Raw genomic sequence first — 144,179 nt, forward strand, 5'->3', positions numbered from 1 at the left:
TGATCTATTGACATGGTGGGGGGGGGGGGTATAGTACGTTGGGGATGGTGTGGTATAAATGATCTATTGACATGGTGGGGGGGGTATAGTACGTTGGGGATGGTGTGGTATGAATGATCTATTAACATGGTGGGGGGGGGGGTATAGTACGTTGGGGATGGTGTGGTATGCATGATCTATTAACATGGTGGGGGGGGGTATAGTACGTTGGGGATGGTGTGGTATGCATGATCTATTAACATGGTGGGGGGGGGTATAGTACGTTGGGGATGGTGTGGTATGAATGATCTATTAACATGGTGGGGGGGGGGGGGGGGTATAGTACGTTGGGGATGGTGTGGTATGAATGATCTATTAACATGGTGGGGGGGGGGGGGGGGGTATAGTACGTTGGGGATGGTGTGGTATAAATGATCTATTGACATGGTGGGGGGGGGGGTATAGTACGTTGGGGATGGTGTGGTATAAATGATCTATTGACATGGTGGGGGGGGTATAGTACGTTGGGGATGGTGTGGTATGAATGATCTATTAACATGGTGGGGGGGGGGTATAGTACGTTGGGGATGGTGTGGTATGCATGATCTATTAACATGGTGGGGGGGGGTATAGTACGTTGGGGATGGTGTGGTATGCATGATCTATTAACATGGTGGGGGGGGGTATAGTACGTTGGGGATGGTGTGGTATGAATGATCTATTAACATGGTGGGGGGGGGGGGGGGTATAGTACGTTGGGGATGGTGTGGTATGAATGATCTATTAACATGGTGGGGGGGGGGGGGTATAGTACGTTGGGGATGGTGTGGTATAAATGATCTATTGACATGGTGGGGGGGGGGTATAGTACGTTGGGGATGGTGTGGTATAAATGATCTATTGACATGGTGGGGGGGGTATAGTACGTTGGGGATGGTGTGGTATGAATGATCTATTAACATGGTGGGGGGGGGGGTATAGTACGTTGGGGATGGTGTGGTATGCATGATCTATTAACATGGTGGGGGGGGGGGGGGTATAGTACGTTGGGGATGGTGTGGTATGAATGATCTATTAACATGGTGGGGGGGGGGGGGGGGTATAGTACGTTGGGGATGGTGTGGTATAAATGATCTATTAACATGGTGGGGGGGGGGGGGGGGTATAGTACGTTGGGGATGGTGTGGTATGAATGATCTATTAACATGGTGGGGGGGGGGGGGGGTATAGTACGTTGGGGATGGTGTGGTATAAATGATCTATTGACATGGTGGGGGGGGTATAGTACGTTGGGGATGGTGTGGTATGAATGATCTATTAACATGGTGGGGGGGGGGGGGGGGGGGGTATAGTACGTTGGGGATGGTGTGGTATGAATGATCTATTAACATGGTGGGGGGGGGGGGGGGGTATAGTACGTTGGGGATGGTGTGGTATAAATGATCTATTGACATGGTGGGGGGGGGGGTATAGTACGTTGGGGATGGTGTGGTATAAATGATCTATTGACATGGTGGGGGGGGTATAGTACGTTGGGGATGGTGTGGTATGAATGATCTATTAACATGGTGGGGGGGGGGGGTATAGTACGTTGGGGATGGTGTGGTATGCATGATCTATTAACATGGTGGGGGGGGGTATAGTACGTTGGGGATGGTGTGGTATGCATGATCTATTAACATGGTGGGGGGGGGTATAGTACGTTGGGGATGGTGTGGTATGAATGATCTATTAACATGGTGGGGGGGGGGGGGTATAGTACGTTGGGGATGGTGTGGTATGAATGATCTATTAACATGGTGGGGGGGGGGGGGGGTATAGTACGTTGGGGATGGTGTGGTATAAATGATCTATTGACATGGTGGGGGGGGGGGGTATAGTACGTTGGGGATGGTGTGGTATAAATGATCTATTGACATGGTGGGGGGGGTATAGTACGTTGGGGATGGTGTGGTATGAATGATCTATTAACATGGTGGGGGGGGGGGTATAGTACGTTGGGGATGGTGTGGTATGCATGATCTATTAACATGGTGGGGGGGGGTATAGTACGTTGGGGATGGTGTGGTATGCATGATCTATTAACATGGTGGGGGGGGGGTATAGTACGTTGGGGATGGTGTGGTATGAATGATCTATTAACATGGTGGGGGGGGGGGGGTATAGTACGTTGGGGATGGTGTGGTATGAATGATCTATTAACATGGTGGGGGGGGGGGGGGGGGGTATAGTACGTTGGGGATGGTGTGGTATAAATGATCTATTGACATGGTGGGGGGGGGGGTATAGTACGTTGGGGATGGTGTGGTATAAATGATCTATTGACATGGTGGGGGGGGTATAGTACGTTGGGGATGGTGTGGTATGAATGATCTATTAACATGGTGGGGGGGGGGGGGGTATAGTACGTTGGGGATGGTGTGGTATGCATGATCTATTAACATGGTGGGGGGGGGTATAGTACGTTGGGGATGGTGTGGTATGCATGATCTATTAACATGGTGGGGGGGGGTATAGTACGTTGGGGATGGTGTGGTATGAATGATCTATTAACATGGTGGGGGGGGGGGGGTATAGTACGTTGGGGATGGTGTGGTATGAATGATCTATTAACATGGTGGGGGGAGGGGGGGTATAGTACGTTGGGGATGGTGTGGTATGCATGATCTATTAACATGGTGGGGGGGGGTATAGTACGTTGGGGATGGTGTGGTATGAATGATCTATTAACATGGTGGGGGGAGGGGGGGTATAGTACGTTGGGGATGGTGTGGTATGAATGATCTATTAACATGGTGGGGGGGTATAGTACGTTGGGGATGGTGTGGTATGAATGATCTATTAACATGGTGGGGGGAGGGGGGGGGGGGGGGGGGGGGGGGGGGGGTATAGTACGTTGGGGATGGTGTGGTATGAATGATCTATTAACATGGTGGGGGGGGGGGGGGGGTATAGTACGTTGGGGATGGTGTGGTATGAATGATCTATTAACATGGTGGGGGGGGGGGGGGGTATAGTACGTTGGGGATGGTGTGGTATGCATGATCTATTAACATGGTGGGGGGGGTATAGTACGTTGGGGATGGTGTGGTATGAATGATCTATTAACATGGTGGGGGGGGGTATAGTACGTTGGGGATGGTGTGGTATAAATGATCTATTAACATGATGAGGGGGGGGGTATAGTACGTTGGGGATGGTGTGGTATGCATGATCTATTAACATGGTGGGGGGGGGGGGGGTATAGTATGTTGGGGATGGTGTGGTATGAATGATCTATTAACATGGTGGGGGGAGGGGGGGTATAGTACGTTGGGGATGGTGTGGTATGCATGATCTATTAACATGGTGGGGGGGGGGGGGGTATAGTACGTTGGGGATGGTGTGGTATGAATGATCTATTAACATGGTGGGGGGGGGGGTATAGTACGTTGTTTGAGTGTGTATTAATGGGGACAAAGTCGTAAAATGTTGGCTTATCACCAGAGGTGTGGACTCGAGTCACAAATATGATGACTTGCAACCCTCCCCACGCCTCCCCAACCCTCCCCAATCCTCCCCAACCCTTCCCACGCCTCCCCACGCCTCCCCAACCCTCCCCAAGCCTCCTCAACCCTCCCCAAGCCTCCTCAAGCCTCCTCAACCCTCCCCACGCCTCCCCAACCCTCCCCAACCCTCCCCAAGCCTCCCCAACCCTTCCCACGCCTCCCCAACTCTCCCCAACCCTCCCCACGCCTCCCCAACCCTCCCCAAGCCTCCCCAACCCTCCCCGAGCCCCAATATTAAATTATGCATCAAACTCTTCATTTAACGGATTACAGTTTGAATCGGACAGCAGCCAATCAAATTGTGTCAGCTGAGAAAAAGTTGTGCGTGGCAGTGCAGAGGAACGTTGGAGCCCTTGGAAAGATGATACCCAAAATATTTATTTTCGGATATATAGACGACGTTCTATCAACAAAAAACGGATTTGTTAAGGGAATTTTTATCAATAATGACTAATTATGTATACATTTCAATCAGGACTGACTAATCGGAATACTATTATGTTACTGTATATGTACTAATCAGAATACTATTATGTTACTGTATATGTACTAATCAGAATACTATTATGTTACTGTATATGTACTAATCAGAATACTATTATGTTACTGTATATGTACTAATCAGAATACTATTATGTTACTGTATATGTACTAATCAGAATACTATTATGTTGCTGTATATGTACTAATCAGAATACTATTATGTTACTGTATATGTACTAATCAGAATACTATTATGTTACTGTATATGTACTAATCAGAATACTATTATGTTACTGTATATGTATGAATTGTCTTTTTAATCCTAGTACTGAATATACTGTGTGTAAATATAATCCAGAATTAGAACAATGACTGTCTGTACCTTGGTAGAAATGAATGAACTATGTCGCCAGACTGGCTAGAATGCTTATCTACACAGGCTGGTCTTGGCTCGGTCGTAAATGATCTAAATTAGGAGAGAGGACGTGGGAAGGCTTGAGATACTGCCAGTGTCAAGAAGAGACGGGACAGTTAGAAAACTAATGGCGTCATTTTCAGTTTATAACCTGTGGTGTTAGGGTTACCCTAACCCTGTGGTCAACTGTATCGTGTTCAGTACTCTGGAGAATAAACGCTAGTGCAGTTTATAACCTGTGGTGTTAGGGTTACCCTAACCCTGTGGTAAACTGTATCGTGTTCAGTACTCTGGAGAATAAACGCTAGTGCAGTTTATAACCTGTGGTGTTAGGGTTACCCTAACCCTGTGGTAAACTGTATCGTGTTCAGTACTCTGGAGAATAAACGCTAGTGCAGTTTATAACCTGTGGTGTTAGGGTTACCCTAACCCTGTGGTAAACTGTATCGTGTTCAGTACTCTCGAGAATAAACGCTAGTGCAGTTTATAACCTGTGGTAAACTGTATCGTGTTCAGTACTCTCCAGAATAAACGCTAGTGCAGTTTATAACCTGTGGTGTTAGGGTTACCCTAACCCTGTGGTAAACTGTATCGTGTTCAGTACTCTCCAGAATAAACGCTAGTGCAGTTTATAACCTGTGGTAAACTGTATCGTGTTCAGTACTCTGGAGAATAAACGCTAGTGCAGTTTATAACCTGTGGTGTTAGGGTTACCCTAACCCTGTGGTAAACTGTATCGTGTTCAGTACTCTCCAGAATAAACGCTAGTGCAGTTTATAACCTGTGGTAAACTGTATCATGTTCAGTACTCTGGAGAATTTTAGCTAGTGCAGTTTATAACCTGTGGTAAACTGTATCGTGTTCAGTACTCTCCAGAATAAACGCTGCTGGTTGATTTTGAGACTGGTCTCTGTCCATTTCATGCAAATAAGAGTCTTACCAATCCTTATGAATTGACAGTGTGTTTCATTTTAATTGGGTATTAAAACATATAGCAATTTAATTCATTTTAACAGGATTGCAACTTGCAAAACATGCAGGAAGAAAATTACAGACGGAGGCGCAACAATTTCCAACCTTGTTCGACATTTGAAGCTGCACAAAGAATGGTAAGTCGTGGCAGTCAGCCGACAGCTATATATTTTATTACTTTGGTAGTGTATCATGTAGGCTAACGTTAAATAACATTAAATCAATGAGCCTCAACACAGTCAGTCAATGCAGGAACGTGATCATTGCATCCAGATTGAGCCACAACTGGCTAGGCAGTTGGTAGCCTAAGTCCTGCCTGATGTTACTGCTGTTCCTAAAACCATTGACGTACGTCAGCCTACTGTAACCACACAGAGAGAGAGAGAGAGTGTGTGTGTGTGTGTGTGTGTGTGTGTGTGTGTGTGTGTGAGTGTGAGTGTGAGTGTGAGTGTGAGTGTGAGTGTGAGTGTGTGTGTGTGTGTGTGTGTGTGTGTGTGTGTGTGTGTGTAGGTTGGGCGATTTGTGTACAAGCCTACATCGCCCGATTGGGCCACATAGCGATCCTCGTTCACTTTCTCATGGCTTCCCATGGAAATATATTGTTTATTTGGAAAGTAATAAATATACAGATATTTTTAAAAGCATTCATGATTTGCGTAAATGTAATATACTATTACTCTTGTTGAAAATATGAAATGGTATTACATTTGGTGAAGAGCACATTGTGACTTGTTTTCGGACTTGACTTGGGACTAAGACTAAGACTTGAGACTTACTTGTGACTTGTAAAACAATGACTTGGTCCCACCTCTGCTAATCATTGACTGCTGTGTGTGCTACAGACTAATCCTGCTACTGATGACCTTGACGCCAGCTTTAGGAGTACAGAGCCTGTAGACACATTAGATGAAAGCTTTCAGCCTGGAATCAAGATCAAGTTCAACATCATCTGACTTTGAAACAAGCCAGGAGAGTCGAAGGTACAAATTTATAGAAGCACAATACCCTCTTGAGAAAACAAAATCACAGTGGTGCGTGGGTAAAATCACAGGGGAAGCCAATCCAGAAAAAACAGCCACATTACAACCTGTGTGTTGTGATAATTGCGTTGTTTGCTCTATAAACCTTTAGTTCATATACCTTGACACAGTGATATAGAGGCCTAAAGGCAGAGACAATAAGGAGACACAGTGATATAGAGGCCTAAAGGCAGAGACAATAAGACACAGTGATATACAGGCCTAAAGGCAGAGACAATAAGGAGACACAGTGATATAGAGGCCTAAAGGCAGAGACAATAAGACACAGTGATATACAGACCTAAAGGCAGAGACAATAAGACACAGTGATATACAGACCTAAAGGCAGAGACAATAAGACACAGTGATATACAGGCCTAAAGGCAGAGACAATAAGACACAGTGATATATAGACCTAAAGGCAAAGACAATAAGACACAGTGATATGCAGGCCTAAAGGCAGAGACAATAAGAAGACACAGTGATATATAGACCTAAAGGCCGAGACAATAAGACACAATGATATATAGACCTAAAGGCAGAGACAATAAGACACAGTGATATACAGACCTAAAGGCAGAGACAATAAGACACAGTGATATACAGACCTAAAGGCAGAGACAATAAGACACAGTGATATACAGACCTAAAGGCAGAGACAATAAGAAGACACAGTGATATACAGACCTAAAGGCAGAGACAATAAGACACAGTGATATACAGACCTAAATGCAGAGACAATAAGACACAGTGATATATAGACCTAAATGCAGAGACAATAAGAAGACACAGTGATATACAGACCTAAAGGCAGAGACAATAAGACACAGTGGCAGAATAAAATTCAACCACACATTCGTTTCATTACAAAACTGTCTGTCCGGTGAAGTCTATGAAACACATTTCATGTAACAGCTACATGACCTACAGCATGGGTCAAGCAGGGTAATGTTAACATATTACATCTAGCTGAATGTTGAACTGCCATCCTCTCAGACCAGGGACACAATGTATGAATTAACGGTTGGATCAGAATCACCGTTGTAATCTTTGGCCAGTACGGAGATTTAAATAAAACCACAAGTCCAAATCACTATCTAAGTCGATGGCTAATTTAGAAAAAGGGACCATTTTTAGCTAGCCAGTCACTAGAGGACAACAACACAACAAGATGCAACAATTCATGTTTTTTTTCTGTCAATAATGATGTTTGGCTTTTGATGTGATTGGTTCTGAAGCCAAATCTAAACTGGCTTCCCGTGGCACTTTTTTTGTTTGTTGGTGCACCAGGACCAATCACAGCTGAGCTCCCTCAGTTTAGCTCAACGCTGATTGGCTACTATTATTTCAAAAATGTAATCAAGGGAGGCCAAATGCTCGCTGGCTTTCTTTGCAGTCAATGTCATACTCTTTCTGACCAGACAGCATCAGATAAATAAGCTACGTATACTGAGACAGAGGGGCGCTGGTTTCAGTCCCTCTGATTATTTCACCGCTGAGATACATTCAGCCTCTTGCGAATTGAAGGACATTTATGAGTGGCTGTTACGGTACTCTTTGCATGGGGAGAGTGGCTGTTACGGTACTCTTTGCATGGGGAGAGTGGCTGTTACGGTACTCTTTGCATGGGGAGAGTGGCTGTTACGGTACTCTTTGCATGGGGAGAGTGGCTGTTACGGTACTCTTTGCATGGGGAGAGTGGCTGTTACGGTACTCTTTGCATGGGGAGAGTGGCTGTTACGGTACTCTTTGCATTGGGAGAGTGGCTGTTACGGTACTCTTTGCATTGGGAGAGTGGCTGTTACGGTACTCTTTGCATTGGGAGAGTGGCTGTTACGGTACTCTTTGCATGGGGAGAGTGGCTGTTACGGTACTCTTTGCATGGGGAGAGTGGCTGTTACGGTACTCTTTGCATGGGGAGAGTGGCTGTTACGGTACTCTTTGCATGGGGAGAGTGGCTGTTACGGTACTCTTTGCATGGGGAGAGTGGCTGTTACGGTACTCTTTGCATGGGGAGAGTGGCTGTTACGGTACTCTTTGCATTGGGAGAGTGGCTGTTACGGTACTCTTTGCATTGGGAGAGTGGCTGTTACGGTACTCTTTGCATTGGGAGAGTGGCTGTTACGGTACTCTTTGCATGGGGAGAGTGGCTGTTACGGTACTCTTTGCATGGGGAGAGTGGCTGTTACGGTACTCTTTGCATGGGGAGAGTGGCTGTTACGGTACTTGTCTACTCAATAGCACAACTACAAGTCAACCCCCCCCCTCCTCAAACCTTTCACATCTTGGCTAACAGCCCATCTCAATGCCCCATTATGGACTCTGAGTGTAACCAAACACACCAGTCTACTGTGCCCTTGTTTGATTACAGATGAACATGGCTTATTGCATGGTTACACATCCTCATGATCAGACTTCATGTTATTCACATCCTCATGATCAGACTTCATGTTATTCACATCCTCATGATCAGACTTCATGTCATTCACATCCTCACGATCAGACTTCATGTTATTCACATCCTCACGATCAGACTTCATGTTATTCACATCCTCATGATCAGACTTCACGTTATTCACATCCTCATGATCAGACTTCATGTTATTCACATCCTCATGATCAGACTTCATGTTATTCACATCCTCATGATCAGACGTAATGTTATTCACATCTTCACGATCAGTCTTCATGTCTTTCCAGGAGACTTGCAGTACTAACAAATCTTCTGTAAGAGGTCGAAGCAGTTGGGGGTGAAGAAAGAGAGGCTTGTCCACCTGGCTGTGGAGTACAGAAAGTGACCAGACGGTTGAAGGAGCCAGAGCCACAGCCCCCCCCCCCCCCCCCCAAATCAACATCCCTGCCAACATCGCCACAGCGCCAAAGCTTGCTAAACCAGCTGCCATTACTCAACACAAGAAGAGCTTCACCAGCTGAAGAACATTCTGGAATCGGCCTGGAAGATTCAACCAACACACCTTTTAAAACCTCCATATTCAGACTTAATGTGGTAATAATATAAAATGTCTAGTATGTTTAAAACTGCATTGTGCTATAGATATTGCTAGCTTTTGTACATACTGTATGTATATAATGATGTTTTATATACAGTGCCTTGCGAAAGTATTGGATATTGGATATTTCAAACTTTTTTAACAAATCAAAAACTGAAAACTTGGGTGTGCAAAATTATTCAGCCCCTTTACTTTCAGTGCAGCAAACTCTCTCCAGAAGTTCAGTGAGGATTTCCGAATGATCCAATGTTGACCTAAATGACTAATGATGATAAATACAATCCACCTGTGTGTAATCAAGTCTCCGTATAAATGCACCTGCACTGTGATAGACTCAGAGGCCCGTTAAAAGCGCAGAGAGCATCATGAAGAACAAGGAACACACCAGGCAGGTCCGAGATACTGTTGTGAAGAAGTTTAAAGCCGGATTTGGATACAAAAAGATTTCCCAAGCTTTAAACATCCCAAGGAGCACTGTGCAAGCGATAATATTGAAATGGAAGGAGTATCAGTGTCACGTTCTGACCTCTATTTCTGTTGTCTTGTATTTATTTAGTATGTTCAGGGCGTGAGTTGGGTGGGCAGTCTATGTTTGTTTTTCTATGATTTGGGTATTTCTATGTTTCGGCCTAGTATGGTTCTCAATCAGAGGCAGGTGTCATTAGTTGTCTCTGATTGAGAATCATACTTAGGTAGCCTGGGTTTCACTGTGTGTTTGTGGGTGATTGTTCTTGTCACTGTGTTTGTTGTCACAGGATAGGCTGTATAGGTTTTCACGTTCCGTTTGTTGTTTTGTAGATTTGAGTTATTTCATGTATCGTTCAGTTGTCCATTAAAGAACATGAATAACCACCACGCTGCTTTTTGGTCCGCTTCTCCTCCTACAGACGAACGTCGTTACAGAATCACCCACCCCCCAAGGACCAAGCGGCGTGGTAAACAGAGGCAGCAGCAACAGCAGCAGCAGGAGCAACAGCAGCAGCAGCAGAAGCAGCAGTGGGAGAGGCTGCACTACTTGGAGAAATGGACTTGGGAGGAGATTCTAGACGGGAAAGGACCCTGGGCAGAGCCAGGAGAATATTGCCGCCCCAAGGCCGAGCTGGAGGCAGCAAAAGCAGAGAGGCGGCATTATGAGGAACTAGCACGGCAGAGCGGATGAAAGCCCGAGAGTCAGCCCCAAACATTTCTTGGGGGGGGGCACAGGGGGAGTGTGGCAGAGTCAGGAGTCAGACCTGAGCCAACTCTCCCCGTTTATCGTGAGGAGCCAAGGAGGAGCTCGGAACCAGAGCTGGTGTTGGAGGTGAGCGAAGCAGAGACTGTGAAGGAGTTAATGGGGAAATTGGAGGAGAGAGAGATGAGGGACTTGCTGGTTTGGTGCATGAGGCACGACATTCGCCCGACGGAGCGTGTCAGGGATTTAATGGCACCGGGGTCAGCTATCCATACTCATCCTGAGGTGCGTGCGAGGGGTCTGGTGAAGACTGTGCCAGCCTCACGCACCAGGCCTCCTGTGCATCTCCCTAGCCTTGCACGTCCTGTGCCATCTCAGCACTACAGTGCTCCTAGCAGTGCTAACTGTGGCGGGCATGGTGCTGGTCAGGCACCGTGTTATGCAGTTGTTCGCACGGTGTCCCCAGTACGCGTGCTTAGCCCGGTGCGCTACATCCCAGCTCCCCACATCTGCCGGGCTAGGGTGAAGATCCAGCCAGGGCGGTTGGTGCCAGCCCTGCTCTCAAGATCTCCAGTACGCCTTCACGGTCCGGTCTATCCGTCACCACCTCCACGCACCAGCCCTCCGGTGGCAGCCCCCCGTACCAGGCTGTCTCTCCGGCCCATCCTTACAGGGGCTTCCTCCTCTCCAGCGCTGCTGGAGCCTCCCGCCTGTCCGGCGCCGCTGCCGGAGCCTCCCGCCTGTCCGGCGCCTCTGCCGGAGCCTCCCGCCTGTCCGGCGCCTCTGCCGGAGCCTCCCGCCTGTCCGGCGCCGCTGCCGGAGCCTCCCGCCTGTCCGGCGCCGCTGCCGGAGCCTCCCGCCTGTCCGGCGCCGCTGCCGGAGCCTCCCGCCTGTCCGGCGCCGCTGCCGGAGCCTCCCGCCTGTCCGGCGCCGCTGCCGGAGCCTCCCGCCTGTCCGGCGCCGCTGCCGGAGCCTCCCGCCTGTCCGGCGCCGCTGTCGGAGTCTCCCGCCTCTCCGGCGCTACCAGGGCCTTCCTCTTCTCCGGCGCTGCCGGAGTCTCCCGCCTGTTCGGCGCTACGAGAGCTACTCAGTCCAGCGCTGCCGGAGCTTCCCGTCTGCCCAGCGCCAGCTGAGCTTCCCGTCTGCCCAGCGCCAGCTGAGCCTCCCGTCTGCCCAGCGCCGCCAGCGCCGCCCGTCTGCCCAGCGCCGCCAGCGCCGCCCGTCTGCCCAGCGCCGTCCGTCTGCCCAGCGCCGCCAGTGCCGCCCGTCTGCCCAGCGCCGCCAGTGCCGCCCGTCTGCCCAGCGCCGCCAGTGCCGCCCGTCTGCCAGGAGCCGCCAGTGCCGCCAGTCTGCCAGGGGCCGCCAGTGCCGCCAGTCAGCCAGGGGCCGCCAGTGCCGCCAGTCAGCCAGGGGCCGCCAGTGCCGCCAGTCAGCCAGGGGCCGCCAGTGCCGCCAGTCAGCCAGGGGCCGCCAGTGCCGCCAGTCAGCCAGGGGCCGCCAGTGCCGCCAGTCAGCCAGGGGCCGCCCGAGCAGCTGCCCCTCTGTCCAGAGCAGCTGTCGCCCCTCTGTCCCGAGCAGCTGCCCCTCTGTCCCGAGCTGCTGCCGCCCCTCTGTCCCGAGCAGCTGTCCCTCTGTCCCGAGCTGCCCCTCTGTCCCAAGCAGCCCCTCGGTCCAGTGGGGTCATTGAGAGGGGTGGCCATGGTGAGTAAGCCACGGAGGCGGACAATAAAGCGGACTAAGACAATGGTGAAGTGGGGTCCGCGTCCCGCGCCAGAGCCGCCACCGCGGACAGACGCCCACCCAGACCCTCCCCTATAGGTCAAGGTTTTGCGGCCGGAGTCCGCACCTTTGGGGGGGGGTACTGTCACGTTCTGACCTCTATTTCTGTTGTTTTGTATTTATTTAGTATGGTCAGGGCGTGAGTTGGGTGGGCAGTCTGTTTGTTTTTCTATGTTTTGGGCATTTCTATGTTTTCGGCCTAGTATGGTTCTCAATCAGAGGCAGGTGTCATTAGTTGTCTCTGATTGAGAATCATACTTAGGTAGCCTGGGTTTCACTGTGTGTTTGTGGGTGATTGTTCTTGTCACTGTGTTTGTTGTCACAGGATAGGCTGTATAGGTTTTCACGTTCCGTTTGTTGTTTTGTAGATTTGAGTTATTTCATGTATCGTTCAGTTGTCCATTAAAGAACATGAATAACCACCACGCTGCTTTTTGGTCCGCTTCTCCTCCTACAGACGAACGTCGTTACAATCAGACCACTGCAAATCTACCAAGACCTGGCCGTCCCTCTAAACGTTCAGCTCATACAAGGAGAAGACTGATCAGAGATGCAGCCAAGAGGCCCATGATCACTCTGGATGAACTGTAGAGATCTACAGCTGAGGTGGGAGACTCTGTCCATAGGACAACAATCAGTCGTATATTGCACACATCTGGCCTTTATGGAAGAGTGGCAAGAAGAAAGCCATTTCTTAAAGATATCCATAAAAAGTGTTGTTTAAAGTTTGCCACAAGCCACCTGGGAGACACACCAAACATGTGGAAGAAGGTGCTCTGGTCAGATGAAACCAAAATTGAACTTTTTGGCAACAATGCAAAACGTTATGTTTGGCGTAAAAGCAACACAGCTCATCACTCTGAACACACCATCCCCACTGTCAAACATGGTGGTGGCAGGCCTGCTTTTCTTCAGCAGGGACAGGGAAGATGGTTAAAATTGATGGGAAGATGGATGGAGCCAAATACAGGACCATTCTGGAAGAAAACCTGATGGAGTCTGCAAAAGACCTGAGACTGGGACGGAGATTTGTCTTCCAACAAGACAATGATCCAAAACATAAAGCAAAATCTACAATGGAATGGTTCAAAAATAAACATATCCAGGTGTTAGAATGGCCAAGTCAAAGTCCAGACCTGAATCCAATCGAGAATATGTGGAAAGAACTGAAAACTGCTGTTCACAAATGCTCTCCATCCAACCTCACTGAGCTCGAGCTGTTTTGCAAGGAGGAATGGGAAAACATTTCAGTCTCTCGATGTGCAAAACTGATAGAGACACACCCCAAGCGACTTACAGCTGTAATCGCAGCAAAAGGTGGCACTACAAAGTATTAACTTTAGGGGGCTGAATAATTTTGCACGCCCAATTTTTCAGTTTTTGATTTGTTAAAAAAGTTTGAAATATCCAATAAATGTCGTTCCACTTCATGATTGTGTCCCACTTGTTGTTGATTCTTCCCAAAAAAGACAGTTTTATATCTTTATGTTTGAAGCCTGAAATGTGGCAAAAGGTCGCAAAGTTCAAGGGGGCCGAATACTTTCGCAAGGCACTGTATATATATATTTTTTTTGGACTACTGAGTCCAGCTACATCAGAAACTAATAGTATTGACTTCAACTTCATCATTAACTCATTATGATATTCATGAAATGTATTTAGATAAACTATCTTCCATCTAAAACAAATGATGCAGGGAGTTTAAACAAATTTGTTGGAAGGTAATATGTATCACTAATCATTATGTTTGAAACACCTCATCACAAATTATTATGTCTGAAACCCCCTCTCATCACTAATCATTATGTCTGAAACACCTCTCATCACTAATCATTATGTCTGAAACACCTCTCATCACTAACCATTCTGTCTGAAACACCTCATCACTCCTCATTATGTCTGAAACACCTCTCATCACTAATCGTTATGTCTGAAACACCTCTCATCACTAATCATTGTCTGAAACACCTCATCACTAATCATTATGTCTGAAACACCTCTCATCACTAATCATTCTAATAGGAAACACCTCTCATCACTCCTCATTATGTCTGAAACACCTCTCATCACTAATCGTTATGTCTGAAACACCTCTCATCACTAATCATTATGTCTGAAACACCTCATCACTAATCATTATGTCTGAAACACCTCATCACTAATCATTATGTCTGAAACACCTCATCACTAATCATTATGTCTGAAACACCTCATCACTAATCATTATGTCTGAAACACCTCATCACTCATCATTATGTCTGAAACACCTCTCATCACTAATCATTATCTCTGAAACACCTCATCACTAATCATTATGTCTGAAACACCTCATCACTAATCATTATGTCTGAAACACCTCTCATCACTAATCATTATGTCTGAAACACCTCATCACTCATCATTATGTCTGAAACACCTCATCACTAATCATTATGTCTGAAACACCTCATCACTAATCATTATGTCTGAAACACCTCTCATCACTAATCATTATGTCTGAAACACCTCATCACTAATCATTACGTCTGAAACACCTCTCATCACTAATCATTATGTCTGAAACACCTCATCACTAATCATTATGTCTGAAACACCTCATCACTAATCATTATGTCTGAAACACCTCATCACTAATCATTATGTCTGAAACACCTCTCATCACTAATCATTATGTCTGAAACACCTCATCACTAATCATTATGTCTGAAACACCTCTCATCACTAATCATTATGTCTGAAACACCTCTCATCGCCAATCATTATGTCTGAAACACCTTTCATCACTAATCATTACGTCTGAAACACCTCTAATCACTAATCATTATGTCTGAAACACCTCTCATCACTAATCATTATGTCTGAAACACCTCTCATCACTAATCATTACGTCTGAAACACCTCTCATCACTAATCATTACGTCTGAAACACCTCTCATCACTAATCATTATGTCTGAAACACCTCTCATCACTAATCGTTATGTCTGAAAAACCATGTATATAGCCATGTTATTGACTTCTCCCTGTATATAACCATGTTATTGACTACTCCCTGTATATAACCATGTTATTGACTTCTCCCTGTATATAACCATGTTATTGACTACTCCCTGTATATAGCCATGTTATTGACTTCTCCCTGTATATAACCATGTTATTGACTTCTCCCTGTATATAACCATGTTATTGACTACTCCCTGTATATAACCATGTTATTGACTTCTCCCTGTATATAACCATGTTATTGACTTCTCCCTGTATATAACCATGTTATTGACTTCTCCCTTTATATAACCATGTTATTGACTTCTCCCTGTATATAACCATGTTATTGACCTCTCCCTGTATATAACCATGTTATTGACTACTTCCTGTATATAACCATGTTATTGACTACTTCCTGTATATAACCATGTTATTGACTACTTCCTGTATATAACCATGTTATTGACTTCTCCCTGTATATAACCATGTTATTGACTTCTCCCTGTATATAACCATGTTATTGACTACTTCCTGTATATAACCATGTTATTGACTACTTCCTGTATATAGCCATGTTATTGACTACTTCCTGTATATAACCATGTTATTGACTTCTCCCTGTATATAACCATGTTATTGACTTCTCCCTTTATATAACCATGTTATTGACTTCTCCCTGTATATAACCATGTTATTGACCTCTCCCTGTATATAACCATGTTATTGACTACTTCCTGTATATAACCATGTTATTGACTACTTCCTGTATATAACCATGTTATTGACTACTTCCTGTATATAACCATGTTATTGACTTCTCCCTGTATATAACCATGTTATTGACTTCTCCCTGTATATAACCATGTTATTGACTACTTCCTGTATATAACCATGTTATTGACTACTTCCTGTATATAGCCATGTTATTGACTACTTCCTGTATATAACCATGTTATTGACTACTTCCTGTATATAACCATGTTATTGACTACTTCCTGTATATAGCCATGTTATTGACTACTTCCTGTATATAACCATGTTATCTATTTGCGTTTTAATGTTTCATCTTTAACTCTGTTGTAAATGGACCCATAAATCAGCAGCATTTCACTGTTAAATCTACATGTGTTGTCTATGAAGCATGTGACAAACACATTTAGATTTGAGATTATGCACCAAAAATATTTCAGGAATGGGCTTTTTAAGTTTAATAAAATAAAATAAAAAATAATTCTGGAGAAAAAAAATAAAGGGGATAAAAAGTAATTAAACAACCCGTTTGCCATAATTCCCTCAATCCAATCATGAAGGAGACGCAAAGGAAAACAAACCCTGTGATTAGTCGGGAGACCCCATGGTTTTCAGGCGCCCCGCCCTTACATTGTGGCTTGTGAATGAGGGGTAACTAGAAACCGACGTCACATCATCGTGTGCTCTTTTGTGTGCCACAGCTCCAACTTTGTAGTGTCCAGCAAGGCACCGCTATGGACAGTGTGCACGATAAGAAAACTGCAACTTTAATTTAACAATATTTAATACATTTACATGCGTAACGATCTCCAACACAAGCGAGGAGATGCGCGCTGTGGAACCTTCATTTTAACTAAGGAGACAGTGAATTACTTTTTAAGCTGCTGATCCCGAGAAGGAAACGCAAAGGAGTACATTTTTCTAACTCAAATGAGTACCTTTTTCCATCAGCTAATTACAAAGACCTAAAACCAAGAAGTCATGAGAATACGGAGACCATGCGCACGGTTTTGTGAACTTGTACAAGCAGTTTAGGCTCGAGACAGAAAAGCGAAACCCGTTTTATATGTAAGAGATCATTTTTCTGGTATATATGAAACTCGAGTTTTTGAAAAGGAAAATTTTTTACATTTAGGATTTTATTCAATGTTTTTTATTTTAACTATGGTGGAATCGGCTCATTGGGCAGGTACGGCGCGTTGTGCGCTGGTGATCTTGTGTGCGCTTTTCCCGTTGTGTTCAGGCCAGTCCCACGGTGAGAAGGGCATCTCTATACCCGAACACGGCTTCTGCCAGCCCATCTCCATACCCCTCTGTACGGACATCGCATATAACCAGACCATCATGCCGAATCTCCTCGGTCACACGAACCAGGAAGACGCCGGGCTTGAGGTGCACCAGTTCTACCCGCTCGTCAAGGTCCAGTGTTCCATGGACCTGAAGTTCTTCCTGTGTTCTATGTACGCGCCGGTCTGTACGGTGCTCGAGCAGGCTATCCCGCCGTGCAGGTCTCTGTGTGAGCGGGCGAGACAAGGCTGCGAGGCCCTGATGAATAAGTTCGGTTTCCAGTGGCCGGAGAGGCTCCGCTGTGAGAACTTCCCCGTCCACGGAGCGGGAGAGATCTGTGTGGGTCAAAACACCTCGGACACCGGTAGCCCCACCTCGTACCCAACACCCTACCTTCCTGAGCTCATCACTCTACCCCCCAATATGGGTCGACCGAGCCAGCAACAGGAGTTCTCCTGCCCGCTACAACTGCAGGTGCCCAACTATCTGAACTACTACTTTATGGGGGTTAAGGACTGCGGCGCGCCTTGCGAGCCCACCAAGCCCAACGGGTTGATGTATTTTCGGGAGGAGGAGGTGAAGTTTGGCCGGCTCTGGGTCGGGATCTGGTCCATTCTGTGCTGTGTGAGCACCCTGTTCACAGTGCTGACCTATCTAGTGGACATGCGACGGTTCTGCTACCCGGAGAGGCCTATCATCTTCCTCTCCGGCTGTTACTTCATGGTGGCCACTGCCTACGCCACCGGGTTCATCTTAGAGGAGAAAGTGGTGTGTGTTGATAAATTCAAGGATACTGGTTATAAGACTGTAGCTCAGGGAACTAAGAAGGAGGGCTGTACAATTCTCTTTATGATTCTGTATTTCTTCGGCATGGCCAGCTCTATATGGTGGGTGATTCTGTCCTTCACATGGTTCCTCTCTGCCGGTATGAAGTGGGGGCATGAAGCCATTGAGGCCAACTCTCCGTATTTCCACCTCGCTGCCTGGGCTGTACCCGCTGTTAAAACGATTACCATCCTGGCCATGGGACAGGTGGATGGAGATCTACTCACAGGGGTGTGTTATGTGGGCATCAACAGTGTGGATTCCTTGCGTGGTTTTGTTCTGGCACCTCTTTTTGTCTACTTGTTTATAGGGACGTCGTTCCTTCTCGCGGGATTTGTCTCTCTGTTCCGGATCAGAACTATCATGAAACACGACGGAACCAAGACGGAGAAGCTGGAGAAGCTTATGGTTCGGATCGGAGTGTTCAGTGTCCTCTACACCGTTCCTGCCACGATCATCATAGCCTGTTACTTCTACGAGCAGGCGTTCCGTGAACAGTGGGAGAAAACTTGGCATACACAGATCTGTAAAAGGTTTGCTGTGCCTTGTCCACCAAACAATTTTGCGCTCATGACGCCAGACTTTACTGTCTTCATGATTAAGTATTTGATGACTTTGATTGTCGGCATCACCTCCGGGTTTTGGATATGGTCAGGCAAAACACTGCAGTCATGGCGCAGGTTCTATAAGAGACTGAGTACCAGCAACGAGGGAGAAACGACAGTATGAACATCAATGACAGACCGAGTACCAGCAACCAGGGAATGATAATATAATAGACTGTGTCCCAAATGGCACCCTACGCCCTATTTAGTGCACTACTTTTGGCCAGGGCCCATATAGTAGTGCACTATTAAGGGAGTAGGGTGCCATTTGGGATCAGAACATAACGCATGGAATAAGACATATGATGAGTTCAATATGGGGGTCCGTGGCTCGTGCAGCCCCTCCCCCTCCCGAACTGGACGATCAGAATCCTTTCGGGAGCCAATAAAAAGCCATTGTGGCTTCCCAGATCCCAGGGTTGTTGTTACGAAAACAAGCTCATACGGACACTATATTGTGCAATGATCATCTGAAAACGGATCGTTCCTAACGTATCGTTACCGGCATGTAGGTCAAATTCTGAATCATGTAGAGCCCCTGGGTGTTTGTAAGAAAGTGTTTTTCATTTACAGAGGTGATCCTGTAACAATTGTATACAATGAATGAGCCTATTCACACTATAGAGCTACGACGACATCATATAACGAACGCTACTGGCTTCAGTTGAAGAAAGAACACGTTTGACCTGATGAATTTATACTGCATTCACAGCCAACCAGTGACAATCATGCATATATTTGTGGCACAGTAAGACTGACAGACATTGCATTTAGAAATAGGATAGAATATGCATGTGTGTAGCAGTGGAATTATGCAAGCTACTGCAGTATACATAACTTGCAAAAACATATATTTTTTTTCTCCAAAAAATTAAATCTATTTTGGATAAAAATCATGCAATTTTTTTACAAATGCTTTTTAATGCTGTAAACGGTTTGTAGGCTACCTGTACAATTTCACAGATTAAAATTATTATTATTATTATTTTAAATGTCTTGATTTTGTGGTCAATGTGTAGCCTATGAGAATAGTTTATATTTAGAGGAATAAGGTATTGTAAGTAGATGATTTAAGGGATAGTTCACTCAAACCCTCACCCTGTAAACAGTCTATGGAGGTAGGACAGCAATCCATGCTGTGGTTTAGTTTCCCTGGCACGGTTTACAAATGCTAACGTTTTAGCATTTCTGGACGCAAATCCCATTCAAGTCCTGGTACCGATATTAGCATTTTTTCGCGCCTCACGTTCAAAACATTGAAAAGTATTTCAAAATAATTGTGAAGCTCAACTAAGTCACTTATACATGGTGTTGAACATGATGCGTGAAAAATGCAGTTATCCAACAATGTGTATGCCACCATTTTGGTCTATTTAAAATCTTCTCTCATTGATTGAGACAGGTGGGTGTCCAAAGTCCCGCCCCCCTAGCCTAGTGGTTAGAGGAGACAGGTGGGTGTCCAAAGTCCCGCCCCCCTAGCCTAGTGGTTAGAGGAGACAGGTGGGTGTCCAAAGTCCCGCCCCCCTAGCCTAGTGGGTAGAGGAGGCAGGTGGGTGTCCAAAGTCCCGCCCCCCTAGCCTAGTGGGTAGAGGAGGCAGGTAGCCTAGTGGGTAGAGGAGGCAGGTAGCCTAGTGGTTAGAGGAGGCAGGTAGCCTAGTGGTTAGAGGAGGCAGGTAGCCTAGTGGTTAGAGGAGGCAGGTAGCCTAGTGGTTAGGGGAGGCAGGTAGTCTAGTGGGTAGAGGAGGCAGGTAGCCTAGTGGGTAGAGGAGGCAGGTAGCCTAGTGGGTAGAGGAGGCAGGTAGCCTAGTGGGTAGAGGAGGCAGGTAGCCTAGTGGGTAGAGGAGGCAGGTAGTCTAGTGGTTAGAGGAGACAGGTAGTCTAGTGGTTAGAGGAGGCAGGTAGCCTAGTGGTTAGAGGAGGCAGGTAGCCTAGTGGTTAGAGGAGGCAGGTAGCCTAGTGGTTAGAGGAGGCAGGTAGCCTAGTGGTTAGAGGAGGAAGGTAACCTAGTGGTTAGAGGAGGCAGGTAGCCTAGTGGTTAGAGGAGGCAGGTAGCCTAGTGGTTAGAGGAGGCAGGTAGCCTAGTGGTTAGAGGAGGCAGGTAGCCTAGTGGTTAGAGGAGGAAGGTAACCTAGTGGTTAGAGGAGGCAGGTAGCCTAGTGGGTAGAGGAGGCAGGTAACCTAGTGGTTAGAGGAGGCAGGTAGCCTAGTGGTTAGAGGAGGCAGGTAACCTAGTGGTTAGAGGAGGCAGGTAGCCTAGTGGGTAGAGGAGGCAGGTAACCTAGTGGTTAGAGGAGGCAGGTAGCCTAGTGGTTAGAGGAGGCAGGTAGCCTAGTGGTTAGAGGATCAGCATCTTAATTAGAACAATCAGCCTATCAGCGTCTTAATTAGAACAATCAGCCTATCAGCGTCTTAATTAGAACAATCAGCCTATCAGCGTCTTAATTAGAACAATCAGCCTATCAGCATCTTCATTAGAACAATCAGCCTATCAGCATCTTAATTAGAACAATCAGCCTATCAGCATCTTCATTAGAACAATCAGCCTATCAGCATCTTAATTAGAACAATCAGCCTATCAGCATCTTAATTAGAACAATCAGCCTATCAGCATCTTAATTAGAACAATCAGCCTATCAGCATCTTCATTAGAACAATCAGCCTATCAGCATCTTAATTAGAACAATCAGCCTATCAGCATCTTAATTAGAACAATCAGCCTATCAGCATCTTAATTAGAACAATCAGCCTATCAGCATCTTAATTAGAACAATCAGCCTATCAGCATCTTAATTAGAACAATCAGCCTATCAGCATCTTCATTAGAACAATCAGCCTATCAGCATCTTCATTAGAACAATCAGCCTATCAGCATCTTCATTAGAACAATCAGCCTATCAGCATCTTAATTAGAACAATCAGCCTATCAGCATCTTAATTAGAACAATCAGCCTATCAGCATCTTAATTAGAACAATCAGCCTATCAGCATCTTAATTAGAACAATCAGCCTATCAGCATCTTAATTAGAACAATCAGCCTATCAGCATCTTCATTAGAACAATCAGCCTATCAGCATCTTCATTAGAACAATCAGCCTATCAGCATCTTCATTAGAACAATCAGCCTATCAGCATCTTCATTAGAACAATCAGCCTATCAGCATCTTAATTAGAACAATCAGCCTATCAGCCTGCTAGATACATAGGTTTGTTGGGCCGTGTCCAACATGGAAATGACCTGAAACAGTCCCATTGTCATGTTAGAAGCACAACCTACATAGGTTTGTTGGGCCGTGTCCAACATGGAAATGACCTGAAACAGTCCCATTGTCATGTTTGAAGCACAACCTACATAGGTTTGTTGGGCCGTGTCCAATATGGAAATGACCTGAAACAGTCCCATTGTCATGTTAGAAGCACAACCTACATAGGTTTGTTGGGCCGTGTCCAACATGGAAATGACCTGAAACAGTCCCATTGTCATGTTAGAAGCACAACCTACATAGGTTTGTTGGGCCGTGTCCAACATGGAAATGACCTGAAACAGTCCCATTGTCATGTTAGAAGCACAACCTACATAGGTTTGTTGGGCCGTGTCCAACATGGAAATGACCTGAAACAGTCCCATTGTCATGTTAGAAGCACAACCTACATAGGTTTGTTGGGCCGTGTCCAACATGGAAATGACCTGAAACAGTCCCATTGTCATGTTAGAAGCACAACCTACATAGGTTTGTTGGGCCGTGTCCAACATGGAAATGACCTGAAACAGTCCCATTGTCATGTTAGAAGCACAACCTACATAGGTTTGTTGGGTCGTGTCCAACATGGAAATGACCTGAAACAGTCCCATTGTCATGTTAGAAGCACAACCTACATAGGTTTGTTGGGCCGTGTCCAACATGGAAATGACCTGAAACAGTCCCATTGTCATGTTAGAAGCACAACCTACATAGGTTTGTTGTGCCGTGTCCAACATGGAAATGACCTGAAACAGTCCCATTGTCATGTTAGAAGCACAACCTACATAGGTTTGTTGGGCCGTGTCCAACATGGAAATGACCTGAAACAGTCCCATTGTCATGTTAGAAGCACAACCTACATAGGTTTGTTGGGCCGTGTCCAACATGGAAATGACCTGAAACAGTCCCATTGTCATGTTAGAAGCACAACCTACATAGGTTTGTTGGGCCGTGTCCAACATGGAAATGACCTGAAACAGTCCCATTGTCATGTTAGAAGCACAACCTACATAGGTTTGTTGGGCCGTGTCCAACATGGAAATGACCTGAAACAGTCCCATTGTCATGTTAGAAGCACAACCTACATAGGTTTGTTGGGCCGTGTCCAACATGGAAATGACCTGAAACAGTCCCATTGTCATGTTAGAAGCACAACCTACATAGGTTTGTTGGGCCGTGTCCAACATGGAAATGACCTGAAACAGTCCCATTGTCATGTTAGAAGCACAACCTACATAGGTTTGTTGGGCCGTGTCCAACATGGAAATGACCTGAAACAGTCCCATTGTCATGTTAGAAGCACAACCTACATAGGTTTGTTGGGCCGTGTCCAACATGGAAATGACCTGAAACAGTCCCATTGTCATGTTAGAAGCACAACCTACATAGGTTTGTTGGGCCGTGTCCAACATGGAAATGACCTGAAACAGTCCCATTGTCATGTTAGAAGCACAACCTACATAGGTTTGTTGGGCCGTGTCCAACATGGAAATGACCTGAAACAGTCCCATTGTCATGTTTGAAGCACAACCTACATAGGTTTGTTGGGCCGTGTCCAACATGGAAATGACCTGAAACAGTCCCATTGTCATGTTAGAAGCACAACCTACATAGGTTTGTTGGGCCGTGTCCAACATGGAAATGACCTGAAACAGTCCCATTGTCATGTTAGAAGCACAACCTACATAGGTTTGTTGGGCCGTGTCCAACATGGAAATGACCTGAAACAGTCCCATTGTCATGTTAGAAGCACAACCTACATAGGTTTGTTGGGCCGTGTCCAACATGGAAATGACCTGAAACAGTCCCATTGTCATGTTAGAAGCACAACCTACATAGGTTTGTTGGGCCGTGTCCAACATGGAAATGACCTGAAACAGTCCCATTGTCATGTTAGAAGCACAACCTACATAGGTTTGTTGGGTCGTGTCCAACATGGAAATGACCTGAAACAGTCCCATTGTCATGTTAGAAGCACAACCTACATAGGTTTGTTGGGCCGTGTCCAACATGGAAATGACCTGAAACAGTCCCATTGTCATGTTAGAAGCACAACCTACATAGGTTTGTTGGGCCGTGTCCAACATGGAAATGACCTGACACAGTCCCATTGTCATGTTAGAAGCACAACCTACATAGGTTTGTTGGGCCGTGTCCAACATGGAAATGACCTGAAACAGTCCCATTGTCATGTTAGAAGCACAACCTACATAGGTTTGTTGGGCCGTGTCCAACATGGAAATGACCTGAAACAGTCCCATTGTCATGTTAGAAGCACAACCTACATAGGTTTGTTGGGCCGTGTCCAACATGGAAATGACCTGAAACAGTCCCATTGTCATGTTTGAAGCACAACCTACATAGGTTTGTTGGGCCGTGTCCAACATGGAAATGACCTGAAACAGTCCCATTGTCATGTTTGAAGACCAACCTACATAGGTTTGTTGGGCCGTGTCCAACATGGAAATGACCTGAAACAGTCCCATTGTCATGTTAGAAGCACAACCTACATAGGTTTGTTGGGCCGTGTCCAACATGGAAATGACCTGAAACAGTCCCATTGTCATGTTAGAAGCACAACCTACATAGGTTTGTTGGGCCGTGTCCAACATGGAAATGACCTGAAACAGTCCCATTGTCATGTTAGAAGCACAACCTACATAGGTTTGTTGGGCCGTGTCCAACATGGAAATGACCTGAAACAGTCCCATTGTCATGTTAGAAGCACAACCTACATAGGTTTGTTGGGCCGTGTCCAACATGGAAATGACCTGAAACAGTCCCATTGTCATGTTAGAAGCACAACCTACATAGGTTTGTTGGGCCGTGTCCAACATGGAAATGACCTGAAACAGTCCCATTGTCATGTTAGAAGCACAACCTACATAGGTTTGTTGGGCCGTGTCCAACATGGAAATGACCTGAAACAGTCCCATTGTCATGTTAGAAGCACAACCTACATAGGTTTGTTGGGTCGTGTCCAACATGGAAATGACCTGAAACAGTCCCATTGTCATGTTAGAAGCACAACCTACATAGGTTTGTTGGGTCGTGTCCAACATGGAAATGACCTGAAACAGTCCCATTGTCATGTTAGAAGCACAACCTACATAGGTTTGTTGGGCCGTGTCCAACATGGAAATGACCTGAAACAGTCCCATTGTCATGTTAGAAGCACAACCTACATAGGTTTGTTGGGCCGTGTCCAACATGGAAATGACCTGAAACAGTCCCATTGTCATGTTAGAAGCACAACCTACATAGGTTTGTTGGGCCGTGTCCAACATGGAAATGACCTGAAACAGTCCCATTGTCATGTTAGAAGCACAACCTACATAGGTTTGTTGGGCCGTGTCCAACATGGAAATGACCTGAAACAGTCCCATTGTCATGTTAGAAGCACAACCTACATAGGTTTGTTGGGTCGTGTCCAACATGGAAATGACCTGAAACAGTCCCATTGTCATGTTAGAAGCACAACCTACATAGGTTTGTTGGGCCGTGTCCAACATGGAAATGACCTGAAACAGTCCCATTGTCATGTTAGAAGCACAACCTACATAGGTTTGTTGGGCCGTGTCCAACATGGAAATGACCTGAAACAGTCCCATTGTCATGTTTGAAGCACAACCTACATAGGTTTGTTGGGCCGTGTCCAACATGGAAATGACCTGAAACAGTCCCATTGTCATGTTAGAAGCACAACCTACATAGGTTTGTTGTGCCGTGTCCAACATGGAAATGACCTGAAACAGTCCCATTGTCATGTTAGAAGCACAACCTACATAGGTTTGTTGGGTCGTGTCCAACATGGAAATGACCTGAAACAGTCCCATTGTCATGTTAGAAGCACAACCTACATAGGTTTGTTGGGTCGTGTCCAACATGGAAATGACCTGAAACAGTCCCATTGTCATGTTAGAAGCACAACCTACATAGGTTTGTTGGGCCGTGTCCAACATGGAAATGACCTGAAACAGTCCCATTGTCATGTTTGAAGCACAACCTACATAGGTTTGTTGGGCCGTGTCCAACATGGAAATGACCTGAAACAGTCCCATTGTCATGTTTGAAGCACAACCTACATAGGTTTGTTGGGCCGTGTCCAACATGGAAATGACCTGAAACAGTCCCATTGTCATGTTAGAAGCACAACCTACATAGGTTTGTTGGGCCGTGTCCAACATGGAAATGACCTGAAACAGTCCCATTGTCATGTTAGAAGCACAACCTACATAGGTTTGTTGGGCCGTGTCCAACATGGAAATGACCTGAAACAGTCCCATTGTCATGTTAGAAGCACAACCTACATAGGTTTGTTGGGCCGTGTCCAACATGGAAATGACCTGAAACAGTCCCATTGTCATGTTAGAAGCACAACCTACATAGGTTTGTTGGGCCGTGTCCAACATGGAAATGACCTGAAACAGTCCCATTGTCATGTTAGAAGCACAACCTACATAGGTTTGTTGGGCCGTGTCCAACATGGAAATGACCTGAAACAGTCCCATTGTCATGTTAGAAGCACAACCTACATAGGTTTGTTGGGCCGTGTCCAACATGGAAATGACCTGAAACAGTCCCATTGTCATGTTAGAAGCACAACCTACATAGGTTTGTTGGGCCGTGTCCAACATGGAAATGACCTGAAACAGTCCCATTGTCATGTTAGAAGCACAACCTACATAGGTTTGTTGGGCCGTGTCCAACATGGAAATGACCTGAAACAGTCCCATTGTCATGTTAGAAGCACAACCTACATAGGTTTGTTGGGCCGTGTCCAACATGGAAATGACCTGAAACAGTCCCATTGTCATGTTAGAAGCACAACCTACATAGGTTTGTTGGGCCGTGTCCAACATGGAAATGACCTGAAACAGTCCCATTGTCATGTTTGAAGCACAACCTACATAGGTTTGTTGGGCCGTGTCCAACATGGAAATGACCTGAAACAGTCCCATTGTCATGTTAGAAGCACAACCTACATAGGTTTGTTGGGCCGTGTCCAACATGGCCTGAAATGAGGGAAGTTACATTTATGTAGATTAAATCTGTGCTGTGATTGACCTTTCCAATGCCATCTGTATTTTCTTTTGACCTTAAAATCAACATGGATTTTTGTCACTTCCTGATACGTTGCCGCCACCTATCTGCAGTTTGGCGTGTGTCAGATTTGACTACCAGCTAATAGTATTAAGAAAAACAAGATTAAAAAACTGACAGCTCAGGTATAAAATAAAAAATGTTTGTAACGATCACAGTTATCTTATTCTTCAGTCCCACTGGCAGATACTGAAACGAAAATTAGATGCAATTTGTACGCTTCCTCTAAAACTGTCTGGACTTCTAAACAGGGCCTGTTCTGTTGTACTACAACTGTCTGGACTTCTAAACAGGGCCGGTTCTGTTGGACTACAACTGTCTGGACTTCTAAACAGGGCCGGTTCTGTTGGACTACAACTGTCTGGACTTCTAAACGGGGCCTGTTCTGTTGGACTACTGGACGAGTCATATAAATCAAATCAACGTTTATTTGTCACGTGCTGAATACAACAGGTGTAGTAGACCTCACAGTGAAATGCTGAATACAACAGGTGTAGTAGACCTTACAGTGAAATGCTGAATACAACAGGTGTAGTAGACCTCACAGTGAAATGCTGAATACAACAGGTGTAGTAGACCTCACAGTGAAATGCTGAATACAACAGGTGTAGTAGACCTTACAGTAAAATGCTGAATACAACAGGTGTAGTAGACCTTACAGTGAAATGCTGAATACAACAGGTGTAGTAGACCTCACAGTGAAATGCTGAATACAACAGGTGTAGTAGACCTCACAGTGAAATGCTGAATACAACAAGTGTAGTAGACCTTACAGTGAAATGCTGAATACAACAGGTGTAGTAGACCTTACAGTGAAATGCTGAATACAACAGGTGTAGTAGACTTTACAGTGAAATGCTGAATACAACAGGTGTAGTAGACCTAACAGTGAAATGCTGAATACAACAGGTGTAGTAGACCTCACAGTGAAATGCTGAATACAACAGGTGTAGTAGACTTTACAGTGAAATGCTGAATACAACAGGTGAGAGGCTATATACAGTAGAGGGGCTATATACGGTGAGAGGCTATATACAGTAGAGGGGCTATATACAGTAGAGGGGCTATATACAGTAGAGAGGCTGTATACAGTAGTTAGGCTATATACAGTAGCGAGGTTATATACAGTAGAGAGGCTATATACAGTAGAGGGGCTATATACGGTGAGAGGCTATATACAGTAGAGGGGCTATATACAGTAGAGGGGCTATATACAGTAGAGAGGCTGTATACAGTAGTTAGGCTATATACAGTAGCGAGGTTATATACAGTAGAGAGGCTATATACAGTAGAGGGGCTATATACAGTAGAGGGGCTACATACAGTAGGGAGGCTATATACAGTAGAGGGGCTATATACAGTAGAGGCTATATACAGTAGAGAGGCTATATACAGTAGAGGGGCTATATACAGTAGAGAGGCTATATACAGTAGAGGCTATATACAGTAGAGAGGCTATATACAGTAGAGAGGCTATATACAGTAGAGGGGCTACATACAGTAGGGAGGCTATATACAGTAGAGGGGCTATATACAGTAGAGGCTATATACAGTAGAGAGGCTATATACAGTAGAGGGGCTATATACAGTAGAGGGGCTATATACAGTAGAGGGGCTACATACAGTAGTGAGGCTATATACAGTAGAGGCTATATACAGTAGAGGGGCTATATACAGTAGAGAGGCTATATACAGTAGTGAGGCTATATACAGTAGAGGCTATATACAGTAGTTAGGCTATATACAGTAGCGAGGTTATATACAGTAGAGAGGCTACATACAGTAGAGGGGCTATATACAGTAGTGAGGCTATATACAGTAGTGAGGCTATATACAGTAGAGGCTATATACAGTAGCGAGGTTATATACAGTAGGGAGGCTATATACAGTAGAGGGGCTATATACAGTAGCGAGGTTATAAACAGTAGGGAGGTTATATACAGTAGAGGGGCTATATACAGTAGTGAGGCTATATACAGTAGTGAGGCTATATACAGTAGAGGCTATATACAGTAGCAAGGTTATATACAGTAGGGAGGCTATATACAGTAGAGGGGCTATATACAGTAGAGGGGCTATATACAGTAGAGGCTATATACAGTAGAGAGGCTATATACAGTAGAGAGGCTATATACAGTAGAGGGGCTACATACAGTAGGGAGGCTATATACAGTAGAGGGGCTATATACAGTAGAGGCTATATACAGTAGAGAGGCTATATACAGTAGAGGGGCTATATACAGTAGAGAGGCTATATACAGTAGAGGCTATAAAAGTAGCAAGGCTATAAAAGTAGCGAGGCTATAAAAGTAGCGAGGCTATATACAGTAGAGGCTATATACAGTAGAGGGGCTATATACAGTAGAGAGGCTGTATACAGTAGAGGCTATAAAAGTAGCAAGGCTATAAAAGTAGCGAGGCTATAAAAGTAGCGAGGCTATATACAGTAGAGGCTATATACAGTAGAGGGGCTATATACAGTAGAGAGGCTCTATACAGTAGAGGGGCTATATACAGTAGAGAGGCTCTATACAGTAGAGGGGCTATATACAGTAGAGAGGCTATATACAGTAGAGAGGCTATAACAGTAGAGGGGCTATATACAGTAGAGGGGCTATAACAGTAGAGGGGCTATATACAGTAGAGGGGCTACATACAGTAGTGAGGCTACATACAGTAGAGGCTATATACAGTAGAGGGGCTATATACAGTAGAGAGGCTATATACAGTAGTGAGGCTATATACAGTAGAGGCTATATACAGTAGCGAGGTTATAAACAGTAGGGAGGCTATAAAAGTAGCGAGGCTATATACAGTAGAGGCTATATACAGTAGAGGGGCTATATACAGTAGAGAGGCTCTATACAGTAGAGGGGCTATATACAGTAGAGAGGCTATATACAGTAGAGAGGCTATAACAGTAGAGGGGCTATATACAGTAGAGAGGCTATAACAGTAGAGGGGCTATATACAGTAGAGGGGCTACATACAGTAGTGAGGCTATATACAGTAGAGGCTATATACAGTAGAGGGGCTATATACAGTAGAGGGGCTATATACAGTAGAGAGGCTGTATACAGTAGAGGCTATAAAAGTAGCAAGGCTATAAAAGTAGCGAGGCTATAAAAGTAGCGAGGCTATATACAGTAGAGGCTATATACAGTAGAGGGGCTATATACAGTAGAGAGGCTCTATACAGTAGAGGGGCTATATACAGTAGAGAGGCTCTATACAGTAGAGGGGCTATATACAGTAGAGAGGCTATATACAGTAGAGAGGCTATAACAGTAGAGGGGCTATATACAGTAGAGGGGCTACATACAGTAGTGAGGCTATATACAGTAGAGGCTATATACAGTAGAGGGGCTATATACAGTAGAGAGGCTATATACAGTAGTGAGGCTATATACAGTAGAGGCTATATACAGTAGCGAGGTTATAAACAGTAGGGAGGTTATATACAGTAGAGGGGCTATATACAGTAGTGAGGCTATATACAGTAGTGAGGCTATATACAGTAGAGGCTATATACAGTAGCGAGGTTATATACAGTAGGGAGGCTATATACAGTAGAGGGGCTATATACAGTAGCGAGGTTATAAACAGTAGGGAGGTTATATACAGTAGAGGGGCTATATACAGTAGTGAGGCTATATACAGTAGTGAGGCTATATACAGTAGAGGCTATATACAGTAGCAAGGTTATATACAGTAGGGAGGCTATATACAGTAGAGGGGCTATATACAGTAGAGGGGCTATATACAGTAGATGCTATATACAGTAGAGAGGCTATATACAATAGAGAGGCTATATACAGTAGAGGGGCTACATACAGTAGGGAGGCTATATACAGTAGAGGGGCTATATACAGTAGAGGCTATATACAGTAGAGAGGCTATATACAGTAGAGGGGCTATATACAGTAGAGAGGCTATATACAGTAGAGAGGCTATATACAGTAGAGAGGCTATATACAGTAGAGAGGCTATATACAGTAGAGGGGCTATATACAGTAGAGGCTATATACAGTAGAGAGGCTATATACAGTAGAGAGGCTATATACAGTAGTGAGGCTATATACAGTAGAGGCTATATACAGTAGTTAGGCTATATACAGACACCGGTTAGTTGGCCCAATTGAGGTAGTTTGTACATGAATGTATAGTTAAAGTGACTATGCATATTTGATAAACAGAGAGTAGCAGCAGTGTAAAAGAGGGGTTGGGGGGGGGACACACAATGCAGATAGTCCGAGTCTTATGGTTTGGGGGTAAAAACGGTTGAGAAGCCTCCGGTACCGCTTGCCCTGCGGTAGGAGAGAGAACCGTCTATGACTGGGGTCTTTGACAATTTTTAGGGCCTTCCTCTGACAATGCCTGGTATAGAGGTCCTGGAAGCTTGGCCCCAGTGATGTACTGGGCCGTATGCACTACCCTCTGTAGTGCCTTGGGGTCGGAGGCCGAGCAGTTGCTATACCAGGCAGTGATGCAACCAGTTAGGATGCTCTCGATGGTGCAACTGTATTTGGACCATGATAGTTTGTTGGTGATGTGGACACCAAGGAACTTGAAGCTCTCAACCTGCTCCACTACAGCCCCTTTGATGAGAATGGGGGCGTGCTCGGTCCTCCTTTTCCTGTAGTCCACAATCATCTCCTTAGTCTTCAGTTTAGAGGAAATAAACAAAACCGATGAAGAATACATACCGTTTATCAAAAAGGAACATTCACTCTGTTTACAGTAACAAGCGGTGACGGTCTTTTTACAGTAACAAGCAGTGACGGTCTGTTTACAGTAACAACTTAGTTAGGGTCTGTTTACAGTAACAAGCAGTGACGGTCTGTTTACAGTAACAAGCAGTGACGGTCTGTTTACAGTAACAACTTAGTTAGGGTCTGTTTACAATAACAAGCGGTGACGGTCTGTTTACAATAACAAGCAGTGACGGTCTGTTTACAGTAACAAGCAGTGACGGTCTGTTTACAGTAACAACTTAGTTAGGGTCTGTTTACAATAACAAGCAGTGACGGTCTGTTTACAGTAACAAGTTAGTTAGGGTCTGTTTACAATAACAAGCAGGGACGGTCTGTTTACAATAACAAGCAGTGACGGTCTGTTTACAGTAACAAGCAGTTAGGGTCTGTTTAGTTTACAATAACAAGCAGTGAGGCTCAGGGCCGGATTAAGAAATCCAGGGCTCCATTTTTTTTAGTAGCGCCTGTAGATAGATATATCTTAATTGATCCATCTATAACGAGTCTGGACTATAATCAATTAAACCACATCTATAACCAGTCTGGACTATAATCAATTAAGACATGTCTATAACCAGTCTGGACTATGATCAATTAAGACATGTCTATAACCAGTCTGGACTATAATCAATTAAGACATGTCTATAACCAGTCTGGACTATAATCAATTAAGACATGTCTATAACCAGTCTGGACTATAATCAATTAAGCCACATCTATAACCAGTCTGGACTATGATCAATTAAGCCACATCTATAACCAGTCTGGACTATAATCAATTAAACCACATCTATAACCAGTCTGGACTATGATCAATTAAGCCACATCTATAACCTGTCTGGACTATAATCAATTAAGCCACATCTATAACCAGTCTGGACTATAATCAATTAAGCCACATCATAACCAGTCTGGACTATGATCAATTAAGCCATATCTATAACCAGTCTGGACTATGATCAATTAAGACATATCTATAACCAGTCTCGACTATGATCAATTAAGCCACATCATAACCAGTCTGGACTATGATCAATTAAGCCACATCTATAACCAGTCTGGACTATGATCAATTAAGCCATATCAATGCAGTTAAACAGGTTCATGGTAAATAATGAGTTATGTTGGTTTACACATATGGCTCTTCCAAAGGCCGTTACATGCTGATTATTACGGTCATGTTATATACTTAGGCTATTGTAAGGAATATGGCTACTGCCTCTGCCCAGAGGAATACTAGGCTTTCATGACAACGGCCGTTAGATTTCACTTTACCACGTACGAGCCCCTGGTTAGAACCACGTACGAGCCCCTGGTTAGAACCACGTACGAGCCCCTGGTTAGAACCACGTACGAGCCCCTGGTTAGAACCACGTACGAGCCCCGGATTAGAACCACGTACGAGCCCCTGGTTAGAGTCCCCGTTGCAGCTTTCACTTTCTTCCGCTACATTGGTGGCAGCGTTGGGATCACGTCCAGCTCACGTCTAGTCATGTGATCTAGTGGTGGGAAGCATTCGGTTTTCAGCACTGTGTTGGGTGTAATTACATTGATATAGTCAGTGTTGGGTATAATTACATTGATATATCTAATAAACAATGGATAAGCAACAATGGGCATGATGGATAGAAGTAGTCACTACAGGTGTGATCAAGCCTCACATCAAAGTTACTTGAAGCTGAACGGAAAGTGTTACGCCCGGATCTGTTACTCAAAAGAAAATCCTCTGTGACGGTCTTTACATACAGGAAGTTAACTTACCCCTGTTTAAAGTGTTATTACAACCATGGAGTTCTGTTGTCACATCGTAGACAGATAATGTGTGTTGTGCAGTAAAACAACTATCCTGTTTTTATTTAGGACGCAAATCAGTAAAAATTAAACGACTGTTGACCCATCCTGTTCTGATCTAATGAGATGGATGGAGGATTTTCTACAGCCTAGGAATCAAGGCCCTTTCCCAGTCGTGAAGGACAAGGCTTGGCCCCTCTTGGTTCTAATTGGCGATGGACTTAACTGAAGTTAGGGCTTATACAGTGGGGCAAAAAAGTATTTAGTCAGCCACCAATTGTGCAAGTTCTCCCACTTAAAAAGATGAGAAAGGCCTGTAATTTTCATCATAGGTACACTTCAACTATGACAGAAAATGAGAAAATATACAAAATATACAGAAGATCACATTGTAGGATTTTTAATGAATTTATTTGCAAATTATGGTGGAAAATAAGTATTTGGTCAATAAAAGTTTCTCAATACTTTGTTATATACCCTTTGTTGGCAATGACAGAGGTCAAACGTTTTCTGTAAGTCTTCACAAGGTTCACACACTGTTGCTGGTATTTTGGCCCACTCCTCCATGCAGATCTCCTCTAGAGCAGTGATGTTTTGGGGCTGTTGCTGGGCAACACGGACTTTCAACTCCCTCCAAAGATTTTCTATGGGGTTGAGATCTGGAGACTGGCTAGGCCACTCCAGGACCTTGAAATGCTTCTTACGAAGCCACTCCTTCGTTGCTCGGGCGGTGTGTTTGGGATCATTGTCATGCTGAAAGACCCAGCCACGTTTCATCTTCAATGCCCTTGTTGATGGAAGGAGGTTTTCACTCAAAATCTCACGATACATGGCCCCATTCATTCTTTCCTTTACACGGATCAGTCGTCCTGGTCCCTTTGCAGAAAAACAGCCCCAAATACAGGTAATGAGTGGAGGACAAAGGAGCCTCTTAAAGAAGAAGTTACAGATCTGTGAGAGCCAGAAGTCTTGCTTGTTTGTAGGTGACCAAATACTTAGACTCTCCTATACCACTTTGCCACAACATGTTATACCCCAGAGGTTACAAAATAAACCCTTAAGGTGATTATAACTTGCATCCGTATTATCGGGCTGTGAAAACCCACATCCGTATTATCGGGCTGTGAAAACCCACATCCGTATTATCGGGCTGTGAAAACCCACATCCGTATTATCGGGCTGTGAAAACCCACAGCCGAATGGCTTCAGACTGAGCATTTCTCACCATTTATTGCATTGCTTTCTTCAGTGAAATACAGACTGTATAAAACGGCAAATATACCAAAAGCTAAATGAAGCAGTGATTTACGACTATTTAACCGTGTTAATCATTACTGAAACATACAAACTACAAACATAACCAGTTAAACATAATGAATACATGACAACTAGATACAAACATTTTATAAAAAATAATTCATACAAAAAGTCAAAAGTTGGCTATAACATGAGTACAAAAAAAGTGTGTGTTTGTGTACATTATAAATTCTCCATTCCCCAATCAAACACCTTCATCGACACCAAAAACAAACAAAAAAAAAAATTGTACTTTTTCTCCAATCTGGCAACCCATAAAATTCTACATAGCCTTGTATAAAATGCATTATGAAAGAAATGGTGTAATGTACACCAAAAAAATGGAGCCTTGTATTAAATGCATAATGAAGAAAATTGTGTAGGTCATTTGAGGCTTGACCTCTGCTTTGCTTCAGCAGAGGAGAAGAGCATATATCTGAGTAGCTTTAGGCACGATCATCCACGTACGGCATACCCAAACGGATCATCCACGTACGGGATACCCAAACGGATCATCCACGTACGGCATACCCAAACTGACAAACTGATCATCCAAGTACAGCATACCCAAACTGATCATCCACGTACGGCATACCCAAACTGATCATCCACGTACAGCATACCCAAACTGATCATTCACGTACAGCATACCCAAACTGATCATCCACGTACGGCATACCCAAACTGATCATCCACGTACGGCATACCCAAACTGATCATCCACGTACGGCATACCCAAACTGATCATCCACGTACGGCATACCCAAACTGACCATCCACGTACGGCATACCCAAACTGACAATCCACGTACGGCATACCCAAACTGACAATCTGATCATCCAAGTACGGCATACCCAAACTGATCATCCACGTACGGCATACCCAAACTGATCATCCACGTACGGCATACCCAAACTGATCATCCACGTACGGCATACCCAAACTGATCATCCACGTACGGCATACCCAAACTGATCATCCACGTACGGCATACCCAAACTGATCATCCACGTACGGCATACCCAAACTGATCATCCACGTACGGCATACCCAAAATGATCATCCACGTACGGCATACCCAAACTGATCATCCACGTACGGCATACCCAAACTGATCATCCACATACGGCATACCCAAACTGATCATCCACGTACAGCATACCCAAACTGATCATTCACGTACAGCATACCCAAACTGATCATTCACGTACAGCATACCCAAACTGATCATTCACGTACAGCATACCCAAACGGATCATCCACGTACGGCATACCCAAACTGATCATTCACGTACAGCATACCCAAACTGACCATCCACGTACAGCATACCCAAACTGATCATTCACGTACAGCATACCCAAACGGATCATCCACGTACGGCATACCCAAACTGATCATTCACGTACAGCATACCCAAACTGACCATCCACGTACAGCATACCCAAACTGATCATCCAAGTACAGCATACCCAAACGGATCATCCACGTACAGCATACCCAAACTGCCTATCGTAGTTTCCCCTCCTGAATTGAGACAACTAATAACATGAGATCCCGTGCAATAATACAATTAAAAAACTGTCTTACTCAAATAAAATATATTTTAAAAAGACGTATCCAAAATATACAAAGAGGGGTAACATTTGAATGAATGATTTTGTTTTAGAAAATACGAACTGTGTACGATGCTAACTTTTGCTATACAAGGTTTTTTAGAATTAAAACTGGGAACTCACAGCCTTTATCCTGCCATGAATAAGTACAATAGTGATGGGTATTGTGGGATTGAAAGGTATGTCAATATGTTAAATTTACCAGTCATTTTTTTTTACAAAAAATAACATAGATGTAAGGCAATGTCAAAATCAGTTCAGGGTAACAATGGAGTACCTAACTGATTGTTTTTGAATTAAAAATGGTTAAAAAAAAATCAAAAATCTTCTTAGCAAAGAGCAATTGCTCAAGCAAGAATTTTGCAAGGACTAGGAGTGGTCTGAGTGGAGGAGGGGAACCTAGCTGTTATTGGCACAGAGGGTCTGAGTGGGGAGGGAAACCTAGCTGTTATTGGCACAGAGGGTCTGAGTGGGGAGGGAACCTAGCTGTTATTGGCACAGAGGGTCTGAGTGGGGAGGGAACTTAGCTGTTATTGGCACAGAGGGTCTGAGTGGGGAGGGAAACCTAGCTGTTATTGGCACAGAGGGTCTGAGTGGGGAGGGAACCTAGCTGTTATTGGCACAGAGGGTCTGAGTGGGGAGGGAACCTAGCTGTTATTGGCACAGAGGGTCTGAGTGGGGAGGGAAACCTAGCTGTTATTGGCACAGAGGGTCTGAGTGGGGAGGGAACCTAGCTGTTATTGGCACAGAGGGTCTGAGTGGGGAGGGAACCTAGCTGTTATTGGCACAGAGGGTCTGAGTGGGGAGGGAAACCTAGCTGTTATTGGCACAGAGGGTCTGAGTGGGGAGGGAAACCTAGCTGTTATTGGCACAGAGGGTCTGAGTGGGGAGGGAACCTAGCTGTTATTGGCACAGAGGGTCTGAGTGGGGAGGGAACCTAGCTGTTATTGGCACAGAGGGTCTGAGTGGGGAGGGAACCTAGCTGTTATTGGCACAGAGGGTCTGAGTGGGGAGGGAACCTAGCTGTTATTGGCACAGAGGGTCTGCGTGGAGGAGGGGAACCTAGCTGTTATTGGCACAGAGGGTCTGAGTGGGGAGGAAACCTAGCTGTTATTGGCACAGAGGGTCTGAGTGGGGAGGGAACCTAGCTGTTATTGGCAGAGAGGGTCTGAGTGGGGAGGGAACCTAGCTGTTATTGGCACAGAGGGTCTGAGTGGGGAGGGAACCTAGCTGTTATTGGCACAGAGGGTCTAAGTGGAGGAGAGGAACCTAGCTGTTATTGGCACAGAGGGTCTAAGTGGAGGAGAGGAACCTAGCTGTTATTGGCACAGAGGGTCTGAGTGGGGAGGGAACCTAGCTGTTATTGGCACAGAGGGTCTGAGTGGGGAGGGAACCTAGCTGTTATTGGCACAGAGGGTCTGAGTGGGGAGGGAACCTAGCTGTTATTGGCACAGAGGGTCTGAGTGGGGAGGGAACCTAGCTGTTATTGGCACAGAGGGTCTGAGTGGGGAGGGAACCTAGCTGTTATTGGCACAGAGGGTCTGAGTGGGGAGGGAAACCTAGCTGTTATTGGCACAGAGGGTCTGAGTGGGGAGGGAACCTAGCTGTTATTGGCACAGAGGGTCTGAGTGGGGAGGGAACCTAGCTGTTATTGGCACAGAGGGTCTGAGTGGGGAGGGAACCTAGCTGTTATTGGCACAGAGGGTCTGAGTGGGGAGGGAACCTAGTTGTTATTGGCACAGAGGGTCTGAGTGGGGAGGGAACCTAGCTGTTATTGGCACAGAGGGTCTGAGTGGGGAGGGAACCTAGCTGTTATTGGCACAGAGGGTCTGCGTGGAGGAGGGGAACCTAGCTGTTATTGGCACAGAGGGTCTGAGTGGGGAGGGAACCTAGCTGTTATTGGCACAGAGGGTCTGAGTGGGGAGGGAACCTAGCTGTTATTGGCACAGAGGGTCTGAGTGGGGAGGGAAACCTAGCTGTTATTGGCACAGAGGGTCTGAGTGGGGAGGGAAACCTAGCTGTTATTGGCACAGAGGGTCTGAGTGGGGAGGGAACCTAGCTGTTGTTGGCACAGAGGGTCTGAGTGGGGAGGGAACCTAGCTGTTATTGGCACAGAGGGTCTGAGTGGGGAGGGAACCTAGCTGTTATTGGCACAGAGGGTCTGCGTGGAGGAGGGGAACCTAGCTGTTATTGGCACAGAGGGTCTGCGTGGAGGAGGGGAACCTAGCTGTTATTGGCACAGAGGGTCTGAGTGGGGAGGAAACCTAGCTGTTATTGGCACAGAGGGTCTGAGTGGGGAGGGAACCTAGCTGTTATTGGCAGAGAGGGTCTGAGTGGGGAGGGAACCTAGCTGTTATTGGCACAGAGGGTCTGAGTGGGGAGGGAACCTAGCTGTTATTGGCACAGAGGGTCTGAGTGGGGAGGGAAACCTAGCTGTTATTGGCACAGAGGGTCTGAGTGGGGAGGGAAACCTAACTGTTATTGGCACAGAGGGTCTGAGTGGGGAGGGAACCTAGCTGTTATTGGCAGAGAGGGTCTGAGTGGGGAGGGAACCTAGCTGTTATTGGCAGAGAGGGTCTGAGTGGGGAGGGAACCTAGCTGTTATTGGCACAGAGGGTCTGAGTGGGGAGGGAACCTAGCTGTTATTGGCACAGAGGGTCTGAGTGGGGAGGGAACCTAGCTGTTATTGGCAGAGAGGGTCTGAGTGGGGAGGGAACCTAGCTGTTATTGGCACAGAGGGTCTGAGTGGGGAGGAAACCTAGCTGTTATTGGCAGAGAGGGTCTGAGTGGGGAGGGAACCTAGCTGTTATTGGCACAGAGGGTCTGCGTGGAGGAGGGGAACCTAGCTGTTATTGGCACAGAGGGTCTGAGTGGGGAGGGGGACATTGAAAACTATTGGCAGAGGTTTGAAACTCTCATTTCAGGTCTAATAACTCATTTACTAGGTCAAAACTCCATCCCACCAAAACAAAAACAGGCTGGAATTTGAAGTGGGCGGTCTTTCCAATCAGCTCTGACACTAAAAGAGCATTATCTTCACAATATTAATCCAGCCTCAGTGTGGAAATATATACACAGAACAAATACAAATCTGCACTGGGCCTTTAACGTGATCAATGTACAGTAATCAGTACTACAGAGTACTACACAGTTCAGATTAATGTACAGTAATCAGTACTACAGAGTACTACACAGTTCAGATCAATGTACAGTAATCAGTACTACAGAGTACTACACAGTTCAGATGAATGTACAGTAATCAGTACTACAGAGTACTACACAGTTCAGATCAATGTACAGTAATCAGTACTACAGAGTACTACACAGTTCAGATTAATGTACAGTAATCAGTACTACAGAGTACTACACAGTTCAGATTAATGTACAGTAATCAGTACTACAGAGTACTACACAGTTCAGATTAATGTACAGTAATCAGTACTACAGAGTACTACACAGTTCAGATGAATGTACAGTAATCAGTACTACAGAGTACTACACAGTTCAGATGAATGTACAGTAATCAGTACTACAGAGTACTACACAGTTCAGATGAATGTACAGTAATCAGTACTACAGAGTACTACACAGTTCAGATGAATGTACAGTAATCAGTACTACAGAGTACTACACAGTTCAGATGAATGTACAGTAATCAGTACTACAGAGTACTACACAGTTCAGATGAATGTACAGTAATCAGTACTACAGAGTACTACACAGTTCAGATGAATGTACAGTAATCAGTACTACAGAGTACTACACAGTTCAGATTAATGTACAGTAATCAGTACTACAGAGTACTACACAGTTCAGATTAATGTACAGTAATCAGTACTACAGAGTACTACACAGTTCAGATGAATGTACAGTAATCAGTACTACAGAGTACTACACAGTTCAGATGAATGTACAGTAATCAGTACTACAGAGTACTACACAGTTCAGATTAATGTACAGTAATCAGTACTACAGAGTACTACACAGTTCAGATGAATGTACAGTAATCAGTACTACAGAGTACTACACAGTTCAGATGAATGTACAGTAATCAGTACTACAGAGTACTACACAGTTCAGATGAATGTACAGTAATCAGTACTACAGAGTACTACACAGTTCAGATGAATGTACAGTAATCAGTACTACAGAGTACTACACAGTTCAGATGAATGTACAGTAATCAGTACTACAGAGTACTACACAGTTCAGATTAATGTACAGTAATCAGTACTACAGAGTGGGAACGTCGTCTTTATATTATGTAAAGCTGAACTTGGACGATGCAGATTGAACAGAGCACTTTAGTAAGGTATTTTACAAGTTCTCTAACAGAAAGAGACAGGCAGTGAATGAGAACTTGGTTATTAAATACCCCTGGTGTGTTACTGAAGACTGTGGACAAGCGTTTTGAATGAACCGAGGAGGAGACATTAGTGACGTCGTATTACATGCCACCTGTAAAGTAACAGCTGGGTAACACACAGACCTGAAGTCAGGAATTAACAGTGGCATGCTAGCTACAGGTAACTGCCAAAACACCTGTGTAAACGAGGGGATACAAAGTATATTGAAAGCAGGTGCTTCCACACAGGTGTTGTTCCCAAATTAATTAAGCAATTAACATCCCATCATGCTTAGGGTCACGGGGGAAAAAAAATGCTGAGCATGGCCATTATTTTGGCTACCATGACCATGCCCTTAATAGGATGACAATGAACCCATCCACAGGGCTTGAGATAATTTGAAGAGTATTAAAATGATAAAAACCCACATACCACGACCATCTCAGGTCACCAGATCTCAACCCGATGGAACACTTACGGGAGAATCTGGAGCGGCGCCCGAGACCACGTTTCCCACCACACCGGTGTGGCATCCCTCCAATAGAGTCCCAGACACGTGTAGTATCTATGTCATGGTGCGTTGAAGCTGCTCTGGCTGGTGGTCACCCAACACCCTCTATTAAAGACACGATGTTAGCGTTTCCTTTACTTTGGCCGTTACCTGGATCTTCAATAAACGGTATGGATCTACAGCTAGTAAAAATATATACTGTGGAAAGATGTATATGGGGACGGATGCCAATCAACCAAACTGAAGCTAGGGGGGGTCTGAAGAAACACTACCATTCTGATGTCATCTATCCAACCAATGAGTCTTCTGATGGACCACATGGCTGGACCATGGTGGCCGTAAACATCAAGCAGTAGGAGTGCTGATCTAGGATCAGGTCCCCCTTGTCCATGTGGTCAATGGGGCGGCAGGGCAGCCTAGTGGTTAGAGCGTTGGGCCAGTAACCGAAAGGAATCCCCGAGCTGACAAGGTAGAACATTTTTGTTGTTGTTGTTCTGCCCCTGAACAAGGCACCGTTTCCTGGTAGGCCGTCGTTCGAAATAAGAATTTGTTCTTAACTGCCTTGCCTGGTTACATTTTTTTTTTTTTTTTAAATACCCAAAACTGATCTCCGATCAGCACTCCTACTCTGAAATGCATTCAGACCCTGTTTGTGCCGTCTTGCCAGCTCCTACAGTCATTGTCACGCCTTCATAAGAGTTTTCAAAACAGCACAAACAGACCAGGTGACGATAAGAGAACAGGAGATGTATCAGACAGTTATTCTCTCCTCTCTGGCAGAGATCTCGACCACTGAGAGGAACACAAAGCCAAACAAATCACGCAGTAATTGTACAAATATAAAATACAATATTAATCATCAACAACAAAAAAGTTAAATCCAGGAAGACTAATTATTCCGAAGTCCTCCAGTCTGTTCCTGATAGACCTCGATGACATCCTCGTCTTCCATCCCCAGCTACAAGAGATAGGGAGGACAGAGATGTTTAGATGGAGACACAATAGCTGTGTTTACAAAGGCAGCCCAGTTCTGATCTTTTGCCCAATTATGTGATTGCTCTCAATACCAATTAATGGATGGAAATAATCAGTATTGGGCTCATATGGTGCAATTTTCACCCCCCCCCCCCCCCCCCCCCCCTCGGCCGAATTTCTGCCTGCTGGAACGGCTCAGATACACCAAGAAAACATGACATCACCCCGGGATTTGATAGAACAGCACTTAGAGATGAAAAACATAACATTTATAATGGGTGAATCTTTCCTTTAAACCAGAGGAGGCTTGATACCCAAACCACCAGGTCCTGCAAGGATATGGATCAGACAGAACACCACCAGGTCCTGCAAGGCTATGGATCAGACAGAACACCACCAGGTCCTGCAAGGCTATGGATCAGACAGAACACCACCAGGTCCTGCAAGGATATGGATCAGACAGAACACCACCAGGTCCTGCAAGGCTATGGATCAGACAGAACACCACCAGGTCCTGCAAGGATATGGATCAGACAGAACACCACCAGGTCCTGCAAGGCTATGGATCAGACAGAACACCACCAGGTCCTGCAAGGATATGGATCAGACAGAACACCACCAGGTCCTGCAAGGATATGGATCAGACAGAACACCACCAGGTCCTGCAAGGCTATGGATCAGACAGAACACCACCAGGTCCTGCAAGGATATGGATCAGACAGAACACCACCAGGTCCTGCAAGGATATGGATCAGACAGAACACCACCAGGTCCTGCAAGGATATGGATCAGACAGAACACCACCAGGTCCTGCAAGGATATGGATCAGACAGAACACCACCAGGTCCTGCAAGGATATGGATCAGACAGGTCACAACAGAACCCAACCAGGAAGAGGCTAAATGACGTGGCTATGGGTCAGACAGAACACAACAGAACCCAACCATGAAGAGGCTAAATGATGTGGCTATGGGTCAGACAGAACAACAGAACCCAACCAAGAAGAGGCTAAATGACGTGGCTATGGATCAGACAGAACACAACAGAACCCAACCAAGAAGAGGCTAAATGACGTGGCTATGGGTCAGACAGAACACAACCAGGAAGAGGCTAATGATGTGGCTATGGGTCAAACAGAATGACGTGGCTATGGGTCAGACAGAACAACAGAACCCAACCAGGAAGAGGCTAAATGATGTGGCTATGGACAGGACAGAACCCAACCAGGAAGAGGCTAAATGACGTGGCTATGGGTCAGACAGAATGACGTGGCTACGGGTCAGACAGAACGACGTGGCTACGGGTCAGACAGAACGACGTGGCTACGGGTCAGACAGAATGACGACGTGGTTATGGATCAGACAGAATGACGACGTGGTTATGGATCAGACAGAATGACGACGTGGCTACGGATCAGACAGAACGACGTGGCTACGGGTCAGACAGAATGACGACGCTATGGGTCAGACAGAAAAACAGAACCCAACCAGGAAGAGGCTAAATGACGTGGCTATCCGACAGAACGACGTGGCTATGGATCAGACAGAACGACGTGGCTACGGGTCAGACAGAACGACGTGGCTATGGGTCAGACAGAACGATGTGGCTATGGGTCAGACAGAACGACTTGGTTACGGGTCAGACAGAACGACGTGGTTACGGGTCAGACAGAACGACGTGGCTATGGATCAGACAGAACGACGTGGCTACGGGTCAGACAGAACGACGTGGCTATGGATCAGACAGAACGGCGTGGCTACGGGTCAGACAGAACGACGTGGCTACGGGTCAGACAGAACGACGTGGCTACGGGTCAGACAGAACGACGTGGTTATGGGTCAGACAGAACGACGTGGCTACGGGTCAGACAGAACGACGTGGCTATGGGTCAGACAGAACGACGTGGCTATGGGTCAGACAGAACGACGTGGCTATGGGTCAGACAGAACGACGTGGCTATGGGTCAGACAGAACGACGTGGTTATGGGTCAGACAGAACGACGTGGCTACGGGTCAGACAGAACAACGTGGCTACGGGTCAGACAGAACGACGTGGCTATGGGTCAGACAGAACGACGTGGCTACGGGTCAGACAGAACGACGTGGTTACGGGTCAGACAGAACGACGTGGTTACGGGTCAGACAGAACAACGTGGCTACGGGTCAGTCAGAACGACGTGGTTATGGATCAGACAGAATAACAGGAAGCATAGCTACCTCTTTTGGAGTGTGGTTGTCTGAGATTCTTTGTCCCTCAAATAGAAACCGTAAGGTACTCATATGAACACCCTACAGAGAGAGGAGGAAAGAAACGCTGAGTGAAAACACAGCGTTGGGTAAGGAACACACAGCGTTGGGTAAGGGGCACACAGCGTTGGGTAAGGGGCACACAGCGTTGGGTAAGGGGCACACAGCGTTGGGTAAGGGGCACACAGCGTTGGGTAAGGGGCACACAGCGTTGGGTAAGGGGCACACAGCGTTGGGTAAGGGGCACACAGCGTTGGGTAAGGGGCACACAGCGTTGGGTAAGGGGCACACAGCGTTGGGTAAGGGGCACACAGCGTTGGGTAAGGGGCACACAGCGTTGGGTAAGGGGCACACAGCGTTGGGTAAGGGGCACACAGCGTTGGGTAAGGAACACACAGCGTTGGGTAAGGGGCACACAGCGTTGGGTAAGGGGCACACAGCGTTGGGTAAGGAACACACAGCGTTGGGTAAGGAACACACAGCGTTGGGTAAGGAACACACAGCGTTGGGTAAGGAACACACAGCGTTGGGTAAGGAACACACAGCGTTGGGTAAGGAACACACAGCGTTGGGTAAGGAACACACAGCGTTGGGTAAGGAACACACAGCGTTGGGTAAGGAACACACAGCGTTGGGTAAGGGGCACACAGCGTTGGGTAAGGAACACACAGCGTTGGGTAAGGGGCAAACAGCGTTGGGTAAGGGGCACACAGCGTTGGGTAAGGGGCACACAGCGTTGGGTAAGGAACACACAGCGTTGGGTAAGGAACACACAGCGTTGGGTAAGGAACACACAGTGTTGGGTAAGGAACACACAGCGTTGGGTAAGGAACACACAGCGTTGGGTAAGGAACACACAGTGTGAGTCCCAATTGGCTCCCTATTCCCTAATAGTATCCCTATGGGACCTGGTCAAAAGTAGTGCACTACATAGGGAATAGGGTTCCATTTGAGACTCACACACAAAAAAACTAGTTGCTCACTAAGAACGGCCAGAAAACCTCAAGTGACGAACGAATGCAACGAATGAGATGCGATTGTTACCTGTCTCTGGCTATAAGATTCCTTCAGCTTCTTCAGATGGGTCGTCATTTTCACTTTGAAGTGAATTTCACTGTTGTCCTGAGGAAGGAAAAGAATGAATAGATTCCAAGTTTAAACGTTTTCAAATTTGTAGGTCAACTGATATAAAAATCGGATAAATAATTGACTGTGATAAACCATCCTAGCTATGTAAACTCACAGAGCTACTTTTCACCAGCATCTTCACCATACTTTTCCTTCTCCAAACTTCTTCTTACCTGACCGATCACTTTCAGTTTGATGTACTCCCCATCTTTTTGGTCTCCTCCATCCTGACCTGAAGGTTTCGTGTCCTTCAAGAGAAAGGACATGAAGCTGGGATTGTATTTTAACACAACGGTGACTGTTTTAGTTTGGTCTGCAGACGTTATCGCCCAATGGCTTTTGTTTCTATAATGGACCAGGTCATAAATCCTCAAATTAGCTCTTTCCTTTATAGGAAACATCATCACAGTATGTTGTTGACAGTTTGATAACATCATCTATCTCTGGGCAAAGGAGCGTTATGGGGAAGGGAATTACAGATAACATAGCTAGCTAATTAGTCTTTTTGGTCTGGTCTCCTTCATTCCTTCTGTGCACCTTCCTATTTATACACACAAGCTCCTCCCCTGCCCCACCCACACACCCCAAGCCCCCCCCCCCCTAAAAACATAATTAAAACATTAAAAATAAATGTTTTGTCATACTCATGGTATACGATCTCATTTAACACAGCTGTCAACCAATCATCATTCAGGGCTCGAACCACCCAGTTTCTAAAGGGAATTATAAACTAGGTGGTTGGAGCCCTGACAGCCATATTTGTCATTGTCAAAGTCATATTTGTATTTATTATTCCATTAGCTACAAGTCATCTTTCAGTTACATATCTTAAAAACATTACAATACATTCACAACAGATTTCACAACATATTAAGTGTGTTCCCTCAGGCCTCTATTCTACTACCACATATCTATAACACAAAATCCATGTGTACATGTGTGTATAGTCAGTATGTTATCGTGTGTTTGTACGCGTCTATGTTTGTGTTGTTTCACAGTCCCCGCTGTTCCATGAGGTGTGTTTTTATCTGTTTTCTCAATCTAATTTGACTGTTGGCATGAATTACTTGATGTGGAATAGAGTTCCATGTAGTCATGGCTCTATGTAGTACTGTGGAATAGAGTTCCATGTAGTCATGGCTCTATGTAGTACTGTGGAATAGAGTCCCATGTAGTCATGGCTCTATGTAGTACTGTGGAATAGAGTTCCATGTAGTCATGGCTCTATGTAGTACTGTGGAATAGAGTCCCATGTAGTCATGGCTCTATGTAGTACTGTGGAATAGAGTTCCATGTAGTCATGGCTCTATGTAGTACTGTGGAATAGAGTTCCATGTAGTCATGGCTCTATGTAGTACTGTGGAATAGAGTTCCATGTAGTCATGGCTCTATGTAGTACTGTGGAATAGAGTTCCATGTAGTCATGGCTCTATGTAGTACTGTGGAATAGAGTTCCATGTAGTCATGGCTCTATGTAGTACTGTGGAATAGAGTTCCATGTAGTCATGGCTCTATGTAGTACTGTGGAATAGAGTTCCATGTAGTCATGGCTCTATGTAGTACTGTGGAATAGAGTTCCATGTAGTCATGGCTCTATGTAGTACTGTGGAATAGAGTTCCATGTAGTCATGGCTCTATGTAGTACTGTGGAATAGAGTTCCATGTAGTCATGGCTCTATGTGGTACTGTGGAATAGAGTTCCATGTAGTCATGGCTCTATGTGGTACTGTGGAATAGAGTTCCATGTAGTCATGGCTCTATGTGGTACTGTGGAATAGAGTTCCATGTAGTCATGGCTCTATGTAGTACTGTGGAATAGAGTTCCATGTAGTCATGGCTCTATGTAGTACTGTGGAATAGAGTTCCATGTAGTCATGGCTCTATGTAGTACTGTGGAATAGAGTTCCATGTAGTCATGGCTCTATGTAGTACTGTGGAATAGAATTCCATGTAGTCATGGCTCTATGTAGTACTGTGGAATAGAGTTCCATGTAGTCATGGCTCTATGTGGTACTGTGCACCTCCCATAGTCTGTTCTGGACTTGGGGACTGTGAAGAGACCTCTGGTGGCATGTCTTGTGGGGTATGTATGGGTGTCTGAGCTGTGTGCCAGTAGTTTAGACAGACAGCTCGGTGCATTCAACATGTCAATACCTCTCACAAATACAAGTAGTGATGAAGTCAATCTCTCCTCCACTTTGAGCCAGGAGAGATTGACATGCATATTATTAATATTAGATCTCTGTGTACATCTAAGGGCCAGTTGTGCTGCCCTGTTCTGAGACAATTGCAATTGTCCTACGTCCCTCTTTATGGCACCTGACTGAACAGTAGCCCAGGTGCAACAAAACTAGGGCCATATCAGACTGTATACCACAGATATGACCCAATTATATATATTTTTAAATTAAGTTTATAACCAGTTTATAATAGCAATAAGGCATCTCTGGGCGGTTGTGGTATATGGCCAATATACCGCAGCTAAGGGCTGTGTCCAGGCACATTGTGCTTAAGAACAGCCTTTAGCTAGGCATGGTATTTTGGCCCTATACCACACCCCCTCTGCCTGTACACTCTCGAATGCCCTTCAAGCCAATCAGATATGAGTATTCAACAATGCCATGGTATAAAGTACTTTAGAAACTGGGTTGTTCGAGCCCTGAATGCTAATTGGCTGACAGCCATGGTATCAGTAGGCCTTCATTGTAAATAAGAATGTGTTCTTAACTGACTTGAACAGCCCTTAGCCGTGGTATATTGGCCATATACCACACCCTCCCGTGCCTTATTGTTTAAGTATCTGCATGCTGTTGGCTAGGGGGGGGGGGCACATGTATAGCCTACATCATGAGATTATGGACAATAGAGCGATATTATTTAAAAAAATAAATAAATGGCAGCCAAGCATCGATGATCAAGTCACCAGAATAAGACCCTCAATATTTATTGGAAAGAAGCAAACTCATCACCTTGCACTTTCACCACCCCTTGAAGTTCATCATAACTTATTTAATCTGTAGCCTAATAAACTACACGCTTTCCGATCCACACAAAGTTAACTTAGGTTGTGTGATGGTTGTGTGAATATTTGCGCATAAAAGCGTTTCCACCTAAATTTATCACATAATTAATTTTACTGATAAAAAAAAGAATAATGTAATATTTTCGAACATATTTTGTTTTGTCGACATTTGGAAAGTTTACCAGGATTTTTTTTTTAGTTTCCATCAGGCCCGTCATGACTTTTGTATCCGACATGCACTTTACTCTCGCATAAAAGGACTGGATGGAAACATGGTGATGCAACGATATGCATTACTAACAATGGACCTGCTGTCCCCTCTCAAAACTCTTCACTTCAGCCGAAACATATAGCTAAGTTGGGTATTTACGTCCTCTAGTTGAAAACTAACTTGGCTAACTAGCTAAAATCACAAAAACTATAACGAGCCCACCGCTTTAACTACCTAGTTAAAAGTTATCTAGCTACTATCGAACTAGCAGCAATGTGTTTGTCTGACGCTAACGTTAGCTGCTAACACGACAGCTACCATGGTGGTTAAACAATGTTAGCGGTCTGTGCGAACTGCTATAAGTTTTGTGACTCACTCGTGGTGTAAATGTACTGTTTGGTTGATAAGTGGTATAGGTTAATAGTTATTATCACTTACTGTATCTGACATCTTGTTATTTTTTTGTGAAATTAGCCAGGGCAGTGTAGAAACCCGTGTTGTTGACAACAATCTCTTCGCTTTTCTTCAAATAACCCCCCCCCCCTCTTCCGCCTCCCAGAACGGTAGCTACGCGACGACGTCAGGAAGAGGAGGATCTCCCGGAAGAGGATATTACGTACACGCCTGGTGTCCAAATTGAAGACAGTTTGTCGCGCTGCGAGAGTCGAGTGGAGATGAACGGATTCAGTTCAGTCAGTCCTGATGGGGAGAGGCTAAATAGACACACGCCTTGTAGTAATGCGCAGGTCAGCTGTTTGTTCACCCGCAACCGACCACAATAGCTAATAACTTATCAGTAACCTAGCCTATGTGATAAAGTGAAAATCTGAGGCCTACACCCCACCCTAAACCGTTAATATAAAAAATGCCCTGTAGTCTACAGTCAGAGAAGGCTAAACGACCTTTAACAGACTTTTTTTCCCTGATTTAGATATGTTTCTGTTAGTCAACTTGTCTGTAAAAGCCTTCTACAGGGATGCTGGCCCATGTTGACTCCAATGGCTCCTCTGTACGCGAAAGAAACCCACACTTGTTTAGCCGAGGTGTTCACAGAACACTTGAAAAGAAAAAGAGAGCCACAAACTCTAGGAGCTCAAATGCAATAATTTAATGGCCTAATAACTCTTTAATACTGTGCCGCTGTTCTGGACCTGGGGACTGTGAAGAGACCTTTGGTTGCATGTCTTGTTTTGTACCGATGAGTGTCTGAACTGTGTGCCAACTGCAGTACGGTACCTCCCAACACATCTACCATCACCAGACCAATAGCGATGCAGTCAATCTCTCCTCAACCTTGAGCCAGGAGAGATTGACATGAATGTACACAGAGGGTGAATATCAATGACATCTAAATGCAGTACGTGCTGCTCTGTTCTGGACCAACTGCAGTTTACCTACAGTGTGTCCTTCTTTGCCACACATGACAACACAGCCGGGCAGCAGTATGCCAGGTGCGACAAAACTAGGGCCTGTAGGACCTGTCTGGTCGACTGAGATGTCAAGAAGGCAAAGCAAAGCTCTATCATGGACAAACCTCTTCCCATTTTAGCAACCATTGAGTATATATGTTTTGACCATGACAGCTTGCTATCTAGGGTTACACCCAGCAGTTTACTTCTCCACTTGCTCAATAGCTACATTATTCAATAATAGTTCAGCGTCGAGCGAGTGATTTGTTCCAAAAATGATGATTTAAGTTTTTGAGATATTTATCATCAGTCTGTTTGTAGTTACCCATTCTAAAACTGACTGGAGCTCTATGTTAAGGGTGTCAGTTATTTATTTTACTGTCGTAGTCGAGGTGAATACTGTTGAGTCATCAACGTACATAGACACGCAGGCTTTATTCAAGGGCAGTGGATGGTCATTTGTAAAAACAGGAAACAGTAATGGCCCTAGCTGGCTGCCCTGCGGTAAACCACACTCAACTGAATTTGCATTAAAGAGGATTCCATTAACGAAAACACTCGGCGTTCTAATAGATACAGTTGAAGTTGGAAGTTTACATACACTTTAGCCAAATACATTTAAACTCTGTTTTTCCACAATTCCTGACATTTAATCCTAGTAAAAAATCCCTGTCTCACATCTGTTAGGATCATCACTATATTTTAAGAATGTGAAATGTCAGAATAATAGTAGAGAGAATGATTTATTTCAGCTTTTATTTCTTTCATCACATTCCCAGTGGGTCAGAAGTTTACATACACTCAATTAGTATTTGGTAGCATTGCCTTCAAATTGTTTAACTTGGGTCGAACATTTCGGGAAGCCTTACACAAGCTTCCTACAATAAGTTGGGTGAATCTTGGCCCATTCCTCCTGACAAGAGCTGGTATAATATATATACAGTGCCTTGCGAAAGTATTCGGCCCCCTTGAACTTTGCGACCTTTTGCCACATTTCAGTCTTCAAACATAAAGATATAAAACTGTATTTTTTTGTGAAGAATCAACAACAAGTGGGACACAATCATGAAGTGGAACGACATTTATTGGATATTTCAAACTTTTTTAACAAATCAAAAACTGAAAAATTGGGCGTGCAAAATTATTCAGCCCCTTTACTTTCAGTGCAACAAACTCTCTCCAGAAGTTCAGTGAGGATCTCTGAATGATCCAATGTTGACCTAAATGACTAATGATGATAAATACAATCCACCTGTGTGTAATCAAGTCTCCGTATAAATGCACCTGCACTGTGATAGTCTCAGAGGTCCGTTAAAAGCGCAGAGAGCATCATGAAGAACAAGGAACACACCAGGCAGGTCCGAGATACTGTTGTGAAGAAGTTTAAAGCCGGATTTGGATACAAAAAGATTTCCCAAGCTTTAAACATCCCAAGGAGCACTGTGCAAGCGATAATATTGAAATGGAAGGAGTATCAGACCACTGCAAATCTACCAAGACCTGGCCGTCCCTCTAAACTTTCAGCTCATACAAGGAGAAGACTGATCAGAGATGCAGCCAAGAGGCCCATGATCACTCTGGATGAACTGCAGAGATCTACAGCTGAGGTGGGAGACTCTGTCCATAGGACAACAATCAGTCGTATATTGCACAAATCTGGCCTTTATGGAAGAGTGGCAAGAAGAAAGCCATTTCTTAAAGATATCCATAAAAAGTGTCGTTTAAAGTTTGCCACAAGCCACCTGGGAGACACACCAAACATGTGGAAGAAGGTGCTCTGGTCAGATGAAACCAAAATTGAACTTTTTGGCAACAATGCAAAACGTTATGTTTGGCGTAAAAGCAACACAGCTGAACACACCATCCCCACTGTCAAACATGGTGGTGGCAGCATCATGGTTTGGGCCTGCTTTTCTTCAGCAGGGACAGGGAAGATGGTTAAAATTGATGGGAAGATGGATGGAGCCAAATACAGGACCATTCTGGAAGAAAACCTGATGGAGTCTGCAAAAGACCTGAGACTGGGACAGAGATTTGTCTTCCAACAAGACAATGATCCAAAACATAAAGCAAAATCTACAATGGAATGGTTCAAAAATAAACATATCCAGGTGTTAGAATGGCCAAGTCAAAGTCCAGACCTGAATCCAATCGAGAATCTGTGGAAAGAACTGAAAACTGCTGTTCACAAATGCTCTCCATCCAACCTCACTGAGCTCGAGCTGTTTTGCAAGGAGGAATGGGAAAAAATGTCAGTCTCTCGATGTGCAAAACTGATAGAGACATACCCCAAGCGACTTACAGCTGTAATCGCAGCAAAAGGTGGCGCTACAAAGTATTAACTTAAGGGGGCTGAATAATTTTGCACGCCCAATTTTTCAGTTTTTGATTTGTTAAAAAAGTTTTAAATATCCAATAAATGTCGTTCCACTTCATGATTGTGTCCCACTTGATGTTGATTCTTCACAAACAAATACAGTTTTATATCTTTATGTTTGAAGCCTGAAATGTGGTAAAAGGTCGCAAAGTTCAAGGGGGCCGAATACTTTCGCAAGGCACTGTATATATATATATATACTCTCAGTGTTCTATTAGATTGGTAACCCTCTGTGTTCTATTAGATTGGTAACCCTCTGTGTTCTATTAGATTGGTAACTCTCTGTGTTCTATTAGATGGGTAACTCTGTTCTATTAGATGGGTTACTCTGTTCTATTAGATGGGTAACTCTGTGTTCTATTAGATGGGAAACCGGAAAGATCCAGACTGTTGATTGGGAAACCGGAAAGATCCAGACTCATCCACCGTGACAGAAGAGGATCCAGACTCATCCACCATATTAGAAGAGGAAGATCCAGACTCATCCACCTTGACAGAAGAGGAGGATCCAGACTCATCCACCTTGACAGAAGAGGAGGATCCAGACTCATCCACCTTGACAGAAGAGGAGGATCCAGACTCATTCACCATGACAGAAGAAGAGGCTCCAGACTCATCCACCGTGACAGAAGAGGAGGATCCAGACTCATCCACCGTGACAGAAGAGGAGGATCCAGACTCATCCAGCATGAGAGAAGAGGAGGACCCAGACTCATCCACCATGACAGAAGAGGAAGATCCAGACTCATCCACCTTGACAGAAGAGGAGGATCCAGACTCATCCACCATATTAGAAGAGGAAGATCCAGACTCATCCACCGTGACAGAAGAGGAGGATCCAGACTCATCCACCTTGACAGAAAAGGAGGATCCAGACTCATCCACCTTGACAGAAGAAGAGGATCCAGACTCATCCACCATATTAGAAGAGGAAGATCCAGACTCATCCACCTTGACAGAAGAGGAGGATCCAGACTCATCCACCATATTAGAAGAGGAAGATCCAGACTCATCCACCTTGACAGAAGAGGAGGATCCAGACTCATTCACCATGACAGAAGAAGAGGATCCAGACTCATCCACCGTGACAGAAGAGGAGGATCCAGACTCATCCACCGTGACAGAAGAGGAGGATCCAGACTCATCCACCGTGACAGAAGAGAGAGACCCAGACTCATCCACCGTGACAGAAGAGGGAGACCCAGACTCATCCACCGTGACAGAAGAGGAAGATCCAGACTGTTGATTGGGAAACAAGAACAAACAATGAGTTATGAGGAAGAGTGAGGGACCACCTGTCACATTCTCCAAGGTGTGTTTGTGTTATAATAAACAAATGCATTTTCTGTCCAGATAAAGGTGGTGATACAGCATTGGAAAAATATCCACCACTGACAGGAGCGTCTCCCTCATGCCACCCGGTGCATGGACATCCTGTTCCAGTGGGATCCGAGCGCCAGCGTCCAGTTGTGGAGACAACAGGAGAACGAACCTGTGGACGGACAGGTCAGTTATCACGCCCTGATCTGTGTCACCGGTCTTTGTGATTGTGTCACGCCCTGATCTGTGTCACCTGTCTTTGATTGTCTCCACCCACTTCCAGTTGTCCTCATTAGTCCCTCTGTATTTATTCCCAGTTTGTCTGTTGCCACTTCGTCTTGTTTTTCCGTGCTGCTGCTGTTTCTTCCTCTCTCTTTTGCTAGTCCTCCCGGTTTTGACCCTTGCCTGCCCTGACCTTCAGCCTGCCTGCCACTCATTTTCCACCATAATTTGCAAATAAATTAATTAAAAATCCTACAATGTAATTTTCTGGATTTTTTCCCCCTAATTTTGTCTGTCATAGTTGAAGTGTACCTATGATGAAAATTACAGGCCTCTCATCTTTTTAAGTGGGAGAACTTGCACAATTGGTGGCTGACTAAATACTTTTTTGCCCCACTGTACGCCTTTCATACTTGAAATATAATCAAAGCTGGTGATAAATACTACAAGTTATTTATCATCACTTAATTTGACCAGTTTTAATAACTAGCGCCATGTTTACGGTTGTTACCGGCTTAAACTAGCAGCATTAAGGTATCACTAGCCACTTTAAACAATGCCACGTCATACCCTACATTACTCATCTCATATGTATATACTGTACTCTATACCATCCACTGCATCTTGCCTATGCCGTTCTGTACCATCACTCATTCATATATTTTTTAATGTACATATTCTTATTCATTCCTTTACACTTGTGTCTATAAGGTAGTAGTTGTGAAATTGTTAGATTTACTCGTTAGCTATTACTGCATTGTCGGAACTAGAAACACATGCATTTCGCTGCACAAGCATTTCGCTACACTCGCATTAACATCTGCTAACCATGTGTATGTGACCAATAACATGTAATTTGAAACTAGCGGAGAAGGGCTCTCAGGACTACTGACTGAACCGGCTCTATTCGTCATCCATTTGGGCACCAGGCGTGTCCGTATAACTAGCGTCTTACGGATCTCCAGTTTCCACTCGACACCAAAGCCACAAAGTCAACATGAGGCGTGTCCGTATAACCAGCGTCTTACGGATCTCCAGTTTCCACTCGACACCAAAGCCACAAAGTCAACATGGGGCGTGTCCGTATAACCAGCGTCTTACGGATCTCCAGTTTCCACTCGACACCAAAGCCACAAAGTCAACATGGGGCTTAATCGTGCAGGAATTTGTTGCCTTCATTTAAGTTTAAGGTTAGCAGTGTGGTTATCTTTAGAAATGCATTTGAAGAAGAGCAATTGTAGAAATTGGTGTATGACTTTGGCAACTAGTGAGGACCCGATCACGTTCGCGCAAAGCATCCTGGGTAAATCATTTGTAGCTGGTGGGGTTCTGTTCAAACACCTCGAAGTGGTGGATTTTCAGTCTTGTGGAATATACCCAAAATAGTGTTTCATTTTCACCTTTTATATTTTATGGGAATAAATTCAAAATCTGACTACTGTCCTTCTGATTGAATCTTACTTGATGTGGCAAAGTCCCACTAGAATGGATGGATCTGTATTGGCAAATGAACAGCATAGTCCGTAAGCCACTTAAAACAATTTAATTAAGAAATAAACTTAAGGAATGAATTAATTTAAACAAATAAAATAAACATTTATTGAAGTACATGATCATCTCAGAAGACTATGCAACAGGGTTAATCTATTAAAAATACATTTCCTATGCACTAATATATACACATGATATTAACTTATTAACTTGATACATCCAGGGTTCTCCTAGTTGTCTTTTTTTATTTTTTAAATCTAAATTATACAATATTCGTTGGATTCCATGATTTTAAAGCGATAGCAAACAAGTTCCTCGTGATGATATACTAAAAAGCATTAACAAGGAGCAAACCCTGGATAAATTGCACTTTCAGTCAAGTGATCAATAAACATGACCGTCCTGAGGTAAAACCAACCGCTCTTACAGTAAGTATATGGTAAAGATGGGATACACCTCTGTGAGGAATGAGATACACCCCTGTGAGGGACGAGATACACCCCAAGAATACACCCCTGTGAGGAATGAGATACACCCCTGGAGCACAACCCTGGGGTACCTGGAGTACAACCCCTGTAGGGCCTGGTGTTAATCTACAGGGTTGACAGTGTCCTCCTCCGTCCTCATCTCCTCCTTGACCTCAACTGGACTGTTCAGAGCTGAGGAATAGAACACAGCAAACAGGAAGAGAAAAACAAGTTAGTATATCTTAGTTTTAATAGAAGCCTGTGATCTGTAGTGTACCAGTCACCATGGCTACCTACCCGAGACTCTCAGCCTGTGATCTGTAGTGTACCAGTCACCATGGCTACCTACTCCTGAGACTCTCAGCCTGTGATCTGTAGTGTACCAGTCACCATGGCTACCTACTCCTGAGACTCTCAGCCTGTGATCTGTAGTGTACCAGTCACCATGGCTACCTACTCCTGAGACTCTCACCCTGTGCTCTGTAGTGTACCCAGTCACCATGGCTACCTACTCCTGAGACTCTCAGCCTGTGCTCTGTAGTGTACCAGTCACCATGGTTACCTACTCCCGAGACTCTCAGCCTGTGATCTGTAGTGTACCCAGTCACCATGGCTACCTACTCCTGAGACTCTCAGCCTGTGATCTGTAATGTACCCAGTCACCATGGCTACCTACTCCTGAGACTCTCAGCCTGTGATCTGTAGTGTACCAGTCACCATGGCTACCTACTCCTGAGACTCTCAGCCTGTGATCTGTACTGTACCCAGTCACCATGGTTACCTACTCCTGACTTTGCCCTGAGACTCCCTGCAACCCAAATGGAATCCTATTCCATATATAGTGCAATACTTTCGATCAGGGCTCTCATCAATAGTAGTGCACTATATAGGGAATAGGGTGCTATTTGGGATGCAAGAGACACACCACAGGAAGTCAACAGACACACCACAGGAAGTCAACACACACCACAGGAAGTCAACAGACACACCACAGGAAGTAAACAGCAGCAGTATCTCAGGTCAACTCCCGACTGTCTCACCAATATTAGCAGGAGCCACTATCTGGAAAGGGATGGTCTGTCCGTCCTCCAACAGTATCTGGTGTGTCCCCACGCTCTCGTCCCCTAGAGATGACACGCTGACCACCTGTCCGTCCCCTAACGATGACACCATGACCACCTGACCCATGCCCAGAACCACTGAGGGGTCAGCTAGGGTCATAGCGTCCCCCGGAGAGGGGCTGGACTGGAGGAACTGTGTGGGGCTGACCAGGAGGGGCTGTGGGGGGCTGGGCAGCTCCAGGAAGTCTGTAGTGACTGTAGACGACTGAGACAAACCTCCGTCAAAAGAACACAGGCCTGGTTGGAGCTGGATACCCTGGAAATGAAACAGACAGTTGGTTTGCCGAGTGCCTAAGAAAACACAGACATATAACTCTGTCTGATTCGATTCAATTGGATAGGAATTCATCAGTGTGTAAGACATACGCAGAACATCAGACAGTAGTCCTCTCACCTGTAGCTGGGCAAAGATCTTAGGTTGCAGGGAGGTGAGAGAGCTGAAGAGCTGTACGGCCTCAGGAATGAACGTGTCTGTCCCCTCCAACACTCCTACTCTCTGGAAGGCACCCGAACAGACTGAATAAAGTTGGGGAAAAACAGAGCTAGTAAGATAACTATTGGAGCTGGGCTTTCACGGTGACTAGAGGTGACCTGTCATTACCTTCAGCAGGGGCTGGCGTGAGGGTCAGAGTCACAGTCATTGGGTCCACTTCAGTCCACTGGAGGTGAAGCAGCGAACATCACACATGACAAGGAGAAAAACACGTTTTAGATGAAAGAGCTGGGAACACATAAGAAGCAGTGGTGACCCCCCCACCCAGCCAGCTGGAAGGTCTTCCTAGTTACCTGTGTTGTATCAGTGGTGACCCCCCCACCCAGCCTGCTGGAAGGTCTTCCTAGTTACCTGTGTTATATCAGTGGTGACCCCCCCACCCAGCCTGCTGGAAGGTCTTCCTAGTTACCTGTGTTATATCAGTGGTGACCCCCCCACCCAGCCTGCTGGAAGGTCTTCCTAGTTACCTGTGTTATATCAGTGGTGACCCCCCCACCCAGCCTGCTGGAAGGTCTTCCTAGTTACCTGTGTTATATCAGTGGTGACCCCCCCACCCAGCCTGCTGGAAGGTCTTCCTAGTTACCTGTGTTATATCAGTGGTGACCACCCCACCCAGCCTGCTGGAAGGTCTTCCTAGTTACCTGTGTTATATCAGTGGTGACCCCCCCCCCCCCAGCTGGAAGGTCTTCCTAGTTACCTGTGTTATATCAGTGGTGACCCCCCCCCCCCCCCCCCCCCAGCTGGAAGGTCTTCCTAGTTACCTGTGTTATATCAGTGGTGCCCCCCCCCCCCCAGCTGGAAGGTCTTCCTAGTTACCTGTGTTATATCAGTGGTGACCCCCCCCCCCCCCCCCCAGCTGGAAGGTCTTCCTAGTTACCTGTGTTATATCAGTGGTGCCCCCCCAGCCTGCTGGAAGGTCTTCCTAGTTACCTGTGTTATATCAGTGGTGAACCCCCCCCAGCCCAGCCTGCTGGAAGGTCTTCCTAGTTACCTGTGTTATATCAGTGGTGACCCCCCCCAGCTGGAAGGTCTTCCTAGTTACCTGTGTTATATCAGTGGTGACCCCCCCCCCCCCCCCGCCCAGCCTGCTGGAAGGTCTTCCTAGTTACGTGTGTTATATCAGTGGTGACCCCCCCCCCAGCTGGAAGGTCTTCCTAGTTACCTGTGTTATATCAGTGGTGACCCCCCCCCAGCTGGAAGGTCTTCCTAGTTACCTGTGTTATATCAGTGATGCCCCCCCCAGCTGGAAAGTCTTCCTAGTTACCTGTGTTATATCAGTGGTGCCCCCCCCAGCCTGCTAGAAGGTCTTCCTAGTTACCTGTGTTATATCAGTGGTGACCCCCCCCCCCGCCCAGCCTGCTGGAAGGTCTTCCTAGTTACCTGTGTTATATCAGTGGTGACCCCCCCCAGCTGGAAGGTCTTCCTAGTTACCTGTGTTATATCAGTGGTGCCCCCCCCCAGCCAGCTAGAAGGTCTTCCTAGTTACCTGTGTTATATCAGTGGTGCCCCCCCCCAGCCAGCTAGAAGGTCTTCCTAGTTACCTGTGTTATATCAGTGGTGACCCCCCCCAGCTGGAAGGTCTTCCTAGTTACCTGTGTTATATCAGTGGTGCCCCCCCCCAGCTGGAAAGTCTTCCTAGTTACCTGTGTTATATCAGTGGTGCCCCCCCCAGCCTGCTAGAAGGTCTTCCTAGTTACCTGTGTTATATCAGTGGTGACCCCCCCCCCCAGCTGGAAAGTCTTCCTAGTTACCTGTGTTATATCAGTGGTGCCCCCCCCAGCTGGAAAGTCTTCCTAGTTACCTGTGTTATATCAGTGGTGCCCCCCCCCAGCCAGCTAGAAGGTCTTCCTAGTTACCTGTGTTATATCAGTGGTGCCCCCCCCAGCCAGCTAGAAGGTCTTCCTAGTTACCTGTGTTATATCAGTGGTGACCCCCCCCAGCTGGAAAGTCTTCCTAGTTACCTGTGTTATATCAGTGGTGACCCCCCCCCAGCTGGAAGGTCTTCCTAGTTACCTGTGATATATCAGTGGTGACCCCCCCCAGCTGGAAAGTCTTCCTAGTTACCTGTGTTATATCAGTGGTGACCCCCCCTCAGAAGGTCTTCCTAGTTACCTGTGTTGTATCAGTGGTGACCCCCCCAGCCTGCTGGAAGGTCTTCTGGGCCTCGTGGATGTGGTTCTTTATGTCGTTGACGGTTGGGAAGTAGCAGAGGTTATGTCTCTCTGGGACCTCCTCTGATTTAAACATCTCCCGCTCCACAAACCGCCTGGCAGGACAGGAAACAAGACAGGAAGAGAGGTTAATACCAGGGACAGTATTACCAGGGACAGTGGTAATACTGGGGACCATAATAGAGGTTAACAACAGGGACAGTGGTAATACTGGGGAGGTTAACACCAGGGACAGTGGTAATACAGGAGAACCTTGATAGAGGTTAACACCAGGGACAGTGGTAATACAGTAGACCATGATAGAGGTTAGCACCAGGGACAGTAGTAATACTGGGGACCATGATAGAGGTTAACACCAGGGACAGTGGTAATACTGGGGACCATGATAGAGGTTAACACCAGGGACAGTGGTAATACAGGGGACCATGATAGAGGTTAACAACAGGGACAGTGGTAATACTGGGGACCATGATACAGGTTAACACCAGGGACAGTGGTAATACTAGGGACCATGATAGAGGTTAACACCAGGGACAGTAGTAATACTGGGGACCATAATAGAGGTAATACAGGGGACCATGATAGAGGTTAACACCAGGGACAGTATTACCAGGGACAGTGGTAATACAGGGGACCATGATAGAGGTTAACACCAGGGACAGTGGTAATACTGGGGACCATGATAGAGGTTAACACCAGGGACAGTAGTAATACTGGGGACCATGATAGAGGTTAACACCAGGGACAGTGATAATACAGGGGACCATGATAGAGGTTAACACCAGGGACAGTAGTAATACTGGGGACCATGATAGAGGTTAACACCAGGGACAGTGGTAATACTGGGGACCATGATAGAGGTTAACACCAGGGACAGTAGTAATACTGGGGACCATAATAGAGGTAATACAGGGGACCATGATAGAGGTTAACACCAGGGACAGTATTACCAGGGACAGTGGTAATACAGGGGACCATGATAGAGGTTAACACCAGGGACAGTGGTAATACTGGGGACCATGATAGAGGTTAACACCAGGGACAGTAGTAATACTGGGGACCATGATAGAGGTTAACACCAGGGACAGTGGTAATACAGGGGACCATGATAGAGGTTAACACCAGGGACAGTGGTAATACAGGGGACCATGATAGAGGTTAGCACCAGGGACAGTAGTAATACTGGGGACCATGATAGAGGTTAACACCAGGGACAGTGGTAATACTGGGGACCATGATAGAGGTTAACACCAGGGACAGTATTACCAGGGACAGTGGTAATACTGGGGACCATGATAGAGGTTAACACCAGGGACAGTATTACCAGGGACAGTGGTAATACAGGGGACCATGATAGAGGTTAACACCAGGGACAGTGGTAATACTGGGGACCATGATAGAGGTTAACACCAGGGACAGTGATAATACAGGGGACCATGATAGAGGTTAACACCAGGGACAGTAGTAATACTGGGGACCATGATAGAGGTTAACACCAGGGACAGTGGTAATACTGGGGACCATGATAGAGGTTAACACCAGGGACAGTAGTAATACTGGGGACCATAATAGAGGTAATACAGGGGACCATGATAGAGGTTAACACCAGGGACAGTATTACCAGGGACAGTGGTAATACAGGGGACCATGATAGAGGTTAACACCAGGGACAGTGGTAATACTGGGGACCATGATAGAGGTTAACACCAGGGACAGTAGTAATACTGGGGACCATAATAGAGATAATACAGGGGACCATGATAGAGGTTAACACCAGGGACAGTGGTAATACTGGGGACCATGATAGAGGTTAACACCAGGGACAGTAGTAATACTGGGGACCATGATAGAGGTTAACACCAGGGACAGTAGTAATACTGGGGACCATAATAGAGGTAATACAGGGGACCATGATAGAGGTTAACACCAGGGACAGTATTACCAGGGACAGTGGTAATACTGGGGACCATGATAGAGGTTAACACCAGGGACAGTAGTAATACTGGGGACCATGATAGAGGTTAACATCAGGGACAGTAGTAATACTGGGGACCGTAATAGAGGTAATACAGGGGACCATGATAGAGGTTAACACCAGGGACAGTATTACCAGGGACAGTGGTAATACAGGGGACCATGATAGAGGTTAACACCAGGGACAGTGGTAATACTGGGGACCATGATAGAGGTTAACACCAGGGACAGTGGTAATACAGGGGACCATGATAGAGGTTAACACCAGGGACAGTGGTAATACAGGGGACCATGATAGAGGTTAACACCAGGGACAGTGTTAATATTGGGGACCATGATAGAGGTTAACACCAGGGACAGTGGTAATACAGGGGACCATGATAGAGGTTAACACCAGGGACAGTGTTAATATTGGGGACCATGATAGAGGTTAACACCAGGGACAGTGGTAATACAGGGGACCATGATAGAGGTTAACACCAGGGACAGTGGTAATACTGGGGACCATAATAGAGGTAATACTGGGGACCATGATAGAGGTTAACACCAGGGACAGTGGTAATACAGGGGACCATGATAGAGGTTAACACCAGGGACAGTGGTAATACAGGGGACCATGATGGAGGTAATACTGGGGACCATGATAGAGGTTAACACCAGGGACAGTGGTAATACTGGGGACCATGATAGAGGTTAACACCAGGGACAGTGGTAATACTGGGGACCATGATAGAGGTTAACACTAGGGACAGTAGTAATACTGGGGACCATAACATAGGTAATACAGGGGACCATGATAGAGGTTAACACCAGGGACAGTGGTAATACAGGGGATCATGATAGAGGTTAACACCAGGGACAGTAGTAATACAGGGGACCATGATAGAGGTTAACACCAGGGACAGTGGTAATACAGGGGAACATGATAGAGGTAATACTGGAGACCATGATAGAGGTTAACACCAGGGACAGTATAATACAGGGGACCATGATAGAGGTAATACAGGGGACCATGATAGAGGTTAACACCAGGGACAGTGGTAATACTGGGGACCATGATAGAGGTTAACACCAGGGACAGTGGTAATACTGGGGACCATGATAGAGGTTAACACCAGGGATAGTGGTAATACAGGGGACCATGATAGAGGTTAACACCAGGGACAGTGGTAATACAGGAGACCATGATAGAGGTTAACACCAGGGACAGTGGTAATACTGGGGACCATGATAGAGGTTAGCACCAGGGACAGTGGTAATACTGGGGACCATGATAGAGGTTAACACCAGGGACAGTGGTAATACTGGGGACCATGATAGAGGTAATACAGGGGACCATGATAGAGGTTAACACCAGGGACAGTGGTAATACTGGGGACCATGATAGAGGTTAACACCAGGGACAGTGGTAATACTGGGGACCATGATAGAGGTTAACACCAGGGATAGTGGTAATACAGGGGACTATGATAGAGGTTAACACCAGGGACAGTGGTAATACAGGAGACCATGATAGAGGTTAACACCAGGGACAGTGGTAATACTGGGGACCATGATAGAGGTTAGCACCAGGGACAGTGGTAATACTGGGGACCATGATAGAGGTTAACACCAGGGACAGTGGTAATACTGGGGACCATGATAGAGGTAATACAGGGGACCATGATAGAGGTTAGCACCAGGGACAGTGGTAATACTGGGGACCATGATAGAGGTTAACACCAGGGACAGTGGTAATACTGGGGACCATGATAGAGGTTAACACCAGGGACAGTGGTAATACCGGGGACCATGATAGAGGTTAACACCAGGGACAGTGGTAATACAGGGTACCATAATAGAGGTAATACAGGGGACCATGATAGAGGTTAACACCAGGGACAGTGGTAATACTGGGGACCATGATAGAGGTTAACACCAGGGATAGTGGTAATACTGGGGACCATGATAGAGGTAATACAGGGGACCATGATAGAGGTTAACACCAGGGACAGTGGTAATACTGGGGACCATGATAGAGGTTAACACCAGGGACAGTGGTAATACTGGGGACCATGATAGAGGTTAACACCAGGGACAGTGGTAATACTGGGGACCATGATAGAGGTTAGCACCAGGGACAGTGGTAATACTGGGTACCATGATAGAGGTTAACACCAGGGACAGTGGTAATACTGGGGACCATGATAGAGGTTAGCACCAGGGACAGTGGTAATACTGGGGACCATGATAGAGGTTAACACCAGGGACAGTGGTAATACTGGGGACCATGATAGAGGTTAGCACCAGGGACAGTGGTAATACTGGGGACCATAATAGAGGTTAACTGTTTGATATGGTCCCTGAGGGCCTCCTTACCTGAGCTGTTTGATACGACCCCTGAGGGCCTCCTACTCTGAGCTGTTTGATACGGCCCCTGAGGGCCTCCTACTCTGAGCTGTTTGATACGGCCCCTGAGGGCCTCCTACTCTGAGGGCCTCCTTACCTGAGCTGTTTGATACGGCCCCTGAGGGCCTCCTACTCTGAACTGTTTGATACGGCCCCTGAGGGCCTCCTACTCTGAGCTGTTTGATACGGCCCCTGAGGGCCTCCTACTCTGAGCTGTTTGATACGGCCCCTGAGGGCCTCCTACTCTGAGCTGTTTGATACGGCCCCTGAGGGCCTCCTACTCTGAGCTGTTTGATACGGCCCCTGAGGGCCTCCTACTCTGAACTGTTTGATACGGCCCCTGAGGGCCTCCTACTCTGAGCTGTTTGATACGGCCCCTGAGGGCCTCCTACTCTGAGGGCCTCCTACTCTGAGCTGTTTGATATGGTCCCTGAGGGCCTCCTTACCTGAGCTGTTTGCGGACCTGGTACACCTGATGGTACCCCTGCTCCACCAACTCCCTGATCTTCTCTGCCACCCTGGGGTGGAGACGAGATGGCATGGTTCCACCATCCTCCGCACCTTCATCACAGACACATCCCCTCTCCTCCTCCTCCTCCTCCTGCTTCACCTCCTCCTCCATGGGGAGGAAGAGGAGGTCTGGAGGAGGAGGCAGGAGGAGAGCCTCCATGTCATGATAGAGGTGAGCTTTCTGGGTGGGGAGCTGCATGTAGTACCTGTTAACGGGAGAGAATAAACAAAGGAACCGACGTCAATCAATCAGAAGGTTTACTTATTTAAACATTCAGTATATTATTATTATTATTATAAGCCCATACGGGCTGAGCATCCGCAAGGAACTTCAATAATATATATATATATACAGTGCCTTGCGAAAGTATTCGGACCCCTTGAACTTTGCGACCTTTTGCCACATTTCAGGCTTCAAACATAAAGATATAAAACTGTATTTTTTTGTGAAGAATCAACAACAAGTGGGACACAATCATGAAGTGGAACGACATTTATTGGATATTTCAAACTTTTTTAACAAATCAAAAACTGAAAAATTGGGCGTGCAAAATTATTCAGCCCCCTTAAGTTAATACTTTGTAGCGCCACCTTTTGCTGCGATTACAGCTGTAAGTCGCTTGAGGTATGTCTCTATCAGTTTTGCACATCGAGAGACTGACATTTTTTCCCATTCCTCCTTGCAAAACAGCTCGAGCTCAGTGAGGTTGGATGGAGAGCATTTGTGAACAGCAGTTTTCAGTTCTTTCCACAGATTCTCGATTGGATTCAGGTCTGGACTTTGACTTGGCCATTCTAACACCTGGATATGTTTATTTTTGAACCATTCCATTGTAGATTTTGCTTTATGTTTTGGATTATTGTCTTGTTGGAAGACAAATCTCCGTCCCAGTCTCAGGTCTTTTGCAGACTTCATCAGGTTTTCTTCCAGAATGGTCCTGTATTTGGCTCCATCCATCTTCCCATCAATTTTAACCATCTTCCCTGTCCCTGCTGAAGAAAAGCAGGCCCAAACCATGATGCTGCCACCACCATGTTTGACAGTGGGGATGGTGTGTTCAGCTGTGTTGCTTTTACGCCAAACATAACGTTTTGCATTGTTGCCAAAAAGTTAAATTTTGGTTTCATCTGACCAGAGCACCTTCTTCCACATGTTTGGTGTGTCTCCCAGGTGGCTTGTGGCAAACTTTAAACGACACTTTTTATGGATATCTTTAAGAAATGGCTTTCTTCTTGCCACTCTTCCATAAAGGCCAGATTTGTGCAATATACGACTGATTGTTGTCCTATGGACAGAGTCTCCCACCTCAGCTGTAGATCTCTGCAGTTCATCCAGAGTGATCATGGGCCTCTTGGCTGCATCTCTGATCAGTCTTCTCCTTGTATGAGCTGAAAGTTTAGAGGGACGGCCAGGTCTTGGTAGATTTGCAGTGGTCTGATACTCCTTCCATTTCAATATTATCGCTTGCACAGTGCTCCTTGGGATGTTTAAAGCTTGGGAAATCTTTTTGTATCCAAATCCGGCTTTAAACTTCTTCACAACAGTATCTCGGACCTGCCTGGTGTGTTCCTTGTTCTTCATGATGCTCTCTGCGCTTTTAACGGACCTCTGAGACTATCACAGTGCAGGTGCATTTATACGGAGACTTGATTACACACAGGTGGATTGTATTTATCCTCATTAGTCATTTAGGTCAACATTGGATCATTCAGAGATCCTCACTGAACTTCTGGAGAGAGTTTGCTGCACTTAAAGTAAAGGGGCTGAATAATTTTGCACGCCCAATTTTTCAGTTTTTGATTTGTTAAAAAAGTTTGAAATATCCAATAAATGTCGTTCCACTTCATGATTGTGTCCCACTTGATGTTGATTCTTCACAAAAAAATACAGTTTTATATCTTTATGTTTGAAGCCTGAAATGTGGCAAAAGGTCGCAAAGTTCAAGGGGGCCGAATACTTTCGCAAGGCACTGTATATATATATATATATATATATATATCAAATCCAAGTATAAATAGCAGAATCCATCAATGCCTCAGGACTCCGCCCACGTCCCACAGGGTCTTCCGGAGGGTGAAGAAGGCTTTCTCCTGTTCCTGACGGACAACCCTCTTGTCTACGTTAGGATCCGTAGGCACCCGGTGCTGAGGAAACTTACACACCTTCTTGATATAGATCCTGAAGAATGAGAGCAATGTCAGAAAATACTAACTGAAAAACACACAGCTCTTATCTCCACAGAGTTGGTAGCATATTATTCTGTTAGCATAGATAGATGGGGTTTGTGTGGATGCGTGTCTACCTGGCAGGGCATGTAGCTTTGTAATCAATGTTCGGACTGATGTTCTGCTCTGCAGTCTTCTTGGGCTGGAGGCCTTTCCTCCTTGGACCATACTGACATTCCATCACTATAGCTCTACTGCCTGGATACAGATGGAGAAAGGAGGGTGATTCCATCACTATAGCTCTACTGCCTGGATACAGATGGAGAAAGTAGATGATTCCATCACTATAGCTCTACTGCCTGGATACAGATGGAGAAAGTAGATATGACCTGGTTTCCATTATAACTCTGAATATATATTTACCTTTATTTAACCAGACAAGTCAGATAAGAACGAATTCTTATTTTCAATGACGGCCTAGGAACAGTGGGTTAACTGCCTGTTCAGGGGCAGAACGACAGATTTGTACCTTGTCAGCTTGGGGATTTGAACTTGCAACCGGTTACTAGCCCAACGCTCTAACCACTAGGCTACCCTATCCGGCTACCCTCCATTATAACTCTGAATATGGTCTGACAAACCATTCATTCATATGATCTAGTTATTACATTGGTAACACTTTCCTGAAAGCCTTCAGGTATAAGGCTTTATTACTTGTTAAAAGCATGTATGAGTGTCCATCTCCTCTCTCTCTCCTCTCCTTCATTCCTCTAGCTACAGAATATCTCACCACTGTGAGTGTCCATCTCCTCTCTCTCTCTCTCCTTCATTCCTCTAGCTACAGAATATCTCACCACTGTGAGTGTCCATCTCCTCTCTCTCTCCTTCATTCCTCTAGCTACAGAATATCTCACCACTGTGAGTGTCCATCTCCTCTCTCTCTCTCTCCTCTCCTTCATTCCTCTAGCTACAGAATATCTCACCACTGTGAGTGTCCATCTCCTCTCTCTCTCCTTCATTCCTCTAGCTACAGAATATCTCACCACTGTGAGTGTCCATCTCCTCTCTCTCTCTCTCCTCTCCTTCATTCCTCTAGCTACAGAATATCTCACCACTGTGAGTGTCCATCTCCTCTCTCTCTCCTTCATTCCTCTAGCTACAGAATATCTCACCACTGTGAGTGTCCATCTCCTCTCTCTCTCTCTCCTTCATTCCTCTAGCTACAGAATATCTCACCACTGTGAGTGTCCATCTCCTCTCTCTCTCTCTCCTTCATTCCTCTAGCTACAGAATATCTCACCACTGTGAGTGTCCATCTCCTCTCTCTCCTCTCCTTCATTCCTCTAGCTACAGAATATCTCACCACTGTGAGTGTCCATCTCCTCTCTCTCTCTCTCCTCTCCTTCATTCCTCTAGCTACAGAATATCTCACCACTGTGAGTGTCCATCTCCTCTCTCTCCTCTCCTCTCCTTCATTCCTCTAGCTACAGAATATCTCACCACTGTGAGTGTCCATCTCCTCTCTCTCTCTCTCTCTCCTCTCCTTCATTCCTCTAGCTACAGAATATCTCACCACTGTGAGTGTCCATCTCCTCTCTCTCTCTATCTCTCCTCTCCTTCATTCCTCTAGCTACAGAATATCTCACCACTGTGAGTGTCCATCTCCTCTCTCTCTCTCTCCTCTCCTTCATTCCTCTAGCTACAGAATATCTCACCACTGTGAGTGTCCATCTCCTCTCTCTCCTCTCCTCTCCTTCATTCCTCTAGCTACAGAATATCTCACCACTGTGAGTGTCCATCTCCTCTCTCTCTCTCTCTCTCCTCTCCTTCATTCCTCTAGCTACAGAATATCTCACCACTGTGAGTGTCCATCTCCTCTCTCTCTCTATCTCTCCTCTCCTTCATTCCTCTAGCTACAGAATATCTCACCACTGTGAGTGTCCATCTCCTCTCTCTCTCTCTCTCCTCTCCTTCATTCCTCTAGCTACAGAATATCTCACCACTGTGAGTGTCCATCTCCTCTCTCTCCTCTCCTCTCCTTCATTCCTCTAGCTACAGAATATCTCACCACTGTGAGTGTCCATCTCCTCTCTCTCTCTCTCTCTCCTCTCCTTCATTCCTCTAGCTACAGAATATCTCACCACTGTGAGTGTCCATCTCCTCTCTCTCTCTATCTCTCCTCTCCTTCATTCCTCTAGCTACAGAATATCTCACCACTGTGAGTGTCCATCTCCTCTCTCTCTCTCTCCTCTCCTTCATTCCTCTAGCTACAGAATATCTCACCACTGTGAGTGTCCATCTCCCCCTTCTCTCTCTCTCTCTCTCTCTCTCTCTCTCTCTCGCTCCTTCATTCCTTTCTCGTACCAGAATAGGAAAAATATGGTTTCAATTTTAGTCATATAAGTTAAATTATATTGTTCTTCCTAGAAAATCATATAATATAAAATAATGGCAGAGGACTTATAAGCCTATCTAGTCAGATAACATACAGTATCTAGTCTACTAAATGAACAAGCCTATAGTCTATATCATAGCCAGATAACACACAGTATCTAGTCTGATAAATGAACAAGCCTACAGCCTACAGCCAGATAACATACAGTATCTAGTCTACTAAATGAACAAGCCTATAGTCTATATCATAGCCAGATAACATACAGTATCTAGTCTGATAAATGAACAAGTCTACAGTCTATAGCCAGATAACATACAGATTCTTACAGATATGTTCATATCATGCTTCTTTATATGTGCCTAAAATAAACCATGGCTTTATTGTGATGGTGTATATTCAATAGATGTATTAGACTTTAAATGTAGATGTTCCAAAGGCACGTATCAGAGGCCTGGAGATGTTTACCAGGTTTATGTTCAGGGACGCCATCGTAGACTACTGAACCAGTACTGTGACTGTATACCTGCATTGACAAAAGGGACGCCATCGTAAGGTACGTATTGGGACTTCCACATCAGACGGCTGGCAGGCTTGGCAGGGGAGGGGGACTGGCGTGTCCCAAACACACTGTTGGTCTGCTGCTTGTGGAGCAGGAGGATGGTCTCCAGCTCTGTGTCGGTGTTACAGTAGCCACGGTATGAGTCACCTATCTTCTGCTCCAGGAGACACAGAGAGAGAGGGGGGAGACAGAGATAGACAGAGACAGAGAGAGAAAAGGAGGAGAAGAAGAAATCAAAGAGTCAACATGGAGGACTGTTGAGGCCCTTCCTTCCCAGAAATGTGCAAAGCTATAAGCCTGAGGACGCTAACTATCACAAGCCTTTCCTGTTAGCATCCTCAGGCAACAGAGCTGTGTCTTAGGGTGTCAATGTGTGTTAGGGTGTCAACGTGTCTTAGGGTGTCAATGTGTGTTAGGGTGTCAACGTGTCTTAGGGTGTCAACGTGTCTTAGGGTGTCAACGTGTCTTAGGGTGTCAACGTGTCTTAGGGTGTCAACATACCTTAAGGGAACATTTTGACATTTGCCATATGGTTAGTGAGAAAGTCCACATTACAAATGTACGGTCCCTTACTAGACGTCCTCCCAACGCTTCTAAAATTTGCGGACGGCGTCGGGCCGTGCGGCAGGGCAGGATCTTCCGGGAAGTCATCGAACGAAGTCTCTCTGACATTCGGTTTCCGTTTTATAGAATTTTCAAATTTTTGTCATTTTTCCGCTGTCCCGGTCAATCCCACAAGAGGGCGAATGGAATCATATTGCAAATGTACAAAACATCACCAATCACGACGTGGCCTTTTCTCCTAAACGGAAAAGCCTTCAAAGACGAAACTTGGTGAGCATAGGTTTGGCATAATGGGCAGTTGGCCCCGAACAAGATGGCGTCGAGGCCTCGACGGTTTTTGAGTTATGGCCATTTTTCTGGGATTAAAGGTCAAAAATGAAAATAGAGCGCTAATTTTACCGCTTCACGTCAAAGTAAATGAACCTACTGTGTCAGGAAAAAAAGAACCAGCCACCACAGTGTGGTGCGTAGAGACAGACACAGTCTGCAATAGTTACCTTTGTTCGAACTATTAAAGAACCGTCAGACCTAGAGCTCTGAAACTTTAGAAACCTGTTCTAGAGCTCAGGTCGATAGTGCGAGGTGAGTTATGTGGCTCTAGAAGGTTCTCGGATCGAGAAACAGCCTCATACATTTGCAATAACTTCAATTAATTTTGACATCACGAAAATGACGACATTTAGAAATGTCCCAGAGTCGCAAGACTCATTGCAACCGCCTCGGCCCATAGAGACGGACCCTAACGTTTCTGTCTAATAGCTCATTCAAGGACCCCGTAGCAATGCCCGGAAAATGTGAATTTTCAACACCAATTAGGGTCGCTACTCGGACTCCAAATGACCTATCGAGCCGAAACTTTGGTATTCGGGGTCGCCTCAGCTAGGCCTACACATAATGTCAGAACTGGACCTGCAGCTAGAACGTAAATTCGTGTTTTATGTTTTTATTATGGTTTGAACAGAAGGCGTTGTGAATTTTGGGCCAGCTGAAATATGTGATAGTTGGCTTCTAAACGAGTTGGAAAAAGTGGGAGTGGTGTCAGTTTGTATCAGTTTGGTGTCAGAATGATATCTAATTGACTGATGGACAGTGACTTGCTGGCTGACTTTTGTCCATTTGCAATATGTTTAAACAGTGAGGTACCATCACCAAAGTGACATTCTGAAATCAACCCCAACGAGAGGAACCAGAATCATTGCCCGGCCATCCCGAGTTCATCGGGCCAGTCGCATTCCTGCAGTATTTTTGAGCATGTCAAATTTGTGATGGTAAATGCCCATTGAAACATATTGCAAATGCACAGTGCAATTGCAATATGATTCAACAGTGAAAAAACATCACCAAATGGACATGATGAAATCAACACAACGAGCGATGGAGAGGAACCACTATCACTGCCCGGCCATCCCGAGTTCATCAGGCCAGTCAATTTTGCGTTTCTGCAGTATTTTTGAGCATGTCAAATTCGTGATGGTAAATGCACATTGAAACATATTGCAAATGCACAGCTGTGCACCTGGTGATTGGAACAGGTTACCAGGAGCACATAATTAAAATGGTTTTTAATGCTATTACGGGGTAGCAAGAGGTCCACGGTTGGGTAGGGAGCACCCCCCCACCTGTGCCCATCCAATAGGGGGCGCCCCTTGTCATTTTGGACGTTTTCTTTTTTCAAATCGTTAAAAAACATAGTGCTATATATCATTTTGGCAGTACAAATGCCTTTTGGACATGGTTCACTGACTTTTGGGTTTGTAAACCGACTTCCATTGATTGTACCTGGCAAATGCATATTGCATTTGGACATTTCTTATGGCATTTGGCAAAAAAAAAAGTGACTTGACTTCGACTCTTGACTTCCTATGAAATCATATTGCAAATGGACAAAACATATGCCTTATGGACAAGTACATTTTTTTAATGATAATCAAATATGACAAAAATATGTTGATACAGTTCTTATACATGTGTATACATCCCACTTTGACAGAAGAAAAAAAAAATCAAAATAATTTTGTAAAAATGGTCAAGAAAGCACTTTAAGGGGTGATACGTTTTTTAATTAAATTTTTTCTCTCACATTTTCGACTTTTGATTTTCTATTATTTTCTATTTTCATATTGCAAATGGACAAAACATATTACTTATGGACAAGTAAAAAAAAAAAAATTATGATAACAAAATATGACTAAAGTATGTTGATACATGTGTAATTGACAAAAAAAATCTAAAGAATTTCGAAAAACTGTCCAGAAAGCACTTTTTTTTTTAAGAGGGTGACAAATAGTTCAAATTTTCAAAATTTCACTCTTAGGTCTTTACTTGTGTTACATTTGCAATATGAAAAATTACGGTGGAGCGGAATCGCCATCTATTAGATTTTTGCAGTGTTACACTTGGCATTTGCCATATGGCATTTTCAATCAACTTTGAATGAAACGACGTCCAATTGAGTGGTATTGGACACCGTGTATATGGTTCGTACAGTGCCAATATGTTCCCATTCATTTTTGTACATTTCAGGGGGGTGTTCCCTTACTTCCTGAAGGGCCGCCCTCAGGTGGTGAGGTTAGGTAACAACACATCCTCAACACAGGGGATCCTCAACACAGGGGCTCCTCAGGGGTGTGTGCTTATTCCCCTCCTGTATTCCCTGTTCACCCATGACTGCATGGCCAGGCACGACTCCAACACCATCATTAAGTTTGCTGATGATACGAGACAGCCAATAGGGAGGAGGTCAGTGACCTGGCCGTGTGGTGGCAGGACAACAACCTCTCCCTCAATGTGATCAAGACAAAGGAGATGATTGTGGACTACAGGAAAAGGAGCACCGAGCACACCCATTGTCATCGACGGGGCTGTAGTGGAGCAGGTTGAGAGCTTCAAGTTCCTTGGTGTCCACATCACCAACAAACTAGAATGGTCCAAACACACCAAGACAGTCGTGAAGAGGGCAGGACAAACCTATTCCCCCTCAGGAGATTGAAAGGATTTGGCATTGGTCCTCAGATCCTCAAAAGGTTCTACAGCTGCACCATCGAGAGCTTACTGACTGCTTGCATCACTGCCTCGTATGGCAACTGCTCGGCCTCCGACCGCAAGGCACTACAGAGGGTAGTGCTAACGGCCCAGTACATCACTGGGGTCAAGCTTCCTGCCATCCAGGACTTCTATACCAGGCGGTGTCAGAGGAAGGCCCTAAAAATTGTCAAAGATTCCAGCCACCTTAGTCATAGACTGTTCTCTCTGCTACCGCACGGCAAGCGGTACCGGAGCGCCAAGTCTAGGTCCAAAAGGCATCTTAACTGCTTCTACCCCCCAAGCCATAAGACTCCTGAACATCTAATCAAATGGCCACCGGACTATTTACATTGACCCCCCCCCCGCCCCTTTTTACACTGCTGCTACTCGCTGTTAATTATCTATGCATAGTCACTTTACCCCTACCTACATGTACAAATTACCTCGACTAACCTGTGTATAAAGTCTCGTTATTGTTGTTTTATTGTTGCTCTTCTATTTTTTTACTTTAGTTTATTAAGTAAATCTGTTCTTAACTCTTATTTTTCATAAAACTGCATTGTTGGTTAAGGGCTTGTCAGTAAGCATTTCATGGTAAGGTCTACTGTTGTATTTGGAGCATGTGACAAATAAAATTAGATTTGATGTGTTAGAATGTGTTAGGTTGGGAGCAGTGTAATGCAGTTTAGTGTATGAAGCCTCAGGGCCCAGTTGGTAGACGTACCTCAGCATTATGAAGCCTCAGGGCCCAGTTGGTAGATGTACCTCAGCATTATGAAGCCTCAGGGCCCAGTTGGTATCCGTACCTCAGCATTATGAAGCCTCAGAGCCCAGTTGGTAGACGTACCTCAGCATTATGAAGCCTCAGGGCCCAGTTGGTAGACGTACCTCAGCATTATGAAGCCTCAGGGCCCAGTTGGTAGACGTACCTCAGCATTATGAAGCCTCAGGGCCCAGTTGGTAGACGTACCTCAGCATTATGAAGCCTCAGGGCCCAGTTGGTATACGTACCTCAGCATTATGAAGCCTCAGGGCCCAGTTGGTAGACGTACCTCAGCATTATGAAGCCTCAGGGCCCAGTTGGTAGACGTACCTCAGCATTATGAAGCCTCAGGGCCCAGTTGGTAGACGTACCTCAGCATTATGAAGCCTCAGGGCCCAGTTGGTAGACGTACCTCAGCATTATGAAGCCTCAGGGCCCAGTTGGTAGACGTACCTCAGCATTATGAAGCCTCAGGGCCCAGTTGGTAGACGTACCTCAGCATTATGAAGCCTCAGGGCCCAGTTGGTAGACGTACCTCAGCATTATGAAGCCTCAGGGCCCAGTTGGTATACGTACCTCAGCATTATGAAGCCTCGGGGCCCAGTTCGTAGACGTACCTCAGCATTATGAAGCCTCAGGGCCCAGTTCGTAGACGTACCTCAGCATTATGAAGCCTCAGGGCCCAGTTGGTAGACGTACCTCAGCATTATGAAGCCTCAGGGCCCAGTTGGTAGACGTACCTCAGCGTTATGAAGCCTCAGGGCCCAGTTGGTAGACGTACCTCAGCATTATGAAGCCTCAGGGCCCAGTTGGTAGACGTACCTCAGCATTATGAAGCCTCAGGGCCCAGTTGGTAGACGTACCTCAGCATTATGAAGCCTCAGGGCCCAGTTGGTAGACGTACCTCAGCATTATGAAGCCTCAGGGCCCAGTTGGTATACGTACCTCAGCATTATGAAGCCTCAGGGCCGAGTTGGTATACGTACCTCAGCAGTATGAAGCCTCAGGGCCCAGTTGGTAGACGTACCTCAGCATTATGAAGCCTCAGGGCCCAGTTGGTAGACGTACCTCAGCATTATGAAGCCTCAGGGCCCAGTTCGTAGACGTACCTCAGCATTATGAAGCCTCAGGGCCCAGTTGGTAGACGTACCTCAGCATTATGAAGCCTCAGGGCCCAGTTGGTAGACGTACCTCAGCATTATGAAGCCTCAGGGCCCAGTTGGGGGCGTTGGCTGGGAGAGGTTTCAGAGAGGTGAAACAGACCTGAGAGCTACACACAACAGTAACATGGGGAGAGGGACAGTAACAGTTACAACTATTGTCAAATGAACCTAATAATCCTTAAACAGTTACTGAGTGTAACACTAAGAAGATGTGAGCCCACCTCTGTGCCGAGCTCTTAGCCGCAGCCGATGTTACTGTAGTCAAACTGTCGCTGTCATCCGTAACAGCCGATGTTACTGTAGTCAAACTGCCGCTGTCATCCGTAACAGCCGATGTTACTGTAGTCAAACTGTCGCTGTCATCCGTAACAGCCGATGTTACTGTAGTCAAACTGCCGCTGTCATCCGTAACAGCCGATGTTACTGTAGTCAAACTGTCGCTGTCATCCGTAACAGCCGATGTTACTGTAGTCAAACTGCCTCTGTCATCCGTAACAGCCGATGGTACTATAGTCAAACTGCCTCTGTCATCCGTAACAGCCGATGGTACTATCGTCAAACTGCCGCTGTCATCCGTAACAGCCGATGGTACTATCGTCAAACTGCCGCTGTCATCCGTAACAGTTGATGGTACTATAGTCAAACTGCCGCTGTCATCCGTAACAGCCGATGGTACTATAGTCAAACTGCCTCTGTCATCCGTAACAGCCGATGGTACTATAGTCAAACTGCCGCTGTCATCCGTAACAGTCGATGGTACTATAGTCAAACTGCCGCTGTCATCCGTAACAGCTGTTAACGTGATGGTGTGAAGCTCTTTCTCATCAGCAGTCTTCTCCCCGCAGGATCCTAAACAGATCAGACAATCTCAACTTCATACACCAAACTATAGAAAGCACAGGAGGCTGGTGGCACCTTAATTGGGGAGGACTGGCTCGTGGTAATGACTGGAGCGGAATTAGTGGAATGGGATCAAATACATCAAACACATTGGTCTCCATGGTTTCACATTGGTCTCCATGGTTTCACATTGGTCTCCATGGTTTCACATTGGTCTCCATGTGTTTGATGCCGTTCCAGACATTATTATGAGCCTTCCTCCCCTCACCAGCCTCCTCTGATAGAGATAGTGTTCTATTCAATTCTGTAGCACCAAACACTGTACAAGGAATTTGAGCAATTTCTGTTAAAATTCCTAGACATTGTCTAACAAGAAATAGAATATAATAACTAATATATTTCCAGAGGGAACGTCAAAAATGCAGACTTCTGTTTGCCTGACGACTCATCCTGAATTTAATTCTGCTGCTCTGTCGATCGCCCCACACAACAGTCTGACCTGAAGTCATTTGTAGTCCAGCTCTGGTCAAAAGTAGTGCACTATAATAGGGAATAGGGTGCACTATAATAGGGAATAGGGTGCACTATAATAGGGAATAGGGTGCTGGTATCTGTAGAAGCAGGTGAGTTCAGGTTAATAATACCTGTAGGGTCTATGATGTCCAGTAGGTGTCCTCTAGGAAGTAACACCTGAGCCCCTCCTAGCTGATTAGAGGGGATAACATACATCTCTCCGTTGTCTGACTGACTGGTCACTAGCACCTAGGGGAGCAAAGATGTTTAGGGTACACGAAGACCGTAAACCCAACAGTTCATACATAGCCTGCTTTTAAGAAGCATGGAACAAAAATGAATTGACTAGTCTAGCCTGATGCTGCCAGATGTGTTTGTGATGACTAGCCAACCAGGCTATAACAAGTTGGCTATTCAGCATAAACAGATCTGGGATCACCAGGGTACCATTTGGCAGCTGCCTGGACCTGTTTCTATGCTCTTGTGAAACCCTCTCTACTCACCATGCGTTCACACTGTAGGGGCTGTCCATTCTGATCAAGTATGATAAACTCATCTGTCTGTGATAATGTCTGTGTCTGTATCGCTGCCTGATTCTCTGTCTGTGACAGTATCAGCATTTCTGTCTTTGTCAGTTCCTCAAGTTTGATATCAGTGTGGACTGGTTCCCAGCTGTCTGGAGGAGCTAGGCTGTTGATAACAAGCAGCTCGGAGAACTGTGGCTTCGTCTCCTTCTCTTCAGGTGCAGGTTCCCTGGGCTCCTGGAACACAATGCATGTGATTATGCTAATTGCCATTGATTTGGTCTCCTGATATCTGCACTGTATTATTCTTTCTCATCACAAATAATTTAGAAACGTATAGGGTCAAGTCCCACTGACTCCTAGGGTCAAGTCCCACCCACTCCTAGGGTCAAGTTCCACCGACTGCTAGGGTCTAGTCCCACCGACTGCTAGGGTCAAGTCCCACCCACTCCTAGGGTCAAGTCCCACCCACTCCTAGGGTCAAGTCCCACCCACTCCTAGGGTCAAGTCCCACCGACTCCTAGGGTCAAGTCCCACCGACTCCTAGGGTCAAGTCCCACCGACTTCTAGGGTCAAGTCCCACCAACTCCTAGGGTCAAGTCCCAACGACTCCTAGGGTCAAGTCCCACCGACTCCTAGGGTCAAGTCCCACCGACTCATAGGGTCAAGTCCCACCGACTCTACATGATCTCCTGCCCACTCCACCACTCCACATGATCTCCTGCCCACTCCACATGATCTCCTGCCCAGACCATCCACTCCACCCACTTGAAGTGGATGAGTGGGTGGTCTGGAGATCTGGTGGAGTGGGTGGAGTCAAGTCTCGCCGACTCTCGCCGACTCATAGGGTCAAGTCTCGCCGACTCATAGGGTCAAGTCCCGCCGACTCATAGGGTCAAGTCCCGCCGACTCATAGGGTCAAGTCCCGCCGACTCATAGGGTCAAGTCCCGCCGACTCATAGGGTCAAGTCCCACCGACTCATAGGGTCAAGTCCCACCGACTCCTAGGGCCAAGTCCCACTGACTCCTAGGGTCAAGTCCCACCGACTCCTAGGGTCAAGTCCCACCGACTCCTAGGGCCAAGTCCCACTGACTCCTAGGATCAAGTCCCACCGACTCCTAGGGTCAAGTCCCACCCACTCCTAGGGTCAAGTCCCACTGACTCCTAGGGTCAAGTCCCACCCACTCCTAGGGTCAAGTCCCACCGACTGCTAGGGTCAAGTCCCACCCACTCCTAGGGTCAAGTCCCACTGACTCCTAGGGTCAAGTCCCACCCACTCCTAGGGTCAAGTCCCACCGACTGCTAGGGTCTAGTCCCACCGACTGCTAGGGTCAAGTCCCACCAACTCCTAGGGTCAAGTCCCACCCACTCCTAGGGTCAAGTCCCACCCACTCCTAGGGTCAAGTCCCACCCACTCCTAGGGTCAAGTCCCACCGACTCCTAGGGTCAAGTCCCACCGACTTCTAGGGTCAAGTCCCACCAACTCCTAGGGTCAAGTCCCACCGACTCCTAGGGTCAAGTCCCACCGACTCCTAGGGTCAAGTCCCACCGACTCTACATGATCTCCTGCCCACTCCACCACTCCACATGATCTCCTGCCCACTCCACATGATCTCCTGCCCAGACCATCCACTCCACCCACTTGAAGTGGATGAGTGGGTGGTCTGGAGATCTGGTGGAGTGGGTGGAGTCAAGTCTCGCCGACTCTCGCCGACTCATAGGGTCAAGTCTCGCCGACTCATAGGGTCAAGTCCCGCCGACTCATATGGTCAAGTCCCGCCGACTCATAGGGTCAAGTCCCGCCGACTCATAGGGTCAAGTCCCACCGACTCATAGGGACAAGTCCCACCGACTCATAGGGACAAGTCGGACCGACTCATAGGGTCAAGTCTCACCGACTCATAGGGTCAAGTCCCACCGACTCATAGGGTCAAGTCCCACCGACTCATAGGGTCAAGTCCCACCGACTCATAGGGACAAGTCCCACCGACTCATAGGGACAAGTCGGACCGACTCATAGGGTCAAGTCTCACCGACTCATAGGGTCAAGTCCCACCGACTCCTAGGGCCAAGTCCCACTGACTCCTAGGGTCAAGTCCCACCGACTCCTAGGGTCAAGTCTCACCGACTCATAGGGTCAAGTCTCACCGACTCATAGGGTCAAGTCTCACCGACTCATAGGGTCAAGTCTCACCGACTCATAGGGTCAAGTCCCACCGACTCATAGGGTCAAGAACCACCGACTCATAGGGTCAAGTCTCACCGACTCATAGGGTCAAGTCTCACCGACTCATAGGGTCAAGTCCCACCAACTCATAGGTTTAAGTCCCACCTGTTGTGTTTCAGTGATATGAGACCCGTGGAGGACGGTGTGTTTGGGCTCATCCTCTTCAGTGGTCAGTGGAGGCTTTGAGTCCAGAGCATCCTCTTCCATAGCTCTCTCCTGCTCCTCCATCTCCCAAGCAGACAGACAGCTAACTAGCTACATACACAAACAAATATAACCCTATTAGAGTGACCAGGTACAGGTATTTAATTGGGTGCAAGTGTGTCGTCATCAATCAGTATTGTAATTGCAAATCCATTCATTGGCATTTTCAGAATGGTCACTGGATCTATAGATTGCTAGCTAGTTAACCATAAGGAAGACAGCTGGTGCACAGCAAGACGCTTTATTCAATGCTAGACTCTGGGGCCATGTCTACAAGAGTCGTTTGTGATTGTTTTGATGAATTGCAGGAGTAGAGTCTCCTAGTTACCCAAACAAATCATCATCCCTGATCTTGGTCATAAAACGTTCTTTAAAGCGCCATGTTGGATTAAAATGTCTGTATAGCAAGCTAGCTATCGTTAGCTTGTTTGGCTAGCTTAGCTAGTAAAGGAGAATTATCTGGTTGAGTCAAACAATTCTCATGATTTAGGGTAGTCTACCTCTTTACATAGCCCTCTCTAGTCTGACTGTGTAGCTACAGCGTTGTGGGTATAAGGGGGGACAAGGATTGGAAATTCAAAACGAGTCTACTCAACCTCGTCTTCGCCCAGACTTCTGCTCGCCTCGTTCTCAAACAACAAACGCGTTTTCTTTCTTCTTCTATTCATCCGCCATGAAACATTTTTGATCCTCGCAGGACACCGTGGAAGGCATATTTTACTTCTGGTATTTTATAGATTTTCACCACAGAGAGGCACAATTTCCACCTCTTTCAGGAAGTGACGCCAGGGTTGCTGATTTCCACCTAAAGAACAGAGAATGAACTGGTGGTGATGGTTGGAAGGGATACCGATTTTTGTAAAAGTTACGTTAAAGTCCGGTTCACACACATCGAGTTTCTGTTTTACAGCAGACTGGACTTGAGTTCCACATAAATAATTTGCTAGTTAACGGAACCATTTGGGGAAAATCTTGCTACGCTACAATTCACCAATAAATATACTTTCTCCAGAGCACTACATTACATGATGTAAATACGAACATTAATTGTGTAATCAGCTAGTAATTTTGCTCCAGTGGAATTTAGAAGACAGCGGCCAATGGTCGCATGTATGGAGGTTCTGAGTATTGATGTTTTTCTGTTCTACTTGATAATTATTGCACCCACCTGGTGTCACAGCTCTACCAGTCCGTGATGGGAAGAATGGAAATATTTGTATCTTCTTTCTTTTCATAAACTAACTGGTCACCAGACTACAGAAACTACAGCAATGGAATAACTATAACGCTAACAATGGGAATATGGCATGAGAGATTACAAAAATAACAAAGTCAAACGGCTGTTAAGATTTCATTTTTTAAAATGGTTTTCCTTTAAAAAAGCAAAAAAACAACAAATAAGTGGAACTTTTAAGATCCAAATCCTCTCTCACCTAATATAGAGTGGAATCCTCTCTCACCTAATATAGAGTGGAATCCTCTCTCACCTAATATAGAGTGGAACCCTCTCTCACCTAATATAGAGTGGAATCCTCTCTCACCTAATATAGAGTGGAATCCTCTCTCACCTAATATAGAGTGGAATCCTCTCTCACCTAATATAGAGTGGAATCCTCTCTCACCTAATATAGAGTGGAATCCTCTCTCACCTAATATAGAGTGGAATCCTCTCTCACCTAATATAGAGTGGAATCCTCTCTCACCTAATATAGAGTGGAATCCTCTCTCACCTAATATAGAGTGGAATCCTCTCTCACCTAATATAGAGTGGAATCCTCTCTCACCTAATATAGAGTGGAATCCTCTCTCACCTAATATAGAGTGGAATCCTCTCTCACCTAATATAAAGTGGAATCCTCTCTCACCTAATATAGAGTGGAATCCTCTCTCACCTAATATAGAGTGGAATCCTCTCTCACCTAATATAGAGTGGAATCCTCTCTCACCTAATATAGAGTGGAATCCTCTCTCACCTAATATAGAGTGGAACCCTCTCTCACCTAATATAGAGTGGAATCCTCTCTCACCTAATATAGAGTGGAATCCTCTCTCACCTAATATAGAGTGGAATCCTCTCTCACCTAATATAGAGTGGAATCCTCTCTCACCTAATATAGAGTGGAATCCTCTCTCACCTAATATAGAGTGGAATCCTCTCTCACCTAATATAGAGTGGAATCCTCTCTCACCTAATATAGAGTGGAATCCTCTCTCACCTAATATAGAGTGGAATCCTCTCTCACCTAATATAGAGTGGAATCCTCTCTCACCTAATATAGAGTGGAATCCTCTCTCACCTAATATAGAGTGGAATCCTCTCTCACCTAATATAGAGTGGAATCCTCTCTCACCTAATATAGAGTGGAATCCTCTCTCACCTAATATAGAGTGGAATCCTCTCTCACCTAATATAGAGTGGAATCCTCTCTCACCTAATATAGAGTGGAATCCTCTCTCACCTAATATAGAGTGGAATCCTCTCTCACCTAATATAGAGTGGAATCCTCTCTCACCTAATATAGAGTGGAATCCTCTCTCACCTAATATAGAGTGGAATCCTCTCTCACCTAATATAGAGTGGAATCCTCTCTCACCTAATATAGAGTGGAATCCTCTCTCACCTAATATAGAGTGGAATCCTCTCTCACCTAATATAGAGTGGAATCCTCTCTCACCTAATATAAAGTGGAATCCTCTCTCACCTAATATAGAGTGGAATCCTCGCTCACCTAATATAGAGTGGAATCCTCTCTCACCTAATATAGAGTGGAATCCTCGCTCACCTAATATAGAGTGGAATCCTCTCTCACCTAATATAGAGTGGAATCCTCTCTCACCTAATATAGAGTGGAATCCTCTCTCACCTAATATAGAGTGGAATCCTCTCTCACCTAATATAGAGTGGAATCCTCTCTCACCTAATATAAAGTGGAATCCTCTCTCACCTAATATAGAGTGGAATCCTCTCTCACCTAATATAGAGTGGAATCCTCTCTCACCTAATATAGAGTGGAATCCTCTCTCACCTAATATAGAGTGGAATCCTCTCTCACCTAATATAGAGTGGAATCCTCGCTCACCTAATATAGAGTGGAATCCTCTCTCACCTAATATAGAGTGGAATCCTCTCTCACCTAATATAGAGTGGAATCCTCTCTCACCTAATATAGAGTGGAATCCTCTCTCACCTAATATAGAGTGGAATCCTCTCACCTAATATAGAGTGGAATCCTCTCTCACCTAATATAGAGTGGAATCCTCTCTCACCTAATATAGAGTGGAATCCTCTCTCACCTAATATAGAGTGGAATCCTCTCTCACCTAATATAGAGTGGAATCCTCTCTCACCTAATATAGAGTGGAATCCTCTCTCACCTAATATAGAGTGGAATCCTCTCTCACCTAATATAGAGTGGAATCCTCTCTCACCTAATATAGAGTGGAATCCTCTCTCACCTAATATAGAGTGGAATCCTCTCTCACCTAATATAAAGTGGAATCCTCGCTCACCTAATATAGAGTGGAATCCTCTCTCACCTAATATAGAGTGGAATCCTCTCTCACCTAATATAGAGTGGAATCCTCTCTCACCTAATATAGAGTGGAATCCTCTAATATAGAGTGGCTCACCTAATATAGAGTGGAATCCTCTCTCACCTAATATAGAGTGGAATCCTCTCTCACCTAATATAGAGTGGAATCCTCTCTCACCTAATATAGAGTGGAATCCTCTCTCACCTAATATAGAGTGGAATCCTCTCTCACCTAATATAGAGTGGAATCCTCTCTCACCTAATATAGAGTGGAATCCTCTCTCACCTAATATAGAGTGGAATCCTCTCTCACCTAATATAGAGTGGAATCCTCTCTCACCTAATATAGAGTGGAATCCTCTCTCACCTAATATAGAGTGGAATCCTCTCTCACCTAATATAGAGTGGAATCCTCTCTCACCTAATATAGAGTGGAATCCTCTCTCACCTAATATAAGAGTGGAATCCTCTCTCACCTAATATAGAGTGGAATCCTCTCTCACCTAATATAAAGTGGAATCCTCGCTCACCTAATATAAAGTGGAATCCTCGCTCACCTAATATAAAGTGGAATCCTCTCTCACCTAATATAGAGTGGAATCCTCTCTCACCTAATATAGAGTGGAATCCTCGCTCACCTAATATAGAGTGGAATCCTCTCTCACCTAATATAGAGTGGAATCCTCTCTCACCTAATATAGAGTGGAATCCTCTCTCACCTAATATAGAGTGGAATCCTCTCTCACCTAATATAAAGTGGAATCCTCTCTCACCTAATATAGAGTGGAATCCTCTCTCACCTAATATAGAGTGGAATCCTCTCTCACCTAATATAGAGTGGAATCCTCTCTCACCTAATATAGAGTGGAATCCTCTCTCACCTAATATAGAGTGGAATCCTCTCTCACCTAATATAGAGTGGAATCCTCTCTCACCTAATATAGAGTGGAATCCTCTCTCACCTAATATAGAGTGGAATCCTCTCTCACCTAATAGTGGAAGCTCACCTAATATAAAGTGGAATCCTCGCTCACCTAATATAGAGTGGAATCCTCTCTCACCTAATATAGAGTGGAATCCTCTCTCACCTAATATAGAGTGGAATCCTCTCTCACCTAATATAGAGTGGAATCCTCTCTCACCTAATATAGAGTGGAATCCTCTCTCACCTAATATAAAGTGGAACCTAATATAGAGTGGAATCCTCTCTCACCTAATATAGAGTGGAATCCTCTCTCACCTAATATAGAGTGGAATCCCTCTCACCTAATATAGAGTGGAATCCTCTCTCACCTAATATAGAGTGGAAACCTAATATAGAGTGGAATCCTCTCTCACCTAATATAGAGTGGAATCCTCTAATATAGAGTGGAATCCTCTCTCACCTAATATAGAGTGGAATCCTCGCTCACCTAATATAGAGTGGAATCCTCTCTCACCTAATATAGAGTGGAATCCTCTCTCACCTAATATAGAGTGGAATCCTCTCTCACCTAATATAGAGTGGAATCCTCTCTCACCTAATATAGAGTGGAATCCTCTCTCACCTCTCTCACCTAATATAGAGTGGAATCCTCTCTCACCTAATATAGAGTGGAATCCTCTCTCACCTAATATAGAGTGGAATCCTCTCTCACCTAATATAGAGTGGAATCCTCTCTCACCTAATATAGAGTGGAATCCTCTCTCACCTAATATAGAGTGGAATCCTCTCTCACCTAATATAGAGTGGAATCCTCTCTCACCTAATATAGAGTGGAATCCTCTCTCACCTAATATAGAGTGGAATCCCTCTCTCACCTAATATAGAGTGGAATCCTCTCTCACCTAATATAGAGTGGAATCCTCTCTCACCTAATATAGAGTGGAATCCTCTCTCACCTAATATAGAGTGGAATCCTCTCTCACCTAATATAGAGTGGAATCCTCTCTCACCTAATATAGAGTGGAATCCTCTCTCACCTGGAATCCTCTCTCACCTAATATAGAGTGGAACCCTCTCTCACCTAATATAGAGTGGAATCCTCGCTCACCTAATATAAAGTGGAATCCTCTCTCACCTAATATAGAGTGGAACCCTCTCTCACCTAATATAGAGTGGAATCCTCGCTCACCTAATATAGAGTGGAACCCTCTCTCACCTAATATAGAGTGGAATCCTCTCTCACCTAATATAGAGTGGAATCCTCTCTCACCTAATATAGAGTGGAATCCTCTCTCACCTAATATAGAGTGGAATCCTCTCTCACCTAATATAAAGTGGAACCCTCTCTCACCTAATATAGAGTGGAACCCTCTCTCACCTAATATAGAGTGGAATCCTCTCTCACCTAATATAGAGTGGAATCCTCTCTCACCTAATATAGAGTGGAATCCTCTCTCACCTAATATAAAGTGGAATCCTCTCTCACCTAATATAGAGTGGAATCCTCTCTCACCTAATATAGAGTGGAATCCTCGCTCACCTAATATAGAGTGGAATCTAATATAGAGTGGAATCCTCTCTCACCTAATATAGAGTGGAATCCTCTCTCACCTAATATAGAGTGGAATCCTCTCTCACCTAATATAGAGTGGAATCCTCTCTCACCTAATATAGAGTGGAATCCTCTCTCACCTAATATAGAGTGGAATCCTCTCTCACCTAATATAGAGTGGAATCCTCTCTCACCTAATATAGAGTGGAATCCTCTCTCACCTAATATAAAGTGGAATCCTCTCTCACCTAATATAGAGTGGAATCCTCTCTCACCTAATATAGAGTGGAATCCTCTCTCACCTAATATAGAGTGGAACCCTCTCTCACCTAATATAAAGTGGAACCCTCTCTCACCTAATATAGAGTGGAACCCTCTCCCTTTGTCCTTTTCTCTCTGTCTCTATATTCCTTCACAATGTTCTGAGGCAAATAGAGAGGACAAATACCCATCACATCTAACGCTATGATAATGAAGTCCCCATTTTGGGTCTGGGTTGGGAAGGTGTGAAACGCAGCTATTGCTTTCCTCATGCTTTTGAGCTATTGCACTCCCCGTGCCATGAAGGAGAAAACAATACCAACATTAAACTTGTATTCGTTCATTGAACTATATTAATGCATTTTAATCATGACGGAAAACTGAAGACAATTCAGATCCACGTTAAATCTTAGCACTTGTCACCAGGCCTGAACAAAACATAGAAAACAGAGCAGGAAACAAACAATAGGAACAGTCAGACAGATCAACAGTCAGACCTTTCCTACCCTCCTATCCCACGCCACCACACACCTGCCCATATGAGGAGTTGTTCATAATAGTGATAACCCTTGGGATGAAACTATTCCCGAAGCGCCATTCAGTTGTCTGATTTCTCCGACCTGATGGCTGATCAAAGCAGTGGTGGAGTGGTCTGGAGATCTGGTGGAGTGGGTGGTCTGGAGATCTGGTGGAGTGGGTGGTCTGGAGATCTGGTGGAGTGGGTGGTCTGGAGATCTGGTGGAGTGGGTGGTCTGGAGATCTGGTGGAGTGGGTGGTCTGGAGATCTGGTGGAGTGGGCGGTCTGGAGATCTGGTGGAGTGGATGGTCTGGAGATCTGGTGGAGTGGTGGAGTGGATGGTCTGGGCAGGAGATCATGTGGAGTGGTGGAGTGGGTGGTCTGGAGATCTGGTGGAGTGGGTGGTCTGGAGATCTGGTGGAGTGGTGGAGTGGATGTTCTGGGCAGGAGATCATGTGGAGTGGTGGAGTGGGTGGTCTGGAGATCTGGTGGAGTGGATGGTCTGGGCAGGAGATCATGTGGAGTGGTGGAGTGGGCAGGAGATCATGTGGAGTGGGTGGTCTGGGCAGGAGATCATGTGGAGTGGTGGAGTGGGCAGGAGATCATGTAGAGTGGGTGGTCTGGGCAGGAGATCATGTAGAGTGGGTGGTCTGGGCAGGAGATCATGTGGAGTGGGTGGTCTGGGCTGGAGATCATGTGGAGTGGGTGGTCTGGGCAGGAGATCATGTAGAGTGGGTGGTCTGGGCAGGAGATCATGTGGAGTGGGTGGTCTGGGCTGAAGATCATGTGGAGTGGTGGAGTGGGTGGTCTGGAGATCCTGTGGAGTGGGTGGTCTGGAGATCATGTGGAGTGGGTGGTCTGGGCAGGAGATCCTGTGGAGTGGGTGGTCTGGGCTGGAGATCATGTGGAGTGGTGGAGTGGGTGGTCTGGAGATCATGTGGAGTGGGTGGTCTGGGCAGGAGATCCTGTGGAGTGGGTGGTCTGGGCTGGAGATCATGTGGAGTGGGTGGAGTGGCTGGTCTGGGCAGGAGATCCTGTGGAGTGGGTGGTCTGGAGATCATGTAGAGTGGTGGAGTGGGTGGTCTGGGCTGGAGATCATGTGGAGTGGGTGGTCTGGGCAGGAGATCATGTGGAGTGGGTGGAGTGGGTGGTCTGGGCAGGGGATCATGTGGAGTGGGTGGTCTGGGCAGGAGATCATGTGGAGTGGTGGAGTGGGTGGTCTGGGCTGGAGATCATGTGGAGTGGTGGAGTGGGTGGTCTGGGCAGGAGATCATGTGGAGTGGTGGAGTGGGTGGTCTGGGCAGGAGATCATGTGGAGTGGGTGGTCTGGGCAGGAGATCATGTGGAGTGGATGGTCTGGAGATCATGTGGAGTGGGTGGTCTGGGCTGGAGATCATGTGGAGTGGGTGGTCTGGGCAGGAGATCCTGTGGAGTGGGTGGTCTGGGCAGGAGATCATGTGGAGTGGGTGGTCTGGGCAGGAGATCCTGTGGAGTGGGTGGTCTGGGCTGGAGATCATGTGGAGTGGTGGAGTGGGTGGAGTGGGTGGTCTGGAGATCCTGTGGAGTGGGTGTAGTGGGTGGTCTGGAGATCATGTGGAGTGGGTGGTCTGGGCAGGAGATCCTGTGGAGTGGGTGGTCTGGGCTGGAGATCATGTGGAGTGGGTGGTCTGGAGATCCTGTGGAGTGGGTGGTCTGGGCAGGAGATCCTGTGGAGTGGGTGGAGTGGATGGTCTGGAGATCATGTGGAGTGGGTGGTCTGGGCAGGAGATCCTGTGGAGTGGGTGGTCTGGGCTGGAGATCATGTGGAGTGGGTGGTCTGGGCAGGAGATCCTGTGGAGTGGGTGGTCTGGGCAGGAGATCATGTGGAGTGGGTGGTCTGGAGATACTGTGGAGTGGGTGGTCTGGAGATAATGTGGAGTGGATGGTCTGGAGATCATGTGGAGTGGGTGGTCTGGAGATCATGTGGAGTGGCTGGTCTGGGCAGGAGATCATGTGGAGTGGGTGGAGTGGATGGTCTGGGCAGGAGATCCTGTGGAGTGGGTGGTCTGGGCAGGAGATCATGTGGAGTGGGTGGTCTGGAGATCATGTGGAGTGGTGGAGTGGGTGGTCTGGAGATCATGTAGAGTGGTGGAGTGGCTGGTCTGGGCAGGAGATCATGTGGAGTGGGTGGAGTGGATGGTCTGGGCAGGAGATCCTGTGGAGTGGGTGGTCTGGGCAGGAGATCATGTGGAGTGGGAGGTCTGGGCAGGAGATTATGTGGAGTGGTGGAGTGGGTGGTCTGGGCAGGAGATCATGTGGAGTGGTGGAGTGGGTGGTCTGGGCAGGAGATCATGTGGAGTGGTGGAGTGGGTGGTCTGGGCAGGAGATCATGTGGAGTGGTGGAGTGGGTGGTCTGGGCAGGAGATCATGTGGAGTGGGTGGTCTGGGCAGGAGATCATGTGGAGTGGATGGTCTGGAGATCATGTGGAGTGGGTGGTCTGGGCTGGAGATCATGTGGAGTGGGTGGTCTGGGCAGGAGATCATGTGGAGTGGGTGGTCTGGGCAGGAGATCCAGTGGAGTGGGTGGTCTGGGCTGGAGATCATGTGGAGTGGTGGAGTGGGTGGAGTGGGTGGTCTGGAGATCCTGTGGAGTGGGTGTAGTGGGTGGTCTGGAGATCATGTGGAGTGGGTGGTCTGGGCAGGAGATCCTGTGGAGTGGGTGGTCTGGGCTGGAGATCATGTGGAGTGGGTGGTCTGGAGATCCTGTGGAGTGGGTGGTCTGGGCAGGAGATCCTGTGGAGTGGGTGGAGTGGATGGTCTGGAGATCATGTGGAGTGGGTGGTCTGGGCAGGAGATCCTGTGGAGTGGGTGGTCTGGGCTGGAGATCATGTGGAGTGGGTGGTCTGGGCAGGAGATCCTGTGGAGTGGGTGGTCTGGGCAGGAGATCATGTGGAGTGGGTGGAGTGGATGGTCTGGGCAGGAGATCCTGTGGAGTGGGTGGTCTGGGCAGGAGATCATGTGGAGTGGGTGGTCTGGAGATCATGTGGAGTGGTGGAGTGGGTGGTCTGGAGATCATGTAGAGTGGTGGAGTGGGTGGTCTGGGCTGGAGATCCTGTGGAGTGGGTGGTCTGGGCAGGAGATCATGTGGAGTGGGTAGTCGGGCTGGAGATCCTGTGGAGTGGGTGGTCTGGGCTGGAGATCCTGTGGAGTGGGTGGTCTGGAGATCATGTGGAGTGGTGGAGTGGGTGGTCTGGACAGGAGATCATGTGGAGTGGGTGGTCTGGGCTGGAGATCCTGTGGAGTGGTGGAGTGGGTGGTCTGGAGATCATGTGGAATGGGTGGTCTGGGCTGGAGATCACGTGGAGTGGTGGAGTGGGTGGTCTGGGCAGGAGATCATGTGGAGTGGGTGGTCTGGAGATCATGTGGAGTGGGTGGTCTGGAGATCATGTGGAGTGGTGGAGTGGGTGGTCTGGAGATCATGTAGAGTGGTGGAGTGGCTGGTCTGGGCAGGAGGTCATGTGGAGTGGGTGGAGTGGATGGTCTGGGCAGGAGATCCTGTGGAGTGGGTGGTCTGGGCAGGAGATCATGTGGAGTGGGAGGTCTGGGCAGGAGATTATGTGGAGTGGTGGAGTGGGTGGTCTGGGCAGGAGATCATGTGGAGTGGTGGAGTGGGTGGTCTGGGCAGGAGATCATGTGGAGTGGTGGAGTGGGTGGTCTGGGCAGGAGATCATGTGGAGTGGTGGAGTGGGTGGTCTGGGCAGGAGATCATGTGGAGTGGGTGGTCTGGGCAGGAGATCATGTGGAGTGGATGGTCTGGAGATCATGTGGAGTGGGTGGTCTGGGCTGGAGATCATGTGGAGTGGGTGGTCTGGGCAGGAGATCCTGTGGAGTGGGTGGTCTGGGCAGGAGATCATGTGGAGTGGGTGGTCTGGGCAAGAGATCCTGTGGAGTGGGTGGACTGGGCTGGAGATCATGTGGAGTGGTGGAGTGGGTGGAGTGGGTGGTCTGGAGATCCTGTGGAGTGGGTGTAGTGGGTGGTCTGGAGATCATGTGGAGTGGGTGGTCTGGGCAGGAGATCCTGTGGAGTGGGTGGTCTGGGCTGGAGATCATGTGGAGTGGGTGGTCTGGAGATCCTGTGGAGTGGGTGGTCTGGGCAGGAGATCCTGTGGAGTGGGTGGAGTGGATGGTCTGGAGATCATGTGGAGTGGGTGGTCTGGGCAGGAGATCCTGTGGAGTGGGTGGTCTGGGCTGGAGATCATGTGGAGTGGGTGGTCTGGGCAGGAGATCCTGTGGAGTGGGTGGTCTGGGCAGGAGATCATGTGGAGTGGGTGGAGTGGATGGTCTGGGCAGGAGATCCTGTGGAGTGGGTGGTCTGGGCAGGAGATCATGTGGAGTGGGTGGTCTGGAGATCATGTGGAGTGGTGGAGTGGGTGGTCTGGAGATCATGTAGAGTGGTGGAGTGGGTGGTCTGGGCTGGAGATCCTGTGGAGTGGGTGGTCTGGGCAGGAGATCATGTGGAGTGGGTAGTCGGGCTGGAGATCCTGTGGAGTGGGTGGTCTGGGCTGGAGATCCTGTGGAGTGGGTGGTCTGGAGATCATGTGGAGTGGTGGAGTGGGTGGTCTGGACAGGAGATCATGTGGAGTGGGTGGTCTGGGCTGGAGATCCTGTGGAGTGGTGGAGTGGGTGGTCTGGAGATCATGTGGAATGGGTGGTCTGGGCTGGAGATCACGTGGAGTGGTGGAGTGGGTGGTCTGGGCAGGAGATCATGTGGAGTGGGTGGTCTGGAGATCATGTGGAGTGGGTGGTCTGGAGATCATGTGGAGTGGTGGAGTGGGTGGTCTGGAGATCATGTAGAGTGGTGGAGTGGCTGGTCTGGGCAGGAGATCATGTGGAGTGGGTGGAGTGGATGGTCTGGGCAGGAGATCCTGTGGAGTGGGTGGTCTGGGCAGGAGATCATGTGGAGTGGGAGGTCTGGGCAGGAGATTATGTGGAGTGGTGGAGTGGGTGGTCTGGGCAGGAGATCATGTGGAGTGGTGGAGTGGGTGGTCTGGGCAGGAGATCATGTGGAGTGGTGGAGTGGGTGGTCTGGGCAGGAGATCATGTGGAGTGGTGGAGTGGGTGGTCTGGGCAGGAGATCATGTGGAGTGGGTGGTCTGGGCAGGAGATCATGTGGAGTGGATGGTCTGGAGATCATGTGGAGTGGGTGGTCTGGGCTGGAGATCATGTGGAGTGGGTGGTCTGGGCAGGAGATCCTGTGGAGTGGGTGGTCTGGGCAGGAGATCATGTGGAGTGGGTGGTCTGGGCAAGAGATCCTGTGGAGTGGGTGGTCTGGGCTGGAGATCATGTGGAGTGGTGGAGTGGGTGGAGTGGGTGGTCTGGAGATCCTGTGGAGTGGGTGTAGTGGGTGGTCTGGAGATCATGTGGAGTGGGTGGTCTGGGCAGGAGATCCTGTGGAGTGGGTGGTCTGGGCTGGAGATCATGTGGAGTGGGTGGTCTGGAGATCCTGTGGAGTGGGTGGTCTGGGCAGGAGATCCTGTGGAGTGGGTGGAGTGGATGGTCTGGAGATCATGTGGAGTGGGTGGTCTGGGCAGGAGATCCTGTGGAGTGGGTGGTCTGGGCTGGAGATCATGTGGAGTGGGTGGTCTGGGCAGGAGATCCTGTGGAGTGGGTGGTCTGGGCAGGAGATCATGTGGAGTGGGTGGTCTGGAGATAATGTGGAGTGGATGGTCTGGAGATCATGTGGAGTGGGTGGTCTGGAGATCATGTGGAGTGGCTGGTCTGGGCAGGAGATCATGTGGAGTGGGTGGAGTGGATGGTCTGGGCAGGAGATCCTGTGGAGTGGGTGGTCTGGGCAGGAGATCATGTGGAGTGGGTGGTCTGGAGATCATGTGGAGTGGTGGAGTGGGTGGTCTGGAGATCATGTAGAGTGGTGGAGTGGGTGGTCTGGGCTGGAGATCCTGTGGAGTGGGTGGTCTGGGCAGGAGATCATGTGGAGTGGGTAGTCGGGCTGGAGATCCTGTGGAGTGGGTGGTCTGGGCTGGAGATCCTGTGGAGTGGGTGGTCTGGAGATCATGTGGAGTGGTGGAGTGGGTGGTCTGGGCTGGAGATCCTGTGGAGTGGTGGAGTGGGTGGTCTGGAGATCATGTGGAATGGGTGGTCTGGGCTGGAGATCACGTGGAGTGGTGGAGTGGGTGGTCTGGGCAGGAGATCATGTGGAGTGGGTGGTCTGGAGATCATGTGGAGTGGGTGGTCTGGAGATCATGTGGAGTGGTGGAGTGGGTGGTCTGGAGATCATGTGGAGTGGTGGAGTGGGTGGTCTGGCTGGAGATCATGTAGAGTGGGTGGTCTGGGCTGGAGATCATGTGGAGTGATCTGTCCCTCTCCCCATGGCTGTCCCTCTCCCCATGCCTGTCCCTCTCCCCATGGCTGTCCCTCTCCCCATGGCTGTCCCTCTCCCCATGGCTGTCCCTCTCCCCACTGCCCCTCTCCCCATGGCTGTCCCTCTCCCCATGCCTGTCCCTCTCCCCATGGCTGTCCCTCTCCGATTGGCTGTCCCTCTCCCCATGTCTGTCCCTCTCCCCATGTCTGTCCCTCTCCCCATGGCTGTCCCTCTCCCCATGGCTGTCCCTCTCCCCATGGCTGTCCTTCTCCCCATGGCTGTCCCTCTCCCTATGCCTGTCCCTCTCCCCATGGCTGTCCCTCTCCCCATGGCTGTCCCTCTCCCCATGCCTGTCCCTCTCCCCATGCCTGTCTCTCTCCCCATGGCTGTCCCTCTCCCCACTGTCCCTCTCCCCATGGCTGTTCCTCTCTAATGACCCTTCAGTCATATGTTATTCTGTGTGCAGTGAAAGCTCTCTGGTCCAGCACTTATCTCCTGTAAGGAAAACAGGAACAGCTCAGTGGAGGCCTGGACCTGGAGGAGAGAGTTCTGTACGACATACTAGGTCCCTCCCAAATGCACCCTATTCCCTTCATTGTGCACTACTAACACTATGGGTCCTCGTGGAAACAGTAGTGCACTGTATAGTGGGGGGGGGGGTCATTTGGGACACACACACTGTGTTGAACCAGCTGATCCTTTTGTGCGGTCTAAACCAACTGCACTTTATCTGAGCTGAGCCGCTAACAATGAGACACGCTAGGGTGCATGGAAGAGAGGAATCTGAGAGCTGCGATCCCATGGGCTGGGGGGTAAAGGTCTGTCTGTCCCTGACTGACCCAGCAGGCAGCCACAGAGATTAGGCAAACAAAATTAGGCTTAATATCAAACAGAACCTACCCAGAACGTGGTTGCCACCTGAGTGGCCTGGCTTTTTTGGCACAATAGACCAAACCACCTGCTGGGCTAAACACATGCTGGGCTAAACACATGCTGGGCTAACCACCTGCTGGGCTAACCACCTGCTGGGCTAAACACATGCTGGGCTAAACACATGCTGGGCTAAACACATGCTGGGCTAAACACATGCTGGGCTAAACACCGCAGGGTAGAAGGGTATCAGGCAGCAGGGTAGCAAGGAGGATGGTAGAAGGGTATCAGGCAGCAGGGTAGCAGGGTATCAGGCAGCAGGGTAGCAGTCAGCAAGGTAGCAGGCAGCAGGGTAGAATAGTATCAGTCAGCAGGTTCGAAGGGTATCAGGCAGCAGGGTATCGGGCAGCAGGGTAGCAGTCAGCAGGGTAGAGGGGTATCAGTCAGCAGGGTAGAAGGGTATCAGTCAGCAGGGTAGAAGGGTATCAGTCAGCAGGGTAGAAGTGTACCCTGTTGTGTTTTTGGACACAACAGCTGGTCTAGCTGGTCTGTTGATAGGGGAATCTAGCTGGTCTGTCGATAGGGGACTCTAGCTGGTTTGTTGATAGGGGACTCTAGCTGGTCTGTTGATAGGGGACTCTAGCTGGTCTGTTGATAGGGGAATCTAGCTGGTCTGTCGATAGGGGACTCTAGCTGGTTTGTTGATAGGGGACTCTAGCTGGTCTGTTGATAGGGGACTCTAGCTGGTCTGTTGATAGGGGACTCTAGCTGGTCTGTTGATAGGGGACTCTAGCTGGTCTGTTGGTACGGGACTCTAGCTGGTCTGTCGATAGGGGACTCTAGCTGGTCTGTCGATAGGGGACTCTAGCTGGTTTGTTGATAGGGGACTCTAGCTGGTCTGTTGATAGGGGACTCTAGCTGGTCTGTTGATAGGGGACTCTAGCTGGTCTGTTGGTACGGGACTCTAGCTTGTCTGTTGATAGGGGACTCTAGCTGGTCTGTCGATAGGGGACTCTAACTGGTCTGTCGATAGGGGACTCTAGCTGGTCTGTCGATAGGGGACTCTAGCTGGTCTGTCGATAGGGGACTCTAGCTGGTCTGTCGATAGGGGACTCTAGCTGGTCTGTTGGTAGGGGACTCTAGCTGATCTGTCGATAGGGGACTCTAGCTGGTCTGTCGATAGGGGACTCTAGCTGGTCTGTTGATAGGGGACTCTAGCTGGTCTGTTGATAGGGGACTCTAGCTGGTCTGTTGATAGGGGACTCTAGCTGGTCTGTTGATAGGGGACTCTAGCTGGTTTGTTGGTAGGGGACTCTAGCTGGTCTGTTGATAGGGGACTCTAGCTGGTCTGTTGGTAGGGGACTCTAGCTGGTCTGTTGATAGGGGACTAGCTGGTTTGTTGGTAGGGGACTCTAGCTGGTCTGTTGATAGGGGACTCTAGCTGGTCTGTTGGTAGGGGACTCTAGCTGGTCTGTTGGTAGGGGACTCTAGCTGGTCTGTTGATAGGGGACTCTAGCTGGTCTGTTGATAGGGGACTCTAGCTGGTCTGTTGGTACGGGACTCTAGCTTGTCTGTTGATAGGGGACTCTAGCTGGTCTGTCGATAGGGGACTCTAACTGGTCTGTCGATAGGGGACTCTAGCTGGTCTGTCGATAGGGGACTCTAGTTGGTCTGTCGATAGGGGACTCTAGCTGGTCTGTCGATAGGGGACTCTAGCTGGTCTGTTGGTAGGGGACTCTAGCTGATCTGTCGATAGGGGACTCTAGCTGGTCTGTCGATAGGGGACTCTAGCTGGTCTGTTGATAGGGGACTCTAGCTGGTCTGTTGATAGGGGACTCTAGCTGGTCTGTTGATAGGGGACTCTAGCTGGTCTGTTGATAGGGGACTCTAGCTGGTTTGTTGGTAGGGGACTCTAGCTGGTCTGTTTATAGGGGACTCTAGCTGGTTTGTTGGTAGGGGACTCTAGCTGGTCTGTTGATAGGGGACTCTAGCTGGTCTGTTGGTAGGGGACTCTAGCTGGTCTGTTTATAGGGGACTCTAGCTGGTTTGTTGGTAGGGGACTCTAGCTGGTCTGTTGATAGGGGACTCTAGCTGGTCTGTTGGTAGGGGACTCTAGCTGGTCTGTTGGTAGGGGACTCTAGCTGGTCTGTTGATAGGGGACTCTAGCTGGTCTGTTGATAGGGGACTCTAGCTGGTCTGTTGGTAGGGGACTCTAGCTGGTCTGTTGGTAGGGGACTCTAGCTGGTCTGTTGATAGGGGACTCTAGCTGGTCTGTTGATAGGGGACTCTGACTGATCTATTGATTCTGTTTCTTCGTGACAGAGTCTGCACAGGGCTGACTGATCTATTGATTCTGTTTCTTCGTGACAGAGTCGGCACAGGGCTGACTGATCTATTGATTCTGTTTCTTCGTGACAGAGTCGGCACAGGGCTGACTGATCTATTGATTCTGTTTCTTCGTGGCAGAGTCGGCACAGGGCTGACTGATCTATTGATTCTGTTTCTTCGTGACAGAGTCGGCACAGGGCTGACTGATCTATTGATTCTGTTTCTTCGTGGCAGAGTCTGCACAGGGCTGACTGATCTATTGATTCTGTTTCTTCGTGGCAGAGTCTGCACAGGGCTGACTGATCTATTGATTCTGTTTCTTCGTGGCAGAGTCTGCACAGGGCTGACTGATCTATTGATTCTGTTTCTTCGTGGCAGAGTCTGCACAGGGCTGACTGTTCAATGACCCACAAATGTACCCTTCTTTTTGTATCACGTACTTTATATAATAACTTAATTTGAAAAGAACGAATTGATGCGTCACGTTTTGTTTATCAGTTCATAAACCCGTTGCCATGGTATTGGGACATGAACAATCTGTTCCAACTATCCTGATTTCTACGTGGTACAGTTGTCAAACCTCTCAACCTCTCGTGAAGCTGATCCATTTTACGATTTTTACTAGTTATTTTAAGCCATGCATGGTTTTGATTGGCAGCAGACAAACACATTAATTCCTTTGTCTATTGAGTTATTTTCTATTGAGTAATTGTCTATTGAGTAATTGTCTATTGAGTAATTGTCTATTGAGTAATTGTCTATTGAGTAATTGTCTTTTGAGTATTTGTCTATTGAGTAATTGTCTAGTAATTGTAGGATTAAGGTGAGGGGAAGCTGATCCTAGATCTGTACATAGGGGGAACTTCATCCTGGAGGCATTGGAATCTGGTTAGTTAGAGCAACAACAGCCACATTTCCTGTTAAATCTAATTGGTTACTTATCATACAAATTGTTGCGGCTGAACCATATTCTATATTCTTTATTTCTCCAAGGCTTTCTCTCGTAGTGTGGAGGTACCTTCCATTCCTTCTCTATTCCCTGTTAGATCCACAGAAGACACGTGTGGAGTTCTATGCTGCTCTGCTACTCCCCATCTCTCTCTTTGTTCCCTGATGTATCTGAAAGGTCAGCATGCGTCATGAATGGCGCACTATTCCCTATATGGTGCACTCCCCTATGGGCTCTCGTCAAAAGTAGTGCACTACATAGGGAATAGGGTACCGTCCAGCACGGTGACACTGGTTGTGTGTCCAACAGATAAGACAGACACTATTCAAACAACTGGGTTCCTCTCCCTGTCGACCGACAGACAGACAGGCAGGCAGACAGACAGACCGACAGACCGACAGACCGACCGACCGACCGACCGACCGACCGACCGACAGACAGACAGACAGACAGACACTATTCAAACAACTGGGTTCTTCTCCCTGTCCACAGACAGACAGACAGACACAGACAGACAGACAAGAGATGAGGCTAAGGACATTTTAGACTCTTGACCCTGATGAGCCAGGTTGGAAAACAGGCACATTCACTTTCCTCTTTACTTCTCTTGGAAGTTTGTAGAACACTTGGAACTCTTGAAAGGTTCTAGAACTCTTGGAACTCTTGAAAGGTTCTAGAACTCTTGGAACTCTTGAAAGGTTCTAAAACTCTTAGAACTCTTGAAAGGTTCTAGAACTCTTGGAAAGTTATGGAACCACCTCCACCACATAATATGCCCCTCTGCATCTGAGTCACTGAGGAGATCTAGGACCTTTGTCAACCTGAGAGCATTGTGATCGTAACCAGGTCTCTTGGTCTCACTGAGAACTGAACTGGGAAAAAAACCCAGTCATATCATTGTTTGTTTATTACATGCATTACATAAAAATACATTTCTGATACAAAGCTCCACTGCAAAAAAATATGACAAAATACAGACTACTTATTTTCTTTCCAGAAAAGATGCAGATGGATACTACCACTGTCACAGGTAAACATGAATGGGGTACGGAACAATCTTTAGGTTTAGATTCATCTCTGAGATCAAAGAGAGTCTCGCTTGTTGAGACCAGTTCACTTCAAACCACTGGCTGTGGGGTGTCCATTTTGTCTGCTCCCTACGAGGAGTGAGAAGGGAGAGGAGTGGCAGGGCCATGCGTCCGCTGTCCTGTCAACACTCAGAGGTTACAGGGTCAGAGGTTATAGGGTGGTAGTAGTAAACATATCTAACTCTATATCAACTACAAAGCTGCAAAGGTCCAGGAGGAGCATTTCAAAAGACATGTTATTCTGCCATATGATTAGAGAAGGATCCGCTGGGAGTTTGTGCACCAAGATTCTGGTGGTTCTGATCTGAAGGGGTCTGGTGTTCATTTGTTGTGGTGGTCTGATGGTTATTGTGGGGCTGGGTTGGGCCTGTAGTTATGGTGGTCTGCTGGTTATTGTGGGGCTGGTTTGGGGCCTGTAGTTATTGTGGTCTGCTGGTTATTGTGGGGCTGGTTTGGGGCCTGTAGTTATGGTGGACTCTAGCTGGTCTGTTGGTAGGGACTCTAGCTGGTCTGTTGGGTCAGGGGAGAAAGGCTGAATGAAGCCCCAGTAAGAGGTGTGCTGAGGGGGGACAAGGTAAGGTTTGGCCCGGCCCCGGGGCTCTTCAGGCTGAGCTCCTGGGTGGTCGTGGGGAGGACGGGCTTGAGGTTTCGTTCCTGTGTGGTCGTGGGTAGGAGGGGCTTGAGGATGCTGACGAGGCAGAAGGCAGAGCCACTGTTGGGGATGAAGTTGACCTTGTTCCTGTCTGGACCTGTGAGGAACTGAGGGACCTGCTGGGGAATCTTGGACCTCAAGAGAGGACAAGGGACCTGCTGGGGAAGCTTGGACCTGGGGGAGGGGAAGGGAAAGAACAGGAGAGGAGGGGAGGGGAGAGGAGGGTAGAAGAGAGGAGAGGGGGGAGAAGAGGGGAGAGGAGGGTAGAAGAGAGGAGAGGAGGGTAGAAGAGAGGAGAGGGGGGAGAAGAGAGGAGAGGAGAGGAGGGTAGAAGAGAGGAGAGGGGGGAGAAGAGAGGAGAGGAGGACAACCGCGAACACACAGAGAGAACAGAAGTGTCACTAAACATAACAGCACATTCTGACTCAGCTAGTCTGGGGTCATTATCATCATCTCAAGGTTTAATGCTCTGCAGGCTCAGGCAGAGAGATAAAGGCAGAACAAGAGGAGAAGGACGTTAAGAAACAACAACATGATCATTGATATGAGAGTAAAAAGTACTGACTGTGTTTCCTCAGTGAAGACCTTGACTCTCTCGCAGCCCTCAGGAGGCTCTCGTTTGAACATGTAGCTGTTGTTGGGTTTAGGAGAGGAGGCGTATTTAGGGAGCGGAGAGCTGGGCCCGAGGTCTGGGAAAAGTCATTATTATTATGAGTAATTATAACACACATGATCAGTTATCAGCCTGGGCGGCACAGTGTTTTCCATAATAAATAATAATAATAAATAAATAAACCATAATTTGCAAATAAATTCATTAAAAATCCTACAATGTGATTTTCTGGATTTTTTTTCTTCTCATTTTGTCTGTCATAGTTGAAGTGTACCTATGATGAAAATTACAGGCCTCTCTCATCTTTTTAAGTGGGAGAACTTGCACAATTGGTGGCTGACTAAATACTTTTTTGCCCCACAGTGTTTTGCCCCACTGTATGATTTCTGAATGGTAAAGATACTGTATATGAGATTGACTTTATTTAGTCAGTTCCTTTAATAAATGAGTCAAGCTTGCTGCTCGTCCATCAAAGTAAATCGCTTCCCTTTAATGCAGCATATGAAACAGATTAAATACAATAAATGAATGTGCCATTAAAACAAAACTAAGTGGATTTCAACTTGTTACCACATTACAGAGTACCACAATATGAGTCATCATTTGAACGCTAGGTTTTATGGGTACTATGAAACCTCCACCGTGGGGCTCTATACGCGACGTTCAAATTGACTCTCCCTCGTGTAAAGACAGTTGACTGGTACCACAGCGCACGCAACACAAATACCCAGGTACCAGGAGGCGGGACGCACAGCAGACTGTCAAACCAGTAGTAGTTCCCTGTCATTACTCACTTTATGAATGACAGGTGGCTGACCTATCAATAGATTGCTAAAGATGCAAATCGTTCATTCTAGCGTAGGCTATGCAAGTTCACAAGAAATGGCTAACATCCGGATTTCAGGGACACAGTATTTCCAACCAAAGTTTCCCTGAAAAACGGTTGTATGTTTTTTTTATGCCTACTACGTCTGGCTCATTCTAGTGGAAGAGGGCTCACCTGATACGTCTGGCTCATTCTAGCGTAAGAGGGCTCACCTGCTACGTCTGGCTCATTCTAGTGGAAGAGGGCTCACCTGCTACGTCTGGCTCATTCTAGTGGAAGAGGGCTCACCTGCTACGTCTGGCTCATTCTAGTGGAAGAGGGCTCACCTGCTACATCTGGCTCATTCTAGTGGAAGAGTGCTCACCTGCTACGTCTGGTTCATTCTAGTGGAAGAGGGCTTGGCTGACTTGTCTGGTTCATACTAGTGGAAGAGGGCTCGGCTGACTAGTCTGGTTCCTTCTAGTGGTAGAGGGATCGGCTGACTAGTCTTGTTCATTCTAGTGGAAGAGGGATCGGCTGACTAGTATGGTTCATTCTAGTGGAAGAGGGCTCGGCTGACTAGTCTAGTTCATTCTAGTGGAAGATGGCTCACCTGCTACGTCTGGTTCATTCTAGTGGAAGAGGGCTCACCTGCTACGTCTGGCTCATTCTAGTGGAAGAGGGCTCACCTGCTACGTCTGGCTCATTCTAGTGGAAGAGGGCTCACCTGCTACGTCTGGCTATTTCTAGCGTAAGAGGGCTCACCTGCTACGTCTGGCTCATTCTAGCGTAAGAGGGCTCACCTGCTACGTCTGGCTCATTCTAGTGGAAGAGGGCTCACCTGCTACGTCTGGCTATTTCTAGCGTAAGAGGGCTCACCTGCTACGTCTGGCTCATTCTAGCGTAAGAGGGCTCACCTGCTACGTAGAATGAGTCTGAGGGCTCACCTGCTACGTAGGATGAGTCTTATTCATTCTAGTGGAAGAGGGCTCGGCTGACTAGTCTGGTTCATACTAGTGGAAGAGGGCTCACCTGCTACGTCTGGTTCATTCTAGTGGAAGAGGGCTCGGCTGACTAGTCTGGTTCATTCTAGTGGAAGAGGGTTCGGCTGACTAGTCTGGTTCATAATAGTGGAAGAGGGATCGGCTGACTAGTCTGGTTCATAATAGTGGAAGAGGGATCGGCTGACTAGTCTGGTTCATAATAGTGGAAGAGGGATCGGCTGACTAGTCTGGTTCATAATAGTGGAAGAGGGATCGGCTGACTAGTCTGGTTCATAATAGTGGAAGAGGGATCGGCTGACTAGTCTGGTTCATAATAGTGGAAGAGGGATCGGCTGACTAGTCTGGTTCATAATAGTGGAAGAGGGATCGGCTGACTAGTCTGGTTCATAATAGTGGAAGAGGGATCGGCTGACTAGTCTGGTTCATAATAGTGGAAGAGGGATCGGCTGACTAGTCTGGTTCATAATAGTGGAAGAGGGATCGGCTGACTAGTCTGGTTCATAATAGTGGAAGAGGGATCGGCTGACTAGTCTGGTTCATAATAGTGGAAGAGGGATCGGCTGACTAGTCTGGTTCATAATAGTGGAAGAGGGATCGGCTGACTAGTCTGGTTCATAATAGTGGAAGAGGGATCGGCTGACTAGTCTGGTTCATAATAGTGGAAGAGGGATCGGCTGACTAGTCTGGTTCATAATAGTGGAAGAGGGATCGGCTGACTAGTCTGGTTCATAATAGTGGAAGAGGGATCGGCTGACTAGTCTGGTTCATAATAGTGGAAGAGGGATCGGCTGACTAGTCTGGTTCATAATAGTGGAAGAGGGATCGGCTGACTAGTCTGGTTCATAATAGTGGAAGAGGGATCGGCTGACTAGTCTGGTTCATAATAGTGGAAGAGGGATCGGCTGACTAGTCTGGTTCATAATAGTGGAAGAGGGATCGGCTGACTAGTCTGGTTCATAATAGTGGAAGAGGGATCGGCTAACTAGTCTGGTTCATAAAAAAATGTTTTAAGTATAAATACAATTGTATTTATTGACCAGTAGGGAGGTAGGGAGAGAGGGAGGGTCTCTGCTATGTGTCTGTGGTTCCCGAGGGCAGTCCTCACCTTTTTCTCTGCAGTCTGTTAGCAGCTCATCACTATTAGGCAAGGGGCTCTCTCCCACTCTCTCCCACTCTGAGACGGAGCCCCCTCTCTCCCCCGTCATCTCCGTGTCGGTGGGGACAGTCAGGAAAGTGGGGGAGACGGACTCGGAGCGGCTGCTGTTACTGACCGCGCCACCTCCACAGGCCCCTCTCCCACCCTGGGGTGTCTGGGTGTTGATGCTGCGGAAAGCAGAGCTACTGTAGCACTGTGATATGATTGAAGGAGAGGAGGGGCGTTGGGACAGCGGAGGGGGGGCACGGCGTCCGTCTGGGACATGGTGGGGGTCGTCCCTCTCTCCTGCGTCACAGATGATGATCCTCTCTATTTCTTGGTTCAGCCCTTCCACACTGTTCCGGAACCGAGACACAGAGGACTTGATGGGAATCAGGACAGTCTTTGGGATTGGAGCCTGGAGAGAGAGTTGAGTGAGAGAGTGAGTGAGTGAGTGAGTGAGAGAGAGAGACAGAGACAGAGACAGAGAGAGTGTGAGAGATAGACAGAGAGAAAGAGAGAGTGTGAGAGAGAGAGAGTGTGAGAGAGAGAGAGAGAGAGAGAGAGAGAGAGAGAGAGAGAGAGAGAGAGAGAGAGAGAGGAAAGTGTTGGTGGTTTAGGAGGGCAACTCCAAAGGGCTTGACAAGGAGGACCTGAATCCCCTTTATAACACTCTTCTTCTCTTCGACATTAGAAACCTCAATAACCACTTATCCCTTAACACTCAACATGAAGCAGCAACACAACACCGCTGAACTATTCCTGCTGCTCTCTCTGTGTGTGTGTGTGTGTGTGTGTGTGTGTGTGTGTGTGTGTGTGTGTGTGTGTGTGTGTGTGTGTAGTCTAAATACAAGTCAACCACACACTCACCTTGTAAATTGACTTACGCAAATACCACTCATAGACAGTGTCCCACACAGACAGATGTTTAATCAACAATACCAATAAGAAGGTCTTTAACAACAAAGTAATAAAACCCAACTCTGAGGTCTAGTGACCTTGGGATCAACAGCATCTCAGTTGGAGGAGATAAATTTGGTGCAAAGTCAATCCCATCCAGCCCAGTCTCTCTGGGGAGGAACGGCCCCATCCAGCCCTGTCTCTCTGGGGAGGAACGGCCCCATCCAGCCCAGTCTCTCTGGGGAGGAACGGCCCCATCCAGTCTCTCTGGGGAGGAACGGCCCCATCCAGACCAGTCTCTCTGGGGAGGAACGGCCCCATCCAGCCCAGTCTCTCTGGGGAGGAACGGCCCCATCCAGCCCTGTCTCTCTGGGGAGGAACGGCCCCATCCAGCCCAGTCTCTCTGGGGAGGAACGGCCCCATCCAGCCCAGTCTCTCTGGGGAGGATTGGCCCCATCCAGCCCAGTCTCTCTGGGGAGGAACGGCCCCATCCAGCCTCTCTGGGGAGGAACGGCCCCATCCAGCCCAGTCTCTCTGGGGAGGAACGGCCCCATCCAGTCTTTCTGGGGAGGAACGGCCCCATCCAGCAATGTCTCTCTGGGGAGGAACGGCCCCATCCAGCCCTGTCTCTCTGGGGAGGAACGGCCCCATCCAGTCTCTCTGGGGAGGAACGGCCCCATCTAGTCTCTCTGGGGAGGAACGGCCCCATCTAGTCTCTCTGGGGAGGAACGGCCCCATCCAGCCCAGTCTCTCTGGGGAGGAACGGCCCCATCCAGCCCTGTCTCTCTGGGGAGGAACGGCCCCATCCAGTCTCTCTGGGGAGGAACGGCCCCATCCAGTCTCTCTGGGGAGGAACGGCGCCATCCAGTCTCTCTGGGGAGGAACGGCGCCATCCAGCCCAGTCTCTCTGGGGAGGAACGGCCCCATCCAGCCCTGTCTCTCTGGGGAGGAACGGCCCCATCCAGCCCTGTCTCTCTGGGGAGGAACGGCCCCATCCTGTCTCTCTGGGGAGGAACAGCCCCATCCAGCCTCTCTGGGGAGGAACAGCCCCATCCAGTCTCTCTGGGGAGGAACGGCCACATCCTGTCTCTCTGGGGAGGAACGGCCCCATCCTGTCTCTCTGGGGAGGAACAGCCCCATCCAGTCTCTCTGGGGAGGAACGGCCCCATCCAGCCCGGTCTCTCTGGGAGGAACGTCCCCATCCAGTCTCTCTGGGGAGGAACGTCCCCATCCAGTCTCTCTGGGGAGGAACGGCCTCAGCCAGTCTCTCTGGGGAGGAACGGCCCCATCCAGCCCAGTCTCTCTGGGGAGGAACGGCCCCATCCAGCCTCTCTGGGGAGGAACGGCCCCATCCAGCCCTGTCTCTCTGAGGAGGAACGGCCCCATCCAGCCCAGTCTCTCTGGGGAGGAACGGCCCCACCCAGCCCAGTCTCTCTGGGGAGGAAAGGCCCCATCCAGTCTCTCTGGGGAGGAACGGCCCCATCCAGTCTCTCTGGGGAGGAACGGCCCCATCCAGCCCAGTCTCTCTGGGGAGGAACGACCCCATCCAGCCTCTCTGGGGAGGAACGGCCCCATCCAGCCCTGTCTCTCTGAGGAGGAACGGCCCCATCCAGCCCAGTCTCTCTAGATCGTGTGTTATTCCTTGTCTCTTTTTAGAAGCAAACAACTCCTTTTTTTACAACAAAAAAACACGATTCACAACACGGGGGACCACACTGGTCTGGAGAGGCTGTTTGTTAATGCAATATTGGCAACAAAATTGTGCGACTGGGTTTGACTGGTTCTCTCAAATGTTATTTTCTCGTTGGCTGGCCCTCGCTTCATACTTGTCGCCAAACCCACTGGCTCCAGGTCATCTACAAGTCTTTGCTAAGTAAAGCCCCGCCTTATCACAGCTCACTGGTCACCATAGCAGCACCCACCCGTAGCACGCGCTCCAGCAGGTATATCTCACTTGTCATCTCCAAAGCAACATCCTCCTTTGGTCGTCTTTCCTTCCAGTTCTCTGCTGCCAATGACTGGAACAAACTGCAAAAATCACTGGAGCTGGATACTCATATCTCCCTCATTAACTTTAAGCACCAGCTGACAGAGCAGCTCACAGATTACTGCACCTGTACACAGCCCATCTGTAAATAGCCCATCCAACTACCTCATCCCCATACTGTTATTTATTTATCTTGCTCTTTTGCACCCCAGTATCTCTACTTGCACATTCATCTTCTGCACATCTATCACTCCAGTGTTTAATTGGTATATTGTAATTACTTCACCACTATTGGCCTATTTTATTGTCTTACTTCATTTGCACTCACTGTATATAGATTTTTTTTCTACTGTGTTATTGACTTGTTAATTGTTTACTCCATGTGTAACACTGTGTTGTCTGTTCACACTGCTATGCTTTATCTTGGCCAGGTCGCAGTTGCAAATGAGAACTTGTTCTCAACTAGCCTACCTGGTTAAATAAATGTGAAATAAATATATTAATAATTTTACAAAAGATCAGAGGGTCCTTCACTGACAAAATCGTATTTTCAACTCTACTGATGGTTTTGTCACAAAGTGTTGAGTTATACGTATACGCAAACGTGCCCACTCTGGTCTTGGCACTGGCGCTCTAGCCAACAGCTCACAGATACGATACAACGGGGGGGGGGGGGGGGGGGGGGGGCTAGGATATCTACAATAATGAGATTATTATGGGTAACAGCGATATTATTTTGTATTTGTCAAACTGCAGCCAAGCATCAATCGTCATGTCACCAGAATAAGACCCCCTGATATTGATTAGAAAGGACTGGATCATTAAGCTCATCGCCGTGCTCTTTCACCACCCTGTGAAGTTCATCAGAAGTTTCACTTCCTAGGGCTTCCAGTAGATGTCAACCGTCTTTAGAAACTTGAATGAGGCTTCTACTGTGTTGTGGGACTGAATAAGAGCTGAATGAGTCAGGTCACTGGCAGAGAGCCATTTCCTGGTCATGCGCATTCCACATGATATCGCCCTGCGTTCCGTTGCTCCTGTAGACACAAAGGATTTTTCCGGATGGAACTTTATTGAAGATTTATGATAAAAACATCCTAATGATTCATTCTATACTTATTTCTTAATATATATATATATTTTTTTCAATTTAAAGTTTTATTAAGTTTTCTTGTTTTTCAATCAACCAACAAAACACATTCCACATTCACAGATGTGACAGGCTTAATATAACTTTTTAACGTTTTCTGTCCGAAGTAATGCACGAGCGTTTAGATATGTGTACCTAACGCTAACAAAAGTAGCTACTTGGACATATATAATGGACATTATCGAACAAATCAAGCATTTATTGTGGATCTGCGATTCCTGGGAGTGCTTTCTGATGAAGATCATCAAAGGTAAGGGATTTGATCATTTTTCTGAGCGCCGTCTCAGATTATTGCATGGTTTGCTTTTTCCGTAAAGTTTTTTTAAAATCTGACACAGCGGTTGCATTAAGGAGAGGTATATCTATAATTCCATGTGTAGAACTTGTATTATCATCTACATTTATGATGAGTATTTCTGTTGAATGATGTGGCTATGCAAAATCACTGGATGTTTTTGGAACTAGTGAATCTAACGCGCCAATGTAAAATCAGATTTTTATATAAATATGAACTTTATCAAACAAAACATGCATGTATTGTGTAACATGAAGTCCTATGAGTGTCATCTGATGAAGATCATCAAAGGTTAGTGATTAATTTTATCTCTATTTGTGCTTTTTGTGACTACTCTCTTTGGCTGGAAAAATGGCTGTGTTTTTCTGTGACTTGGCTGTAAAGCCTATTTGAAAACCGGACGCTGTGGTGGGATTAACAACACGATTACCTTTAAAACAGTATAAGATACATGTTTGTCTGAGGAATTTTAATGATGAGATTTCTGTTGTTTTGAATTTGGCGCCCTGTACTTTCACTGGCTGTTGTCATATCATCCCGTTAACGGGATTGCAGCCATAAGAAGTTTTAAGAGGGCTACTTTTATTTTTACTTGAGTAAATTACAATATAAGTACCAGTAGTTTTACTTAAGTAACGGGACAGATCTTTAGTACATCTCTATTATAAACAACAAAAACGCTTTTCTTTTTGGGGGGGGGGGGGGGGGGGGCAAGACATTTGTTTTCCCATAATCCTATACAGAAATGTTTCAATCCCAAAGTAAACTGCAGAGTTCAGACAAATAATGAATAGCTTAAAAACCTGTTTTAAACAAGTATTGTATATCATAGAGCTATACCTAGGGCCACACCACACCACTGGACTGGATCTGGTCTATAGAGAAGTGTGTTTTTGAAGACCTCACAAGAATAGTAAATCAAACGTTTGTGTAAATAAGATTCAGTAGAGGAGGACTGAGCCCAGCACAGCGACCGATGGTGCTCGAGTCTGGGACATGCACACACACACACTGACGCGTGCACACACACACACACTGACACATGCACACACACACACACACTAGGGGACAGCTGAACAGAGTGTGGCTGTTAATTGTCTCCCTGGCAAAGTTGAGGAGAGACAGAGGGATACATTCACCACATGCTGCATTAATTCATGGACAAACACAAAACAGGAGAGAGAGGAGAAGGGAAAGAAAGAGAGAGGTAAGAGAGGAGAGAGAGAGTAGAGAGAAAGTGGAGAGAGGAAAGCGGAAAGAGAGAGGAGAGAGAAAGGGGAGAGAGAGGAAAGAGAGAGAGGAAAGAGAAAGGGGAGAGAGAGGAGAGATAGAGGAGAGAGAAAGGGGAGAGAGAGGAAAGAGAGGAAAGAGAGAGGAGAGAGAAAGGAGAGAGAGAGGAGAGAGAAATGGGAGAGAGAGGAAAGAGAGAGGAGAGAGAAAGGGGAGAGAGAGGAGAGAGAAAGGGGAGAGAGAGGAGAGAGAGAGGAGAGAGAAAGGGGAGAGAGAGGAGAGAGAGGAGAGAGAGAGGAGAGAGAAAGGGGAAAGAGGAAAGCGGAAAGAGAGAGGAGAGAGAAAGGGGAGAGAGAGGAGAGAGAAAGGGGAGAGAGAGGAGAGAGAAAGGGGAGAGAGAGGAGAGAGAGAGGAGAGAGAAATGGGAGAGAGAGGAAAGAGAGGAAAGAGAGAGAGGAAAGAGAGAGGAGAGAGAAAGGAGAGAGAGAGGAGAGAGAAATGGGAGAGAGAGGAAAGAGAGGAAAGAGAGAGAGGAAAGAGAGAGGAGAGAGAAAGGGGAGAGAGAGGAGAGAGAGGAAAGTATATAATAATATAAATAATTTTGCACGCCCAATTCTTCAGTTTTTGATTTGTTAAAAAAGTTTGAAATATCCAATAAATGTCGTTCCACTTCATGATTGTGTCCCACTTGTTGTTGATTCTTCACAAAAAAATACAGTTTTATATGTTTATGTTTGAAGCCTGAAATGTGGCATAAGGTCGCAAAGTTCAAGGGGGCCGAATACTTTCGCAAGGCACTGTATCTATTCTCTTTGGCTTTGTGGCTGCTCACACCTGGTAGAGAGCAGCATGGTTCCCATTGAATGGTGATTTGCGTTCCTTGTCTCTATGGTGACGGCTGCTGTGCTTACTGCGCTGGAGCTGCTGCCTCAGCTTGGCAATCTGGAGAGAGAGAGACAACAGAGAGATGAGACGGGTCAGAGGGAGGAGAGGGAAGAACTGGTCCAAAATGACCACACCTGAACCGAGAACAGCGATAAAGCCTGAACCATTTCATTACATGTATAATGCTATGTGTTCCTCTTGGAGGAAACAACTTCTGGCCAGTGGATGAATGTAATATCGTTCACCTAGACAGTGACAGCGAGTGACAAGCCACATTGATACAATAGACAATCCCCTACATAGACAAGTGCAGTAAACTGGGAAATGAGGCCCGACAGGATATAACAGTTTCTGTTCCTGTGTAATTAGACTAGATGAGCTCCCAGACCCCACACAGACCCGTCTCTAATTAGACTAGATGAGCTCCCTGACCCCACGCAGACCCGTCTCTAATTAGACTAGATGAACTCCCTGACCCAGCCACACACACCACTACTCTGACCCAGCCACACCTCTGCCCTGACCCAGCCACTCACCTCTACCCTGACCCAGCCACACCTCTACCCTGACCCAGCCACTCACCTCTACCCTGACCCAGCCACACCTCTACCCTGACCCAGCCACACCTCTACCCTGACCCAGCCACTCACCTCTACCCTGACCCAGCCACACCTCTACCCTGACCCAGCCACACCTCTACCCTGACCCAGCCACACCTCTACCCTGACCCAGCCACTCACCTCTATCCTGACCCCGCCACACCTCTACCCTGACCCAGCCACACCTCTACCGTGACCCAGCCACTCACCTCTACCCTGACCCAGCCACACCTCTACCCTGACCCTGACCCAGATACACCTCTACCCTGACCCTGACGCAGCCACACCTCTACCCTGACCAAGCCACACCTCTACCCTGACCCAGCCACACCTCTACCCTGACCCAGCCACACCTCTACCCTGACCCAGCCACACCTCTACCCTGACCCAGCCACACCTCTACCCTGACCCAGCCACACCTCTACCCTGACCCAGCCACACCTCTACCCTGACCCAGCCACTCACCTCTACCCTGACCCAGCCACTCACCTCTACCCTGACCCTGACCCAGCCACTCACCTCTACCCTGACCCAGCCACTCACCTCTACCCTGACCCAGCCACACCTCTACCCTGACCCAGCCACTCACCTCTACCCTGACCCAGCCACTCACCTCTACCCTGACCCTGACCCAGCCACACCTCTACCCTGACCCAGCCACTCACCTCTACCCTGACCCAGCCACACCTCTACCCTGACCCAGCCACACACATTTATGCTGCAGTAGTTTATGTGTCGGGGGGCTAGGGTCAGTTTGTTATATCTGGAGTACTTCTCCTGTCCTATCCTGTGTGAATTTTAAGTATGCTCTCTCTAATTTTCTCTTTCTTTCTTTCTCTCTTTCTTTCTCTCTCTCGGAGGACCTGAGCCCTAGGACCATGCCTCAGGACTACCTGACATGATGACTCCTTGCTGTCCCCAGTCCACTTGGCCGTGCTGCTGCTCCAGTTTCAACTGTTCTGCCTGTGATTATTATTATTTGACCATGCTGATCATTTATGAACATTTGAACATCTTGGCCATGTTCTGTTATAATCTCCACCCGGCACAGCCAGAAGAGGACTGGCCACCCCACATAGCCTGGTTCCTCTCTAGGTTTCTTCCTAGGTTTTGGCCTTTCCAGGGAGTTTTTCCAGCTGGGCGAGGGTGTAGCTGGGTGAGGGGGCAGCCCTGTGAGGGGGCAGCTGGGTGAGGAGGGGAGGAGGTGGGGAAGAGGAAGAGGGGAGGAGGAGAGGGAGGGGGTGGGGAGGAGTGCATACCTCTTTAAGTTGGTCAGTGCTTCCCCAGGAGGCTGAACGTTGGTGAGAAGCCCTCCTCTTCTCCACAAACTCCTCTGCCCAGGCACTGGGGGTCTGGGGAACGAGAGACACACACAGATACATAAACACAACAAATCAACCATTTTAACCAATGTTGTGCATAAAAAGGCTTAAGTCTTATATATGTGAACAGTTCATGTACTGTACACAAACAGTGATAACTCCCAGAGGAATCATGTATAACAAGTTTGTTTATATTTGTTTAAATGTTTGAACAGTTGCAGGACATTTTGTTGATGAGGACTTCCATTACCACTGGCCGTCCACATAAAGGAAAATCAACAGCTCTCAGATCCAGCCAGAGAGGGAGTGACCCTCGCCCTCTAATCTCCAACAGCTCTCAGATCCAGCCAGAGAGGGAGTGACCCTCGCCCTCTAATCTCCAACAGCTCTCAGATCCAGCCAGAGAGGGAGTGACCCTCGCCCTCTAATCTCCAACAGCTCTCAGATCCAGCCAGAGAGGGAGTGACCCTCGCCCTCTAATCTCCAACAGCTCTCAGATCCAGCCAGAGAGGGAGTGACCCTCGCCCTCTAATCTCCAACAGCTCTCAGATCCAGCCAGAGAGGGAGTGACCCTCGCCCTCTAATCTCCAACAGCTCTCAGATCCAGCCAGAGAGGGAGTGACCCTCGCCCTCTAATCTCCAACAGCTCTCAGATCCAGCCAGAGAGGGAGTGACCCTCACCCTCTAATCTCCAACAGCTCTCAGATCCAGCCAGAGAGGGAGTGACCCTCGCCCTCTAATCTCCAACAGCTCTCAGATCCAGCCAGAGAGAGAGTGACCCTCGCCCTCTAATCTCCAACAGCTCTCAGATCCAGCCAGAGAGGGAGTGACCCTCGCCCTCTAATCTCCAACAGCTCTCAGATCCAGCCAGAGAGGGAGTGACCCTCACCCTCTAATCTCCAACAGCTCTCAGATCCAGCCAGAGAGGGAGTGACCCTCGCCCTCTAATCTCCAACAGCTCTCAGATCCAGCCAGAGAGGGAGTGACCCTCACCCTCTAATCTCCAACAGCTCTCAGATCCAGCCAGAGAGGGAGTGACCCTCGCCCTCTAATCTCCAACAGCTCTCAGATCCAGCCAGAGAGGGAGTGACCCTCGCCCTCTAATCTCCAACAGCTCTCAGATCCAGCCAGAGAGGGAGTGACCCTCACCCTCTAATCTCCAACAGCTCTCAGATCCAGCCAGAGGGAGTGACCCTCACCCTCTAATCTCCAACAGCTCTCAGATCCAGCCAGAGAGGGAGTGACCCTCACCCTCTAATCTCCAACAGCTCAGATCCAGCCAGAGAGGGAGTGACCCTCACCCTCTAATCTCCAACAGCTCTCAGATCCAGCCAGAGAGGGAGTGACCCTCGCCCTCTAATCTCCAACAGCTCTCAGATCCAGCCAGAGAGGGAGTGACCCTCACCCTCTAATCTCCAACTGCTCTCAGATCCAGCCAGAGAGGGAGTGACCCTCACCCTCTAATCTCCAAAAGCTCTGTAACGACCCACACCATAACCCAGCCTGCTGCTGTAACGACCCATACCATAACCCAGCCTGCTGCTGTAACAACCCACAACGGATCATCAGCCTGTATTTAGTGAAATACCACACCCTGATCATCAGCCCTGATCATCAGCCCTGATCATCAGCCTGTATCTAGTGAAATACCACACCCTGATCATCAGCCCTGATCATCAGCCTGTATCTAGTGAAATACTACACCCTGATCATCAGCCCTGATCATCAGCCCTGATCATCAGCCTGTATCTAGTGAAATACTACACAATGATCATCAGCCTGTATCTAGTGAAATACCACACCCTGATAATCAGCCCTGATCATCAGCCTGTATCTAGTGAAATACTACACCCTGATCATCAGCCCTGATCATCAGCCTGTATCTAGTGAAATACTACACCCTGATCATCAGCCTGTATCTAGTGAAATACTACACCCTGATCATCAGCCTGTATCTAGTGAAATACCACACCCTCCCAGGTAGGTAGGTAGGTAGGTAGGTAGGTAGGTAGGTAGGTAGGTAGGTAGGTAGGTAGGTAGGTAGGTAAGTAGGTAGGTCGGTAGGGAGGTAAGTAGGTAGGTAGCTAGGTAGGTAGGTAGGTAGGTAGGTAGGTAGGTAGGTAGGTAGGTAGGGAGGTAGGTAGGTAGGTAGGTAAGGAGGTAGGTAGGTAGGGAGGTAGCTAGGTAGGTAGGTAGGTAGGTAGGTAGGTAGGTAGGTAGGTAGGTAGGTAGGTAGGTAAGTAGGGAGGAAGGTAGGTAGGTAGGTAGGTAGGTAGGTAGGTAGGTAGGTAGGTAGGTAGGGAGGGAGGTAGGTAGGTAGGTAGGTAGGTAGGTAGGGAGGGAGGTAGGTAGGTAGGTAGGGAGGTAGGTAGGTAGGTAGGTAGGTAGGTAGGTAGGTAGGTAGGTAGGTAGGTAGGTAGGTAGGTAGGGAGGTAGGTAGATAGATAGGTAGGGAGGTAAGTAGGGGGCTAGGTACTCCTTCAACTTTTAAAAATGTTTATGGGTGGGGGAATTGCTCATTATTATTTATTTGGGGGGTTGGTGAACGTAGCTGTACCTGACCCAGTACACATACCAGAAGTCCACCTGCACGCTCTGATCATTAAATGATGTGCATTGCTAGCAAATTCAGTTCTGGCCAGTTAGCTCACAGCAGTAAGGTCCTGACCAGTTCTGGCCAGTTAGCTCACAGCAGTAAGGTCCTGACCAGTTCTGACCAGTTAGCTCACAGCAGTAAGGTCCTGACCAGTTAACTCACAGCAGTAAGATCCTGACCAGTTCTGACCAGTTAGCTCACAGCAGTAAGGTCCTGACCAGTTATCTCACAGCATTAAGGTCCTGACCAGTTATCTCACAGCAGTAAGGTCCTGACCAGTTCTGACCAGTTAGCTCACAGCAGTAAGGTCCTGACCAGTTAGCTCACAGCAGTAAGGTCCTGACCAGTTAGCTCACAGCAGTAAGGTCCTGACCAGTTCTGGCCAGTTAGCTCACAGCAGTAAGGTCTTGACCAGTTAGCTCACAGCAGTAAGGTCCTGACCAGTTCTGACCAGTTAGCTCACAGCAGTAAGGTCCTGACCAGTTAGCTCACAGCAGTAAGATCCTGACCAGTTCTGACCAGTTAGCTCACAGCAGTAAGGTCCTGACCAGTTAGCTCACAGCAGTAAGGTCCTGACCAGTTATCTCACAGCATTAAGGTCCTGACCAGTTATCTCACAGCAGTAAGGTCCTGACCAGTTAGCTCACAGCAGTAAGGTCCTGACCAGTTCTGACCAGTTAGCTCACAGCAGTAAGGTCCTGACCAGTTAGCTCACAGCAGTAAGATCCTGACCAGTTCTGACCAGTTAGCTCACAGCAGTAAGGTCCTGACCAGTTAGCTCACAGCAGTAAGGTCCTGACCAGTTCTGGCCAGTTAGCTCACAGCAGTAAGGTCTTGACCAGTTAGCTCACAGCAGTAAGATCCTGACCAGTTCTGACTAGTTAGCTCACAGCAGTAAGGTCCTGACCAGTTAGCTCACAGCAGTAAGGTCCTGACCAGTTATCTCACAGCATTAAGGTCCTGACCAGTTCTGACCAGTTAGCTCACAGCAGTAAGGTCCTGACCAGTTAGCTCACAGCAGTAAGATCCTGACCAGTTCTGACCAGTTAGCTCACAGCAGTAAGGTCCTGACCAGTTAGCTCACAGCAGTAAGGTCCTGACCAGTTATCTCACAGCATTAAGGTCCTGACCAGTTATCTCACAGCAGTAAGGTCCTGACCAGTTCTGACCAGTTAGCTCACAGCAGTAAGGTCCTGACCAGTTAGCTCACAGCAGTAAGGTCCTGACCAGTTCTGGCCAGTTAGCTCACAGCAGTAAGGTCTTGACCAGTTAGCTCACAGCAGTAAGGTCCTGACCAGTTCTGACCAGTTAGCTCACAGCAGTAAGGTCCTGACCAGTTAGCTCACAGCAGTAAGATCCTGACCAGTTCTGACTAGTTAGCTCACAGCAGTAAGGTCCTGACCAGTTAGCTCACAGCAGTAAGGTCCTGGCCAGTTATCTCACAGCATTAAGGTCCTGACCAGTTATCTCACAGCAGTAAGGTCCTGACCAGTTCTGACCAGTTAGCTCACAGCAGTACGGTCCTGACCAGTTAGCTCACAGCAGTAAGGTCCTGACCAGTTCTGATCAGTTAGCTCACAGCAGTAAGGTCCTGACCAGTTCTGACCAGTTAGCTCACAGCAGTAAGGTCCTGACCAGTTCTGACCAGTTAGCTCACAGCAGTAAGGTCCTGACCAGTTAGCTCACAGCAGTAAGATCCTGACCAGTTCTGACTAGTTAGCTCACAGCAGTAAGGTCCTGACCAGTTAGCTCACAGCAGTAAGGTCCTGACCAGTTAGCTCACAGCAGTAAAGTCCTGACCAGTTAGCTCACAGCAGTAAGGTCCTGACCAGTTCTGACCAGTTAGCTCACAGCAGTAAGGTCCTGACCAGTTAGCTCACAGCAGTAAGGTCCTGACCAGTTATCTCACAGCATTAAGGTCCTGACCAGTTATCTCACAGCAGTAAGGTCCTGACCAGTTCTGACCAGTTAGCTCACAGCAGTAAGGTCCTGACCAGTTCTGACCAGTTAGCTCACAGCAGTAAGGTCCTGACCAGTTCTGACCAGTTAGCTCACAGCGGTAAGGTCCTGACCAGTTCTGACCAGTTAGCTCACAGCAGTAAGGTCCTGACCAGTTAGCTCACAGCAGTAAAGTCCTGACCAGTTAGCTCACAGCAGTAAGGTCCTGACCAGTTCTGACTAGTTAGCTCACAGCAGTAAGGTCCTGACCAGTTAGCTCACAGCAGTAAGGTCCTGACCAGTTAGCTCACAGCAGTAAGGTCCTGACCAGTTATCTCACAGCATTAAGGTCCTGACCAGTTATCTCACAGCAGTAAGGTCCTGACCAGTTCTGACCAGTTAGCTCACAGCAGTAAGGTCCTGACCAGTTCTGACCAGTTAGCTCACAGCAGTAAGGTCCTGACCAGTTCTGACCAGTTAGCTCACAGCGGTAAGGTCCTGACCAGTTCTGACCAGTTAGCTCACAGCAGTAAGGTCCTGACCAGTTAGCTCACAGCAGTACGGTCCTGACCAGTTCTGGCCAGTTAGCACACAGCAGTAAGGTCCTGACCAGTTCTGGCCAGTTAGCACACAGCAGTAAGGTCCTGACCAGTTAGCTCACAGCAGTACGGTCCTGACCAGTTCTGGCCAGTTAGCTCACAGCAGTAAGGTCCTGACCAGTTCTGACCAGTTAGCTCACAGCAGTAAGGTCTTGACCAGTTCTGACCAGTTATCTCACAGCATTAAGGTCCTGACCAGTTAGCTCACAGCAGTAAGGTCCTGACCAGTTATCTCACAGCATTAAGGTCCTGACCAGTTAGCTCACAGCGGTAAGGTTCTGACCAGTTCTGACCAGTTAGCTCACAGCAGTAAGGTCCTGACCAGTTCTGACCAGTTAGCTCACAGCAGTAAGGTCCTGACCAGTTGGCACACAGCAGTAAGGTCCTGACCAGTTCTGGCCAGTTAGCTCACAGCAGTAAGGTTCTGACCAGTTCTGACCAGTTAGCTCACAGCGGTAAGGTCCTGACCAGTTCTGACCAGTTACCTCACAGCAGTAAGGTCCTGACCAGTTCTGACCAGTTAGCTCACAGCAGTAAGGTCCTGACCAGTTGGCACACAGCAGTAAGGTCCTGACCAGTTAGCTCACAGCAGTAAGGTCCTGACCAGTTAGCTCACAGCAGTAAGGTCCTGACCAGTTCTGGCCAGTTAGCTCACAGCAGTAAGGTCCTGACCAGTTCTGGCCAGTTAGCTCACAGCAGTAAGGTCCTGACCAGTTAGCTCACAGCAGTAAGGTCCTGACCAGTTAGCTCACAGCAGTAAGGTCCTGAACAGTTCTGGCCAGTTAGCTCACAGCAGTAAGGTCCTGACCAGATCTGGCCAGTTAGCTCACAGCAGTACGGTCCTGACCAGTTTTGGCCAGTTAGTTCACAGCAGTAAGGTCCTGACCAGTTCTGGCCAGTTAGCTCACAGCAGTACGGTCCTGACCAGTTCTGTCAAGTTAGCTCACAGCAGTAAGGTCCTGACCAGTTCTGACCAGTTAGCTCACAGCAGTAAGGTCCTGACCCGTTCTGTCTGACCAGTTAGCTCACAGCAGTAAGGTCCTGACCAGTTCTGGCCAGTTAGCTCACAGCAGTAAGGTCCTGACCAGTTCTGACCAGTTAGCTCACAGCAGTAAGGTCCTGACCAGTTCTGGCCAGTTAGCTCACAGCAGTAAGGTCTTGACCAGTTAGCTCACAGCAGTAAGGCTCACACCAGTTAGCTCACAGCAGTAAGGTCCTGACCAGTTAGCTCACAGCAGTAAGGTCCTGACCAGTTCTGGCCAGTTAGCTCACAGCAGTAAGGTCCTGACCAGTTAGCTCACAGCAGTAAGGTCCTGACCAGTTCTGACCAGTTAGCTCACAGCAGTAAGGTCCTGACCAGTTCTGACCAGTTAGCTCACAGCAGTAAGGTCCTGACCAGTTCTGGCCAGTTAGCTCACAGCAGTAAGGTCCTGACCAGTTAGCTCACAGCAGTAAGGTCCTGACCAGTTCTGGCCAGTTAGCTCACAGCAGTACGGTCCTGACCAGTTCTGGCCAGTTAGCTCACAGCAGTAAGGTCCTGACCAGTTCTGGCCAGTTAGCTCACAGCAGTAAGGTCCTGCCCAGTTAGCTCACAGCATTAAGGTCCTGACCAGTTAGCTCACAGCGGTAAGGTCCTGACCAGTTCTGACCAGTTAGCTCACAGCAGTAAGGCCCTGACCAGTTAGCTCACAGCAGTAAGGTCCTGACCAGTTAGCTCCCAGCAGTAAGGTCCTGACCAGTCCTGACCAGTTAGCTCACAGCAGTAAGGTCCTGACCAGTTGGCACACAGCAGTAAGGTCCTGACCAGTTCTGGCCAGTTAGCTCACAGCAGTAAGGTCCTGACCAGTTCTGACCAGTTAGCTCACAGCAGTAAGGTCCTGACCAGTTAGCTCACAGCAGTACGGTCCTGACCAGTTCTGACCAGTTAGCTCACAGCAGTACGGTCCTGACCAGTTGGCACACAGCAGTAAGGTCCTGACCAGTTAGCTCACAGCAGTACGGTCCTGACCAGTCCTGACCAGTTAGCTCACAGCAGTAAGGTCCTGACCAGTTAGCTCACAGCAGTAAGGCTCAGTTAGCTCACAGCAGTAAGGTCCTGACCAGTTAGCTCACAGCAGTAAGGTCCTGGCCAGTTCTGACCAGTTAGCTCACAGCAGTAAGGTCCTGACCAGTTCTGGCCAGTTAGCTCACAGCGGTAAGGTCCTGACCAGTTCTGACCAGTTAGCTCACAGCAGTAAGGTCCTGTCCAGTTCTGACCAGGTAGCTCACAGCAGTAAGGTCCTGACCAGTTCTGACCAGTTAGCTCACAGCGGTAAGGTCCTGACATCTATTGCCACTAGCAGTGTAAATTCCAATCCCCCATGGGATGTGTTCTGAGTTCCAATCCCCCATGGGATGTATTGTGAGGTCCAATCCCCCATGGGATGTATTGTGAGGTCCAATCCCGCATGGGATGTATTGTGAGTTCCAATCTCCCATGGTATTTATTGTGGTATTGTGTTGGGGAGAAAAATGCAATCAATTGAAGATTAGCGGCTCAATTCAAACCAACCCACATTGCAGTATTTACACAGTAGCTCATTTTCCAATGCAATGGTCAAACGAAGTCAAATATTGATTAGAGCCAAGAGTAGAGCCCAGAGCAGAGTAGAGCCCAGAGCAGAGCCCAGAACTGAGTAGAGCCCAGAGTAGAGCCCAGAATTGAGTAGAGCCCAGAGCAGATTAGAGCCCAGAGCAGAGCCCAGAACTGATTAGAGCCCAGAGTAGAGCCCAGAGCAGAGTAGGGCCCAGAGCAGAGCCCAGAGCAGAGTAGAGCTCAGAGTAGAGCCTAGAACTGAGTAGAGCCCAGAGTAGAGCCCAGAACTGAGTAGAGCCCAGAGCAGAGCCCAGAACTGAGTAGAGCCCAGAGCAGAGTAGAGTCCAGAGCAGAGTAGAGTAGAGCCCAGAGCAGAGCTCAGAGCAGAGTAGAGCCCAGAGCAGAGTAGAGTCCAGAGCAGAGTAGAGCCCAGAACTGATTAGAACCTAGAGTAGAGCCCAGAGCAGAGTAGAGCCCAGAGCAGAGCCCAGAGCAGAGTAGAGCCCAGAGTAGAGTCAAGTTCAGAGAAGAACAGAATAGAGACCAGCGCAGAGTACAACCCAGAGCAGAGCATACCCCAGAGCATAGGAGAACAGAGTACAACCCAGATCAGAGTAGAGCCCAGATCAGAGTAGAGCCCAGAGAATAGCAAAATAGAGCCCAAAGAAAAGCAAAGTAGAGCCTAGAGAAAAGCAAAGTAGAGCCCAGGGCAGAGCAAAGCAGAGAAGAGAAAAGTAGAGCCCAGAGCATAACAGAGCAGAGTAGAGCCCAAAGTAGAGTTCAGAGAAGAGCAGAATAGAGCCCAGAGTTGAATAGAGCCCAGAGTAGAGCCCAGAGCAGAGTAGTGCCCAGAGCAGAGTAGAGTAGAGCCCAGAGCAGAGTAGAGCCCAGAGCAGAGTAGAGCACAGAGCAGAGTAGAGCACAGAGCAGAGTAGAGTAGAGCCCAGGGCAGAGTAAAGCCCAGAGCAGAGTAGAGAGAGTCCAGAGCAGACTAGAGCCCAGAGCAGAGTAGAGCCCATAGCAGAGTAGAGCCCAGAGCAGAGCAGAGTAGAGCCCAGATCAGAGTCCAGAGCAGAGCAGAGTAGAGCCCAGAGCAGAGTAGAGCCCAGAGCAGATTAGAGTAAAGCCCAGAGCGGAGTAGATCAGAGTTGAGCCCAGAGCAGAGTAACGTCCAGATCAGAGTAGAGCAGAGCACCATGACTGGGACTGTTGTATACAGGAAGAGACGACTGGAGGCTGGAGAGGTCTGGTGGCAGATCTGGGTTCAAATACAATTGAAAATAATTTTAAAGTACTTTTGTCTGTGTTTGATTGAGTGCTTGACTGGTTTAGTAGGACCAATAGAATAGTCCCAGAACTGCCAACCCCACTCATCTGACACCCCAGACAGGCCAGAGAAAACACCCCAGACAGGCCAGAGAAAACACCCCAGACAGGCCAGAGAAAACACCCCAGACAGGCCAGAGGAAACACCCCAGACAGGCCAGAGAAAACACCCCAGACAGGCCAGAGAAAACACCCCAGACAGGCCAGAGAAAACACCCCAGACAGGCCAGAGGAAACACCCCAGACAGGCCAGAGAAAACACCCCAGACAGGCCAGAGAAAACACCCCAGACAGGCCAGAGAAAACACTGAAGGTAACATGTTGAGTAGTATTTGAACCCAGGGGGGTCTGGTCCTGCCTGGGTCTTTGCCAAGGATCACTTCCTCCTTCTCATGAGTTTAAGATTACCAGCTGAGCCAGAGACCAGGACAGACACAGCTCTGTTCTACAGCTGTGGGGACTGACTGGAGGGGGAGAGGTGGGCAGGCACAGGGAAAGAAGAGGAGTAGGGGGGACAGGGAGAGGAGAGGTGGGCAGGTAGCGACAGCTGTAAAGGACACGCCACACAGTGCCAACTCACTCACACACAACACGCTGTGTCATCTGTGTCGAAAGGTCTGGAGAGGGAGAGGCCATGTTGCTGGAGCCCAATGAGTCTTTCATTACGTTAGTCAGTATTCAATGTGTTCATTATCCATGACACACTGAGTAACAATGTGTTCATTATCCCTGACACAAAGAGTAACAATGTGTTCATTATCCCTGACACTGAGTAACAATGCGTTCATTATCCCTGACACACAGAGTAACAATGTGTTCATTATCCCTGACACACTGAGCAACAATGTGTTCATTATCCCTGACACTGAGTAACAATGTGTTCATTATCCCTGACACTGAGTAACAATGTGTTCATTATCCCTGAGCAACTCATCAGTCTGATTATATAGTACACACCAACAGAACAGTCTGATTATGTAGTACACACCAACAGAACAGTCTGATTATGTAGTACACACCAACAGTCTGACTATGTAGTACACAACAACAGAACAGTCTGATTATGTAGTACACACCAACAGTCTGATTATATAGTACACACCAACGGAACAGTCTGATTATATAGTACACACCAACAGAACAGTCTGATTATATAGTACACACCAACAGAACAGTCTGATTATATAGTACACACCAACGGAACAGTCTGATTATATAGTACACACCAACAGTCTGATTATATAGTACACACCAACAGAACAGTCTGATTATGTAGTACACACCAACAGAACAGTCTGATTATGTAGTACACACCAACAGTCTGACTATGTAGTACACAACAACAGAACAGTCTGATTATGTAGTACACACCAACAGTCTGATTATATAGTACACACCAACGGAACAGTCTGATTATATAGTACACACCAACAGAACAGTCTGATTATATAGTACACACCAACAGAACAGTCTGATTATATAGTACACACCAACGGAACAGTCTGATTATATAGTACACACCAACAGTCTGATTATATAGTACACACCAACGGAACAGTCTGATTATATAGTACACACCAACAGTCTGATTATATAGTACACACCAACAGAACAGTCTGATTATATAGTACACACCAACAGTCTGATTATATAGTACACACCAACAGAACAGTCTGATTATATAGTACACACCAACAGAACAGTCTGATTATGTAGTACACACCAACAGTCTGATTATATAGTACACACCAACAGAACAGTCTGATTATATAGTACACACCAACAGAACAGTCTGATTATATAGTACACACCAACAGTCTGATTATATAGTACACACCAACAGAACAGTCTGATTATATAGTACACACCAACAGAACAGTCTGATTATATAGTACACACCAACAGTCTGATTATATAGTACACACCAACAGTCTGATTATGTAGTACACACCAACAGAACAGTCTGATTATGTAGTACACACCAACAGTCTGACTATGTAGTACACACCAACAGAACAGTCTGATTATATAGTACACACCAACAGTCTGATTATGTAGTACACACCAACAGAACAGTCTGATTATATAGTACACACCAACAGAACAGTCTGATTATATAGTACACACCAACAGAACAGTCTGATTATATAGTACACACCAACAGTCTGATTATATAGTACACACCAACAGTCTGATTATATAGTACACACCAACAGTCTGATTATGTAGTACACACCAACAGAACAGTCTGATTATATAGTACACACCAACAGTCTGATTATATAGTACACACCAACAGTCTGATTATATAGTACACACCAACAGAACAGTCTGATTATGTAGTACACACCAACAGAACAGTCTGATTATATAGTACACACCAACAGAACAGTCTGATTATATAGTACACACCAACAGAACAGTCTGATTATATAGTACACACCAACGGAACAGTCTGATTATATAGTACACACCAACAGTCTGATTATATAGTACACACCAACGGAACAGTCTGATTATATAGTACACACCAACAGTCTGATTATATAGTACACACCAACAGAACAGTCTGATTATATAGTACACACCAACAGTCTGATTATATAGTACACACCAACAGAACAGTCTGATTATATAGTACACACCAACAGAACAGTCTGATTATGTAGTACACACCAACAGTCTGATTATATAGTACACACCAACAGAACAGTCTGATTATATAGTACACACCAACAGAACAGTCTGATTATATAGTACACACCAACAGTCTGATTATATAGTACACACCAACAGAACAGTCTGATTATATAGTACACACCAACAGAACAGTCTGATTATATAGTACACACCAACAGTCTGATTATATAGTACACACCAACAGTCTGATTATGTAGTACACACCAACAGAACAGTCTGATTATGTAGTACACACCAACAGTCTGACTATGTAGTACACACCAACAGAACAGTCTGATTATATAGTACACACCAACAGTCTGATTATGTAGTACACACCAACAGAACAGTCTGATTATATAGTACACACCAACAGAACAGTCTGATTATATAGTACACACCAACAGAACAGTCTGATTATATAGTACACACCAACAGTCTGATTATATAGTACACACCAACAGTCTGATTATATAGTACACACCAACAGTCTGATTATGTAGTACACACCAACAGAACAGTCTGATTATATAGTACACACCAACAGTCTGATTATATAGTACACACCAACAGTCTGATTATATAGTACACACCAACAGAACAGTCTGATTATGTAGTACACACCAACAGAACAGTCTGATTATATAGTACACACCAACAGAACAGTCTGATTATGTAGTACACACCAACAGAACAGTCTGATTATATAGTACACACCAACAGAACAGTCTGATTATATAGTACACACCAACAGTCTGATTATATAGTACACACCAACAGAACAGTCTGATTATGTAGTACACACCAACGGAACAGTCTGATTATATAGTACACACCAACAGAACAGTCTGATTATATAGTACACACCAACAGTCTGACTATGTAGTACACACCAACAGAACAGTCTGATTATATAGTACACACCAACAGTCTGACTATGTAGTACACACCAACAGAACAGTCTGATTATATAGTACACACCAACAGTCTGACTATGTAGTACACACCAACAGAACAGTCTGATTATATAGTACACACCAACAGAACAGTCTGATTATATAGTACACACCAACAGTCTGACTATGTAGTACACACCAACAGAACAGTCTGATTATATAGTACACACCAACAGAACAGTCTGATTATGTAGTACACACCAACAGAACAGTCTGATTATATAGTACACACCAACAGAACAGTCTGATTATATAGTACACACCAACAGAACAGTCTGATTATGTAGTACACACCAACAATCAGATGAGGCCCTTTATCCACTGACCCAGAGTCAGATGAGGCCCTTTATCTATCGACCCAGAGTCAGATGAGGCCCTTTGTCTACTGACCCAGAGTCAGATGAGGTCCTTTGTCTACTGACCCAGAGTCAGATGAGGTCCTTTATCTACTGACCCAGAGTCAGATGAGGTCCTTTGTCTACTGACCCAGAGTCAGATGAGGTCCTTTATCTACTGACCCAGAGTCAGATGAGGCCCTTTGTCTACTGACCCAGAGTCAGATGAACTTGTGGATACCCTTTTTGTCTCTGCGTCCAGTGTGACGCAACATGGCGTAGCAGTGCAGACCTGTTTTGTCGTCCTCTCGTGTACTTTTGTATTTTTAGTCTTTTTTTGTATATATTTCAATTTATTTTCAATCTCTTTTCCATTTTTTAAATTAAATATACCTTCCGGTAACCCGCCTCACCCAATGTGATATGGATGCGCTATTTTTTAGACTTTATAGCTAGAACCTCCATCAGAAGCTATCCATCAGAGGCTAACCAGCTAACTAGCTACTAGCTATTTAGTCATTGTCAGCCACTGCTAGCGGCCTTTACCTTCTGCACAGACACCAGACGTTGTTTTTTTAGCCTGGATAATACTTGCCAGCCTGCCAGTATCGGACTGTTTTCTACACTACAACACCGGATTCCTGCCGTAAACCCTGGACCTTTACTCCTGATCATCACAGCTAGCTAGCTGCCACCGCGTGACACAGCCACGAAGCTAGCCCTGAGCCAGGCCCACCTCCCGGCCTACTCAGTGATCACCTCCCGGACTCTACCCCAACACGGCTAGAATCCACTACTCCACCTGGTCCCTGCCGTAAGCTCTGGTCCTTTGCATCGGATCATCGCTGCTAGCTAGCTGCTATCGAGTGGCTATAGTGGCTAAAACCCCTGCCCCGAAGCTAGCACCAGTTAGCCGCGAGCCAGGCGTATCTCCCGGCTAGCAAACAAAATTACTACAACTACAATACCTCTTTCGTCATCTGTAACTCCATCCGCTGTGCCCTCAACCAGACTTTGCCAGATGTCGGAGCAGAAGCTTCTAATAACACCGGCCTGCTAACTTTAAACGCTGTGTCTCCCGCGTGCTAGTGTAGTAACGACTACCCCGCGACTTCCCTGCTCCATCTGTTGCTGTTTACCGGATCCTATGATCACTTGGCTACATAGCTGACGCCTGCTGGACTGTTCATTAATCACGGTACTCCATTTTGTTTATCTGTTGTTCCCAGCCCCAAACTCAGGCCCTGTGTGTAGTTAACCGATCCTCTCTGCCCATTCATCGCCATTTTACCTGTTGTTGTTGTCTTAGCTGATTAGCTGTTGTTGTCTTAGCTAGCTCTCCCAATCAACACCTGGGATTGCTTTATGCCTCGCTTTATGTCTCTCTCAAATGTCAATATGCCTTGTATACTGTTGTTTAGGATAGTTATCATTGTTTTAGTTTACTGCGGAGCCCCTAGTCCCACTCAACATGCCTCAGATACCTCCTTTGTCCCACCTCCCACACATGCGCTGACCTCACCCAGCATAACTAGCATGTCCAGAGATGCAACATCTCTTATCATCACTCAGTGCCTGGGCTTACCTCCGCTGTACCCGCACCCCACCATACCCCTGTCTGCACATTATGCCCTGAATCTATTCTACCACGGCCAGAAATCTGCTCCTTTTATTCTCTGTCCTTAATGCACTAGACGACCAGTTTTGCTAGCCTTTAGCATCCTACTCCTCCTCTGTTCCTCAGGTGATGTAGAGGTTAACCCAGGCCCTGCGTGCCCCCAGGCACTCTCATTTGTTGACTTCTGTAATCAAAAAAGGCCTTGGTTCATGCATGTTAACATCAGAAGCCTCCTCCCTAGTTTGTTTTACTCACTGCTTTAGCACACTCTGCCAACCCTCATGTCCTTGCCATGTCTGAATCCTGGTTTAGGAAGGCCACCAAAAATTCAGAGATTTCCATACCCAACTACAACATTTTCTGTCAAGATATAACTGCCAAAGGGGGAGGAGTTGTAATCTACTCCAGAGATAGCCTGCAATGTTCTGTCATAATTTCCAGGTCTTGTCACGACTTCCGCCGAAGACGGTCCCTCTCCTTGTTCGGGCGGTGTTCGGCGGTTGACGTCACCGACCTTCTATCCATCACTGATCCATTTTTTTCATTTTCCATTGGTTTTGTCTTGTCTTCCTTCACACCTGCTTCACATCTCTTCCTTCCAATTCCATCACTTACATGTTGTGTATTTGACCCTCTGTTTCCCCTCATGTCCTTGTCAGAGATTGTATGTGATGTGCAAGTTATGTGTTGGTGTGCGACGGGTTTTGTTGTTTTGTATATTTTGGTTTTTGGAGTTTTGTCAGAACTTATTAAACAACTCTGTTTATAACAAGTTCGTTCTCCTGACTTCCCTGCCACCAACACGTACCCTTTACAGGTCTATGCCCAAACAGTTCGAGCTTCTAATTTTAAAAATGAATCTCTCCAGAAATAAGTCTCTCACTGTTGTCGCCTATTATAGACCCCCCTCAGCTCCCAGCTGTGCCCTGGACACCATATGTGAATTGATTGCCCCCCATCTATCTTCAGAGTTCATTCTGTTCAGTGACCTAAACTGGGATATGCTTAACACCCCGGCAGTCCTACAATCTAAGCTAGATGCTTTTAGTCTCACACAAATTATCAAGGAACCCACCAGGTACAACCCTAAATCCGTAAACATGGGCACCCTCACAGATATTATCCTGACCAATTTGCCCTCCAAATACACCTCTGCTGTTTTCAATCAGGATCTCAGCGATCACTGCCTCATTGCCTGCATCCACTATGGGTCTGCAGTCAAACAACCACCTCATCACTGTCAACGCTCCCTAAAACACTTATGTGAGTAGCCCATTCTAATCGGCCTGGCCCGGGTATCCTGGAAGGATATTGACCTCATCCCGTCAGTCGAGGATGCTTAGTCGTTCTTTAAAAGTAATTTCCTCACCATCTTAAATAAGCATGCCCCTTTCAAAAAATGTAGACCTAAGAACAGATATAGCCCTTGGTTCACTGCAGACCTGACTGCCCTCGACCAGCACAAAAACATCCTGTGGCGGACTGCAATAGCATTGAATACTCCCCGCGATATGCAACTTTTCAGGGAAGTCAGTTACCAATAGAACAATAGACGCAATCAGTCAGGAAAGCAAAGACTAGCTTTTTCAAACAGAAATTTGCATCCATAGCTCTAACTCCAAAATGTTTTGGGACACAGTAAACTCCTCCCAGCTGCCCACTGCACTGAGGCTAGGCGACACAGTCACCACTGATAAATTCACTATAATCGAGAATTTCAGCATTTCTCTACGGCTGGCCATGCTTTCCTCCTGGCTACCCCAACCAACAGCTCCGCACCCCACGCAGCTACTTGCACAAGCCTCCCCACCCAAATCCAGATAGCAGATGTTCTGAAAGAGCTGCAAAACCTGGACCCGTACAAATCAGCTGGGCTAGACAATCTGGACCCTCTCTTTCTAAAATGATCCGCCGCCATTGTTGCAACCCCTATTACCAGTCTGTTCAACCTCTCTTTCGTATCGTCCAAGATCCCTAAAGATTGGAAAGCTGCCGTGGTCATCCCCCTCTTCAAAAAGGGTGACACTCTAGACCCAAACTGTTATAGACCTATATCCATCCCGCCCTGCCTCTCAAAAGTCTTCAAAAGAAAAGTTAACTTCTCTGTGATGTGTGGGACGGTAGGGTCCCACCTCGCCAACCGCCAGTGAAATTGCAGGGCGCCAAATTCAAACAACAAAAATCTCAGAATTAAAACTCCTCAAACATACAAGTATTTTACACCATTTTAAAGATAAACTTCTTGTTAATCCAGCCACAGTGTCCAATTTAAAAAAGGCTTTACGGCGAAAGCACACCATGCGATTATGTTAGGTCAGCGCTTAGCCACAGTAACCCATACAGCCATTTTCCAACCAATGAGAGGTGTCACAAAAGTCAGAAATAGCGTTACAATTAATCACTTACCTTTGATGATCTTCATCTGATGGCACTCCCAAGTCTCCATGGTAGACAATAAATGTTCATTTTTCGATAAAGTTCATCTTTATGTCCAAAAACCTCCTTTTTGTTCACGCGTTTAGTTCACTAATTCAAATGCACAAGGCACGGGCACTTATTTCTAAATCCTTAACTATCCTGAACTAAATCATTAACTAAATGGTGAACTATCCCTAAACTATCCTGAACTAAATCGTGAACTATCCTGAACTAAATGGTGAACTATACTGAACTAAATCCTGAACTAAATGGTGAACTATCCTGAACTAAATCCTGAACTATCCTGAACTAAATCCTGAACTATCCTGAACTAAATCCTGAACTAAATGGTGAACTATCCTGAACTAAATCCTCAACTAAATGGTGAACTATCCTGAACTAAATCCTGAACTATCCTGAACTAAATCCTGAACTAAATGGTGAACTATCCTGAACTAAATCCTGAACTAACTAACTGAACTATCCTGAACTAAATCCTAAACTAAATGGTGAACTATCCTGAACTAAATCCTGAACTAAATGGTGAACTATCCTGAACTAAATCCTGAACTAAATGGTGAACTATCCTGAACTAAATCCTGAACTAAATGGTGAACTATCCTGAACTAAATGGTGAACTATCCTGAACTAAATCCTGAACTATCCTGAACTAAATGGTGAACTATGCTGAACTAAATGGTGAACTATCCTGAACTAAATGGTGAACTATCCTGAACTAAATCCTGAACTATCCTGAACTAAATCGTTAACTATCCTGAACTAAATCCCGAACTAAATGGTGAACTATCCTAAACTAAATCGTGAACTATCCTGAACTAAATCCTGAACTAAATGGTGAACTATCCTGAAGTAAATGGTGAACTATCCTGAACTAAATCCTGAACTAAATGGTGAACTATCCTGAACTAAATGGTGAACTATCCTGAACTAACCCCTGAACTATCCTGAACTAAATCCTAAACTAAATGGTGAACTATCCTGAACTAAATCCTGAACTAAATGGTGAACTATCCTGAACTAAATCCTGAACTAAATGGTGAACTATCCTGAACTAAATCCTGAACTAAATGGTGAACTATCCTGAACTAAATCCTGAACTAAATCCTGAACTAACTAACTGAACTATCCTGAACTGTCCTGAACTAAATCCTGAACTAAATCCTGAACTATATCCTGAACTATCCTGAACTAAATGGTAAACTACCCTGAACTATCCTGAATTAAATCCTGAACTATCCTGAACTAAATCCTGAACTATCCTGAACTATATCCTGAACTAAATCCAGAACTATCCTGAACTAAGTGGTGAACTATCCTGAACTAAATGGTGAACTATCCTGAACTAAATGGTGAACTATCCTGAACTAAATCCTGAACTATCCTGAACTAAATGGTGAACTATCCTGAACTAAATCCTGAACTATCCTGAACTAAATGGTGAACTATCCTGAACTAAATGGTGAACTATCCTGAACTAAATGGTGAACTAAATGGTGAAAGTAGAAGGTACAAAAAGCTAATGGTGTTGTTCTCTCTCTCTCTCTCTCTCTCCCTAGATTCCGTATTACGTTGATAAAGCAATGCAGTGCCCAGTATGTGTGTTGATATTTCTCTCCGTAGGCCACTGAGTTCTGTTTGGTTGGTTGGTCACGAGGTGTGAGGTACAGCACCATGGTAACTGAGAGCGTTGTGCCGGATGGTTCAGGATCTGGTTATTTTGGCAAGGTGTTACTGAGAGAGACGGAACTCTGTAAATATTATCCAAATGACACATTCTGTTCCTCTGGGTTCCTGCATGTACTCTTTGCTCAAATTGTGTGAGTGGCTAGTGGGTTTGTGGGTTTAAGTGTGTGTGTGTGTGTGTGTGTGTGTGTGTGTGTGTATGAGTGTGTGTGCGAGAGTGTGTGTGTGTGAGTGAGTGTGTGTGCGTGCGTGCGTGTGTGCGTGCGTGCGTGCGTGTGAGAGACTGAAGGACTGTTATGTGGGATGGGGTTTGGGTGGAGACACGGCCTACAGAAGAAATGTCACACATGGAAGGGAAGACTGCAACAACAGCCAGACAGCACTCTGCTCTCCAGGCCTGGGTTCAAATAATATTCAAAATCCATCAAATACTTTCTAGTCTTCCTGTAGTGCCAGATTCCATTGCGCCAGGTTCACTCAATCAAGCCCAGACAAAGTATTCTGAATACTATTTGAACCCAGGTCTGCTGATCTCTACTGTGGCAGCAACAGGACAACGGAGACAGAACCACTTCAAACAAAGGCTGAACCTAAAGAGACCTTTACTCATTTCCACAGCCAGACACATTCAGCCTGACGTGCTGAAAACTGCAAGAGATGAACATTCTTCTAATCTAGTCAGGGAAGTTTCAGACTGACAGAAAACTAAAACACAAAACCATTCGAAAAGAATCAGAGCAGAGAAATGATGCAATAAAAAGATGAGAGGAAAACAAATGAAAGGAAAGCGCTTGACAGGATTCATCCTAGTCCTCTCTGTGGTGAAGAGGAGACAGGATTCATCCTAGTCCTCTCTGTGGTGAGGAGACAGGATTCATCCTAGTCCTCTCTGTGGTGAAGAGGAGACAGGATTCATCCTAGTCCTCTCTGTGGTGAAGAGGAGACAGGATTCACCCTAGTCCTCTCTGTGGTGAAGAGGAGACAGGATTCATCCTAGTCCTCTCTGTGGTGAAGAGACAGGATTCAACCTAGTCCTCTCTGTGGTGAAGAGGAGACAGGATTCACCCTAGTCCTCTCTGTGGTGAAGAGACAGGATTCACCCTAGTCCTCTCTGTGGTGAAGAGGAGACAGGATTCATCCTAATCCTCTCTGTGGTGAAGAGGAGACGGGATTCATCCTAGTCCTCTCTGTGGTGAAGAGGAGACAGGATTCATCCTAATCCTCTCTGTGGTGAAGAGGAGACGGGATTCATCCTAGTCCTCTCTGTGGTGAAGAGGAGACAGGATTCATCCTAATCCTCTCTGTGGTGAAGAGGAGACGGGATTCATCCTAGTCCTCTCTGTGGTGAAGAGGAGACGGGATTCATCTTAATCCTCTCTGTGGTGAAGAGGAGACGGGATTCATCCTAATCCTCTCTGTGGTGAAGAGGAGACAGGATTCATCCTAGTCCTCTCTGTGGTGAAGAGGAGACAGGATTCATCCTAATCCTCTCTGTGGTGAAGAGGAGACGGGATTCATCCTAGTCCTCTCTGTGGTGAAGAGGAGACGGGATTCATCCTAATCCTCTCTGTGGTGAAGAGGAGACGGGATTCATCCTAATCCTCTCTGTGGTGAAGAGGAGACAGGATTCACCCTAGTCCTCTCTGTGGTGAAGAGGAGACGGGATTCATCCTAGTCCTCTCTGTGGTGAAGAGGAGACAGGATTCATCCTAGTCCTCTCTGTGGTGAAGAGGAGACGGGATTCATCCTAGTCCTCTCTGTGGCGAAGAGGAGACAGGATTCACCCTAGTCCTCTCTGTGGTGAAGAGGAGACGGGATTCATCCTAGTCCTCTCTGTGGTGAAGAGGAGACAGGATTCACCCTAGTCCTCTCTGTGGTGAAGAGGAGACAGGATTCACCCTAGTCCTCTCTGTGGTGAAGAGACAGGATTCATCCTAGTCCTCTCTGTGGTGAAGAGACAGGATTCACCCTAGTCCTCTCTGTGGTGAAGAGGAGACAGGATTCATCCTAGTCCTCTCTGTGGTGAAGAGGAGACAGGATTCATCCTAGTCCTCTCTGTGGTGAGGAGACAGGATTCATCCTAGTCCTCTCTGTGGTGAAGAGGAGACAGGATTCATCCTAGTCCTCTCTGTGGTGAAGAGGAGACAGGATTCATCCTAGTCCTCTCTGTGGTGAAGAGGAGACAGGATTCATCCTAGTCCTCTCTGTGGTGAGGAGACAGGATTCATCCTAGTCCTCTCTGTGGTGAAGAGGAGACAGGATTCATCCTAGTCCTCTCTGTGGTGAAGAGGAGACAGGATTCATCCTAGTCCTCTCTGTGGTGAAGAGGAGACAGGATTCACCCTAGTCCTCTCTGTGGTGAAGAGGAGACAGGATTCACCCTAGTCCTCTCTGTGGTGAAGAGACAGGATTCATCCTAGTCCTCTCTGTGGTGAAGAGGAGACAGGATTCATCCTAGTCCTCTCTGTGGTGAAGAGACAGGATTCATCCTAGTCCTCTCTGTGGTGAAGAGGAGACAGGATTCATCCTACTCCTCTCTGTGGTGAAGAGGAGACAGGATTCATCCTAGTCCTCTCTGTGGTGAAGAGACAGGATTCATCCTAGTCCTCTCTGTGGTGAAGAGGAGACAGGATTCATCCTAGTCCTCTCTGTGGTGAAGAGACAGGATTCATCCTAGTCCTCTCTGTGGTGAAGAGGAGACAGGATTCATCCTAGTCCTCTCTGTGGTGAAGAGGAGACAGGATTCATCCTAGTCCTCTCTGTGGTGAAGAGACAGGATTCATCCTAGTCCTCTCTGTGGTGAAGAGGAGACAGGATTCATCCTAGTCCTCTCTGTGGTGAAGAGACAGGATTCATCCTAGTCCTCTCTGTGGTGAAGAGGAGACAGGATTCATCCTAGTCCTCTCTGTGGTGTGGAGGAGACAGGATTCATCCTAGTCCTCTCTGTGGTGAAGAGGAGACAGGATTCATCATAATCCTCTCTGTGGTGAAGAGGAGACAGGATTCATCCTAGTCCTCTCTGTGGTGAAGAGGAGACAGGATTCATCCTAGTCCTCTCTGTGGTGAAGAGACAGGATTCACCCTAGTCCTCTCTGTGGTGAAGAGGAGACAGGATTCATCCTAGTCCTCTCTGTGGTGAAGAGACAGGATTCATCCTAATCCTCTCTGTGGTGAAGAGACAGGATTCATCCTAGTCCTCTCTGTGGTGAAGAGACAGGATTCATCCTAGTCCTCTCTGTGGTGAAGAGGAGACAGGATTCACCCTAGTCCTCTCTGTGGTGAAGAGGAGACAGGATTCACCCTAGTCCTCTCTGTGGTGAAGAGGAGACAGGATTCACCCTAGTCCTCTCTGTGGTGAAGAGGAGACAGGATTCATCCTAGTCCTCTCTGTGGTGAAGAGGAGAGACGGGATTCATCCAAGTCCTCTCTGTGGTGAGGAGACAGGATTCACCCTAGTTATCTCTGTGGTGAGGAGACAGGATTCACCCTAGTCCTCTCTGTGGTGAGGAGACAGGATTCATCCTAGTCCTCTCTGTGGTGAGGAGACAGGATTCATCCAAGTCCTCTCTGTGGTGAGGAGACAGGATTCGTCCTAGTCCTCTCTGTGGTGAGGAGACAGGATTCATCCTAATCCTCTCTGTGGTGAAGAGGAGACAGGATTCACCACAGCCAGAACAACAGACTGAGTAGATTCATCCTAGTCCTCTCTGTGGTGAAGAGGAGACGGGATTCATCCTAGTCCTCTCTGTGGTGAAGAGGAGACAGGATTCATCCTAGTCCTCTCTGTGGTGAAGAGGAGACATGATTCATCCTAGTCCTCTCTGTGGTGAAGAGGAGACAGGATTTATCCTAGTCCTCTCTGTGGTGAAGAGGAGACAGGATTCACCACAGCCAGAACAACAGACTGAGTAGATTCATCCTAGTGCTCTCTGTGGTGAAGAGGAGACAGGATTCATCCTAGTCCTCTCTGTGGTGAAGAGGAGACAGGATTCACCCTAGTCCTCTCTGTGGTGAAGAGGAGACAGGATTCATCCTAGTCCTCTCTGTGGTGAATAGGAGACAGGATTCACCACAGCCAGAACAACAGACTGAGTAGATCCATCCTAGTCCTCTCTGTGGTGAAGAGGAGACAGGATTCATCCTAATCCTCTCTGTGGTGAAGAGGAGACGGGATTCATCCTAGTCCTCTCTGTGGTGAAGAGGAGACAGGATTCATCCTAGTCCTCTCTGTGGTGAAGAGGAGACAGGATTCATCCTAATCCTCTCTGTGGTGAAGAGGAGACGGGATTCATCCTAGTCCTCTCTGTGGTGAAGAGGAGACGGGATTCATCTTAATCCTCTCTGTGGTGAAGAGGAGACGGGATTCATCCTAATCCTCTCTCTGGTGAAGAGGAGACAGGATTCATCCTAGTCCTCTCTGTGGTGAAGAGGAGACAGGATTCATCCTAATCCTCTCTGTGGTGAAGAGGAGACGGGATTCATCCTAGTCCTCTCTGTGGTGAAGAGGAGACGGGATTCATCCTAATCCTCTCTGTGGTGAAGAGGAGACGGGATTCATCCTAATCCTCTCTGTGGTGAAGAGGAGACAGGATTCACCCTAGTCCTCTCTGTGGTGAAGAGGAGACGGGATTCATCCTAGTCCTCTCTGTGGTGAAGAGGAGACGGGATTCATCCTAGTCCTCTCTGTGGTGAAGAGGAGACGGGATTCATCCTAGTCCTCTCTGTGGCGAAGAGGAGACAGGATTCACCCTAGTCCTCTCTGTGGTGAAGAGGAGACGGGATTCATCCTAGTCCTCTCTGTGGTGAAGAGGATACGGGATTCATCCTAGTCCTCTCTGTGGTGAAGAGGAGACAGGATTCACCCTAGTCCTCTCTGTGGTGAAGAGGAGACGGGATTCATGCTAGTCCTCTCTGTGGTGAAGAGGAGACGGGATTCATCCTAGTCCTCTCTGTGGTGAAGAGGAGACAGGATTCACCCTAGTCCTCTCTGTGGTGAAGAGGAGACGGGATTCATCCTAGTCCTCTCTGTGGTGAAGAGGAGACAGGATTCATCCTAGTCCTCTCTGTGGTGAAGAGACAGGATTCACCCTAGTCCTCTCTGTGGTGAAGAGGAGACAGGATTCACCCTAGTCCTCTCTGTGGTGAAGAGACAGGATTCACCCTAGTCCTCTCTGTGGTGAAGAGGAGACAGGATTCATCCTAGTCCTCTCTGTGGTGAAGAGGAGACAGGATTCATCCTAGTCCTCTCTGTGGTGAAGAAACAGGATTCATCCTAATCCTCTCTGTGGTGAAGAGGAGACAGGATTCACCACAGCCAGAACAACAGACTGAGTAGATTCATCCTAGTCCTCTCTGTGGTGAAGAGGAGACAGGATTCATCCTAGTCCTCTCTGTGGTGAAGAAACAGGATTCATCCTAATCCTCTCTGTGGTGAAGAGGAGACAGGATTCACCATAGCCAGAACAACAGACTGAGTAGATTCATCCTAGTCCTCTCTGTGGTGAAGAGGAGACAGGATTCACCACAGCCAGAACAAAAGACTGAGTAGATTCATCCTAGTCCTCTCTGTGGTGAAGAGGAGACAGGATTCATCCTAGTCCTCTCTGTGGTGAAGAAACAGGATTCATCCTAATCCTCTCTGTGGTGAAGAGGAGACAGGATTCATCCTAGTCCTCTTTGTGGTGAAGAGGAGACAGGATTCATCCTAGTCCTCTCTGTGGTGAAGAAACAGGATTCATCCTAGTCCTCTCTGTGGTGAAGAAACAGGATTCATCCTAGTCCTCTCTGTGGTGAAGAGAAGACAGGATTCATCCTAGTCCTCTCTGTGGTGAAGAGGAGACAGGATTCATCCTAGTCCTCTCTGTGGTGAAGAGGAGACAGGATTCACCCTAGTCCTCTCTGTGGTGAAGAGAAGACAGGATTCATCCTAGTCCTCTCTGTGGTGAAGAGGAGACAGGATTCATCCTAGTCCTCTCTGTGGTGAAGAGGAGACGGGATTCATCCTAATCCTTTCTGTGGTGAAGAGGAGACAGGATTCATCCTAATGCTCTCTGTGGTGAAGAGGAGACAGGATTCATCCTAGTCCTCTCTGTGGTGAAGAGGAGACAGGATTCATCCTAGTCCTCTCTGTGGTGAAGAGGAGACAGGATTCATCCTAATCCTCGCTGTGGTGAAGAGGAGACAGGATTCATCCTAGTCCTCTCTGTGGTGAAGAGGATACGGGATTCATCCTAATCCTCTCTGTGGTGAAGAGGAGACAGGATTAATCCTAGTCCTCTCTGTGGTGAAGAGGAGACAGGATTCATCCTAGTCCTCTCTGTGGTGAAGAGGAGACGGGATTCATGGCAGAATGCAGGCCTGATAGTGGGATGTCTGGCAGAATGCAGGCCTGATAGTGGGATGTCTGGCAGAATGCAGGCCTGATAGTGGGATGTCTGGCAGAATGCAGGCCTGATAGTGGGACGTCTGGCAAACAGTAGACTCCTCCAGAAATATGTTCTAGTTTCCTCTCATCTCTCAGCAGCAGGGAAAGGTTTTCACTCCCTCTCTGCCTCTTAATAAATCAGATAAACACTCAGTTCTCTTTTCTGAACCTGGTATCCATAGATACGTTCCAAAACTCCTGCTCTATCTTATCTAATCTCTCTGACTCTACCCACTCCAGTACACTGACTCTACCCACTCCAGTACACTGACTCTACCCTCTCCAGTACACTGACTCTACCCAATCCAGTACACTGACTCTACCCACTCCAGTACACTGACTCTACCCACTACAGTACACTGACTCTACCCACTCCAGTACACTGACTCTACCCACTCCAGTACACTGACTCTACCCACTCCAGTACACTGACTCTACCCACTCCAGTACACTGACTCTACCCACTCCAGTACACTGACTCTGCCCACTGGACCCACTCCAGTACACTGACTCTACCCACTCCAGTACACTGACTCTACCCACTCCAGTACACTGACTCTACCCACTCCAGTACACTGACTCTACCCACTCCAGTACACTGACTCTACCCAATCCAGTACACTGACTCTACCCAATCCAGTACACTGACTCTACCCAATCCAGTACACTGACTCTACCCACTCCAGTACACTGACTCTACCCACTCCAGTACACTGACTCTACCCACTCCAGTACACTGACTCTACCCACTGGACCCACTCCAGTACACTGACTCTACCCACTCCAGTACACTGACTCTACCAACTCCAGTACACTGACTCTACCCACTCCAGTACACTGACTCTACCCACTCCAGTACACTGACTCTACCCACTCCAGTACACTGACTCTACCCACTCCAGTACACTGACTCTACCCACTGGACCCACTCCAGTACACTGACTCTACCCAATCCAGTACACTGACTCTACCCAATCCAGTACACTGACTCTACCCACTCCAGTACACTGACTCTACCCACTCCAGTACACTGACTCTGCCCACTGGACCCACTCCAGTACACTGACTCTACCCACTCTAGTGCCCTGACTCTACCCACTCCAGTACACTGACTCTACCCACCCTGGTACACTGACTCTACCCACTCCAGTACACTGACTCTGCCCACTGGACCCACTACAGTACACTGACTCTATCCACTCCAGTACACTGACTCTACCCACTCCAGTACACTGACTCTACCCACTCCAGTACACATTGCTATTCACACGGCTGTAACACATCTGGACAAAAGGAACACCTACGTGAGATTGCTGTTCATTGACTACAGTTCAGCATTCAACACTATTGTTCCCTCCAAACTCGACAACAAGCTCAGAGCCCTGGGTCTGGACATCACCCTCTGCAACTGGATCCTAGACTTCCTGACGGGCAGACCAGAGGCTGAAAGGATTGGCAACAGCACCTTCTCCACACTGACTCACAGTGTAGTGTCTGGAGGCACTGTTCTGTCTGGAGGCACTGTTCTGCAGTGCCTCCAGACAGAGAAGTGCCTCCAGACAGAACAGTGCCTCCAGACAGAACAGGGCCTCTGCCTCCAGACAGAGCAGTGCCTCCAGAGAGAACAGTGCCTCCAGAGAGAACAGTGCCTCCAGACAGAACAGTGCCTCTGCCTCCAGACAGAACAGTGCCTCTGCCTCCAGACAGAACAGTGCCTCCAGACAGAACAGTGCCTCTGCCTCCAGACAGAACAGTGCCTCCAGACAGAGAAGTGCCTCTGCCTCCAGACAGAACAGTGCCTCGAGACAGAACAGTGCCTCTGCCTCCAGACAGAACAGTGCCTCCAGACAGAACAGTGCCTCCAGACAGAACAGTGCCTCTAGACAGAACAGTGCCTCTGCCTCCAGACAGAACAGTGCCTCCAGACAGAACAGTGCCTCCAGACAGAACAGTGCCTCCAGACAGAACAGTGCCTCTGCCTCCAGACAGAGCAGTGCCTCTGCCTCCAGACAGAGCAGTGCCTCTGCCTCCAGACAGAACAGTGCCTCCAGACAGAACAGTGCCTCCAGACAGAGCAGTGCCTCCAGACAGAGCAGTGCCTCTGCTTCCAGACAGAACAGTGCCTCCAGACAGAACAGTGCCTCCAGACAGAACAGGGCCTCTGCCTCCAGACAGAGCAGTGCCTCTGCCTCCAGACAGAACAGTGCCTCCAGACAGAACAGTGCCTCCAGACAGAACAGTGCCTCCAGACAGAACAGTGCCTCCAGACAGAACAGTGCATCCAGACAGAACAGTGCCTCCAGACAGAACAGTGCCTCCAGACAGAACAGTGCCTCTGCCTCCAGACAGAGCAGTGCCTCTGCCTCCAGACAGAGCAGTGCCTCCAGACAGAACAGTGCCTCCAGACAGAACAGTGTCTCCAGACAGAACAGTGCCTCCAGACAGAACAGTGCCTCCAGACAGAACAGTGCCTCCAGACAGAACAGTGCCTCTGCCTCCAGACAGAACAGTGCCTCCAGACAGAACAGTGCCTCCAGACAGAACAGTGCCTACAGACAGAACAGTGCCTCCAGACAGAACAGTGCCTCCAGACAGAACAGTGCCTCCAGACAGAACAGTGCCCTCCAGACAGAACAGTGCCTCCAGACAGAACAGTGCCTCCAGACAGAACAGTGCCTCCAGACAGAACAGTGCCCTCCAGACAGAACAGTGCCTCCAGACAGAACAGTGCCTCCAGACAGAACAGTGCCTCCAGACAGAACAGTGCCTCCAGACAGAACAGTGCCTCTGCCTCCAGACAGAACAGTGCCTCCAGACAGAACAGTGCCTCCAGACAGAACAGTGCCTCCAGACAGAACAGTGCTTCCAGACAGAACAGTGCCTCTAGACAGAACAGTGCCTCTGCCTCCAGACAGAACAGTGCCTCCAGACAGAACAGTGCCTCCAGACAGAACAGTACCCTCTAGACAGAACAGTGCCTCCAGACAGAGCAGTGCCTCCAGACAGAACAGTGCCTCCAGACAGAACAGTGCCTCCAGACAGAACAGTGCCTGCAGACAGAACAGTGCCTCCAGATAGAACAGTGCCTCCAGACAGAACAGTGCCTCCAGACAGAACAGTGCCTCCAGACAGAACAGTGCCTCCAGACAGAACAGTGCCTCCAGACAGAACAGTGCCTCCAGACAGAACAGTGCCTCTGCCTCCAGACAGAACAGTGCCTCCAGACAGAACAGTGCCTCCAGACAGAACAGTGCCTCTAGACAGAACAGTGCCTCCAGACAGAACAGTGCCTCCAGACAGAACAGTGCCTCCAGACAGAACAGTGCCTCCAGACAGAACAGTGCCTCCAGACAGAACAGTGCCTCCAGACAGAACAGTGCCTCCAGACAGTACTCCTTCTTGACTTATTCCACATTTTGTTGTGACAGCCTAAACAAAACACTATATAAAAAAAATAATAATTTCTCCCCCATTTACTCACAATATCCCATAACGACAACGTGAAAAAAAAATTGTAGAAAATGTTGCACATTTATTTAAAATGAAATACAGATATATCTAATTTACATAAGTATTCACACCCCTGTTAGAATCCCCTTTGGCAGCGATTACAGCTGTGAGTCTTTCTGGGTAAGTCTCTAAGAGTGATTACAGCTGTGAGTCTTTCTGGGTAAGTCTCTAAGAGTGATTACAGCTGTGAGTCTTTCTGGGTTAGTCTCTAAGAGTGATTACAGCTGTGAGTTTTTCTGGGTAAATCTCTAAGAGCTTTGCACGCCTGGATTGTACAATATTTGCCCATTATTCTTTAAACAATTCTTCAAGCTCTGTCAAGTTGATTGTTGATCATTACTAGACAGCCATTTTCAGGTCTTGCCATATATTTTCAAGCTGATTTAAGTCAAGACTGTAACAAGGCCACTCAGGATCATTCAATGTCGTCTTGATAAGCAACTCCAGTGTAGATTTGGCCTTGTGTTTTAGGTTATTGTCCAGCTGAAAGGTGAACTCATATCCCAGTGTCTGTTGGAAAGCAGACTGAACCAGGTTTTCCTCTAGGATTTTGTCTGTGCTTAACTCTATTCTATGTATTTTTCCCTAAAAACTCCCCAGTCCTTAACGATGACAAGCATACCAATAACATGATGCAGCCACCACCATGCTGGAAATTATGAAGAGTGCTACTCAGTAATGTGTTGTATTGGAGAGTGGTACTCAGTAATGTGTTGTGTTGGAGAGTGGTACTCAGTAATGTGTTGGATTGGAGAGTGGTACTCAGTAATGTGTTGTGTTGGAGAGTGGTACTCAGTAATGTGTTGTGTTGGAGAGTGGTACTCAGTAATGTGTTGTGTTGGAGAGTGGTACTCAGTAATGTGTTGTGTTGGAGAGTGGTACTCAGTAATGTGTTGTATTGGAGAGTGGTACTCAGTAATGTGTTGTATTGGAGAGTGGTACTCAGTAATGTGTTGTATTGGAGAGTGGTACTCAGTAATGTGTTGTATTGGAGAGTGGTACTCAGTAATGTGTTGTATTGGAGAGTGGTACTCAGTAATGTGTTGTATTGGAGAGTGGTACTCAGTAATGTGTTGTATTGGAGAGTGGTACTCAGTAATGTGTTGTGTTGGAGAGTGGTACTCAGTAATGTGTTGTGTTGGAGAGTGGTACTCAGTAATGTGTTGTATTGGAGAGTGGTACTCAGTAATGTGTTGTGTTGGAGAGTGGTACTCAGTAATGTGTTGTATTGGAGAGTGGTACTCAGTAATGTGTTGTGTTGGAGAGTGGTACTCAGTAATGTGTTGTGTTGGAGAGTGGTACTCAGTAATGTGTTGTATTGGAGAGTGGTACTCAGTAATGTGTTGTGTTGGAGAGTGGTACTCAGTAATGTGTTGTGTTGGAGAGTGGTACTCAGTAATGTGTTGTATTGGAGAGTGGTACTCAGTAATGTGTTGTATTGGAGAGTGGTACTCAGTAATGTGTTGTGTTGGAGAGTGGTACTCAGTAATGTGTTGTGTTGGAGAGTGGTACTCAGTAATGTGTTGTGTTGGAGAGTGGTACTCAGTAATGTGTTGTGTTGGAGAGTGGTGTACTCAGTAATGTGTTGTGTTGGAGAGTGGTACTCAGTAATGTGTTGGATTGGAGAGTGGTACTCAGTAATGTGTTGTATTGGAGAGTGGTACTCAGTAATGTGTTGTGTTGGAGAGTGGTACTCAGTAATGTGTTGTATTGGAGAGTGGTACTCAGTAATGTGTTGTATTGGAGAGTGGTACTCAGTGATGTGTTGTATTGGAGAGTGGTACTCAGTAATGTGTTGTATTGGAGAGTGGTGTACTCAGTAATGTGTTGTATTGGAGAGTGGTACTCAGTAATGTGTTGTATTGGAGAGTGGTACTCAGTAATGTGTTGTATTGGAGAGTGGTACTCAGTAATGTGTTGTGTTGGAGAGTGGTACTCAGTAATGTGTTGTGTTGGAGAGTGGTACTCAGTAATGTGTTGTGTTGTATTTGCCCCAAACATACCACTTTGTATTCAGGAGAAAAATCACATCCTGAAACAAGTCATATATGAAGAGTGGTACTCAGTAATGTGTTGTGTTGGAGAGTGGTAATCAGTAATGTGTTGTGTTGGAGAGTGGTACTCAGTAATGTGTTGTATTGGAGAATGGTACTCAGTAATGTGTTGGATTGGAGAGTGGTACTCAGTAATGTGTTGTATTGGAGAGTGGTACTCAGTAATGTGTTGTATTGGAGAGTGGTACTCAGTAATGTGTTGTATTGGAGAGTGGTACTCAGTAATGTGTTGTGTTGGAGAGTGGTACTCAGTAGTGTGTTGTATTGGAGAGTGGTACTCAGTAATGTGTTGTGTTGGAGAGTGGTACTCAGTAATGTGTTGTATTGGAGAATGGTACTCAGTAATGTGTTGTGTTGGAGAGTGGTACTCAGTAATGTGTTGTGTTGGAGAGTGGTACTCAGTAATGTGTTGTGTTGTATTTGCCCCAAACATACCACTTTGTATTCAGGAGAAAAATCACATCCTGAAACAAGTCATATATGAAGAGTGGTACTCAGTAATGTGTTGTGTTGGAGAGTGGTACTCAGTAATGTGTTGTGTTGGAGAGTGGTACTCAGTAATGTGTTGTGTTGGAGAGTGGTACTCAGTAGTGTGTTGTATTGGAGAGTGGTACTCAGTAATGTGTTGTGTTGGAGAGTGGTACTCAGTAATGTGTTGTATTGGAGAATGGTACTCAGTAATGTGTTGTGTTGGAGAGTGGTACTCAGTAATGTGTTGTGTTGGAGAGTGGTACTCAGTAATGTGTTGTATTGGAGAATGGTACTCAGTAATGTGTTGTATTGGAGAATGGTACTCAGTAATGTGTTGTATTGGAGAATGGTACTCAGTAATGTGTTGTGTTGGAGAGTGGTACTCAGTAATGTGTTGTGTTGGAGAGTGGTACTCAGTAATGTGTTGTGTTGTATTTGCCCCAAACATACCACTTTGTATTCAGGAGAAAAAGTTCATTACTTTGCCACATTGTTTGCAGTATTACTTTGGTGCCTTGTTGAAAACAGGAGGCATGTTTTGGAATATTTTTATTCTGTACAGACTTCCTTCTTTTCACTCTGTCATTAGGTTGGGATTGTGGAGTAACTACCATGTTGTTGATCCATCCTCCGTTTCCTCCCATCACAGCCATTAAACTCTGTAACTGTTTTAAAGTCACCATTGGCCTCATGGTGAAATCCCTGAGCGGTTTCCTTCCTCTCCTTCAACTGAGTTAGGAAGAACGGCAGTATCTTTGTAGTGGCTGGGTGTATTGATGCACCATTCGAAGTGTAATTAATAACTGCACCATGCTCAAAGGGATATTCAATACTTTGTTTTAGCCATCTACCAATAGGTGCCCTTCTTTGCGAGGCATTGGAGAAAAAAAATTCACTGCTCGACTGAGGGACCTTCCAGATAATTGTATGTGTGGGGTACAGAGAGATGAGGGACCTTCCAGATAATTGTATGTGTGGGGTACAGAGATGAGGGACCTTCCAGATAATTATATGTGTGGGGTACAGAGATGAGGAACCTTACAGATAATTGTAGGTGTGGGGTACAGAGATGAGGGACCTTCCAGATAATTATATGTGTGGGGTACAGAGATGAGGGACCTTCCAGATAATTATATGTGTGGGGTACAGAGATGAGGGACCTTCCAGATAATTATATGTGTGGGGTACAGAGATGAGGTAGTCATTCAAAAAGTCCATGCTACTTTTTACGTGACTTGTTATTCCTGATCTTATTTAGACAAGTTTAACAACATGGTCCTAAACAGTAAAATATGACGCAAACTGACTGTAATATGACTGTAAAAACAAATGAAGGACCTAATAATGGCCTTGTTTATCACATAACCCAAATGCCTTTGTTATAATGTAATAACAGTAAACACAAAACCGTGCGGTTTTGACCTGTAAAAGACAGATATCGTTGCAGCTGTTTCTCCTTCATAATAAATGGGACGAGAGACAGGCGTGTGCCATGATTCCACTTCTTTGTACAGCAATCAATCAATCAATCAATGGTAGTGAAAGGTGTTGTATGGGGGTGTAGGGAAGTGGGGCAGTCTAGGTAAAGGCAGGACAGGATAGGGTGGAGGTTTAGGGAAGTGGGGCAGTCTAGGTAAAGGCAGGACAGGACAGGGTGGAGGTTTAGGGAAGGACAGGGCAGAGAGAGAAATACCTAATTATTTCTGAAATATTACACAAAACGACCTAGATATGACTGTCTGTGAAATACCTTCCTCAGAACATGTTTAGCTAACTCTCAGCTGTATCCACTATGCTTTGAGTAATGTAAATGTGAAAACTGGAAACCGAGGACATACCTGAGTGGCTTTGTCCCTCATGCACGGTTGACATGGGGCATGGCTGCTTTCCCGAGGCCAGTGACCGGTCAGATAGGGTCCAGTCAGGAGAAGATCCAGGGAGGAGGTGCGGCGGATACTGGAGCAGGAGCAGGAGGGTAGGCCGGCTAGGGGAGGAGGTTTGGGTCTCTCTGTAGGGAGAGAGGGAGAGGTGGAAGAAGAATAGATGTGGAGTTTAGACGCATAACA

General features: G+C 46.9%; 4 protein-coding genes across 6 annotated transcripts in view; 1 reads left to right on the plus strand and 3 right to left on the minus strand.

The window, feature by feature from the left end:
- Nucleotides 1-17,274: 17,274 nt before the first annotated feature.
- On the plus strand, nucleotides 17,275-18,980 carry LOC139380372 (frizzled class receptor 7a). The gene has a single exon (XM_071122991.1). The coding sequence runs from the start codon at nucleotides 17,275-17,277 to the stop codon at nucleotides 18,949-18,951; it is 1,677 nt and encodes a 558-aa protein (XP_070979092.1). The 3' UTR covers nucleotides 18,952-18,980.
- A 15,129-nt stretch (nucleotides 18,981-34,109) lies between these two features.
- LOC139380996 (small ubiquitin-related modifier 1) lies at nucleotides 34,110-49,642 on the minus strand. Of its 3 annotated transcripts, XR_011628494.1 has the most exons (6): nucleotides 49,505-49,635; nucleotides 46,007-46,081; nucleotides 45,750-45,827; nucleotides 44,676-44,747; nucleotides 41,451-42,441; nucleotides 34,110-34,591 (listed from the first exon to the last, which is right to left on the minus strand). XR_011628494.1 is itself a non-coding variant. In XM_071124221.1 (5 exons), the coding sequence occupies exons 1-5, from the start codon at nucleotides 49,514-49,516 to the stop codon at nucleotides 42,373-42,375; spliced, it is 306 nt and encodes a 101-aa protein (XP_070980322.1). In that variant the 5' UTR covers nucleotides 49,517-49,642; the 3' UTR covers nucleotides 40,624-42,372. The 3 variants fall into 3 exon arrangements, 2 of the variants coding, with proteins under 2 accessions (XP_070980322.1, XP_070980323.1); XM_071124221.1 differs by lacking the exon at nucleotides 34,110-34,591 and having other exon boundaries at nucleotides 40,624-42,441; nucleotides 49,505-49,642; XM_071124222.1 differs by lacking the exons at nucleotides 34,110-34,591; nucleotides 44,676-44,747 and having other exon boundaries at nucleotides 41,938-42,441; nucleotides 49,505-49,628.
- Nucleotides 49,643-55,922: 6,280 nt separating this feature from the next.
- Nucleotides 55,923-80,591, minus strand: LOC139380999 (calcium responsive transcription factor). Its single transcript, XM_071124225.1, has 15 exons — nucleotides 80,549-80,591; nucleotides 79,854-80,003; nucleotides 77,500-77,757; nucleotides 77,128-77,245; nucleotides 75,865-76,492; nucleotides 75,672-75,750; nucleotides 70,094-70,283; nucleotides 67,313-67,433; nucleotides 67,045-67,188; nucleotides 64,946-65,215; nucleotides 60,079-60,232; nucleotides 58,075-58,132; nucleotides 57,868-57,989; nucleotides 57,393-57,729; nucleotides 55,923-56,544 (listed from the first exon to the last, which is right to left on the minus strand). The coding sequence occupies exons 2-15, from the start codon at nucleotides 79,974-79,976 to the stop codon at nucleotides 56,474-56,476; spliced, it is 2,673 nt and encodes an 890-aa protein (XP_070980326.1). The 5' UTR covers nucleotides 79,977-80,003; nucleotides 80,549-80,591; the 3' UTR covers nucleotides 55,923-56,473.
- A 17,483-nt stretch (nucleotides 80,592-98,074) lies between these two features.
- LOC139381000 (family with sequence similarity 117 member Bb) overlaps nucleotides 98,075-144,179 on the minus strand; it is a 52,903-nt gene continuing 6,798 nt past the window's right edge. Inside the window, exons 2-7 of the mRNA XM_071124226.1 lie at nucleotides 143,952-144,121; nucleotides 110,848-110,940; nucleotides 108,939-109,046; nucleotides 102,513-102,960; nucleotides 99,551-99,674; nucleotides 98,075-99,159 (exon numbers count right to left, since the gene is read on the minus strand). Coding sequence (XP_070980327.1) covers nucleotides 98,835-99,159; nucleotides 99,551-99,674; nucleotides 102,513-102,960; nucleotides 108,939-109,046; nucleotides 110,848-110,940; nucleotides 143,952-144,121 — 1,268 coding nt within the window. The 3' untranslated portion in view covers nucleotides 98,075-98,834. The remainder of the gene's footprint in view (nucleotides 99,160-99,550; nucleotides 99,675-102,512; nucleotides 102,961-108,938; nucleotides 109,047-110,847; nucleotides 110,941-143,951; nucleotides 144,122-144,179) is intronic.

Source organism: Oncorhynchus clarkii, chromosome 22 (genome assembly GCF_045791955.1).
Source record: "Oncorhynchus clarkii lewisi isolate Uvic-CL-2024 chromosome 22, UVic_Ocla_1.0, whole genome shotgun sequence".
Taxonomy (NCBI): domain Eukaryota; kingdom Metazoa; phylum Chordata; class Actinopteri; order Salmoniformes; family Salmonidae; genus Oncorhynchus; species Oncorhynchus clarkii.

Excerpts from the sequence above, each read along its gene's own strand:
- LOC139380996 (XM_071124221.1), bottom strand. Across the intron at positions 44,748-45,749 it reads AATCTTATAGCCAGAGACAG|GGTGTTCATATGAGTACCTT; the intron begins GTAACAATCGCA and ends CTCTCTCTGTAG. Across the intron at positions 42,442-44,675 it reads ACAACCACACTCCAAAAGAG|CTGGGGATGGAAGACGAGGA; the intron begins GTAGCTATGCTT and ends TATCTCTTGTAG.
- LOC139380372 (XM_071122991.1), top strand. The coding sequence starts at position 17,275 with ATGGTGGAATCGGCTCATTGGGCAGGTACGGCGCGTTGTGCGCTGGTG.
- LOC139380999 (XM_071124225.1), bottom strand. The coding sequence starts at position 79,976 with ATGGAGGAGCAGGAGAGAGCTATGGAAGAGGATGCTCTGGACTCAAAG. Across the intron at positions 77,758-79,853 it reads ATATCACTGAAACACAACAG|GAGCCCAGGGAACCTGCACC; the intron begins GTGGGACTTAAA and ends ATTGTGTTCCAG. Across the intron at positions 67,434-70,093 it reads CGTCCCTTTTGTCAATGCAG|GCAGTAGAGCTATAGTGATG; the intron begins GTATACAGTCAC and ends ATCTGTATCCAG.